The sequence below is a fragment of the Balaenoptera borealis genome (assembly GCF_965194805.1).
Source record: "Balaenoptera borealis genome assembly, chromosome: 2".
Classification (NCBI taxonomy): Eukaryota; Metazoa; Chordata; class Mammalia; order Artiodactyla; family Balaenopteridae; genus Balaenoptera; species Balaenoptera borealis.
This window is the reverse complement of record NC_138867.1, coordinates 86,671,956-86,816,134: the sequence shown is the minus strand read 5'-3', so window position 1 is coordinate 86,816,134 and position 144,179 is coordinate 86,671,956. Positions and strand designations below refer to the sequence as shown.

The 144,179-nt window shown below is 34.7% G+C and overlaps 1 long non-coding RNA gene across 1 annotated transcript; it reads right to left on the bottom strand.

Moving 5' to 3' along the window:
• Window positions 1-32,645: 32,645 nt before the first annotated feature.
• LOC309622635 lies at window positions 32,646-108,764 on the bottom strand. The gene is made up of 2 exons (XR_014241050.1): window positions 105,124-108,764; window positions 32,646-35,768 (listed from the first exon to the last, which is right to left on the bottom strand). It is a non-coding gene; the product is annotated as an uncharacterized lncRNA (long non-coding RNA).
• Window positions 108,765-144,179: the final 35,415 nt, after the last annotated feature.

Below are 144,179 nucleotides of genomic sequence, written 5' to 3'. Positions count from 1 at the left end.
TGTCAGATGGGTGATCTGACTATAAGACCAGTATGTATGCATCTCTGTTAATAAATAATAGCCACTTTTCTTGCTTTTTACTAACACGTATATGCTTGTATTTTCATGTTGTTGCAGTCTTTTATTCTAATTGCAATTGAAGTACAAAGAAAAACATTGTTGCTTATATTTGAGCATTTCAGTCCTCTCTCCTACTTATTTATTACTGGACTTCATACCACGGTATAGTCTAAGAGTGATACACCAATACACAGGGAAAAAAGAGTTTTCACTGAACGCTATGAATACTCAGTGTGAAATGTCTGGATGTAATAAGTGCCCCAAAATATGAGAAGCTGTTACTGATTCGTATATAAGCGAGAGTTATCATGGCACTTCAGAGGGCATATAATCAATCCATAGTCTAATAATTCTGGTTACCATTCTGGGCATGGAAGTTTCATTAAAAATCTCTGGGCCTCATTTTCTCCCATAAATAAAACAAAGATAACAATAACTCTTATATAAGATTAATCAAAGATTGAACTTTAAGAATATATTTTAAAATATTTTAGAAACAATATGCAGCTTATAAATACAACTTATAACTAAAAAAGACACAGCTTCTCCTTGACTCACTTTGCTTATCTGTAAAGCAGATTTGAAAAACCCCTAACTCTTTGACTTATATCTTATATTCTTTCAAGATAAAATGTTTTTCTTTTTCTCAATTATGAAAAAGTCATATAATTTTTGAAAAATATAAATAATATAGCAACACAAAATAAAAATTATGTTTATATCATCCAGGACTAAACACTGAACCATTCTTTTTTCTTTTTTTTTTTTTAACATCTTTATTGGAGTATAATTGCTTTAAAATGGTGTGTTAGTTTCTGCTTTAAAACAAAGTGAATCAACTATACATATACATATATCCACGTATCTCTTCCCTCTTGTGTCTCCCTCCCTCCCACCCTCCCTATCCCACCCCTCTAGGTGGTCACAAAGCACTGAGCTGATCTCCCTGTGTTATGCAGCTGCTTCCCACTAGCTATCGATTTTACATTTGGTAGTGTATATATGTCCATGCCACGCTCTCACTTTGTCCCAGCTTACCCTTCCCCCTCCCCGTGTCCTCAAGTCCATTTTCTAGTAGGTCTGCATCTTTATTACCATCCTGCCCCTAGGTTCTTCATGACCTTTTTTTTTTTTCTTAGATTCCATATATATGTGTTAGCATATGGTATTTGTTTTTCTCTTTCTGACTTACTTCACTCTGTATGACAGACTCTAGGTCTATCCACCTCATTAAAAATAACTCAATTTCATTTCCTTTATGGCTGAGTAATATTCCACTGTTTATATGTGCCACATCTTCTTTATCCATTCCTCTGTCGATGGACACTTAGGTTGCTTCCATGTCCTGGCTATTGTAAATAGAGCTGCAATGAACATTGTGGTACATGACTCTTTTTGAATTATGGTTTTCTCAGGGCATATGCCCAGTAGTGGGATTGCTGGCTCATATGGTAGTTCTATTTTTAGTTTTTTAAGGAACCTCCATACTGTTCTCCATAGTGGCTGTATCAATTTACATTTCCACCAACAATGCAAGAGAGTTCCCTTTTCTCCACACCCTCTCCAGCATTTATTGTTTGTAGATTTTTTGATGATGGTCATTCTGACTGGTATGAGGTGATACCTCATTGTAGTCTTGACTTGCATTTCTCTAATGATTAATGTTTTTGAGCATTCTTTCATGTGTTTGTTGGCAATCTGTATATCTTCTTTGGAGAAATGCTTATTTAGGTCTTCTGTGTCCATTTTTGGATTGGGTTGTTTTTTTGATACTGAGCTGCATGAGCTGCTTGTAAATTTTGCAGATTAATCCTTTGTCAGTTGCTTCATTTGCAAATATTTTCTCCCATTCTGAGGGTTGTCTTTTCATTTTGTTTATGGTTTCCTTTGTTGTGCAATAGCTTTTAAGTTTCATTAGGTCTCATTTGTTCATTTTTGTTTTGATTTCAATTTCTCTAGGATGTGGGTCAAAAAGGATCTTGCTGTGATTTATGTCATAAAGTGTTCTGCCTCTGTTTTCCTCTAAGAGTTTTATAGTGTCTGACCTTACATTTAGGTCTTTAATCCATTTTGAGTTTATTTTTGTGTATGGTGTTAGGGAGTGTTCTAATTTCATTCTTTTACATGTATCTGTCCAGTTTTCCCAGCACCACTTACTGAAGAGGTTATCTTTTCTCCATTGTATATTCTAGCCTCCTTTATCAAAAATAAGGTGACCATATGTGCATGGGTTTATCTCTGGGCTTTCTATCCTGTTCCATTGATCTACATTTCTGTTTTTGTGCCAGCACCATACTGTCTTGATTACTGTAGCTTTGTAGCAATAGTCTGAAGTCAGGGAGCCTGATTCCTCCAGCTCCGTTTTTCTTTCTCAAGTTTGCTTTGGCTATTCGGGGTCTTTTGTAAACACTGAACCATTCTAGTAAGCATATTGCTAGGTTTCTCTCCCTGTGCCTGGTAGATTGAATTACTGTTCCTGAATATTACCTATCTTCCTGCCTGTGTAAGTCAAGTTGCCTTGCCATTTGTGCTCTTCCTGTGGGAAAGTATACATCCTTGCTTACTGACACTATGCTGGTCCATGGGACTTGCTTCGGTCCGTGGCATGTGCAGGGACATCAAAGTCTCATATAGGGGCTGCTCTTTCAGCCTGGGTCCCTGAGTCCTGAACTAAGGAGAAAATGGAATGGAGCCTGTGAGCTGCAGAAATCTATGATGGCCCCCCAAGACCTCTATCCGCTGACGTTGCTCCCATGGTTGTGTTTTAGTACAAGGCAAAAGGGATTTTGAGGATGTAATTAAGATTTCTAATCAATTGACTTTAAGACAGGGAGGTTAGCCAGGTGGGTCTAACCTAATTACATGAGTGTTTAACAGCAGAGACTTTTTTTTTTTTCTGACATAGTAAAAGAAGAAATCTGAGATACTGAAAACAAAAAAGAAATTCATTGCAAGGAAGATTGTCTATTGCTGAGATGAAGTAGGCCACAGAGCAAGGACCTGAGAGCAGCCTCTAGGAGGCGAATGGTCCCTGACATTTTGCAAGAAAATGGCTGAGAGCCTGCAAGAAAAAGGGGCTTCAATTCTCTGAGCATAAACAAAAAGTGAATATTAAGAAACCATTTAAATGTGAGGATTATTTTGTTACTTCCAAGCTCTAATTAATACACTATATCTTCAAACATACACATGCATATATTCACACACTGAGGGCTTTAGTGCCATTATATAAATGGCATCATATTAAAATCATTTCTTTGTAACTTAGTCATTTACTCAATAATTCAGTGTGGAAATTTTTCAAACCTATAAAAATGGATTCACGATACTACTTGTAATGGCTGTGTAGTTTTCCATTGTATGGATGCACAATATACTATTTCCTTTAAACAAGCACTGCAGGTTTAAACAAACCTGATTTAAGAAACTTTCAAGTTATACAAATGATTTTTAAAAAACCCTTCAACATCCTTTTGTATAGCTAATATTTTCACACTGTGCCCTCCAGAAGGATTTTACTAATTTATAGCCTTTATCATTTTATTTTAATAATTTATAATCTTTTAAATGTATAATTGCTACTATTTTCCCAATTTTACTACTGCTATATATGTACACACACACACACACACACACACACACACATACACACACATCCTTTCATACAGTTTTAAATGTTATGAATCCAAATGTTTCTTGGTATCTTTTATTTTTGTATTTTGACTCTAGTGTCCATTCTCTTAATTTATTAAGAAAAAATATAAATTTCAAGTTAGAAATGATGACATATAAGCAAACATTCTTTCCTGTACCTTCCACATTTTCTGTTGGTATTTCAAACAGCACTTGGAAAGTCCAAATTTTAAAGCCAGAGCAGCTGTTCAGCAAAATGTTCACACAAGACAGCAGGCTAGTATGCTCTCAATAGGTTTGTGTAACAAATAACTGCAAAGTTGTTTCTGCATAAATGAGAAGTTCATGGCCAACTACAAAGTTTACATGTGTAATTTAGGTCTAACACTGGAAAAGATAGCTTGGAATGTACATACCTGGTGTATATAAAGAGACAAAGTCTGGATAATGATGGAAGCAATGAAGAGTTAAGAACAGTTTTCATCTAGATAAGGTATTGGCTTGACTTCAGCATCATTAATTACCATTTTCCTCAGTAAATTCCTTACAATTCTTTTGAGGCAAATATCATCTTCCCTATTCAAATCTTCTGAGCCTGATTACAGTGAATATAACTGTCTTTCTCTTCTGTATAATGGGTGTCTGTGTATCATGATGTTGTTTGTATACCATGGAAATTTTTGAAGTACTTGGGGTCCTTTCATAATGAAACACAGTGCCTAGCCTGAAGATAACAACGTTAAAGTGACAAAATGGTAAGATAAGTTATTTCTTTTCTATCTGACTGAAGACTTTTAATTTAATTGATAATTTACTCGTGGTAGTAACTATACTTCAAATGCTTTCATCTGAACAAAAATTGCTTTTGAAAAAATCTAATCTTTAAAGCATTTAGGGCTTCCCTGGTGGCACAGTGGTTAAGAATCCGCCTGCCAATGCAGGGGACACGGGTTCGAGCCCTGGCCCGTGGAGATCCCACATGCCGTGGAGCAACTAAGCCCGTGCTCCACAACTACTGAGCCTGCACTCTAGAGCCCGCGCGCCACAACTACTGAAGCCCGCGTGCCTAAAGCCCCTGCTCCGCAACAAGAGAAGCCACCGCAATGAGAAGCCCGCGCACCGCAATGACGAGTAGCCCCCGCTCGCGGCAACTAGAGAAAGCCTGCGCACAGCAACAAAGACCCAACACAGCCAAAAATTAAATAAATAAATTTATGGGAAAATAAAACCATTTAACACACATGAAAAATTTGTATTCTTGGCCAACTAAGTAGCTTTAGTTTTATTTCCTGTTATACTGGAAGTAAAGTGCCTTTGCCAAGAAAGACTAATAATGTATATAATGCCAGCACTACCTGCGTTGTTTGCTTGACTGCTTTTAGCAGTAGGAGTTTGAAACCCACAGGCAGTAAGTAAATGGAATAATAAACTTTGTACTTCATGGTATGAGGAAAAATAATTATATGTTAGGACCTAAATTTCAATGGCGTATTTTATTTTTATTATTGTGGCTTTGAAAAAAATTCTTACAAGTATGAAAATTTATAGGACCTTCCTGTAGAACCTATTAAAATGTACTAGCTCATGGATATTTTCACTTTAAAACCAAATACACAGAGAACTGAACTTGTAGTGATTCACCCAAAAAGCACTCTAACTGCATCAAACATATTATTCTTTGTGACACAAAGGGAGCTAGAACATAACATATTACCCAACAAACTCTGAGAAAATAAAGGAGACATAATTTACAAGTGGATGATAATTTTATATTTTTTTAAAAAATCAAGGGCCCATCTCCACAAAGTTCTCCTCAAAGCTATGTGTTGAAGTTTCACCAAGAAGTCCTTTAGAATTCCATAACCTTCATGATAAATTACCTCATCTTCTGATTTGTTCTAGTTCGTAAAAGTAAGTATTTTAAAAAGATCTTTATGTGAAAAATTGGAGTCTATCATATTATTATTTATTTGAAAAATGATTGTTATTTTTCTCATGAGGAAAAGAAATTGAGATCTAACATGGTTAGTAACACCCAGCCTCTTGACTTTGTATTTTTGTCTAATCCCTGGCCTAGTAATTGCTGCTGGGTCCTTGAAGTTACTTTCTTCAAAGAAAATTTGTCCTCTAAATCTCTTCCCCTACCTTGGTGATACTAGATAGATATGACTGCTACTTAATTATATAAATAAGTAAATGATGAGTTCTGCTAATTTTTTTTAAAAGGTTGGGAATAAGGTACTTGTTATGAATACAGATTCAGCGATATCACTATGTTTAGGTCTTAATCTGTTTTGGACTTTGAATACTTTTTCTAGAGATGTAACTCCTAATGAAGAGCATCTGCTCTCCTTCCAAAGCACTGTAAAGATAAAACCATGAGCAACATTTACTTTTAAACAACAATCCCCATGCAAGTAGTATAGAAAAGACATATAGTTTATGCATGACTTTGGAAAAATATAATTAATATTTAGTGAGTGTCTATTATGTATCATGTATTGAAATCACAAGAGAAAAAGTAATGGGCAAACTGTTCACTATTTTATGGAAGCTTACCGCATATTTGGGAAAACAGACTTTACAATGTAATTTCAAACTGCTTAATAAATGATGCCGTAAGTAGTGGTAAGTACAGAGTGATAGGGGAACCAAAAGAAAGAGCACTAAACCCATTATTAATTGTTGTTGGGGGCTGTGCCATTATGAATTGCTGATGGAGGTTGTGGGCAGTGAAATCATCACAGCTGGAGAGATACTTATTTGAATGATGAACCTATTTTTAAAAAGTTACAGGAGCAGAGAAGGAGCGCAGGGGGCAGGTGGGGTGGGTGTTCGATAGAGAGAAGGGGAGCTCCAGGAAGTAGAAACAGTAAACAAAGGCTTAGAGCTCAGGTTCTAGAGAACATGGCAAACTGTGGAATTGAAAGTCTTCAAAGTGCCTTATTTTCTGTTATCACATCTTAAAACTAAGTTTCTATTATTTAATAACTTCCATTATACTTCATTATTTTATTTTTGTTTTGTCTTGCTTTTTAGTTTTGTATTCTTATATTCCCCATATCATCTGGCTATTCCCTAGCCTACTTCACAGCCAGAAAATGTAGGTATGATATAGGAAAGATAGGCATTATGCAACCATGAGCCCTAACACTTTGATCTTTTAAAATGAGAATAATCTACCAACATGTTAATTTTTTAATGAGAAAATATGCACTGAGTTTCATCCAAGAGACTACTAATCTTTTGGAATATATCCTTTCACAAGTAGCATTGAAAATTAAATCAATAAGAAATTTGCCATGATTTGAATCTTTCCTATAACTTATGGTCAGTTATTTTTGGATCTCTACTCAGAAAAACAAAAGAGGTAATTTGTGCTAATTTCCTTTCTCTAATTAAAGGGCATACTCAAAGGCACACCAGAATGCTTTCGTATCTGTTATACATAGCATCTTGCCTATTGGCAACAAAAGAGATGTTCAATAAATGCTGATTGTGTGACTGAATATGGATCCTAGAAATAATTCAGGAGCCAAATATCTCTTTACAAACTCACCCAAGGTACAGATTATAAAATTCTGATTGAAATTGAAATTGTATTGAAAAGTGCTTTGTTTTTCCACATTTCTTTATATGCACTTACTGTGCTACCACGACTGATACTTTGAGAAGCCACTTTTGTTCCTAAGGATAGAAGACCTTTATTTAATACAGGTGGAACAGTAATTATGATCAATGTAAATTTCCAAGCACAGATTGTGCAAGCTGCTGGTGCTGGCAGTGTACTTTGTGTGTATTGATATCCACATGCCAAATACTGCATCTATTAGCCCAGAGACAGCAGTGGGGTTGGACACAAGCTGAACACCGCATACTGAAAATAAACAGGAACTCAGTGTCTTAACTCAAGATGCAAAATCAGTATGAAAAATTAAATGAATGAGATTGAAAAAAAAAGACTGATAAAGTTTGCAGGAATTTAAATTTTTAATTTAAACTTCTCTAGAAATTCAAAATCACTACCACTTCACTATATATTTTGCTTCAATTTTTGTTCTCACTTTCTGTAAATTTCACAGTATCTTTGGAGATACTAAATTTTGGAGTGATGTAAGAAAGGATTCCTGTGGGATAACTAAAATAATTAGTATGAAATATTTGATACATAAAACATATGAAAATGTGGGTAATATATATAAAATACACATATATGTTATGTTATAAAGCTTAATAATGAAATGAATGTTGGTAAACCTGTGCATCAACATATGTGTCAATATTTCAAATACCATTAAAGCTGCCTCATACTCCCCAGAACCCCACGTATATTCTGCAGATTCTTCTGTTATATCTGTTGGAAACTAACTCTCAAAAATATGTGGCTTGGGCTTCCCTGGTGGCGCAGTGGTTGAGAATCCGCCTGCCAATGCAGGGGACACGGGTTCGAGCCCTGGTCTGGGAGGATCCCACATGCCACGGAGCAACTGGGCCCGTGAGCCACAACTACTGAGCCTGCGCGTCTGGAGCCTGTGCTCCGCAACAAGAGAGGCCGCGACAGTGAGAGGCCCACGCACCGCGATGAAGAGTGACCCCCGCTCACCGCAACTAGAGAAAGCCCTCGCACAGAAACGAAAACCCAACACAGCCAAAAATAAATAAATTAATTAATTAATTAATTTAAAAAAAAAATGTGGCTTGATTTCAACTTTCTTTATGGTGTCTACTGATGAATATGAATCTTAAATTTTGTTAATTTATTTATAGTTCATATTTGTTTCATTTTTCAATAAAATAAACTATTTCCTAACATGAAGATTAAAAATATTCTCCTGTATTTCTAGAAAAGGTTAAATATTTCATTTTTTGCATTGAAATATTTAGTCCGTATTAAACTGATTTTTGTGGATGGTTGATGTATGGATTACATTTCAATTGTTTTGTTCCATTGGGCTATCCCATTGTCTCAACATCATTATCGTTAACTTCCTTAAAAAAAACAAACAAAAACAAAAACAAAAAAAACCTGTTTGGTTTAGCTGTAAATGTATTGATTCAATAGATTAATCTTTATGGTGTTGACTATACCTGTCTTTGAAAGGATCTATTGCTTCATTTATTTAGATCTTTTAATATCTTTCAGTATGTTTCACATTTTATCTTTGAAGTTCTTGCACATCTTTTGATTACTTTGATATCTTACAGTTTTGTTATTTTTGTTAAACATTGTTTTTAAAAGTTTTATAACTATTTTATTGATAAATAGAAGTACAGTTCATTGTTTATAGCAATATCTGCAACTTCACTAACTTCTTACACAACTCTAATAATGATAATTTGTCTATAGATATATTTGGGAAGCCTTTATAGAAATATCCATATAATTCATGGATAATAAGAGTTTCTTTTTCCTCTTAAAGTTCTTTTTTCTTGCACCATCTAAGGCCTTTAGTACCTCTTGATATAGAACCTGTTATAATAATCTTCTTTGTCTTGCTGCTGATCTAAAAGAAATACTTTTAGCATTTTGCCAGAGGCAATTATATTTACTGAGTATTTTGATAGAGTTTAGGAAGTTAAGTTTCTTCCCATCTCCAATTTGCTAGGTGATTATATATCGATTAGTCATAAATTTTATCATGTGCTTTTTCTGATTCTATTGAGATGATAACATGGATTTTTCTTTTATAACCTGTTACTGAGATGGATTATATTTATGGATTTTATAACATGAAACCATTCTTTCATTCCTAGGATATATTCGTAATTTTTGTATATGTTGGTGCTAGTATTTTGTTTTAGATTTTTGAATATCTTCAAGGTCCTTGTTTGATTTTGATATAAAGGTTTGATTATGATAACAGGACTTATTAAATAAGTTGCCCCCTCACCTTTTATTCTATTCTGTTTAAGAACTTGCTGGATGTTGCAATTATAAATTACTTAAACTTTTGCTTGAACTTACCAGTAAAACTATCTGGGCCTGGTGTCTTCTTCATAAGAAACTTTAAATCACAGATTCAATTTATATAGTGATTATAGATAATTTACATTTCCTTTTTATTCTTGATTTAGTTCTATTAAATTATCTATTTCAAGGTATTTGCCCATTTAATTCTAACATTTTATTCTTTATTGGCACTGAGGTTTTCATAATAGTCTCGTCAACTTTTTAACCCACGCTGTATCTTTAGTATGTCCTCTTTTCAATTTCCAATATTATTTTTGTGTGCTATTTCTCTCCCTCTTTTTGTCAGTCTCATCAGAAATGTTTTTCTTTTTTTATTAGTCTTTTCGTCAGATCCAATTTTCAGGCTTTGTTGAAACTCTGTATTGCATTTTTAAGGAGTCAAATTGTGGTGATATTCTCCTGAGGGAATCTGAGGTTTCTCTTCCAGAATCTAGAGAAAGCTACTAATTTGAACCTACTTTAACGCTGCTTAATGTTTATAGATTTGTGGGCAATTTCAGAGTCAGGCTTCTGTCTGTCTAGAGGAGAATATCAATATCAGGCTGAGTTTCTCCATTTCCAGTCTGACATTGCCATTTTTCATGAATGTAACCTTGTTTCTTTGTGCACTAGTTTTCACGTGTCAGTTTTACCCCACTGGCTTATTTTTATTTTTATTTGTCCTTGGACATTTCTTTTGTTTACAACAGTGTTTTAAAAGTGTATTTCCTGTAAATTATCTAGGATCAAGTTGTACTGTAGTAAGAAATCCCTTCAGGGTATCTTTCTGTCATACTGCTGGAAATGGAATTCCCCTTTGAGATATTTTCAAAGGTTTAGGTATTTCAGATAACCTTTACTTAAATATTTGATCTTAGGGAATGTGTGTCATTTGAAGTCTGCTCTTCAAACCTTTAGGTAAATTAGGAAAGTAATTTAAGATTCAACAATTGAAGCCTTAGCTGTTATTCTTTGAAAATATGAAAATAAATTCCTCTATGCTATGAGAAATCTCTTTCCAATACTAATATCTTACCAACTGTTTCATATCATATTTTAGCTCTCTTGGTATTACTTAAAATGGAAGTGGAAAACGAACATTTATTGAGCCCTTGCATTGTGCCAGACATTTTATTAGTTGTTTTTCATTTGCCAGCTCAATAAATCCTCAGACTAATTTTATGACTCAGTGTTATGGCCATTTTTATTTTCAAGAAAAAGAGAGACAAAGAAATTTTCACAGGCTAACAGTAGTTTAAGGATTCAAATTGAGGTCTGTTTGATCTAAAGTTATTCTACAATATAGTAGTACCACCTACCTCTATTTTATAGGTGTGGAAATTGAGGCTTACAAAGTCTAAGAAGAACTTATCCAAATAAAAGTGAAACATGGGTCTCTTTGATTTCAAAGTCCATGCATTTTACAACATTTTGTTCTGTAAATGCATCATTACCACACCATAAAATATAGGATGCCACTTCAAGTCTCACATATTCTTAAACCATCAGGAGTCTAAGAGCAGCATGTTTTTATCATCACCCTTTAAGTCATATATTAGTACAGATATCGATATAATGATATATCTAACTTTATAATTAACATACAATAAAACATCCATTTAAATTTTTCAATTTCATGAACTTTGACAGAAATAGACATCCATGAATTCACAGCCAAGGATAGTACTGAACATTACTATCACTCCCAAAAGGTTACTCTGGCCCAGTTGCAGTTCATCTCTCCATCTGCCCAAGATTCTGCCGCTACTGATATGTTCTTTGTTACTTTAGAGTAGTATCTATTTTCCAGATTTTTTTAAATAAATAGAATTGTACAGTATGTGCTCACTGTATCTGACTTCATTCGTCACAGTGATTTTGAGGTTCATTCATGTTGTGTATATCAGTATTTCATTCCTCTTAGATGGCTAGTATCCTGTTACACCATATTTTGTTTCTCTATTTTCCTTTTGATGAACATTTGGGTTGCTTAGAACTTTGGGGTATTGCAATTAAAACTGCTATAGGGACTTCCCTGGTGGTCCAGTGGTAAAGAATCTGCCTTCCAATGCAGGGGACGCGGGTTCAATCCCTGGTCGGGGAACTAAGATCCCGCATGCCACGGGGTAGCTAAGCCTGAATGCCACAACTTCTGAGCTCACGTGCCTCAGCTAGAGAGTCCAAACCCCCTGGAGCCTGCATGCCACAACTAGAGAAGAAAAAACCCGCATGCCACAACTGGAGAGAAGCCCATGTACTGCAACAAAAGATCCTACATGCCGCAGCTAAGACCCGACGCAGCCAAAAAAAAAAAAAAAACTGCTATAAATATTGATATATAAATATTTGGTGTCATATATACTTTTATTAACCTTGGAAAAATACTTGAGTTGATGGCTAGTGTATGTGGAAGGTATATATTTATCTATATATATATATAGATCTATCTATCTAAATATATATAGCCCTATCTATCATCTATCTATATAAAGAAATTGCTGACTTTCCAAAGTGGTAATTATATTTTACATTCTAACCAGTAATTTTTGAGGGTTCTTGTTATTCCAAGAGCTGTCCAATACTTAGCATCTTCATACTTTTAAAAAAATGTAGCCATTTTAGCTTGTGTGCATGTGTTTGCATGTGTGTGTGTGTGTATGTATGCACCATCATAAAGAATTATCTCATGTGGTTCAAACTGGCAATTAGTTGATGACTAATGATGTGGAGCAACTATTTATGTGACCATTGGTCATTTATATACCTTCTTTTGGTAAGTGGCATTCAAGGGTTTTGTCCACTTTTCAAAATTGGCTTATTAGTCTTCCTATTGTGTTTTAAGAACCCATTGTATATTCCAGTTATGAGTCCTTTACCTAATATATGAATAGTGAGTTTTTTCTATCTGTAGTTTGACTTTTCATTTTCTTAATGGTGTCTTTTGTTGAGCAAAAGTTTTTCATTTTGATGAAGTCCAAATTATCAATTTTCTTCTTTTATTGTGCATTTACTGTGTGCTATGTAAAAATACATAGGTCAATCCAAAGGTCACACAGGTTGTCTCCTATGTTTTCTTCTGTAAGTTTAACAATTTTAGCCTTTATATTTAAGTCTATGATCCATTCTCTTTTCAGATAAGAGTAGACTGAAATTTTTCTATACAGATATCCAGTGCTTCTAATAAAATTTCATATAAAGACTTCCTTTTCATCAATGATCTTGACATCTCTAAAAAATCAAATATATATGTATTTATACATGTAGTTGTACTTCTGGACAATCTATTATTTTCAAATGATTTATATGCCTAAGCTTCCACCAATCACATTGTCTTGATTAAGGCTCTTACTAGTACCTCATAAAATCAAGTATCCTGAGTCCCCAGATTTGTTCTTTTTTAAAATTTCTTTGGCTATTATTTGTGTGACTTTCCATACAAATTTTAGAATAGATTGCCAATTTGTTTTTTTAAATCTGGCATCATTTTGACAGTTGTTATATGCAAATCTACAAGTCAATTTAGGTACAGTTGATGTCTTACTGATATTCAATTTTCCAGGCCATGAATATATTTTTTTATTTATTTATATTTTCTTTAATAAGGTACAGCAATGCTTTTTGGTGTTCCATACAATACCATACACATCTTTAAAACATGTATATTTTTGACACTATTGTAAATAGAATTTTTAGAAATTTCATTTTTCAACTTTTGCTACTCTGGATTTTATAGATTAACCATATATTCAATGGCTTTCCTAATTCACTTATTCATGAGGTCGTTTTGTAGATTACTTTGTATTTTCTACTTAAAATGTGATATATGTAATATTGTTATTTTTCTTTGGTTCATTTCAAAATTGATTTTCTCTTTATTTTTGTTTTTTCAGTACTTTAACTTTGATGTACCTAGGTGTGAATTTCTTTGTATTTATCCTGTTTGGCTTTGCAAAGTTTCTTGAATGTATAAAATACATCTTTCACCAAATTTTATTAGTATTTAGCCTTCATTTTGTCAAATATTTTTTCTACCACAATATTGATATCTATGTTAACATATGTTAGACTTTTTGTTAATGTCCCACAAGTCCTTAAAGCTCTGCTTATTTTACCTAATCTTTTTTTTTTCCTGCTATTCCTCTGATTGGATAATTTTTATTGATCTGATTCAAATGTATGAATCTTCCATTATCTTCTTACACTCTTAAGTTCTTCCAGATAGTTTTTATTTAGGATTTTGTGTTTCTCATTTCTAGAATTTCCATTTTAAAAAATACATTTCCTATATCTCTATCTTTACATTCATTACAAGTATATTTCTTCTTTACTTCATTCGATGTAGGTGTAAAAGCTATCTTAAAGTCCTTTTCTTATAATTACAGCATCTTGGTCTATTCAATTTTGGTCTCTGTTAATTGCATTTTAGCAAGCAATTAATTTAGTTTGATCCAAATTACCAACTTAGTCACAACTCCAGTGGGAATCATCTCAGATCTTAGTTCAGTTCCTTTGACTTAGCCACACTCTCTTTCGGTACACACATGATACATGGGTCAGAACAATTTGGGTAAAATTTATACAGAGAATTTGAGATTTCTCTTATCTGCCTCTTTCTTTTCAGTGATGCCCCCCAACGCCCTCATTTTATAGCTGCTATGGTTTGACTCAGTTCTTTTCCAGTATGTTTCTTCAGGCTAGAAAGATGGCATGTCTTCTATTGGAGTTTCTAACACTCTGCACTATGCTTCAATTGCCATCAAGCTAAAGCTGTAAAAATCTTACCCCATGCTATTCTCTTTAAAGTTTTAACTCTCCTCCAAAATTTACCTGCTTTTGTTCTTTCTCTAGAGCTCTTTCGGAGTGTTTGGGGATGGGGGTGGGGGTAACTGTTTGTTAGTTTCTTTAGTATTTTGTGCAATGTTTGTAGTTGCTATAAATATGATGGTAAGTTACTACTTTACCTCACCATACCTAATGCAGAACACCTCTCTTATACTTTTGTTTCTTAAAGCTGAACATATCTCTCACATTTTTAATTCTTTTCTCCTATCTTTCAGTACAGAAGAGATTGTATTTTAATTCTGCTAATTCACATTTGCTTTTGGAGACATGAAGTACCCATTAAAATTTGTATTCTTTACAGTATAAAAGGATTGCTATGATCTTAATCAGGTAATAATGGCTCCTGTCTAAACATTTTGAAATAATTTGGAATTAGGCATTATTAAGGATAAAGTAAATTAGATCAAGCTTTCCAAATTATACTCCTTTTACATATATATATATATATATATATATATATATATATATATATATATATATATGCACATAGAAGGTTATTAAATGAAACTTTTCTAATTGTATAAAAATTTGAGTTAAAGCTTAAAGGAACTTAAACATGACAAATACACCAATTTGCAAAGAGAGTGATTAAATTCAACATTGCTAAGGTTGAAAGAGCAGCATATAATACCAGAGTTGTAAACCTTAGCCTATCAGCTAATTGCAAGTTATTTGGGAGAGAGAAATCTAAAGACTGCTGAAGTAGTGAATTTTTATTTAAAAATAGTTTTCAGAGCACTCTGAGTTTTCTCTTACTTACTTGTAGGGGAGCATAGGAGTAGAGGTACTTCTCACTCAAAGCCAACTGTGGAAAGTATTAAGAAAACTGCTTTTAGGAAAAGTGTGTACTTTCAAGGAGAAGAAGGTATTATTATAACGGGATGCTTGCTGATGGGTAAAATCCATGGGCTTGCAGTTTACTGCTTCAGGGCCATGCATGGAGAGAGATCTCCTCAGTGAATTTGTGCTATCCCATAGAATTTAAAGGACCAAATCAATTTCTGACTCTGTAACCCCAATTTCCAAGAACTACCTAGGCAGAGTTCAAAAATACTATAAATGTATTTCCCAAATAAAATTCCTCTTCCACTTTTTATTCTTTTTTGAGAGGGTCTATTTTTCTATTATTCCCTTTTGTTAATCATGTGAAATAAATATTCAACTTTCTTGCAATACTTTTGTTTGTTTTAAGTTACTAACAAAGGTATATTAGAATCTCCCACTATAGATTTTCCTTTTTCTCATATGTCATTTATAGAAATATATAGGTATTGATGCTATATTAGATATAAACACATTGAGATTTGTTATATTTTATAATAACACAATTATAAAATACATTTCCTCCATTTTACTCCCTTTTTGCACTCTGTGCTGTACTTGTTGTAAATTTATAAATTCCACAAGATTTTTACTTTATAAAGTCAACATTCATTAAGAATTAGTAACCCACCTACTCTTTCCTTCCTATATCTCCATGTTTTCATCTGAGACCATTTTTCTTCTGCCCATAGAAGTCATTTAGTGTGGATCTGTTGACAAGTATTCTCTTTTATCTTTACTTGTTTGTTCTAAACTCTGTTGTATTTTCATCACTGAAGGAAATTTTCACTAGATAAAGAATTTTCAACTAGCAGCCATTTCTTTTATTCCATTACATTTCATTCCACTTTTCTCTAGTTTCTATTTAACTGTGTTGAATAGTCAGCTTAGTCTTCTTGTTTCCTGTTTGAAGTTATCATGTCTTTTAATTTTTTCTGGTTCTTTCAAAATTTTTTCGATTTTATTTTAAGAAACTTAACCATCAATGGTAATCATGTTTCTTTTGAATTCATTCTGCTTGGAATTGTACTGTTTCTTAAACCTGTTGTTTGAGTTATGTGCATCAGTTTTGTAAAATTACTCACCTCTGTTTCTTGAAGTATCAATTCTGCTTCATTCTCTCCTTCTGAGACACTGATTGAAGAAAAGTTACATATTTTCACTGAATCTTATGTTTATCTCTGGTAATTCTGAGTAATTTCCACCTTTTTTCTCTCCTTGTATCAGTCTGAATATTTTATTCAGTTTTCCAGTTAACTGATCTTTTGTTATCTGTACCTGTTTTGCTGTTAAGATGATACATTGATTACTTATACTCAATTATTATAATTCTGTTTTAGGATTATTTTTATAGTTTTCTGTTGTTTGATAAAATCTCCATATTATTCTTCAATTTTTTGAATCATTAATCACATCCACATCTAATAACACCTCTGGATCTCCTGTGGGTCTATTTCTAATATCTCTATTATCCATTCTATGAGTCATTATTTTTCTTTTTGCATATTTGGTGGTTTATATTTGAGCTCCTACAGTTTATATGAAAACTTGAAGAGATGATTTTAGTATTATCTTCCTTTAGGAAGAATTTACTTTTGTTCTGGCCAAGCAGAGACAGTTTGCCTTCATGTGATCAGATGTTGAACTGATTTGAAGCTGGACATCAGTCTTTGAGAAGAGCTGTCTAATTCAATTTCATCCTTACAGAGTACAGCACTTCAGGGATTACACGTGAAATCCTGGGCTTTGGACCAATGTTCCTCCTTCATGCAGGGCCATAAATTTGAAAATTTATATTCTGGCCTGTTAAGAATGTCAGAAACTCTGCTCTAATTAAAGTTCCTGAGCAGCCACTTTCTGCTTGGCGTTAGTCTTTCAACTGCTTCCTTGAACTTGGCAGATGCCAAGAAGTGTGACTTAAAAATGTTAACTCACCTTTCTTCCCTTTTCTTCCCTGTAGTACACTAGGCCCTCAAGTTCACGTTGTATTTTAGCTCCCTCATTTTTTGTTTGATTTTTTAAAAATTTATTCAAATCTAACTGTTTTTGTTGATGGTCTGTGCTATAAACAAAAACAAAAAAACAAAAAATAAAAAAACAAACAAATATTGGTCTAGAAATAGCCAGTCCTCCTTTGCTAGATGTGGAATTCCTATTTTCCTTCTATGATGTTCAGTTCATATTAAACTATTCAAAACCAAAATTCAAATACATGTTAACCTATTTTAATGATATGTTTCTGAATTATTTTCATTAGCAAACCAATGTCATTTTGTGGTTATACATTGACTTATCATTGACTGGTTAATAAATTCTGGAATCAGGAAAAATCAAAGCTAGCTTAAATACTATGAGAATTAGAAATAGAATCTTTTCTCTTTTACCTACTTAATAGATATAATTTTAGTACATGCTCTGCCACTCAATGTGTGTTATTTTGCAAATTACTTTACCTCTCCAGGTCTCAGTATTCTGAGATAAAAGAAATGAGTTCAACCAAATGATCTTTAAAAGACCTTCCATATCTAAAATTCTATGATTTAATAAGAACAAATTAAACTTGAATCTTTGACGATTAAAGTTTAATTTGAATCTTGAAATCCATGAGATTTTTGTAGTTTCTAAACTTACAAAAAAATAATATTCTTCCTAATCCCTAGTGCTACAATATGTCCCACATGAGCTGGACACATTTTAATGCAATAATTACTTTTTGAATAATTAATTGCCAAGAAATGTTGAAGAGGACTAATAATATCAGGGGACACATTCTACCACATATAAATACATATTATAAAGATTAATAATTATAATGGTAGGGTGTTAATATAAGAATATAGAAATTAATAAATTAAACAGAATGGAGAACATACAGATTTATATAAATATGAAAGGCTTAATTAATAGAGTGAGATTTAGCATTGTATATCAGTGGGGGAACATGGGCTAGTCAAAAAATGGGCTTGAGACAGTTAATTATCTATATAGAAAAGGAAAACAATCCCCACTTCACAATGTACACAATTAAGGTTGAGTAATGATCCATATGTAAAAAATCACATTTTTCATTACATCAGGGTTGCAAGATAATCTTAAACTTGAAATGAAATTTTCAAGCCATAAGTAAAATAATTTGTAATAAAGGGTATGGGAGGTGGAGACATTTTCATGATTAAGATTCAGGACTCTAAGATTTAGAACTCTATCACACACATGTCTAATGTCAGAGACATGTCATCATGCCGCATTCTAGCTATATAAATTAGGAATGATTACTTAAAAGTTTAATCATCATCTTTCTCAAGTGTAAAAGTGAATAATAGGATCTATTTTTTGAGAAATACAGTGAGAATTAAATAGGATAATATCAAAATACTTAAGGTATTGCCAGAAAAAAAGTAGTACACAATTACTGTTAGTAACTGTCCTTGAAAAATCTCACATTTTCTCTGTTGAGATTGACAGTACTTGGAGAAGAAATGAAAACTTGGAAAGACATATTAATTTTGGAAAATTTTTACATTCATATAGTATAGGCCAAGCACTCCTATATACCGAAGATACAAAAGGGACAAGGCATGGCAATTGTCCTTCAGTTACTCCAGTCTAGTAATTTTTTTGAAGAACCAGAAAGGGATGACAAGCAGCTCTTGAAAGGGTTGACAAGTGGGGTTGAAGGCTCACACTGCCTAGGTTGAAGACCATGAAATATAATGACAGCAATTGACTTGCTGGTTGATTTTATTTATTACAGCTTAGCATCACAAATATATGAACAGAGAAAGTAGAGTTTTTACTGTTCTAAACTTAAAGATCTATAGTATTAATGTAACAAAAGGACCACTTTTTTATAGTTCTTATTAGGTTAGCTAAGAGATCTTGATATCCAAGACCTATAGAAAGAAAACTAAAGCCATTCAAGACAATGTAATAAGAAAAGGAAGGAGAGAGGAACTAGATATTCAATGACTTATAATGACCTATAATTTGCTATAAGAAAGTAAGAGAGTGAAGAGAATATAAGGTTGAGGCACAAAATTATTTACTGGGATATAAGGTTGTACAATTAAGATACTTCCATGTACAGGCAAATCTAAGAATTAACCATGGGAAGGATTTACTGAAGAAGAGTGGGCATGACAGTTGAGCAGAAGTTCCTGAAAATCTCTGTATCCCAGATAGCAAGAAAAATGCATTTATTAAACATGGGCATATGGAAATTGTTGATGTTGACTTAAATTTAGTTTCTTTTGTACCACCAATATATGGGAATGCTAGGCCTATATTGTAGACTTTAGTATTATTGCAAGCATATATCTACATGAACTGTCCTCTACAAGCTAGCTTGTTAACGTTCAAGGGATTCTAAACCTGTGAAGATTATCACATAGGTAAGTCTAAAGAAACAAAAATAACCCTATGAGCTTCCTTGAACAAATCCCCACATGGAAGTTTCCATTTCCAAGCTAAAGATATCACTTAGAATTCAATTACTTTTATTCCAACTCAGACTGCAAAGCTACATTTCACTTTTTAAAAAGATTTTTTAAAATTTCATTTTGTTTATTTTTTATACAGCAGGTTCTTTTTAGTTGTCTATTTTATACATATTAGTGTGTATATGTCAATCCCAATCTCCCAATTCATCCCACCACCATCACCCCCCACCGCCGTTTTCCCCCTTGGTGTCTATACGTTTGTTCTCTACATCTGTGTCTCTCGTTCTGCCTCGCAAACCAGTTCATCTGTACCATTTTTCTAGATTCCACATATATGCGCTAATATACAATATTTGTTTTTCTCTTTCTGACATACTTCACTCTGTATGACACTCTCTAGGTCCATCCAGGTCTCTACAAATAACCCAATTTCGTTCCTTTTTATGGCTGAATAATATTCCATTGTATATATGTACATCTTCTTTATCCATTCGTTTGTTGATGGGCATTTAGGTTGCTTTCAATGACCTGGCTATTGTAATTAGTGCTGCAATGAACATTGGGGTGCATGTGTCTTTTTGAATTATGGTTTTCTGTGGGTATATGCCCAGAAGTGGGATTGCTGGGTCATGTGGTAGTTCTATTTTTAGTTTTTTAAGGAACCTCCATACTGTTCTCCACAGTGGCTGTATCAATTTACATTCCCACCAACAGTGCAAGAGGGTTCCCTTTTTTCCACACCCTCTCTAGCATTTGTTGCCTGTAGATTTTCTGATGATGCCCATTCTAACCAGTGCGAGGTGACACCTCATTGTAGTTTTGATTTGCATTTCTCTAATAATTAGTGATGATGAGTAGCTTTTCATGTGCCTCTTGGCCATCTGTATGTCTTCTTTGGAGAAATGTCTATGCAAGTCTTCTGCCCATTTATTGATTGGGTTGGTTTTTTTTAATATTGAGCTGCATGAGCTGTTTATATATTTTGGAGATTAATCCTTGTCCGTTGATGCATTTGCAAATATTTTCTCCCATTCTGAGGGTTGTCATTTCATCTTGTTTATAGTTTCCTTTGCTGTGCAAAAGCTTTTAAGGTTCATTAGGTCCCTTTGTTTAATTTTCTTTTCATTTCCATTATTCAAGGAGGTGGGTCAAAAAAGATCTTGCTGTGATTTATGTCAAAGAGTGTTCTTCCTATGTTTTTCTCTAAGAGTTTTATAGTGTCCAGTCTTAGATTTAGGTCTTTAGTCCATTTTGAGTTTATTTTTGTGTATGGTGTTAGGGAGTGTCCTAATTTCATTCTTTTACACGTAGCTTTCCAGTTTTCCCAGCACCACTTATTGAAGAGACTGTCTTTTCTCCATTGTATAACCTCGCCTCCTTTGTCATACATTAGTTGACCATAGGTGCGTGGGCTTATCTCTGGGTTTTCCATCATGTTCCATTGATTTATATTTCTGTTTTCATGCCACTACCATATTGTCTTGATTACTGTAGCTTTGTAGTATACTCTGAAGTCAGGGAGTCTGATTCCTCCAGCTCTGTTTTCTTCCCTCAAGATTGCTTTGACTATTCAGGGTCTTTTGTGTCTCCATACAGATTTTAAGATTTTTTGTTCTAGCTCTGTAAAAAATGTCATTGGTAATTTGATAGGGATTGCATTGAATCTGTAGATAGCTTTGGGTAGTATAGTCATTTTCACAATACTGGTTCTTCCAATCCAAGAACATGGTGTATCTCTCAATTTGTTTGTGTCACCTTTAATTTCTTTCATCAGTGTCTTATAGTTTTCTGCATACAGGTCTTTTGCCTCTTTAGGTAGGTTTATTCCTAGGTATTTCATTCTTTTTGTTGCAATGGTAAATGGGAGGGTTCCCTTAATTTCTCTTTCAGATTTTTCATCATTAGTGTATAGGAATGCAAGAGATTTCTGTGCATTAATTTTGTATCCTGCTAATTTACCAAATTCATTGATTAGCTTTAGTAGTTTCCTGGTGGCATCTTTAGGATTATCTGTGTATAGTATGATGTCATCTGCAAATAGTGACAGTTTTACGTCTTCTTTTCCAATTTGTATTACTTTTTTTTTCTTTTTCTTCTCTGATTGCTGTGGCTAGGACTTCCAAAACTATGTTGAATAATAGTGGTGAGAGTGGACAACCTTGTCTTGTTCCTGATCTTAGAGGAAATGCTTTCAGTTTTTCACCATTGAGAATGATGTTTGCTGTGGGTTTGTCATATATGGCCTTTATTATGTTGAGGTAGGTTCCCTCTATGTCCATTTTCTGGAGAGTTTTTATCATAAATGAGTGTTGATTTTTGTCAAACGCTTTTTCTGCATCTATTGAGATGATCATATGGTTTTTATTCTTCAATTTGTTAATATGGTGTATCACATTAATTGATTTGTGTATATTGAAGAATCCTTGCATCCCTGGGATAAATCCCATTTGATCATGTTGTAGGATCCTTTTAATGTGTGGTTGGATTCTGTTTGCTAGTATTTTGTTGATGATTCTTGCATCTATATTCATCAGTGATATTGGTCTGTAATTTTCTTTTTTTTGTAGTATCTTTGTCTGGTTTGGTATCAGGGTTATGGTGGCCTCATAGAATGAGTTTGGGAGTGTTCCTTCCTCTGCAATTTTTTGGAAGAGTTTAAGAAGGATGGGTGTTAGCTCTTCTCTAAATGTTTGATAGAATTCCCCTGTGAAGCCATCTGGTCCTGGACTTTTGTTTGTTGGAAGATTTTTAATCAGAGTTTCAATTTCATTACTTGTGATGGGTCTGTTCATATTTTCTATTTCTTCCTGGTTCAGTCTTGGAAGGTTATACCTTTCTAAGAATTTGTCCATTTCTTCCAGGTTGTCCATTTTATTTGCATAGAGTCACTTGTAGTAGTCTCTTATGAGGCTTTGTATTTCTGCAGTGTCCATTGTAACTTCTCCTTTTTCATTTCTAATTTTATTGGTTTGAGTCCTCTCCCTTCTTTCCTTGATGAGTCTGGCTAAAGGTTTACCAATTTTGTTTATCTTATCAAAGAACAAGATTTTAGTTTTATTGATCTTTGCTATTCTTTTCTTTGTTTCTATTTCATTTATTTCTGCTCTGATGTTTATGATTTCTCTCCTTTTACTAATTTTGGGTTTTGTTTGTTCTTCTTTCTCTAGTTCCTTTAGGTGTAAGGTTAGATTGGTTTTTTGAGATTTTTCTTGTTTCATGAGGTAGGATTGTATTGCTATAAACTTCCCTCTTAGAACTCTTTTTGCTGCATCCCATAGGTTTTGGATCATTGTGCTTTCATTGTCATTTGTCTCTAGGTATTTTTTTTTTCCCCTTTGATTTCTTCAGTGATTTCTTGTTTATTTATTAACATACTGTTTAGCCTCTATGTGTTTGTGTTTTTTACATTTTTCCCATGTAATGGATTTCTAATCTCATAGTGTTGTGGTTGGAGAAGATGCTTGTATGATTTCAATTTTCTTAAATTTACCAAGGCTTGGTTTGTGACCCAAGATGTGATCTATCCTGGAGAATGTTCCATGTGCACTTGAGAAGAAAGTGTAATCTGCTGTTTTCGGATGGAATGTCCTATAAGTATCAATTGAATGTATCTGGTCTATTGTGTCATTTAAAGCTTTTGTTTCCTTATTAATTTTCTCTCTGGATGATCTGTCTGTGGGTGTAAGTGAGGTGTTAAAGTCCCCCACTTTATTTATTTTATTATTGCATCCCTGAAGATTTCCTCTTTTATAGCTGTTAGCATTTGCCTTATGTATTGAAGTGCTCCTATGTTGGGTGCATATATATTTATAATTGTTATATCGTCTTCTTGGATTGATCCCTTGATCATTACATAGTGTACTTCCTTGTCTCTTGTAACATTCTTTATTTTAAAGTCTATTTTATCTGATATGAGTATTGCTACTCCAGCTTTCTTTTGATTTCCATTTGCATGGAATATCTTTTTCCATCCCCTCACTTTCAGTCTGTATGTGTCCCTAGATCTGAAGTGGGTCTCTTGCAGGTAGCATATATATGGATCTTGGTTTTGTATCCATTCAGTGAGCCTGTGTCTTTTGGTTGGAGCATTTAATCCATTCACATTTAAGGTAATTATTGATATGTATGTTCCTATTACCATTTTTTTAACTGTTTTGGGTTTGTTTTTGTAAGTCCTTTTCTTCTCTTGTGTTTCCCACTTAGAGAAGTTCCTTTAGCATTTGTTGTAGAGATGGTTTGGTGGTGCTGAATTCTCTTAGCTTTTGCTTGTCTGTAAAGCTTTTGATTTCTCCATCAAATCTGAATGAGATCTTTGCCGGGTAGAGTAATCTTGGTTGTAGGTTCTTCCCTTTCATGACTTTAAATATATCATGCCATTCCCTTCTGGCTTGGAGAATTTCTGCTGAGAAATCAGCTGTTAACCTTATGGGAGTTCCCTTGTATATTATTTGTCATTTTTCCCTTGTTGTTTTCAATAATTTTTCTTTGTCTTGAATTTTTGTCAGTTTGATTACTATGTATTTCAGCATGTTCCTCCTTGGATTTATTCTGCCTGGGGCTCTCTGTGCATCCTGGATTTGGGTGGCTATTTCCTTTCCCATGTTAGGGAAGTTTTCGACTATAATCTCTTCAAATATTTTCTCATGTCCTTTCTCTCTCTCTTCTCCTTCTGGGACACCTATAATGCTAATGTTGGTGTGTTTAATGTTGTCCCAGTGGTCTCTCAGGCTGTCTTCATTTCTTTTCATTCTTTTTTCCCTATTCTGTTCCACAGCAGTGATTTCTACCATTCTGTCTTCCAGGTCACTTATCCATTCTTCTGCCTCAGTTATTTTGCTGTTGATTCCTTCTAGTGTATTTCTCATTACATTTCTTGTATTGTTCAATTCTGTTTGTTTGTTATTTAATTCTTCTAGGTCTTTGTTAAACATTTCTTGCATCTTCTCTATCTTTGCCTCCATTCTTTTTCCGAGGTCTTGGATCATCTTCACTATCATTATTCTGAATTCTTTTTCTGGAAGGTTGCCTATCTCCATTTCATTTAGTTGTTTTTCTGGGGTTTTACCTTGTTCCTTCATCTGCTACATAGTCCTCTGCCTTTTCATTTTGTCTATCTTTTAGTGAATGTGGTTTTCATTTCACAAGCTTCAGGACTGTAGTTCTTGTTGCTTCTTCTCTGTCTTTTTTTTTTAATGAGAAACTGAAAATGTCAACTGATGACAGTTTGTACAGCAAAAGGATATAAGGTATAAGTGACTAAAATATTTATTAATCATGCCAAGTGCTTTAGTTTTACTATTTTTTTAGTGGAGCTCTATTTTAGCCCTAAAAGGACAAAAATTTGAAAATATTTTTATTTTAATCACTTTTTTGTTAAAATTAAAATATGAAAAAGATAATTTGTTTCTGAACTCTGCCTTTGAAATTAAGAACGCTTTTCATGGAAGAATTATTTTTGTTTCTTTTTATGTTTTCTTGAATCTCTTAAAAATGATTCCTAATGAATTGCCAGATGTATATTTGAGACTAAAATTTATAGACCAGTTATTCATTCCAGTCAAATGCCATAGACAAGAACAGCAACAAATCAAAGTTAATTTGTAATTGAAACTATTACTAAAAGCAATTTAGTTTTAAAGAAACTTGGCATGTTCAAAAGAGGAATTATTTGGTGCAGCTTTGTTATTTAAAATTATTTTTAACCATTTAATAGAAGTTTAAACTTAGGAAGACCAGCGAGGAGTGGGATCTATTTCATTTTATTTTTAAAACTCAGAAATAAAATATCTTTTGAAGATAAGTTAAAATATATTTCAGAGAATCATAACATGTTTAGGTAAAGTTTTAAGGATATTCTTATGTTACAAATGGTAATATAATGCAGTGCAAAACTTACAAATAAAATAAGTAAATTTATGTGGTTGCCATTACACTTTAATTTGCTTCCTCTAAATCACCTAGCAATTTGTCTTTTGCTTTATTTTCTGTGTTTCATGAGTTGGTTCCAAGATATATATGAATAAGAAAGTGAATAAATTGAGCTCATAATTTTGCTAATAATTTTATGCTTCGCAAATACACAATCCCACCCATTACTGAATTCATATCCTTTGCAATACAAGAGCTGCATTTGATTCTATGTAATTTCAGTGCCTGGTTGGGGAGAGAAAACTTTCTATACTAATGTTAGTCTGGGCAACAGTTTATTTCTGCTTTTTTAGAAATGTAAAATACAGTGGCCTAAGTTAATATCTCTAAAATAAGGGCTCATTTACATGGAACTTGCATATAACCAGTTTCTCCCTCAAGGGAGTCTCACTTTAGTACCTGGTTTTTACAGGCCTCCACTGGTTTTCTTGTATTGACACTCTGCTCTACTTGTCCTGCAGTAGAAGGAAGCAAGAGTAGCCAATATTAAAATTTCAAGTTAATAGTTGAAGATAGAGATATTTTGGAGCAAAAATGCATTGGTAAGAAGAAAAATATTCTTGATTACTGAAAAGCTTGATCATTTTGACTAACACTATCTATACATGTATTCAGTAGGTTCTAAGGAAATTTCTCAATAGAAGTACGTATCTAACATGTATGAAAGTGTTTCTGTGTTTTCATATAGAACCATTAAGTTTGAGAATAACAGAAGAAATGAAGCTAAAAATTTTATCAAAAGCAATATTGCAGTTTTTATCTGTAAGTCCTCAGATAGACTGAAGGCCACAATTTTAATGGAAATTTCATGAAGTAGAAAGTGAAAAAGAGTTGAGAAGTACAATGATGATAGATATAAAACAATGACAAGCAAATTGGTTGGTTAATTAAAGAATCTGTGTTTGTAGATAATATTTGGCATGTCAAAGTGAATGTCAGGATTAGAGATTAGAAATCTAAATATCCATCACCATAGGTTGAAATTATAGTCAAGATAAAAAAGGAAGAATAGAAAAGAAATGCAAGACAAAGAGGCAAGAATATGTAAGACTGGATCTCTAAATATCAGATTTACTACACAAAGAGAAAGTAAGTCAGTGGACAAAATCCAAGTGCTGATATTTGTTCCAAAACATGGTTTTTGAATATTTAATTAAATTGACAGATGGAACAGGATATAGAAGATTTACTTTTAATTCTATAGTGCACTGGTTCTTGATCTTTGTTATATACTTTAATAACCTGGGTAGTTTTAAAAGTCCTGATGCCCAGGTTATATGCCACGTCATTGAAATTATATGGTTTTAGGGTGGGAACTAAGCAACAATAATTCCAATTGGTAGTAAAGTTTGGAAAATGCCATATATTCATATTTATGTATGAGCCCGATTTATTTATAAAATAGTTACTAGAAATTTTCATTTATTTTTTTCTGCATAGGGAAAACAGTCACAAATTTAATCAAGTTTTTTAAGTTTCTAAAAAAGTATATGTTTCAACATGCAAAGGGCAATAATATTATGATTGTTTTCATTTTATGTGAATTTCATTCAGATGCTGTGTTCTAAGAAAATCTCAAGATTATGATTAATTGGTAATATACCATTATGAGGGGAAAATTGAATATAAATACTTCCTTCTTTGAAGATATTTACCTTGAGTACCTATTTGCTTTAAATTTCCTTGAAAGTAAAATGATTTTTTGACAAAACAATCTACATTTTTATTATATGGAATTTGCAATCATAACTGTGCAGAGAATTAGTGTGTTGCAATGATAATGTAAGGTCCTTATAGTATATTTTTCCAATAATACAACAAATGACTATATGCTTGGATCTAAAATCTAAGGTACTTTGGGAATACATTTCCACCCTAATTAAAATAAATAGCCTATAAGTGGTAAATTCAGATTCTGTAAGTTTTACATATACTATAAAACATTTCTTAGAAAAAAATTGTATTTATCTTTATGGCAGGTACTTTATTTTTTCACTTTTTTTTGTTTTGGCTTTGATAATAATAGGGTTAGGCCTATTTTAACTAAATAACACTTTTGGCACCTTCTTAGTTTACACTTAATGGATATTTTATGTTTAACAACTGATCCTCAGTATACATTTAGCTATGTTTTTTTTTCTTTCTTCAGATTGATATCAGTTGATATAAACTGATTTCAAATACACAAAAATGATATTGGCTATCTAAACAGGGTGACAACATGGCTGCAGTCCCACTGTCAGTGGTGTTCCTTTTTACTCTCAAAAGTGTGCCAGTTCAGATGATAAGTTGTACTGTCCTTCTGTATCTAAAAAGTTGCCACTTCTGATAAGACTCCTCTAAACATTTAAAGTTACAATGTGATTTTTTTCAACAACAACAAAAAAAAAGCACCAGGACATTAATCATCATCTACCAGGATTGGGGAAGAACTCTTCACTTCATGTCTACCATGAGCAGAACCTTGGCTTTATGTTAAACATGACCATCCTAATTATTTCCTCTGTAATTTACAGAAGTTAACTGGCTTTCTTTTAACCAACCCAGCATCTTGTGTCTCTCTTGTAACTTAATCAATGTCTACCTTTCAGTAAAGTTGACTCCCTACGTTTATAATTTAGTTTCTATAAATCTATAAACTTTGAGAATAGCCATGATCTTACTCATCTTTGAGTTACTCTCTACCCCAGTCATGGTTCTTTCTTTCTTTTTTTTTTTTCTTAATTTATTTATTTTTGGCTGTACTGGGTCTTTGTTGCTGTGCACGGGCTTTCTCTAGTTGCGGCGAGAGGGAGCTACTCTTTGTTGTGGCGCGCGGGCTTCTCACTGCGGTGGCTTCTCTTGTTGTGGAGCATGGGCTCTAGGTGTGCTGGCTTCAGTAGTTGTGGCACACGGGCTTCAGTAGTTGTGGCTCGGGGGCTCTAGAGCGCAGGCTCAGTAGTTGTGGCACACGGGCTTAGTTGCTCCACGGCATATGGGATCTTCCCATACCAGGGCTCGAACCCATGTCCCCTGCATTAGCAGGTGGATTCTTAACCACTGCACCATCAGAGAAGTCCCAGTACTTCTTTTTTAATTCTACCCTATTGGAAGAAAGTAACTTTTTCTTTCTTTTAAAGGAGAGAGGAAGAAAGGAGGGAAGAAAAAATAAAGGCTGCCTTACTACACCAAATTATTAATATGGAATTGTAGTGGTAAATGCCTGAATACATAGATTAGGACCAGTGTACTGAGTGCACTGAAATATGGCAGAGGAGTAGTATAAGAAAAGTGTTGCTTTGGGAATAGCATTATGACAATAATAAAAAAGGGACATTAACACAACAAGGAGATTAATTTTTCCAGTTTTCTTCTTTAACACTGCCTCTTTCAACACTGATTCTACTTCTTTCCCTCCTCCTCTTTATCTTCCTTTCCCTCTTCTTCTTCCTCTTTTTTTTCTGTCCTTCGTTATTCTTAGCCCTTAGTGATGTTGGAATCTTAGGGGCAAATCTAGTTTAGAAATAAATGGGAATCATTATTGCCAAGCAAGAATATATATTTTCCCTCTCTGCTCTAAACTGGAAACTAAAATAGCAGGGACTAGTAGAGATTACATATAATCACTTCCAGAAATAATGAAAGGAATAATTAAATAAAATGACTAGGAGTTGGTGTCATGGGAGAAAATGCACACAAGGCCTTTAAAATTCACAGTAAATTCAATTACATAGTAAAGCAAGTGACTTGTTAGAGGACTTCATTTTAAATATCTTCTCATATTGCTAAATGGTCATAGTATACCTTTTAAAGTACCTCAGCAAAGAAAAGTCCTGGATATTTGGAAAAAATGCTGAATTCACTAATGAATGGAAAGAATAGTCCTTGCTATGACATTTGTTCTTCTCCCTTAAAATATGTCTCAGAAAGTCTTGGTGGTAGTCAATTATCAATTATTTCCTTCAAGTATATAATACCAGCCACCTAAGGGTAATTTGTAGCCTATTTTGTAGCAAAGGTCTAATTTCTTGCTTCAGGGTGTCCCTGCCTTGATCTATGTATCATTTAATGCCCTCTGAACATCAGATTATTTTTAATAGTCTATACAAAGAGTAAGATAAACTGAAGACTTTTAAAGTTTAGTACTTACATTTGCATAGAACTTTATAACCTCAGAGTCTTAGCAACCAACCTCAGTTTTGGATGCCTTAGTCCCTCACAGATAGCCTTTTTAGAATACAGTCTGGGAAGAATTACCACAGCAGAGAGTTATGCTCCAGTCTCTCATTTGCATGTTAATACCCAGAATACTCTTGAAGTTTATTCAGGCTGGCTGTTTTATAGCAGAAATGCCATCTGAACTCTAAGAATAAACTAAAAAGACTCGGGGGGACCAATGAGCCCACTGAGTTCTTTTTTTATAAGTGTAAGCAATTATAAAAAGTTCACCCTTCTCTAAGGAAATACAAAAGAACAGGCCCTCTTTTAATATGCAAATACAAGAACCCAACATCAACACTGTGTTAACTCCTAATCTTTTTTTAAAAATCTTTAATTTTGTGATCCCATTTCTCTGCCAGACTGCATTAAATTCATTGTTCATAAATCAGCCCTGGATTTTCTGAGGCAGAAAGGCCAGGCAGGCAGCCTAATACTGCCTTATTCTCAGTCAGAGAGATCTGTAGACCGTTTCCAGAGGGAGAGAAAAAAATAACAAAATGGAAGAAAGCAAAATCTAATACATAGCTAATTATATGGGAATGATACAAAATTTGGGAAAGATTTGTTCTCTTATTTTCTTAGTTTGTTCAGGTGCCTTTGACATGAGAGGCTCAACTGTACAGCATGAACGATCTATTTTGAGAAAACAGACAAATGGAAAAGTGCATATTGTATTTGGTAGAACATTTGATGCCTTTAAAAGTTACAGCACCTTTCAGCCAACCATCATGTTTTCTATCTGATAATAACTTGTTCCAAGTTGAATCATCATGGTTGGCTGCACCCTATCATACCTTTGGATTAGGAAAGTGGAACTTAGAAGTTTGTGAAGTATTTCTTGATTATATACAAGTTAACTCCTGATTGAAATAGGCTGCAGCAAAACACTCAGTTTATCCCAACATACAGCAAAAGCACTGAACTGTGGTTCAACAAATTGACCTTCAGAGATTATTATGACCTTCAAATTGTCACTAACATCAGTGATGCATTTTTCTTGTTTTATTTATTCAATGGAATTTGATGGTAAACCTCTGGGAAGCAGGGGAATTACATCAATTTCTTTGATAATCTTCTGTAGAGCATAGGAATAAGTGATATGTGTAGATATTTTAGTTAACTGAAAAAATGTAATATTTCAATTTCAGTGTTAATTCTTATTTGAAAGAATATATGGCTGCCTTCCTAGAATGTTAAATTCTGTTGAAAGGAACAAGGTCTGCTGCTGGGCATATATAAATATTTAGTCCTTTTTGTTTTATTTTGTTTTTAGTAAACATTCTATTGAATCTATTTGTGGAGCATTTTATAATAACTAAATATTGTAATACTTCAAGTTTTGGCATTTCATACTAAGGTCATGTTGACTTTAAACATGCTGAAATGATTTACAGTCCAAAGCAGGCAGCAGTTTTCTCAATGACACTGATACTAAACTCACATTCTTAAAATTTACAACTTGAAGGTGAAATGTATCTACAAAGAATGACAGTTATGGCCATTATCTCTTGGTTTTTGTTCTAATCTGAGAAGTGAAAAAGACACTTTTGCCACTTCAAGTAGTTAGATATCACAAAGAGCATGTGTCTGAAGTGTTTGTTAGTGTGCATGTAGACGCTCAAGGAATCCAGTTGTGGTCAGATAGAAAATACGTGGATATGAGTGAGTGCTGCAAAGACCTAATTATGTGGTATTTTTAGAATGAGGTACTCAATTTTTGTGAATTTTTTATCAGTGCAATTTAAAATTTTGGAGGAGAAATTTACATATTGCTTAAAAAAGTGAAATCTTTTGAATATAGGATGAAAGTTTTGGAAAAGAGGTAAAATGACTTAAAGAGTTCACATTTCAAATAAAGAAGACATACAGATGGCCAAGAGGCATGTAAAAAGATGTCCAACATCACCAATTATTAAGACATACAAATCAAAACTACAATGAGATATCACCTCACACCAGTCAGAATGGCCACCATCAAAAAGTCTACAAACAATAAATGTAGGAGAGGGTGTGGAGAAAAAGGAGCCCTCCTACACTGTTGGTGGGAATGTAAATTGGTACAGCCACTATGGAGAACAGTATGGAGGTTCCTTAAGAAATTAAAAATAAAGCTACCATATGATCCAGCAATCTCACTCATGGTCATATATCTGTAGAAAAACATGGTTCGAGAGGATACGTGCACCCCAATGTTCATTGCAGCACTGTTTACAATAGGCAAGACATGGAAGCAACCTAAATATCCATCGACAGATGAATGGATAAAGAAGATATGGCACCTGTATACAGTAGAATATTACTCAACCATTAAAAAGAATGAAATAATGCCATTTGCAGCAACATGGATGGACCTGGAGATTTTCGTAGTAAGTGAAGTAAATCAGCCAGAGAAAGACAAATATCATATGGTATCACTTATATGGGGAATCTAAAAAGAAATGATACAAACGAGCTTATTTACAAAACAGAAACAGACTCACAGACTTAGAGAACGAACTTATGGTTACCAGGAGGGGAAGGGGGAGGGGGAGGGATACATCAGGAGAATGGGATTGACATGTACACACTGCTATATTTAAAAGAGGTAACCACCAAGGACCTGCTGTATAGCACAGGGAACTCTGCTCAATACTCTGTAATAGCCTAAATAGGAAAGAATTCGAAAAAGAACAGATACATGTATATGTATAACTGAGTCACTTTGTTATGTACACCTGAAACTAACACAACGTTGTTAATCAACTAGACTCCAATATAAAATATTTTTAAAAAAAAAAAGTATACAGCAAACACCTAAGGCTTCCTTAACTTGCTTCCAGCTGTAAGGGACACAGAAAGGCCAGGTCTTGTGGCTCCCCTACCCCTGTCCCTTCAATCAGCACCACCCTTATGTGTTTAATATATTTGAGGTCCCATGGTCATTTCCTAAGAAATGGTTACATGGTTAAAAAAAAAATCCCTTCTAGGACTGTAAGTGAATTAGAGTTATCGTTGGCCTCTCCCTATTGATAGATATTTCTCCATAGCAGGCAGCTTTCATTCCATTATTAGGCAGTTCTAGATGATATAAATTTCATTCTAATACTGACCCCAAATTTTACCTTATTTAATTGCTATTTATTTATTCATGATTTTTCAATTTGTAACAATTCAGAAGAAATATAATCTCTGTTATGTTAGAAATCTTCAAACGTTTAAAAATATTTCAACATCACCAGCATTTGATCAATTTCAAATATTATGTCTTCTATTTCAAAATCATAAGAACCATAGAAAAATATCGTGGTTTTTTTGTTCATTTATGACCACAATTGTTGGCAAATTATTTATATGTATTGTTATTGAATGTTTCGGAGACATTATTTAGCATGTGAAGATGTTTATTTTATCATTGACAAGACTCCACGCTGCTATGCTTTGTTGAATCCATCTATATCATCCTATATTCTGCTAACTTTTGCTTCAGGTATTGGTTATGCTTAAGACATCCCATTTACTTATAATCTTTATATGTATAAGTTGGGTAAAATAAAGCCTTCCAGATGAAATTAAATAATCAGATTCCATTAAATTATAACAGTTTCATACTGAGTTCAGTGTCAATAAGCTATGGGATAAAGATTTTTTAAGCAGTTCTTAAAGAGTACTCTTAAACTATGTGATAGCTGATTTTCTCTTAATTGAATAGTAAGTGGGGCTTAAAGTGTGCTCATAGGATGACTAGAGTATATTGACTTAGTATCTTAAGGATTAGATAATATTCTCCCTTTTTCCCTAATTATATAACTTATAATTCCATGATCTACATGGAACACCACTCATTTATTCAACATACAATACTGGAGAACCTGTATTTTTCAAATGTTAAACACTAGTAATACAAAAGAGTTAGGGATGTACTCGCTACTTTTAAGGAGATAATAGTCTAGTGGGAAGAGAAATAAAATAAATAATTAAAATTCAATGTTTCAAGACAATAGAAGAGGTATATCTAAAAATGAGCAAACTAATCTTTTTGGTGATATTCAGAAAAGCTAAAAAGGAAGTAATAGTTGAACCAACTATTGAAAACAGTAGGACTCAACCATATACTCTTTTTAAGAGGAGAACTTTAAATATATAATTAAAGGCAGTTTAAAAGTATAAGGATGGGCAAATAATGGTATATCATGCAAAAGCTAATCATAAGAAAACCAATGCTGGCTCCATTAAGACAGAATATTCTTCAAGATAAGAAGTATTGTCAGAGATGAAGAGGGCAGTCTTAATAGCAAAACAGTTAACTGTTTAAGAAGAAATAATAATCCTATATGTCTATGCTCCAATAACAGAACTTCAAATTACATAAGGAAAAAAAATAACTAGAGGGAGAAAGACAAACCCACATTATAGCTAGAGATTGTGACACTCCATTCTCAGTATTCAATAGAATGAATACTTTTCAACCAAAATTAACTTTTTCAACCAAATTAACTTGACATTTGTAGGTCACTACATCCAACAACTGCAGAACATACACTGTTTTCAAGTAGAAGTGAAACATTTTCCAAAATACACCCTTAAGCAAGCTTGATAAATTTTCAAATAATTGAAATCATATGAAATATTTTCTTTGACAAAAAATAGTTAAATTAAAAATCAATATCAAAAATAAACAGAATATTCATTCTTTAGAGGTGAATCAGCCCACTTCTACATAGCCCATGTATTAAAGTATGAATGGCAAGTAGTCAGAAAATATTTTGAACTGAATAAAGATGAAAAAAAGTAATTTTTTATGGAATGTAGCTAAAGCATTACTTAGAGGAAATTTTAAGCTTTAAAATGTCTATATTAGAAAAGAAAAAAATTTAAATTGATGATATAATCATTCACTTTGAGAGTCCCCAAATACAGACTAAATAAACCCAATGTGGATAGAAAGAATATAATAAATGTAAGAGCAGAAACTAATAAAATAGATAATTCAAAAGCAATAGAAAAGTTTACTAAACTTAAATTAGTTGTTTGAAATTTTTATAAAATTAATGAAACCTTACCAAGACCAATAGAAAAAAAAAGAGAAAATACAAACTATCAACATTAGTAAAGAAGATAGAACATCTTACAGATCCTAGGCGCATGAAAAGGACAGTAAGAGAATATTCCAAACAGCTTAATGCATAATACCAATAAATTTGAACACATAGATAAAATGGAAAAATTCCTTGAAAAATAGCTTACCAAAGTTGTTTCAAGAAGCAGATCTGAATAACTCTGTATCTGTAAAAGAAATTAGAGTTGTAATTTAAAGTCTTCCCCAAAATATAACTCTAGGCATATAATTTTACTTGTAGATATTCTCAAGCATTAAGGAGGGAAATACTGTCAGGCTTGAAGAAATATTTCCAGAAAATAAAGGAGTAATAAATACTTTTCAACTCATTTTAAGTGGCCAGAAGGGTACAAAGACCCCAGAAGGATAATTCAAGGTAAGAAAAATTAAAGACCAATACTCTCATAAACATAGACTAAAAATTATTATGTAAAATTTGCAAGTAAAATACAGCAATATTCAAAGTTCATAATATATCCTGATCAAGTGTGTTTTATCCCAGGAATCTTTATTTAATCATTGAAGGAACATTAAGTGATTATTTACTAAATGCAGGAAAATCAGCTAGAAAAATCAATACACATTCATAAAGAAATTTCTCAGTGAGTAGGAATAGAACTTTCTCAATTTAAGAAAGGGCATCTATAAAAACAGACAAAACAAAAAATAAATAATGACTCACATCATTCTTCATGATGAATTATTGGAAGCATTTCCTTTAAGATCAAGAAAAAGGGAAGGATGTCCTCTCTCACCACTTACACTCCATATACTGTTGAATTGCAAAGTTCCAAACAGTCTAAAAATACAAGTAAAAGTAATCAGAGGTGCAAATGTTGAAAAAAAAGAAGTAACCTGTATTTATGTGCAGACAATATGAGTGTGTACATAGGAAATTCAAAAATATCTAACACACAAACATTAAAACTAATAGTTAAATTTAACAAGCCTGCAAAATACAAGTCCAATATAAAAAAATAAGTGCAGTTGACCCTTGAAAAACATGGGTTTGAACTGAGGAGGTTCACTTACACGTTAATCTTTTTAAATAAATATATTAAAAAATTTTTGGAGCTTGACAACAATTTGAAAAAAACTCATAGACAAACTACATCAGCTAGAAATATCCAAAAAATTAAGAAAAAGTTAGGTATGCCATGATTACATAAAATATATGTAGATACTAGTTTATCCTTATATAGGCATAAGGTGATATTTAAAATTAATAATGTGTAGTTTTCTTTCTGTTTTACAACTTTGCTTTCAAAGAATTACATTACCAAACAGTACCCTCTAGCTTCTCTCCCTCTCCCCACCTTCCCTCCTCACCTCCCTCTCCCTCCTATCCTCCCTCTCTCTCTCTCTCTTAATTGAAGAAACTGTGTATCAGCCTATCATCACAGGTAAGTGTTTTTTTTTAATACTGTAAACAATATTTCTAATACTCTATTATGAATATGACTGTAGTACTGTATACCATAAAAATTTTATACTGATTCATTCATTAGTGTATAGGCTAGGCTACTCTAAAGCAATCACACTGCTGCTTCTTCATTATCAATGCATGAACTGTTATACCTGTAATTAAATATGAATTTCTGTTTCATATTATCTTTTCATTTTTGATATCAAGTGTTAGTAATACATATAACATCTACAGTGTTTTGTATCATATAAGACAATATGGTTGTAGGCACCGACAAATGATTCACCTTGTAAACAGACATAAATTGATGGTATTGATAAATACAATTCAGTATTATAAATGTACTTTATCTTCCTTACAGTTTTCTACTGGCACTCTTTTTTCCTGTAGCAATAAAGTTAATTTAAAACTATTGTTACGACATGCAAAGGACCAAGAGTACCTAAAACTATCTTAGAAAAGAACAAGGTTAGAAGACTTATGTGACTTCCTTGCAAGGTTTTCTGTAAAACAATTAATATGGTTTGGATCAATGTAAGGATAAAAAAGTCAATTATTAGGACAGCAGAGAAAGATCAGAAATAATCATATGGCTGATTCTCTACAAACATGCTAAAACTATTCATTGGGAGTAATAGTCTTTTGAAGAAATGCTGCAAAAATATTTAAATAGCTGTGTGGAAAGAGAAATAAACCTCAACCTATATGTCATATCAAACATAAAAATTTATTCAAGTAGGATTCTAGACCTAAAAACAGGAGGTGATATATAAAGTTTCTAATGGGAATCAAGTGAGAATATTTTCATGGTCTTGATACAGCCAACATTTTCTTATTCAAGATACACAAACAGAAAACCAGTAATCATATAAAATGAAAACTTCTGCTCATCAAAAGCAGCATTCAAAAACTGAACTCAGAACATATAATACATATATCAAACTGTATCTAGAATATATAATAAATTCCCATAACAGAATAATAATTATAATAATAGGGCAAATCTAAAAGATGAGGAAAAGACTCGTTCTGTTACATTACAAGAGAAGATATAGGACTGATTGATAAGATCATGAAAAATGTACTCAATATTACGAGTGATCAGAAAAATGTAAATTAAAACCAAAATTCGGTACCATTTCACACTCACAAAAGGGCTAATATTATAAAACTTACAATGTTGACAAAAAGACATGTGTTGGCAAGGATGTGGAGCAACTGGAAACCTAATATATTGTAGGAGACAGTGTAAAATAGCAGAATCCCATTTTTAAAAAATCAGCATTTGCCAACCGACAAGTCCATTCCTAGCATTTTTACAAGAAAAATGAAAATTTATGTACACAAAAGGCCTCTACAATATTTTGTATAACAACATTGTTCATAATAGTCACACAACTAAAAGCAACCCAAATGTCTACCAAGAGCAGAACGGATAAGCAAATTTTGGTATATTGATAGAATGCAATAATTATCAGCTAAAAGAACAGTCTACTTATCCTCTCAACATGAATAAATCTCAAAACATCATGTTGAGTAAAAGAAGCCAGACAACAAAAATATATATTTTATATGAATGAATTATTTGAGAGTCAAGATCAAACTAACTTTATCATGGTAGAAGTCCTGACAGTGGTTGAATTGGGGGTTGAAAAGAGGATTGATTGAAAATGTGAACAAAGGAATTATCTGAGATGATGGAAATGTTTTATATATTGATTAGACAGTGTGTTATAAAGAGGAATACATTTGTCAAAACCCATCAAACTGCATATTTGTTACCATTTAACTGTATTTAACATATTCTTCAATAAATTAGGCAGAAGATCTAAATAGACATTTCTCCAAAGAAAACATACAGATGGTCAAGAAGCACATGAAAAGATGCTCAACATTGCTAATTATTAAGAAATGCACATCAAAACTACAATGAGATATCACCTCACACCAGTCAGAATGGCCACCATCAAAAAGTTTACAAACAATAAATGCTGGAGAGGGTGTGGAGAAAAAAGAACCCTCCTACACTGTTGGTGGGAATGTAAATTGGTACAGCTTCTATGGAGAATAGTATGGAGGCTCCTTAAGAAATTAAAAATAAAGTTACCATATGATTCAGCAATCTCACTCCTGGGCATATATCTGGAGAAAAACATGGTTTGAAAGGATACATATACCCCAATGTTCACTGCAGCACTATTTAAAATAGCCAAGACATGGAAGCACCCTAAATGTCCATTGACAGATGAATGGATAAAGAAGATGTGGTACATATATACAACGGAACATTACTCAGCCATTAAAATGAATGAAATAATGCCATTTACGGCAACATGGGTGGACCTGGAGATTATCATAGTAAGTGAAGTAAGTTAGACAGAGAAAGACAAATATCATATGATATCGCTTATATGGGGAATCTAAAAAAAATGATACAAATGAGCTTATTTACAAAACAGAAACAGACTCACAGACTTAGAGGACAAACTTATGGTTACCAGGGCCGGGGGAAGGGGGAGGAGGGATATATCAGGAGAATGGTATTGACGTGTACACACTGCTGTATTTAAAACAGATAACCAACAAGGACCTGTATAGCACAGGGAACTCTGCTCAATACTCTGTAAAAACCTAAATGGGAAAGAATTTGAAAAAGAATACATACATGTATATGTATAACTAAATCACTTTGCTGTATACCTAAAACTAACACAACATTATTAATCAACTATACTCCAATATAAAATAAAAATTAAAAAAAGAATAAAGTAAAAATAAAGAAAAAAATAGTGAAATTACAATTGTAGCAATTCATATTTATACATGACAATATATTTATATATTGCTATATATATTTATATATTTATATAGCAATATCTAGAAATAACATTGAGTATTAAAAGGAAATTTTTTTAATGTGTAGACTGCTACAATTTTTGTCTTTTTTCCTAAAAAATTGGACATAATGTATAATTTTGAACATTGTTAAAATTAGAAGAAGAAAATATGTGGTAAAAACTTTAAGAATAATTACTGAGTTTTGAAGGAATTGATATTCTTTCTCACCTACTTCATAATTTGGACCCAATTAAATGATCAATGTATACATCCAGGAAACAAATAAAAACATCTCTTCTGTTACTTATAAAGCTAGATTTGAGAATGTAAATTAGGTTTATGACAACAGTGGACCCTGGAATACTTCACCCTAAATTAAATGACTATGTTTATCTAGTTACTGTCATGGCTAGTCAGCCACATGCCCTCATCCCAAGGGCAGGGCATTTCCCCCTAAAATGACTGAATAGTCAACAGAAGATGAGCATGCAGATGTCTTCAGGAAGGAAGTTTTTCAAAGGAGAGAAGATGGAAGGAAGGAAGTGAGGAGGTGGAGGGTGAGGGAGGAAAAGGAAAGACGGAGGAAGAGAGGGAAAAGAAGGGAGGGCGAGAGGCTCAGTGTGGCTCAGCTTAACCAAAAGATTTACAAAAACTATCAAAACTTATAGCCTGTAGAAGTCAAATTAAATGTGCTTCTTTTGCCAGCAAATTGTTTCAAAATAAATTAAATATGAACGTCTTCAGGTTGGCTCCACACACTCCGGTTTACCATAAGCACCACAACTCCCTGTTTTCTGATTCTGGATTTAAATCATATATTTATTTTACCTGTCCAGCACCTATAGGCACTGAATGTGTTACCTTGAGATACTAGATCATTATTATTCAAACAAATAAGTCTGGACCTGTTGATAATAAATGAAACAAGACATATAAGAAATAAAAGAGATAGTGATGAAATTCAGATTTAAAAGGTAAGATTTTGGAAGTTTTCTTTCTGTCTGCATAATTAAAATTATCCCTGTTTCACATGCCCTATACCATCTGCTGAACATTCTTTTTGTCATTCATTTCTCTACACCTATTTTTATTGGCCACTAATAATAGAAAGCCTTTTCCATTCTAGAAGATGGCCTTGCCCCACATCTAAATAACAGGTGACAAGCAGCCAACTAAAACAGATTTTGACAGCTGTATTCTGGATGTTCCACACTGGTTTATAATGGCTAGTAAATGAGCATTGAAATCCATCTTAAAAAGACTATTGAAGGTGATACCTGTTATTTGAGGAAAGTTTCAGAATCTGAGTTATATCTAGAAATGATTCCTGAAAACAGTTATATTTATGGTCCTGGCACTTCAGTCCTCTGTAGTTTGTCTCTCTTACCCTATGTCGTGTTAGTGAGATAGACTCTTTTGATGCTTTGAAAGAGTGTCTGTGATTTATGAGTCTTTTCTCCCTTCAGGCGCCAGTATATTTTATTTAAACAGTGGGCCTGAGCATGGTGCTGATTCCTTTGTAAATTGGAGGAAAGCCTTTGGGTTAAAATAATCTAGTGAATCAGTCCCTATTCAAACTCTATTTTTATGCCCCACAACTTTAACATTAGCTTTGATCTCTATAACCATTTTATGTACTTCTTCACATTATTTAACTTCCTTTTCATTTAATATGAAAAAGAATCTTCACAATTACTTACCATAGCAACCACTGTAGAAGTAGATTCAAATGCCAAGACTGGCACAGAGTTCACAGTTGATATAATCATGCCAAACAGTTTGCAACATGACCCCGTGTACTTATTTTAAGGCTTTTGTATCTTGATGAGAACAGTGAATGTACTAGGAGTAGGATTGGTTTTTAATCAGCACATACAAATATCACCATCATCATAATCGACAGCAATAACAAAAACTTTCTTGAGTGCTTCTATATAGACCCCAATGCTATACTTCATGGAATACCTGATTCCATATTAAATGTGGAATATTGATTGCATAATGATGAAAAATGTTACTGATGCATACATCACGCACACGCATACACTCACAACTGGATGGTGTATGAAATACACAAAGGAGAAAAATATATATAGTGTACATATATACACAAGACTATTTTCAAAATTATAAACAGTTAGATCATTTTAGAAGGAACATGATTAAAATTTTTTATTACCTAAGCGAATAAGTGACAACATATATTATTCCTATACATATATGAACATGTGTTAATATATTTTACTTTTCAATTTCTTTTTCCTATTTGCTAGAATCCTTTACTTAATTTATATTGCTTTTGAAATCTTATATTTTTCCATAAAGAATTCATGTAGCTAATTAGAAAAAAGGTGATTATGTCTCCTGGTCCTAACTTGCCTCAAGATGCAACTAATTTTACTCCTTCCCTTTTCCTACCCTTCACTGAAACACACACACACGTATGATAACGTACGTATCTGATTTATCTCTATCTCTGCCTATATGTAGATCAGGTTTTGCCCTAGGCCCTGAAAAAGCAACAATTAAGAAGAGAAATATGGCCTCTATTCTCATGGAACTTGAAATATTTTAAGGGAGAGAAACCCTAGACAATTACATAATTAACAGATTTTTAAATTGTGATAGTTGCAGTTCTATCACCCAACTGGATGTCTATGCATTTGCTCTGGGATAAATTAAACTATTTAATTAATTTGCTCTTACTCCAAAATCTACATTTTTTTCTACTAATATTGACATTTGATAAGTTGAAAAAGAAGTAGTACAATATCATTTGATAAAAGGCATGGGTGGAACTTTTCTATATACTTGTTTGATATCAAATAGTGATGTTAATGATAAATTTCAAAGAGAATGATACCAATGATAATTTTCATAGAAGTATTTCTGGTTTTAAAAGACTGTAGGAACGATGAGGTGTAAGTTTTGGAGTCTGGGTCATAAAGTTAATGGTGACAATTTGCTAAGGAGATTATTTTCTTAATCAAAAATGATACAAAGGAGCTGTTATGTTAAAAAAAACTATATTGCATACACTTAAAAAATTAAGTTAATTAAGGACAAAAACCAATGAACTTGAAGCTCCTAATTTTCAGATAATTGGAAAATTATTATAATGATTTTTTAAATGCAAAAATCAAATGAATAAAAATACCTAAAAGGCAGGGAGAGAGATCAGGATGGTGGAGTAAGAAGATGTGGAACTCACCTCCCCCTATGAACATATCAAAAATACATCTATATGTGGCACATACATACAGTGGAATATTACTCAGCCATAAAAAGAAATGACATTGAGTTATTTGTAGTGAGGTGGATGGATTAAGAGTCTGTCATACAGAGTGAGGTAAGTCAGAAAGAGAAAAAAAATACTGTATGCTAATACATATATATAGAATCTAAAAAAAAAAAAAAAGTTCTGAAGAACCTGGGGGCAGGACAGGAATAAAGACGCAGATGTAAGGAATGGACTTGAGGACACGGGGAGGGGGAAGGGTAAGCTGGGACGAAGTGAGAGAGCAGCATGGACATATATACACTACCAAATGTAAAATAGATAGCTAGTGGGAAGCAGCCGCATAGCACAGGGAGATCAGCTCGGTGCTTTGTGACCACCTAAAGGTGTGGGATGGGGAGGGTGGGAAGGAGACACAAGAGGGAAGAGATATGCGGATGTGTGTATATGTATAGCTGATTCACTTTGTTATAAAGCAGAGACTAACACACCATTGTAATGCAATTATACTCCAATAAAGATGTTAAAAAAAATACACCTATATGTGGAACAATTCTCATGGAAAACTAATTGGAAGCTGGTAGAAGTACTACTGTACAATCAAGGCTATCAGAAAGATACACATGTAATTGGGTAGAATGGGAAGAAAAGCTTCGGGTCAGGACATATGCCCCTGGGAGGAAAGTCAAAGAAAAGGGCGATCACTCAGGTGGACACTGGCCCTGGGGAGTGAGTGGGTCAAACCATAGACTGGTCATCCTAGGCCTGGGGTCCTAGGCAGAGGAGACAAGCCCCCTTGGTTGCTTGGACAAACACTGGGACAGATAGTAAGGCTGGAGAAGGCTAGATTACACTCATGAGGAGTGTGCAGGTGCTGGCTTGCCCCCCAGGCAGGGTGTAGAGTGGTCTGCCTTAGCGGCTGCTACCTCCCAGAATGCCCCAGTCCGACCAGTCCGAGATGAGCAAATGCCCAGCCCTGCTTGCTCCACATCACAGCTTGGCACTGTAACCAGGGTGGCCAAGACTTAGGAAAAGATTCCACCTAGGGATGCATAGGCAACATGGGGGCCTGAGGCATAGCCCAGATGGGGCAGGGGTGGCCAATGTGGGCAGTTACTCAAGCAGAGCCACAGAAGCAGTCCAGACTTCTGATGGCAGCAGGGCCACCAGAATTCCTACGACCACCCCACTGCATATCCCAGCCTAAGCCAACACTCCAACACCACTCACTCCACACCACAGCCTATAACAAGGTCTAGGATGGTCACAACTGGGGAAAATACATGATCATGGGCTGTGTTTGAATGGAACTGCAGACACCTATGCTGCAGACCATTGGACCTCTGGAAGTACACAGGTCCCACTTGCTGCAGGACTCTCCTTCCTTTGGGGAAAAGTCCTGGTACGAGGAGAAGGAAAAACACAAACTTAAAGGGAACAAATCTAGCTCAAGCCCAACCCTCAGGGATTTCTGATCTAGCAATTTGTGATCAGACCCTTCCCCTGACAGGGTGATGATTGGCACTGCACAGAGAGGAAGTCCTGCCTTACACCTTGCACAGGCTCTAGCTTCTCCATCACCAGCACCACCCCCTACCAAAGTAATAGTTGCCAGCACATTCTGAGGAAAGAAGTGACTGGCATCCACATCAAATCCAGCCCTCCACCAAAGGCACTGAGCATACAAAGTCTACATAGGGATGCTCCCACATAAGAACAACCTTCCAAGACCACAATAGGTAACTATTTCACCTAAATTCATAAAGACAGAGAAAGTTAAGTAAAATGAAAAGGAAAAGGAACTACACTCAACTGAAAGAGCAAGAGAAAACCCCTGAAAAAATAAATAATGAAACAGAAATTTAAAATTCACCAGATAATGAATTCAAAACATTGGTAATAAAAATTCCCTAACTGAATTAAAGAAGAGAATTGATCCAAACACAGTTCATTTAAACAAGGAACTAGAAAATATAAAAAAGACCCAATCAAAAACAGTTAACTCAATATTTGGGATTAAAAAAACACTCTAGAAGGAATGAATAGTAGAATAAATGACACAGAAGAATGCATAAGTGACATCCTGTGCTCTTGGATTAGAAGAATTAATGTTGTTAAAATGTCCATACTACTCAAAGTAAGCTACAGATTTAATGCAATTCCTACCAAAATAACCATGACATTTTTCACAGAGCTAGAATAACTGTATAATTCATATAAAACCACAAAGGACAACAAATTGCCAAAGTAATCTTGAGAAAAAAAAGAAAAAGCTGGAGGTATTACCCTCCCAGACTTCAGACTATTCTACAAAGCTACAGTAATCAAAATAGCATAGTGCTGGCACAGAAACTGACAAATAGATCAATGGAACAGAATAGAGAGCTCAGAAACAAATCTGTGCACCTATGGTGAATTAATCTATGACAAAGGAGCCAAGAATATACAATGGAGAAAAGACAGTCTCTTTAACAAGTGGTGCTGGGAAAACTGGACAGCCACATGTAAAACAATGAGGTTAGAACATTCTGTCACACCATATAAAAAAATAAACTCAAAGTGGTTTAAAGTCCTAAATGTAAGATGGAAACCTTAGGCTCCTATAAGAGAGCATAGGCAGAATACTCTTTGATGCAAAAAAATATTGTTATGATTTATGTCAGTCTCCTAAGCAAAAGAAATAAAAGTAAAAATAAACAAGCAGGACATAATTAAACTTAAAAGTTATGCACAGCAGAGGAAACCATCAACAAAATGAAAAGACAACCTATGGAATGGGAGAAAATTTTGCAAATGATGTGACCAACAAGGAGTTAATATCCAAAATATACAAACAACTCATACAACTCAACATAAAAAAAAAATCAAAAAATGGACAGAAGACCTGAATAGACATTTTTCCAAAGAAAATATACAGATGGCTAACAGGCTAATGAAAAGATGTTCAACATGGCTAATTATTAGAGAAATGCAAATCAAAACAATGAGATATCGCTTCACACGTCAGAATGGCTATCATCAAAATGTCTACAAATAACAAATATTGGAGAGGATGTGGATAAAAGGAAACCCTTGTACACTTTTGGTGGGAATGTAAATTGGTGCAGCCACGATGGAAAACTGTATGGAGTTTGCTTAAAAAACAAACAAACAAAACAAACATACGGTCCAGCCATTTTACTACTGGGTATGTATTTGTATATAATGAGAACACTAATTTGAAAAGATACATGCACCCCAATGTTCATAGCAGCACTGTTTACAATAGCCAAGTGCCCATCAACAGATGAATGAATAAAGAATATGTTGTATATATATACAATAGAATATTACTCAGCTGTAAAAACAGAATGACAATCTGCCATTCTCAGCAATGTGGATGGACCTAGAGAACGTTATGCTCAGTGTAATCAAGTCAGACAGAGAAAGACAAATACTGTATGAAATCACTTATATGTGGAATCTAAAAAAAAATACAAATGAATGTATATGCGAAACAGAAACAGACTCACAGTAATAGAAAACAAACTTGTGGTTACCAAAGGGGAGAGGGAAGGAGGGAGGGACAAATTAGGGGTATGGGCTTAACAGATAGAAACTACTATGTATAAAATAGACAAGCAACAAGCCTATATTGTATAGCACAGGTAATTATAGTCATTATCTTGTAATAACCTATAATGGAGTATAATCTGCAAAAATACTGAATCACTATGCTGTACACCTGAAACTAATACAATATTGTAAATCAACTATCCTTCAATAAAAAATACATAAAAGGCAATAAATTGTTGAGTAAAAGCAACCATGCTTTTAAAATGTGATGTTAATGAAAGAGAGAGAGAAAAAAGATATATTTAAGTAAGTCCTTGAAAGCTTGATTAGAAGGAGGAAAACTGAAGGCATGGAAGTAATATGTGAAAGATGGACAGAGGGATAGTGTTTGTTCACTTTTTTAGCTTTCCATTTAAAAGTAAGAAGGTGATGATGCTATTTCTGAGAAAACATCCCTTTCCCTTAAAAAAAAAAAAAAAGTAATAGCTAGATACTGACATTAAAGGCATGTGTGTGGGTGTGTATAGAGAGGAGGTTTCCAACCATAAGGTTGTGGTGTGGTTGAATACCTGTTATTTCCCTTATGCTGATGAGAAAGTCTCTTAAAACAGATACAGTGTCTATTGAAATAATGAAATTATGTCTCACAATGTCCCTAAATATAGGGCAAGAGACTCACACAGCACATTTCCCCCTCATTCTACCTAATTCAAGTAGAGGCTTTGCCTATAGAATAAATAGAGGTGAAAAAATAAAGCATTTTTCCTCAAGTTTAAATGCACATTTTAGTCAGTTTATATTCAAAGAAAATCTGTATTTATGCTAGGTTATTCATAGGTTTCTTTTAATGACCTAAACATTTGTGTAATACTAATTTCATGTAAGTCTGCTAAAAAGAATAACACAATACGACTTGTACACAGTACCCTTATTCAGAATATGATTAACTCCACTATGCAAGTTGACAAATTCCAAGAATCACAAGATCCAAGAAAGCATTTTGTGCATTTCCTTATTTTTGAAACACACACACAGACACAGATATCATTTATTACCATCTGTTCTTCTGGACCCCAATGCTCTATTGCTTTCTATTATATTCCAATTCTTAAATATGATATTTACATTTTAGGTCAGTCTATATAGACAATAAGAATCAAAGTGGAATTTGAACCTCACACACACAAAAAAAATTGGCTTTGTTTTACAAAATCTTTTGTTTTCATTTCATGACTTCATAAAATTATCTTGACTTATCAAAACAGAGTTGTCAGTCAACTTTGAAGAGGTCCTTTAAATTAAAACGGTTCCTTAATTACTTGAAGTTCCTTAAATACTGGAAACACAGAAAAGAAAAGATAATTAGGGCTTATTTGAAGCTGAATGTCTTATTAAGTTCAATGGTACTTTTAGAAAGCATCCCTATAAGGAAGTTCCCCAAGATGCAGACCCTCAAGTTAAAGATCAGCATGGAGAAGTTTTATTAAGAAGTGTTGTTGAGATCACCCTCTGTGGAAGAAAAAGAAAAGAAACAGAATTGGCCAGAGGGAGAAGTAGGGCAGTTATGCAGTCTCAATGAAGGCCTCAGATGACATCAAAAGGAAATTCGACCTTAGTATGGACTACTGGAATTATTCCATGGCAGTCATTAGATGTGAGATAATCTGAGATGGGAATATCACTTTGGGAAAGGAAATTCTTTTCATCCAAGATAGTTGTAGAGAATTTTGACAGATAAGGGCTATTCCCAACTTCAATCCTGAAGATGGACCTGGGTGGCTCATCAGTGTTGAGTATAGTTCTCTCTTTGACCAGCTCACCAGCTCCTTCAGAATTCTAACTAAGCAAACTTACAAGTGAAAGGTTAGCAGGAAAAAATATAACTACATTGTCACACAGCTGATCTTAGGGTCAAAAATCACACTATTATTCCCCTAACATCCATTTTATATTCTACTCACATTTTGTCAGTACCTCTGTTAGTTTAAGTGGCATGATCCAGACCCTTACCTCTAAGGGATCTGAGTTCCTGATCACCATGCTCTTCTTAGTCTGTAACTACTGCATGTGCCTATTTACCACCAATATTGAGCAAGGAAGTAGTACCGGGTGCCCACGTGGATCATCTGTGTGTTTAACATATTACTTCCTTCCTCCGTGTGTAACAGCCGCCCTTACTGCCATCCCGTTTGATGTTAACAGTAAATTACCCAATGTCGAGATGGCCAACCTCTTTCCTGCCAGTTAATTCCATAACTATAAAAGCCTCAGCTACCCAGGTGGCAGTCATAACTTATAGCTCAATGACATTTCCCTGACAGAAACATTCCCCGCTTTGAGAATCAAGATCTCTAATACCAAAGAGCTCAGAGCTACAGGGAAGCAAACATTCTTCCAATGGGTCATTGAAAGTTACATAAGCTGGGCCACGCCTGCTTCTACCACTTAGCTCCCAGTCCTATGTTTTCTTCCTGTTGGAGACAGAATACCACATAAAAGTTGTTGACTTAAAGTGTACACTGGAAGGTGATTTTTCACCTTCTCAAAATACTGTACCTGAGCTGTCGCCTCAGCTGTGCCTTCAACAGACTGTTCAATTGCTCTACATATGGAAGCTCTTGAATATTACAGTATTTGAAATAATTGAATACTGTAATTTTCCCACTCCCGTAACTCTTTTGTTATGAAGAAGGTCTATTGGTCTTATGCAATGCCGTATTTGTGGATCAAATATGCACCTTCAGACAGTTGGTGTTGGCGGATACCCCTTGCAAATTAAAGGCAAATCCATACCTGGAATGAGTACCTACTCCTGTCAAAATGAATCACTTCCCCTTCATGTGGAAGGTGTCCAATATAGTCAACTTGCCAGTAAATGGATAGTTGGTCTTCTTTTTGTACGGTACCATACTAGGAACTCAGCTTTTGTATCTCTTACTGGACAGTGGGACATTTGGCTGTAGCAGTAGCTACGTCTGCCCTGGCAAGTAGGAGCCCATGCTTTTGGACCTATGTATAGCCACTACTCTTGCCTCATAGCAACTGTGTTCATGCACCCAATGTGCCAATGCTGAGGTGGCCTACTGATACTGACTATTGGAACCATTTGTCTACTCCATTATTTAGTGTCTCTTCTGTGGCAGATATTCTCAGACGGGTGTTAACATGTAGTAAAAATATTTTCACTATAAGAACACCTTTTCATATATCAACCTACATGTCTTTATCCCAGAGTTTATTTTCTCTGATCTTTTCTATATTTCTCCTTCCAGTCACCTGACCAGGCAATCAAGCTATTTACTACTCATAAGTGTGTGTATACTTTAACTTCAGGTCACTGTCCCCTCCACATGGGTACAACACTGAAAGCTCTACTCAGTTTGAGAATTTCCCACAAACCACTAACTTTCGAGGCCATCTCTTGGTGGGGCTGTATTATGGCCACTGTCCTTTACTGGCTTCAACCTACTAAGCTAATCCATCTGTGAACCAAATTTAGGTGTTGCCTCCCTATCAGCTGGTCGTAAGGGACCAATCGCTTGTATTCATAGACATGGATTTAATAGGCAGGCACTGAGGCAACAGTAGATGATATGGGAGTCTGGGATATCTGTTCATGCAGCTTATTTTTGTCCTCTGGCTCTGCTCAAGCTGGATCCTTATGTAATTTCTAACTTACGGCTGCTTGCTGCTGAGCCTGTCCAACTTTATGACTATGAATATACAAGTCTGTTAGAAATAGGCTCAGAACAGCCAGTTCTGGCAGCACAGTTACTTGGTGTGACTGTGGTAACTAAGTCTATCTTTCAGGGCTTTGTAGCCTGCCAGAGGCTTTTTTTTTTTTTTTTTTTCCCAAATGTTTATAATCATTTACTAAAGATGACCTACTTTTATTTCAGAACTTTAAGGATATGTACTGTGATTCTCTCATTGGGGCTTGCCATAAATTACTCCTCATATATTTTTCCAATGTTGAAAAATTTGAAAGCATACGGTTTGCTGGATCACATGGCAAGCTGCTGAGCCACTTGCACTGTAGTTTGGACCTGTTACAGAGTAATTTCCTCTCTAAGTCTGAAACCTGGAAGTCTTTTGTGTCACCTGGTTTATGGGTTAGAACAGTATTCTCAGGTTGAATCCAAAGAGTTCTAACAGACATTGTACATATTCTTTGTGGAGGGAGGGTTGAAATAAAACAATATAGCCTTTATTTTGGAAGGATAGTCAAGCATACCCAGACTCCTGGACCCTACCATAATCAAATGATGTAACAGATACTTAAAACGTCATAAGATTTACCTCTCACTTCCTGAAGTATATATGTTTTACCAAGTACTCAAAAGTATGAGTTACTTTTTGCTCATCCTGTGAAGTTTGTAGTTGTGAATATAATGGCTCAGTGTAACAGTCTGTAGGATACCAAGCTGACACAAGTCTCTTTGGAAGATGTATTTGTAAGGAATGTGAGAGCCCAGTTGCAAGACTGTAAATATATAATATGTTCCATTCCAACTGAATTTGAAATGTTTTTGATCATCCTTTCTGATAAAGATGGAAAACAATACATTTTCCAGATCAGTAGCTGAATATCATGTATCTGAGGTCATGTCAATTCTTTTCTAGCGAAAATACCAAAAGGGGAACAGATGCAATTGCTGTTATGAGTTTGTTGATTTTTCCATAATCTATTTCCATTCTCCAGATCCATTTGGTTTTTGAAAGGGACAAATAGAGGAATTAAATGACAGGATCACTATCCCAGTATCCTTTAGATTTTTAAGGGTAGCACTAATTTCTGTCTTTGCTCCCAGGATTTTATACTTTTTATTTTCTATTTTGGCCCAGAGAGAATTTTCAGAGTTTTCCAACTGACTTTCCCTATAATGAAAGTTCTTAACCACAGCCCCTGAACCTCCCCCCTCAAATACATATAACTACCAAGTAGGTGCAATCCAATTATACATTTGGATATGTGTATAAATAATATATTTATACATTTTAGGACTAGGAAAGTGCCTATTCTGTATGCCCACAAATCTAATGTGAGCTGGACCTGAACCACAACTCCATTTATTACCTTGCTCCCATATGAGTATTCTTTATTAGGGAACCAATATGGTGCTTCAAATCCCCAGCTAACACTATCAACTAGGAACCCATATCAAACAGTCCTAAAAATTGTGGGTTCCTTTTTACCAAGCATACTGTTATCTGCATAAATAGTTACTATGTATACTTCTCATTGTATTTGAGGGTTCTTCAGTCGATTGTTTCCACATTTGAAAACTGTATTACATTCAGAATCTCAACAAGGGATTATGATCATTTTCTTTTCTTTTTAAAAAATATTATAGATATACAGGAATCTGCAAAAGTAATACAGGGAGGTCCAATCTACATTTATCCTAGTTTTCTCCAGTGGTTACATCTTACATAAGTATAGTACAATATCAAACTGTGTAGTTTTTTTGGAACAATGTGTTTTTATAGTTCTATTTTTTTTGTCATATGTGTAGATTTGTGTAACTGCAACTACAATCAAGACATAGAATCATTCTATAACCAAAAGATCTCCTTCATGCTACCCCCTTACAGTTACACCTCCCCTTTTTCTCAATATTCCAACCTTTGAAATCCACTAATCTGTTTTCTACTTTTGTAATTTTACCATTTAAAGAATATTATATAAATGGAATCATACAAAATGTGACCTTTTGAGATTGGCTTTTTTCACTTAGCATAATGTTCTTAAGTCATCGTTAAGTTATTGTGTATATCAATAGGTCACCGTTTTTATTATTGAATTGCATTCCATGGCATGGCCGTTACACGGTACAACACTTACTTACTGAGAGACATTTTGGTGTTTCCTGTTTTTGGTTATTACAAAGAAAGCTATTATAAACAATTGTGTACAGGTGTTGTATGGACATAATTTTCATTTCTCTGGGATAAACACTAAGAGTAAAATGCAGGATTTTATGGCAAATGTATGATTCTTTGCTTATAAAACCACGAAGCTATTTTTCCCATGGTGGCTGTACCATTTTATATTCCCACCAACTATGTACAAGAGTTGTATGAGAGATTCAGTTTTCCACATCCTTATCAGTATTTAGTATTGTCACATTTCACTCCCCCTTCCCCTTCTTTTTTTCTCTGCTATTCAATGAGTGTGTAGTGATTTCTCATTGTAATCTTAATTTGCGGCTCCCTAATAGCTAGTGATATTGAAAATCTTTTCATGTGCTTATATGCCATTTGTATGCTCTCTTTGGATTTTCTTTAACTGTTAAATTTTGAGATTTATATATTCTAGATACAAGTGTTTTGTCAGATATATGGTTTGCGAGTACTTTCTCTGGGTCTACAGCTTGTTTTGTCAGCCTCTTAACAGTCTTTTGCAGATCAAAATTTTTTATTTTGATGAAACCAAATGTATCATTTTTATTTTTATGGAGTATGTTTTGGTGTCTAGTTTAAGAACTCTTTCAAAGCTCTAGACCTGGAGATTTAAAAGTTATAGTTTTACATCTTACTTTTAGTCAATAGTACATTTCAAGGTTGTTTTAAAGTGTGAAGTTTTGGTGGAGGGTTTTTTTTGTTTTTGTTTTTTATTTTTTGTTGTCCTACAAATACCCAATTATTGAAACAATAATTTTTGAAAAGATTATCTTTTCTCCACTGTATTGCTTGCACCTGTATCATAAATCAGTTGGCTATATTTCTGTGAGGATAATCTAAGTTCTCTTTTTTGTTCCATAGATCTAGATGTCTAGCCCTAGATAAACAGTTGTTAAATCGACTTTTTCAAAACTAAAACTAAAATATAACTAAAGGCTTACAATGACCCCCACTAATATATATTCAAGAAAAGCTACTAAACCTTTGCAAAAACTGTTTGTGGTATTTTGACTTACTATACCCCTGTTCCAACCCTCTCTAAGCTCATGGTAATTTTGAAAACCAGCACTATGCAACCAATTAAGGGGGTTGGAACTCTTCAAAAAGGCCTATCCCAGGACACTGACATTATTTAAACTCTCTCACATCTCCTTACAAAAGCCCCATTTGCAGAATACTGTTATTATTTTTAAAATTTTTACTGGAGTATAGTTGCTTTACAATGTTGTGTAGTTTCTGCTGTACAGCAAAGTGAATCAGTTATATGTATACATATATCCCCTCCTTTTTAGATTTCCTTCCCATTTAGGTCACCACAGAGCACTGAGTAGAGTTCCCTGTACTATACAGTAGATTCTTGTTAGTTATCTACTTTATACATAGTAGTGTATATATGTCAATCCCAATCTCCCAATTCATCCCACCCCCATTCCCCACCTTGGTATACATAAGTTTGTTCTCTACATCTGTGTCTCTATTTCTGCTTTGCAAATAGGTTCATCTGTACCATTTTTCTAGATTCCACATATAAGTGCTATTATATGATATTTGTTTTTCTCTTTCTGACTTACTTCACTCAGTATGACAGACTCTAGGTCCATCCACCTCACTACAAATAACTCAATTTCGTTTCTTTTTATGGCTGAGTAATATTCCATTGTATATATGTGCCACATCTTCTTTTTTTTTTTTAATTTATTTATTTATTTATTTTTGGCTGTGTTGGGTCTTCATTTCTGTGAGGCCTTTCTCTAGTTGTGGCAAGTGGGGGCCACTCTTCATTGCGGTGCGTGGGCCTCTCACTATCGTGGCCTCTCTTGTTGTGGAGCACAGGCTCCAGACGCGCAGGCTCAGTAGTTGTGGCTCACAGGCCTAGTTGCTCCGCGGCATGTGGGATCTTCCCAGACCAGGGCTCAAACCCGTATCCCCTGCATTAGCAGGTAGATTCTCAACCACTGAGCCACCAGAGAAGCCCTGCCACATCTTCTTTATCCATTCCCCCGTCGATAGGCATTTAAGTTGCTTCCATGTCCTGGGTATTGTAAACAGTGCTACAGTGAACATTGGGGTGCATGTATATTTTTGAATTATGGTTTTCTCCAGGTATATGCCCAGGAGTGGGATTGCTGGGTCATATGGTAGTTCTATTTTTAGTTTTTTAAAGAATCTCCATATTGTTCTCCATAGTGGCTGTATCAATTTACATTCCCACCAACAGTGTAGGAGGGTCCCCTTTTCTCCACACCCTCTCCAGCATTTATTGTTTGTGGATTTTTTGATGATGGCCATTCTGACCGGTGGGAGGTAATACCTCATCATAGTTTTGATTTGCATTTCTCTAATGATTAGTGATGTTGATCAACCTTTCATGTGCTTTTTGGCCATCTGTATGTCTTCTTTGGAGAAATATCTACTTAGGTCTTCTGCCCATTTTTTCACTGGGTTTTTTTTGTTTTTTTTTTTCAAACTGATAGAGTTTTTTCTGCAAGAAAAATCCCTATCTCTAGGGTATTTGTAACAAACAATTTGGGATAATTGTTTTTAACATTGCAGCTACCTGAAGCTGCATTACATTTGGGACATACAAGTGCCTTGAAAACACTTAAAATTAATATTTGGGTAATGAGATGTACATAAGTGGCTTAGAATTGCAGTGGAACATTCAGGGAAATCTTGAAGACTGTGCACAAATACATGATTGTGCACAAGTCCAGAAAAGGCATGGTAGAGCATCATTCACTCACCACTGACTGACCTTGACACAGAGTTGTAATATTCTTAAGCATTGAATGTATCCCCAATAAACATACAGAGCTCCTCAGCAAAGAATAGAAGGACTATCGGTTCAAATCATTTCAAGAAATCTCTGACTAATCAAAATCAATGGCCACATACTACAGTAAATCTACTTTATAGCATTAGTCCAGAACAATACTAAATAAGCAAATAGCTAGAACAAGAAAAACCAATAACAAGAACAACAACAAAATCTGGCCAAAGGGGGATGGAGCATCTGATTTCCAGAGTTGTCACATTATGTCATCAAAAATATCCAGTTTTCAACCAGACATTATAAAATACACAGAGAAAGAGTTAAGTATGATGCATACACATAAAATCAAACTAGTCAGGGCTTCCCTAGTGGTGCAGTGGTTGAGAATCCGCCTGCCAATGCAGGGGACACAGGTTCGAGCCCTGGTCTGGGAAGATCCCACATGCCGCGGAGCAACTGGGCCCGTGAGCCACAACTACTGAGCCTGCGCGTCTGGAGCCTGTGCTCCGCAACAAGAGAGGCCACGATAGTGAGAGGCCCGCGCACCGCGATGAAGAATGGCCCCCGCTCACCGCAACTAGAGGAAGCCCTCGCACAGAAACTAAGACCCAACACAGCCAAAAATAAATTAATTAATTAAAAAAAAAGTCTAAGACATTTAAAAAAAAAATCAAACTAGTCAATAGAAACTGTCTCATAGGGGGCATAGAGACTTTAAAAAAACTAATATAATTATGTTCAAGTAACTCAAGAATAACATACAAGGAACTAAAGTATAAAAATAATATAAAAGAGAGTATGAATAAAAAGATATAAATTATATTAAAAACAAAATATAAATTCCGGAGTTGAAAAATACAACAAAATGGAAAATTTACTAAAGAGCAAAACTAAACTTTAAGAAGAATCAACAAACTTGAATATAAATCCACTGAGATTACCCAGTTTGAGAATCAGAATAAAATTAAGGTGAAGAAAAAGTTATAGAACCTCAGAGACCTGTGGATACCATTAAATATGCTAAACTAAGTACAACCGTAGCCCCAGAAGGAGAGGAGAAAAACAGGGACTGGGAATATGTTTGAAGAGATAATCACTGAAATGTCCCAAATTTGATGAAATATTACTCTATACACCTAAATTACTCAACAAACTCCAAGCAGGATAAACTAAAAGAGATCCACAGTGACCTCTGGTTTCAGTTCCTCATGTAAGGAGCTTGGAAGTCACCATTCCATCCTAGTAACAAGTAAAAGCCGAACAGACTGAAAAGTCAACTCTTCTTGGATCTATAAGAGAGAAGGGGACACAGGGCAAACCACTGCCCCAAGACTGGAGAGAGGGACTGGAAAATACAGGGAGACTTGGTTTATTGGAGCTGAGCCTTACCAGCAGAAACAAACATAGGAACCAGAGCCAGAGTAGGAAAATCTGAATTATTATTGATAACTTGCTGGAGTATCAGTGTGTAGAAATCTGAGATTTAAAAAGTCCTCTGGGAGCCCACAATGTTGTGAGATTTATCTCCAGGAATTTGACTAAATTCCCATGGTAAATATTGAAGAAAACACTCTCCTGCTTCTGGCAGGGGGAGGGGAAACGGAACCATTTTGAAATATGCCAGAGTGCTCTGCTCTTAACAAGGCCTGCCCTCAGGGGAAATAGTTAATCAGAGTCTATCATGTCAGGGTATTATCAGAGCCAAAATGACCTGAGGAAGGGAAATACTTAACTCCAGCAACTCTATAGCCAGCCTGTGCTACCTAAAAGGGGAGGAAAAAAGTGAGAAATACTTGAGAAGTTCATTTCAGAGGCATACACTTATGAACTTTACATGTTCACAAGTCCAGAGGCATAGGCTCACTAAAAAACTGAGACCTAATCATAGGACTATAAGCATACCTCCACTCTCCTCACACCTCACTGCTATCAGTTTACATCAGTTCCTTTTACCCAGTACAGCTGTACCAGTACAGCAAGTAATAAAGAGTTCCAAAGCATATCAAAAGCAAAAATCCCCACATTTTGTGGAGACAGTGCAAGCATTGGAACCAGACACAGCAGTGATGTTGGAATTATCAGACAAGGAACTTAAAAACAGCTATGATTAATATGTTAAGTACTCTAACAGATAAAACAGAGAACATGAAAGAAGAGGTAGGCAATGTAAGCAGAAAGATGGAAATCCAAAGAAAGAACCAGAAAGGAATGCCAGATATAAAACATCATAATAGAAATTAAGAATCACTCTGATGGGCTTATAAGTAGACTGGACGTGGCTGAGGAAAGAATTTCTGAGGTAGAAGATAGATATATCAACAGAATCCTCAAAAACTGAGAAGAAAAAAGAAAAAGCCAGGGGGAAAAAGCAGAACAGAATATCCAAAGACTGTGTGGCAATTACAAAGGTTTAATAAGCAGGTAATGGGAAAACCAGAGGTGAAGAAAATGACAAAGGAACAGAAAAAATATTTGAAACAATAATGACTGAGGACTTTCCTCAAATTAATGTCAGACACAGTATGCTCAGAAACATCAAGAAGGGTAAATGCCAAAACACCTACACTGAGAGATGTCATGTTCAACAGACAGATGTCAAAAATTTTATTATTAAGTGAAAAATGCCAATCTAAAAGTCTATATACTGTGTGATACCAAATATCACATTCTGGAATAGGCAAAACTATGGAGATAATAAATAGATCAGTGGTTTCCAGGGCTGGTGGTGGGGAGGGATAAATAGGCAAAGCAAAGAGAACTTTTAGGGCAGTGAAAATACCCTTTATGATATTATAATAATGGACATGTCATTAGACATTTGTTCAAACTTGTAGAATGTACAACATCAAGAGTGAACCCTAAGGTAAACTAAGGATTTTCATGACTATGATATGTCAATATAGATTCATCTTTGGTAAAAAAAAAAAAAAAAAGAGGTACCATTCTGATGAGTGATGCTTATTATGGGGAAGGCTATATATTTGTGGGGGTGGGGGGTATTATGAAATCTCTGTACCTCCCTCTCAATTTTATTATAAACATAAAACTACTCTAAAAAACCCCAAGTCTTAAAAAAGAAAGAGAGGTCCACACTAAACTTAAATACAGCATGGACAAACTGCCTAAAACCAATCAAAGAGAACATGTGGAGAACATTAAGAGAAAAATACTCATCACACACAAGGAATCATTAAAAATTAAAAACTCTTTTCTTCAGAAACCATGGAGACCTGAAGGTACAAACCATAATTAGAAGATTGGAACTTGGAGTTCCACCCCCTGATTTCTAGGGAGTAGAAAGGGACTGGAGGTTGAACCAATCGTGTTTATGTAATGAAGCTTCCATAAAAACCCAAAGGGACAGGGTTCAATGAGCTTCTGGGTTGTGACCACGTGGAGAATTGGGGAGAGTGGCATACCCGGAGAGGGCATGGAAGCTTCCCACCCTTTCCCTACTTTACTCTATGCATCTCTTCCATCTGGTTGTTCCTGAGTTACATCCTTTTATAATAAACCTGTAATCTAGTAAGTAAAATGTTTCTCTGAGTTCTGTGAGCTGCTCTAGCAAATTAGTCAAACCCAAGGAGAGAACTGTGGAAACCTCCAATCTATAGTCAGTTGGTCTGAAGCACAGCTGATAACCTAGGCTTGCACTGGCATCTGAAGTGGGGAGGCCGGCAGTCTTGAAGGACTGAACCCTTAACTTGTAGAATCTGATGCTATCTCTTGCGCAGACAGTGTCTGAATTGAGTTGCTTGTTGGTATGGGAAATGCCCTCACCCCATCCCACTTTGAAATTGGTCCCAGAACATTGACTTGGGCTTAGAATCCTCTTAGAAATAACATAGAGCAGAAATTAATAAAACAGGGAATAATAAAGTAATAGAGAAAAACAACAAAAGCAAAAGTTGGTTCTTGGAAATAACTGACAAATTGACAAACCTTTAGCTACACTAACCAAGAAAAAAAAAAATAGAATACTCAAGTTACTTAAATCAGGAACACAGGGAAGATATTAGCTTCAAACTTTCATTAAAATAAAAGGATTATACATTAACAGTATGAACAATGAATTAGATAACTTTGATGAAATGAATAAATTTCTAGAAACATAACTGTAACTGACTTAAGAAGATATAGACAATCTGAATGTATCTATATCAAGTAGAGATTGAATTAGTAATTGAAAACCTCCCCACAAAGAAGAGTCCAGCCCCAAATAGCTTCACTGTTGAATTCCATTAAACATTTAAATAATAATCAATACCAATTTTCAAAAACTGTTCCCTAAAAATAGAAGATAAGGAAATACTTCTTAAATCATTCTATGAGGCAAGTATTACCCTGATACAAAAAACAAAGAAAGACACCACAAGAAAAGAAAACTACAAACCAATATCCCTCTGAAATATAGATGCAAAACACTTCAAAAATACTAGCAGATCAAGTCTAGCAACACATAGAAAATACACACCATGAGTAAAGGAAATTTATCACAGGCATGCAGGCTTTGTCCTACACCTGTAAATCAATCAGTATAATAGACCATATAAATGAGATAAAGGAGAAAAAAACCATGACTGCCTATAGATTTAGAAAGAGCATTCAGAGAATAACAACATCCATTCATGATAAAAAATAATCAACAAATGCGCAGTTTAAGGGAATGTACTCAAACTGAAAAATGTCTTCTGCTAAACATCACACTTAATTGGAAAGGTTTCAAAACTTTCTCTTTAAGATCCATAAGAAGATAAGGATATTCATTCTCGCCACTTCTCTTCAGTATTACAGGAGGTTCTAGCCTGGGCAATTAAGCAAGAAAAAGAAATAGAAGGTATTCAGACTAGAAAGAAAGAAGTAAATTTATCCCTATTTGTAGATGGCATGATTTTGCATATGGAAATTCCTAAGACTCCACTAAAAACTCTTAGAACTTACACACAGATTCACCAAAGCTGCAAGATATGCAATCAATATTAAAAATTTAATTGAAATGCTACATACTATCAATGAAAAATCCAAAAATGAAATGAGAAAACAATCCTATTTACAACAGCATCAACAAAAATAAAATACTTAGGAAGAAATTAACAAAATATGTGCCAGACTTGTTCACTGGTAACTTTGTAACATTTTTGAAAGAAGTTTAAGAGGATCTAAGTAAATATAAAAATAGCCACCTCCATGAACCAGAAGACTTAAAATTGTTAGGGTGGTAATACTCCCCAAATTAATTTACAGATTCAATGCAATCCTTATCCAAAATTCCAGCTTCATGTTTGTGTTTTTGTTTGTTCTGTGGAAATTGACAAATTGATCCTAAATTTCATATTAAATGCCAGGGGCCAGAGTAGCTAAAATAATCCTGAAAACAAAGGACACATTTGGTAGACAAACAATTTTTAATTTCAAAATTACTACAAAGATATAGTAATCAAGGCAAGGCGGTACTGGCATAAGTATAGGCATCTAGATAAATTACAGAGTTGAGAGTCCCCAAAGAAACCCTCACATCTTTGGTCAGTTGATATCAACAATGGTTTCAAGACAATTTAATGAGGACATAATAGCTTCTCTAACAAATGGTGCTGGGACAACTGGATAGCCACATGAAAGAATAAATTAAATGGACTCTTTCCTTACACCATACACAAAAATTAACTCAAAATAGCTTATAGGTCCAAATGTAAGAGCTAAATGTCTAAAGTTTTTAGAAGAAAACATATGAGTAAATTTATGACTTTGCATTAGGCAATGGTTTCTTAAATATGATACCAAAAGCATAAAAGACAAAAAGAAAAAAATAGGTAAATTGGACTTAATCAAAATTAAAATCTTTTGTGCTTCTAACTATACCATCAAGAAGGTGAAAGCCAGCCCATGGTATCAGAGAAAACATTTGCAAAATCTTATAGCTGATAAGGCACATATATACAAAATATACAGAAATACTTATAATTCAATAATAAAAAGATAAACATTCCTATGAAAAGTAGGTAACACATTTGAAAAGACTTTTATCCAAGGTAGATACAAATATGGCCAATAAGCACATGAAAAAAAATAAGATCAACATTAGGTAAATGCAAATCAAAACCATCAAATACCACTTCATACCCTCTAGAATGACTACAATAGAAAAGACAGACAGTAAAATATGTTAGAAATGGAGAAATTGGAACATTTTTACGTTAATGCTGACAATGTAAATTAGTGCTATGGAAAACAGTTTTGGTGGTTCCTCATAGAAGTACTACATGATCCAGAAACTCCACTCCTAGGTATACGCCCAAGAGAAATGAAAATAGGTATTCAAAAAAACTTGTACACAAGTGTTCAAAGCACCATTATTATTATTTTAACATCTTTATTGGAGTATAATTGCTTTACAATGTTGCATTAGTTTCTGCTGTATAACAAAGTGAATCAGCTATATGTATACATATATCCCCATATCCCCTCCCTCTTGCATCTCCCTTCCACCCTCCCTATCCCACCCCTCTAGGTGGCCACAAAGCACCTAGCTGATCTCCCTAGGCTATGCAGCTGCTTCCAAATAGCTATCTATTTTACATTTGGTAGTGTATATATGTCCATGCTACTCTCTCACTTTGTCCCAGTTTACCCTTCCCCCACCCCATGTCCTCAACTCCATTCTCTACATCTGCATCTTTATTACTATCCTGCCCATAGGTTCCATATATAGATCTTCTTAGATTCCATGTACATGTGTTAGCATATGGTATTTGTTTTTCTCTTTCTGACTCACTTCACTCTGTATGACAGACTCTAGGTCCATCCACCTCACTACAAATAACTCAATTTCATTTCTTTTTATGGCTGAGTAATATTCTATTGTATATATGTGTCACATCTTCTTTATCCATTCACCTGTTGATGGACACTTAGGTTGCTTCCATGTCCTGGCTATTGTAAATAGTGCTGCAGTGAATATTGTGGTACATGTCTCTTTTTGAATTATGGTTTTCTCAGGGTATATGCACAGTAGTGGGGTTGTGGGTCATATGGTAGTTCTATTTTTAGTTTTCTAAGAAACCTCCATACTGTTCTCCATAGTGGCTGTAACAATTTACATTCCCACCAACAGTGCAAGAGGGTTCCCTTTTCTCCACACCCTCTCCAGCATTTATTGTTTGTAGAGTTTTTGATGATGGCCATTCTGACTAGCATGAGGTGATACTTCATTGTGGCTTTGATTTGCATTTCTCTAATGATTAGCGATGTTGAGCATCCTTTAATGTGTTTGTTGGCAATCGGTATAACTTCTTTGGAGAAATGTCTATTTAGGTCTTCTGCTCATGTTTGGATTGGGCTGTTTGTTTTTTGATATTGAGCTGCATGAGCTGCTTGTAAATTTTGGAGATTAATCCTTTGTCAATTGCTTCATTTGCAAATCTTTTCTCCCATTCTAAGGGTTGTCTTTTTGTCTTGTTTATGGTTTCCTTTACTGTGCCAAAGCTTTTCAGTTTCCTTAGGTCCCATTTGTTTATTTTTGGTTTTATTTCCATTACTCTAGGAGGTGGGTCAAAAAGGATCTTGCTGTGATTTATGTCATAGAGTGTTCTGCCTATGTTTTCCTCTAAGAGTTTGATAGGGTCTGGCCTTACATTTAGGACCTTAATCCATTTTGAGTTTATTTTTGTGTATGGTGTTAGGAAGTGTTCTAATTTCATTCTTTTACATGTAGCTGTCCAGTTTTCCCAGCACCACTTACTGAAGAGGCTGTCTTTTCTCCATTGTATATTCTTGCCTCCTTTATCAAAGGTAAGGTGACCATATGTGTGTGGGTTTATCTCTGGGCTTTCTATCCTGTTCCATTGATCTATATTTCTGTTTTTGTGACAGTACCATACTGTCTTGATTACTTTATCTTTGTAGTATAGTTTGAAGTCAGGGAGCCTGATTCCTCCAGCTCTGTTTTTCTTTCTCAGGATTGCTTTGGCTATTTGGGGTCTTTTGTGTTTCCATACAGATTGTGAAATTTTTTTTTTCTAGTTCTGTGAAAAATGCCAGTGGTAGCTTGATAGGGATTGCATTGAATCTGTAGATTGCTTTGCGTAGTATAGTCATTTTCACAATGTTGATTCTTCCAATCCAAAAACATGGTATAGCTCTCCATCTGTTTGTATCATCTTTGATTTCTTTCATCAGTGTCTTGTAGTTTTCTGCATACAGGTCTTTTGTCTCCCTAGGCAGGTTTATTCCAAGGTACTTTATTCTTTTTGTTGCAGTGGTAAATGGGAGTGTTTCCTTAATTTCTCTGATTTTTCGTTGTTAGTGTATAGGAATGCAAGAGATTTCTGTGCATTAATTTGGTGTCCTGCTACTTTACCAAATTCATCAATTAGCTCTAGTAGTTTTCTTGTAGCTTCTTTAGCATTCTTTATGTAGAGTATCATGTCCTCTGCAAACAGTGACAGCTTTACTTCTTTTCCAATTTGTATTCCTTTTATTTCTTTTTCTTCTCTGACTGCTGTGGCTAAAACTTCTAAAGCTATCTTGAATAATAATGGTGAGCGTGGGCAACCTTGTCTTATTCCTGATCTTATAGGAAATGGTTTCAGTTTTTCACCATTGAGAATGATGTGGGCTGTGGGTTTGTCACATAGGGCCTTTATTATGTTGAGGTAAGTTTCCTCTATGCCTACTTTCTGGAGAGTTTTTATCTTAAATGGGTGTTGAATTTTGTCAAAAGCTTTTTCTGCATCTACTGATATTATCATATGGTTTTTATCCTTCAGTTTGTTAATATGGTATATCACATTGACTGATTTGCGTATACTGAAGAATCCTTGCATTCCTAGGATAAATCCCACTTGATCATGGTTTATGATCCTTTTAATGTGCTGTTGGATTCTGTTTGCTAATAGTTTGTTGAGGATTTTTGCATCTATGTTCACCAGTGATATTGACCTGTAGTTTTCTTTTTTTGTGACATCTTTGTCTGGTTTTGGTATCAGGGTGATGGTGGCCTCGTAGAATGAGTTTGGGAGTATTCCGCCCTCTGCTATATTTTGGAAGAGTTTGAGAACGATAGGTGTTAGCTCTTCTCTAAATGTTTGATAGAATTTGCCTGTGAAGTCATCTGGTCCTGGGCTTTTCTTTGTTGGAAGATTTTTAATCACAGTTTCCATTTCAGTGCTTGTGATTGGTCTGTTTATATTTTCCATTTCTTCCTGGTTCAGTCTTGGAAGGTTGTGCTTTTCTAAGAATTTGTCCATTTCTTCCAGATTGTCCATTTTATTGGCATACAGTTGCTTGTAGTAATCTCTCAGGATCCTTTGTATTTCTGCAGTATCAGTTGTTACTTCTTTTTCATTACTAATTCTGTTGATTTGAGTCTTCTCCTTTTTTTTCTTGATGAGTCTGGCTAGTACTTTATCAATTTTGTTTATCTTCTCAAAGAATTACCTTTTAGTTTTATTTATCTTTGCTACTGTTTTCTCCATTTCTTTTTCATTTATTTCTGATCTGATCTTTATGAATTCTTTCCTTCTGCTAACTTTGGGGTTTTTTGTTTGTTTTTCTTCCTCTAATTGCTTTAGGTGTAAAGTTAGGTTGTTTATTTGAGATTTTTCTTGTTTCTTGAGGTAGGATTTTATTTCTAAAATCTTCCCTCTTAGAACTGCTTTTGCTGCATCCCATAGGTTTTGGGTTGTCATGTTTTCATTGTCATTTGTTTCTAGGTATTGTTTGATTTCCTCTTTGATTTCTTCAGTGATCTCTTCGTTATTTAGTAGTGTATTGTTTAGCCTCCATGTGTTTGTATTTTTTACAGTTTTTTTCCCCTGTAATTGATATCTAGTCTCATAGCGTTGTGGTCAGAAAAGATACTTGATACGATTTCAATTTTCTTAAATTTATCAAGGCTTGATTTGTGACCCAAGATATGATCTATCCTGGAGAATGTTCCATAAGCACTTGAGAAGAAAGTGTTTTCTGTTGTTTTTGCATGGAATATCCTGTAAATATCAATTAAGTCCATCTTGTTTAATGTGTCATTTAAAGCTTGTGTTTCCTTATTTATTTTCATCTTGGAATATCTGTCCATTGGTGAAAGTGGGGTGTTAAAGTCCCCTACTATGTTTGTGTTACTGTCAATTTCCCCTTTTATGGCTGTTAGCATTTGCCTTATGTATTGAGGTGCTCCTATGTTGGGTGCATAAATATTTACAGTTGTTATATCTTTTTCTTGGATTGATCTCTTGATCATTATGTAGTGTCCTTCTTTGTCTCTTGTAATAGTCTTTATTTTAAAGTCTATTTTGCCTGATATGAGAATGCAACTCCAGCTTTCTTTTGATTTCCATTTGCATGGAATATCTTTTTCCATCCCCTCACTTTCAGTCTGTATGTGTTCTTCAGTCTGAACTGGGTGTCTTGTAGACAGCATATATACAGGTCTTGTTTTTGTATCCATTCAGCCAGTCTATGTCTTTTGATTGGAGCATTTAATCCATTTACATTTAAGGTAATTATCAATACATATGTTCCTATTACCATTTTCTTAATTGTTTTGAGTTTGTTTTTGTAGGTCTTTTCCTTCTCTTGTGTTTCCTGCCTAGAGAAGTTCCTTTAGCATTTGTTGTAAAGCTGGTTTGGTGGTGCTGAATTCTCTTAGCTTTTCTGTAAAGGTTTTAATTTCTCTGTCGAATCTGAATGAGATCCTTGTTGGGTGGAGTAATCTTGGTTGTACGTTTTTCCCTTTCATCACTTTAAATATGTCCTGCCACTCCATTCTGGCTTGCAGGGTTTCTGCTGAAAGATCAGCTGTTAACCTTATGGGGGTTCCCTTGTATGTTATTTGTTGCTTTTCCCTTGCTGCTTTTAATATTTTCTCTTTGTATTTAATTTTTGATAGTTTGATTAATATGTGTCTTGGCGTGTTTCTCCTTGGATTTATCCTGTATGGGACTCTCTGTGCTTCCTGGACTTGACTATTTCTTTTCCCATGTTAGGGAAGTTTTCAACTATAATCTCTTCAAATATTTTCTCAGACCCTTTTTCTCTTCTTCTTCTGGGACCCTTATAATTCGAATGTTGGTGCGATTAATGTTGTCCCAGTGGTCTCTGAGACTCTCCTCAATTCTTTTCATTCTTTTTTTCTTTATTCTGCTCTGTGGTAGTTATTTCCAGTATTTTATCTTCCAGGTCACTTATCCATCCTTCTGCCTCAGTTATTCTGCTATTGATTCCTTCTAGAGAATTTTTAATTTCATTTATTTTGTTGTTCATCATTGTTTGTTTGCTCTTTAGTTCTTCTAGATACTTAGTAAACATTTCTTGTATTTTCTCCATTCTATTTCCAAGATTTTAGATCATCTTTACTATCATTCCTCTGAATTCTTTTTAGGTAGACTGCCTATTTCCTCTTCATTTGTTTGGTCTGGTGGGCTTTTACCTTGCTTCTTCATCTGCTGCGTATTTCTCTGTCTTCTCATTTTGCTTAACTTACAGTGTTTGGGGTCTCCTTTTCACAGGCTGCAGGTTCGTAGTTCCCATTGTTTTTGGTCTCTGCCCCCAGTGGGTAAGGTTGGTTTAGTGGTTTGTGTAGGTTTCCTGGTGGAGGGGACTGGTGCCTATGTTCTGGTGGGTGGGACTGGATCTTGTCTTTCTGGTGGCAGGGCCATGTCTGGTGGTGTGTTTTTGGGTGTCTGTGAACTTAGTATGATTTTAGGCAGCCTCTCTGCTAATGGATGGGGCTGTGTTTCTCTCTTGCTAGTTGTTTGGCATGGGACATCTAGCACCGGAGCCTGCTCACCATTGTATGGAGCTGGGTCTTAGCATTGAGACAGAGATCTCTGAGAGATCTCTTGCCAATTGATATTTCATGGGGCTGGGAGGTCTCCAGTGGACCAATGTCCTGAACTTGGCTCTCTCACCTCAGAGGCATAGGCCTGACACCCGGCCGGAGGACCAAGACCCTGTCAGCCACATGGCTCAGAAGAAAAGGGAGAAAAAAATAAATTAAAAAATAAATTAAAAAAAATAAAATTATTAAAATAAAAAATTTTTAAAAATAATAATAATAAAAAAATAGAAAAGAGCAACCAAAGCAATAAACAAATCCATCAATGATAACAATCACTAAAAACTATACTAACATAAACATAAAAATCAGAAACAGGTCAGTTGCAGACAGCAAACCCCCAAGTCTAGAGTTGCTCCCAAAGTCTACTGCCTCAATTTTGGGATGATTCATTGCCTATTCAGGTATTCCACAGATGCAGGGTACATCAAGTTGCCTGTGGGGATTCAATCCGTTGCTCCTGAGGCTGCATGGAGAAATTTCCCTTTCTCTTCTTTTTTCACAAAGCTCCTGGTGTTCAGCTTTGGTTCTGGCCCTACCTCTGCGTGTAGGTCACCCTCAGTCATCTGTTCCTCACCCAGACAGGAGGGGGTTAAAGCAGCAGTTGATTAGGGGGTTCTTGCTCACTCATGCCAGGGGTAGAGAGGGGTATGGTAGTTATAATTGGAATGCGGTGTGAGCCTGCAGTGGCAGAGGCCAGAGTGATGCTGCAACAGCCTGAGGTGCACCGTATGTTCTCCCAGGGAAGTTGTCCCTGGATCACAGGGTCCTGGCAGTGGCAGGCTGCACAGGCGCTGGGGCCAGCAGCGTGTGGATAGTGACCTGTGCTTGCACACAGGATTCTTTGTGGCTGCAGCAGCAGCATTAGCATTTCATGCCCATCTCTGGGGTCTGAGCTGATAGCCATGGCTTGTGCCCATTTCTGAAGCTCATTTAGGCAGTGATCTGCCTTCTGTGGGCAGACAGGGAAGGAATGCCCTCTCCATGTGCCCCCGAAACACTGGTCTCTTGCCTTTTAGGCAGGCCCAGACTTTTTCCCAGACTCCCTCCTGGCTAGCTGTGGCGCACTAGCCCTCTTCAGGCTGTGTTCATGCAGCCAACCCCAGTCCTCTCCCTGGGATCTGACCTCTGAGGCCCGAGCCTCAGCTCCCAGCCCCCACCTGCCCTGGCAGGTAAGCAGACAAGCCTCTCAGGCTGGTGAGTGCTGGTTGGCACCGATCCTCTGTGCGGGAATCTCTCTGATTTGCCCTCTGCACCCCTGTTGCTGCACTCTCCTCCATGGCTCTGAAGCTTCCCCCCCCCCCGCAACAACCCCGTCTCTGCCAGTGAAGGGGCTTCCTGGTGTGTGGAAACTTTTCCTCCTTCACAGCTCCCTCCCAGAGGTGCAGGTCCCATCTCTATTCTTTTGTCTCTGTTTTTTCTTTTTTCTTTTTCCCTACCCAGGTACATGGGGAGTTTCTTGCCTTTTGGGAAGTCTGAGGTCTTCTGCCAGTGTTCAGTAAGTGTTCTGTAGGAGATGTTCCACATGTAGATGTATTTTTGATGTATTTGTGGGGAGGAAAGTGATCTCCACGTCTTACTCCTCTGCCATCTTGAAGATCTCCTCAGCATTATTCTTAATAGTCCAACAGAGAAAACAACCCAAATCTCCATCAACCGATAAATAAATTAATAAAATGTGATATATTTATGCAATGTAATATTACTTGGCTATGAAAAGGGAAGCATTAATACATGGTACAACATGTATGAACCTCAAAAATGTTATAAATGAAAGAAACAATAACAAAAGACCACTTGTTCACATTTCCATTTGTATGAAATAGCCCAAATAGGTGAATATATAGAGGCAGAAAGTATAAAGTATGTGTTTGCTTAGTGTGAGGAGGTGGGGTGGGTGGAGAATGACTCCTAATGTGTATAGTATTTTATCATGGCATGATGAAAACTTTCTAAAATTGTATTCTGGTGATGATTTCATAACTCTGTGAACATAGGAAAAACTTTAAATGGATTAATTGTTAGCATGTTAACTATATCTCAATAAACTGTTTACATAATAAACATAGTAAACCTACTTTTCTTTATGATGACATCCCTGAGTCACCAGAGTTAGCTGGCCTCTCTGTTGTTAGAGCATGTTGTCTATGTTGCTATTCTATCATTTTTTTATATTGAATCTAAATTATTTATTTATATAACTGTCTCCTTCTAAAACTGTAAGATTCCTGTAAGTCAGGGCTTTTCATGTGTTCTCTGTACTTTTATCTTAAGCACCAAACCTGGAACATAAAAGAATAAAGGACTAGCTTCTTCAATATTTCTTGAAAAGGTAATATTGTCCTTGCATTTTCCTCTATGAATTTCTATTCTTACATATTATCTGTAGGACAAAATTATTCGAAGGGCTTAAAGAGTCACATGATACTCATTATTCTAGAATATTTAATCCAATCTGTGAATGTGTGTGTGTGTGTGTGAAATTGTCATTGCACATGTGGATTGTTTCCAGAAAGTTCCTACATGTAATTATTGAAATCTGAAAAAAAGTTGAAGAAATGTAAAACTAGGCAGCTTAAGTGAGAAAATTGTACATTATATGATAGAAACATCAATTATATGGACCCAGGAGTGATTTTTATCTAATTTAATAGAAAAGTAATAATTAGGATAAAAGAGAACAGTATGCCATAGGTCTCCAATGAAAATTTAATTTCCTGTGGTGACTAGCACATCTCCCTAAGCATGAGCCTTTATGAGTCAAGTTTAAGAAATTTATATTTGTTTTCCAATATATGAATGGTATCATTAGAATAAAGTGTAATTTTGAGTGGTTATTCTGCTTTCTATACAGAAGTGTCAATGACCTATAGTCTGTGTTGATATCAATGATCCTCCTGTTTCCTTTAAGTGTTAGAGAATCTCAGTATCTTTTCAGGGTCTGAAGAATCAATCTCCATTTTCTCTTTGCCTGTGATTTACAATGATTGTGTAATACAAAGCCATTTTTATGATTAGATAGTGACCTGAGGTTATATCATAGTGGAATAGATTCTATAGTTAAGCACTTCTTCCAAACGATCCAGAGATAGTTGTATTTCCATAAACAAATTATTTTCCTCTTATCCTAATTTTTATTTTATCACCACAGAATGCTGGATGATAATATTATTTTGTTTCTAATGTATTAAATTCCCATTCTTTGGAAATTTCCTTAGTTTAATAATTTTGATCTTCATGTCTAAATATTTAAATAAATTTGCCTTTGTTCCCTAAACTGTTTCTCTTGTTTGTACCTGTTTCCTCATACAGTCATTCATTTTGCACCCAAGGTCAGAAAACTTGAACTCAATTTTCATTCTGACCTCTAGTCTCCCCTCCCAAGTACATTTCTATATCTACCCATCATTACCTCTGGAATATTGCCCAGAATTGTCCTATTTCCATCTTGTGTCTGTTCATTTTTTTTCTACTAAGCACTTTTTTCCTCTGCTATTTCACTTCTCTAGTTTATGATCTTCCTAAATCCACTCCTCTATGTCAGAGACCATAGAGGAACAGGTATCTTTTTTATCATTTTATTTGAAGAAAGTAATTGTTAGCATTTTTATAAAGACACCATGAACAAAGAGTATATTTTGCTCAATAGAGTTTGAAAATAAGATAAGAACTTTATTGTAAGAATAAAGAGGAATGAGAAGACATAGAATAAGGAAAACAAAGAAAGTAAGATGAAAAATACAATTTGGTGAGAACAGGATACTTAAATAACAGAAAAAAAAAAAGAGGAATGCATAGTGTAGCATATGAGGGAACAAAGTAAATACATGAAAAGGCAGGGCAGACACTAAATAATTGTACAAGGGGTGGGAAAAAAAGTCCAAAAATCAATAAGAACAGGAAGTGAATAGACATGGGAAAGTTTGGAAAAGGAGATTCTGCTTTTAAAACACATAGTGAAGGCTTTGATTGTTCACTCTGTGAACTCATCAAGAGAGTGCCCCTAAAGCCTTTGGGTATAAAATGCCTTTAGTAGATGGAGTGGAACCAAGCAGCTCGATGTCTGGAGAATGGGCTGCCTGCACTCTGTGCTTTGGCCCCCATAGCCACCACACAGCACACTATTCATAAGTGGCCCCAGTGTTCCCTGCCTCTGAGAAATTCAATGTCTAAGCTTTAGTTAAGAATGAAAAGCCATTATAAATTTTTGTCTCCATGCATATGGATAAGCTTTGGTAATAATGTGTGTCAAAAAAACACTACATAGTAGAACCTAATAGAAACTTTCACATGGTATTGTTTCCACCATGCATAATTCATAGGGATGAAATTAGAAGAAAGGAGGCAGACACTGACTTCCTTGAGTTTTTGTTTTAGATTTTTTTCTGACTTTTAATTGATTCATTTGGAGAAAAAAATGTTTCTCTTGTGCTTTATTGATACTGTTTTGCAGTGAGCTTTAAGTGTCATCCAGGTTTTCTTTCTCAATCTAAAATCATATTTTATATGTTAATTTTACCCTTCATTGTTTGTTTTATGATTTGTTTTTAATCATCATCTTTTAGAAAATTTCATTCAGGATTCAAGAATCATTATCCTTCAGAGATTCTACAATATAATGAAGCATATTTGTAGCACAATATTTTTCTTAAATCCATGGATATTATCATCATATGTATTTTCAAAGTCTCCTGGAATGTCTTCGTGTAACTGAATTAAATATAGTTTAATTAAATTAAGTAAATTAAATTACTCATTACCAGTAATAACTTTAAGCTTTAGAAAGCATTTGAATTGGAAAAGAATTAGAATACCTGGCTTAACAGCTCTAGTGTAGTGTGAAGTTAATTTGCATTATACATATCTTACCTCTTTTCAATAAATGTGTAGATGGAAGACAGAGAAAGAAGAGACTCTGAAAACCACTCTTAAAATTTATTAATTATAAAAGGCATTTTCCATGGAGAGCAACTGATCTAAAACATTATTACTTATTGAGGAAAAAATATTCAATTATATAATAACATTAAATAATGAATCATGAAATATCTAAAAACATTATTTTCTTAGAAATCATATACATTTCATTATAACCCAATATAAGCACTAGAACTATTGTTGCTAATCCTAATGAATTTATTCTGAGGGGTTTAATTTAGGTAATTTGTTAAAGGTGGGAAGGAATGAATGAAGGCAATAAAGCCAGAATTAAAATTATTGTCTGATCCATTTCACCTGATATTTTTGCTACTGTGAATTTCTAACACCAACATGATTTTTTATCTTGTTTTCTTGGCAAGTAAATATTTATTTATTTATTTATTTATGGCAGGGCAAATAGACTCCACCAACAACTTCTTAAGAAATGTTACATTTTTTCTAGAATAAAGACATGCAAAAATATGTAAATGATTATCTTGACTTAATTGTACGAATGTAGGTAATGTAGTGTTAGATAATACAATCTTTTTTCTTACCTGATACTGGTAGCATACAAATTCTAAAGACTTAATATATGCTTATCTGTCCTAGTATGCTATCACTTTATCTTAATTGATCAGCTGGTCTAAAACATCCAGTAGATGATATCTATAAGCTGTGAAAGGTCAAATATTTAAAAAGATAATGAACTAAAAATACTGCCCCCAGAAAGTCTAATAGACTTTATTTCAGAAAAATGAGGCATTTAAAAGTCTTTGATAGATGCTTGTACCATGGAGAGTACTCAAAAATGAGATTATAAAAAAAAAGAGGCAAATTGAAACTTCTTAATAAAAAAAGAGGAAGAAACCAACACACGTACGTATGCGTGTGCACACATACACACACACACACTGCAACCATAAAGGGACATGGAAAGAAGGAGAGGGTATAACAGCTTTTCATGAGAAATATGTCACAAAATCAGAACATGTGGAAATACTTAATAGAGCCAACTTTTTTCCCCATAAATTGAGAATCACTCAATAAAGTACTCAGAATTCCTTACTAAAGTACCACTTAGGGGTATTAAACCCATGCTTCTGGCATCAGTAAAGCATGGGAATGCAAAACTGAGAGAAATTCAGCTTTGATACATTATCTATATTGTTCCAAATACAATATGTGTAAGGAAGTAATCTTAATTTCAGCATACATATAAGAAACTTTTGTATTTTCTAATACAGAGAGGAGAGGAGAAAAATGGAGCATCATTACCTGTTTAGCTCTTAAGGCCTTTAAGGGTCTTATTTTATTTACAATTCCATTCAATGTTGTGGATTAAATATCTATTCTAGAATTTTAGAAAAATCATTTATATAAATGGTATTAAATGTTAGAAGAGATGCATTAAAATAATTTAATATTATATTACCTCAGCTAATTTAGCTATGTAAATATAATGTGTCTTCAAGTCATTTTATATATGCATAATTAGTCTTAAAACTATAAAGTGTTAATCAATTTTATTTTTAATAATGTTGCACACCATTTATTTTAATTCCATTGCCTTATATATTACCGAAGTAAAATCTCATTTTAATATGGCACATGGAGCTACTAGAAATTATCCAGACATCTAAAGTTAAAACTACTCTTAAAGAATGAAACTAGCCTATATCAATATGTTAGTGATAAAGTCAGTAATCTGGCTAAAAAAAAGGGGGGGGGGACCATAAGTTCAGTCATTGAACAAATATTATTTAAACACCTACACTTTGCTGGCACATTTCCAAGCGCATAACAGGAATGAACACCCAATATCAATTAAGGGAAACTGACTATACTCTTTAAGGTCTTTCGAGTCATAAAGATTCTGTTTGAATCATGATTTTAACTAAAAAAATCTGATGTCTTAGTATGTATATGAAAGTTATTATTTTACAAGATAGAACACATTATCAAAGTAAGAAGATTTGCACATGATTTATAAAAGTCTAGCATTCTAATCAGAAAAAATTGGTTGTGCGTCCATCACTGACCAGGGTAGAAAGTGACCAGACTTGTGAAAATAAGTCTCTAGGCTATATAGGAGATCTATCAGTATAAAGGAGATGGATACAACCAATGTTCATGGCTTGATGGCATTAACCATAAAGATTGTACAACTTACCTCCAACCCTTGTTATGATTTTCTATTATGAAACAATATTCTGATTTTAATTTCACTTCCCATACAACTTTGGCTAGAGGGAGTGACTGTGAGCCTAAGTATCATGTTATATGACCTACTTTAATGCACTGGCATTCTGATTTTAATGTATTAGTTTCTGAGAGCTTGTTTAATATAACTTTTCCCCCAAGTGATTAATCCACCATTACACAAATGTTGACAAATGAGATTTCTAAATCTACAACCAGACAGGCCCTGGTTTTTCAAGGCAATGCTATACTATAGGACTTTAGAAATGCCCAGTTTGATTCCAAACTCATTGTACAAAGTCTCTATACACTGTAAAAAAATCCACTTTCACATTCACAATAACCAGAAAAAAATTTAGAAGCACTAGAATATTAGACAATGTCTAGCTTATTCCTTTTTTTTTTATTGATAAAGTAGAGCCCCAAAGAAAAAACAACCTACATAGTGTGTCAGCAGAAAACAGACAAAAGAGGCAGGAAGTTGTCTTCTGGCTTAGTCACACCTTCCAAATCTCACCTGAGTGCTTGTAACTGGCAGAACTTAATGCATATCTAAGACTCTAACTGCACAAGATTCTGGGAAACATAGTCTATAGCTTTCAGACTCTGCAGAGGAGAAGTTTAAGAGAAGAAAGGCAGAATGCAGTTCGAGTTATGCCATATGACACAGTAATTTTTGTTAATGTTACAGAGAAATATTTTTATATTTTTTCCATGTAAGATGTGTGAGGATGTTTATTATGGAATTATTTGCAATAGCAGTAAGTTAGAACATAGATCTAAGTCCCATCAATAGAAGAAAAGGGAAGCGATATATGGTGGATACATAACATAGACGACTATGCAGTAGTAGGAAGCAACAAACTAGATATACATACCTCAAGAAAGATAGACATAAAATATTGTTGAGATGAAGAAAGGACTACATGAGATACCTTTCAAAAATAGCACTTATAGAAATCCGAAAAACTATAAACAGTATGTATTTTATGATATGCACGATTTAATAAAATACTTGCATATATATTCAAGTGTATTTATCAAATATCAAATATATTAGTGTAGACACATATAGGAATGATGCTTATTAAAAATGTCAACCTGGAAACCATAGAGAGAAGGGGATTTTGGTACATATCGTTCCTATCTCCTCCTCTGTGACAGAGGAGAGATGTTACTTAAACCATGCAATCCAAAACAGTCCACCCTCTGCCAATTTAGCATCCACGCACACCCCCCTTTTAATCATATCTAATCTTTTAAGAAAAGGCAGTACTATTCCTAATATGATTCAGCTATTCTTAGTAAAACAAAAGACCTACCTTCTTTTTCCCAAAATGCATCTTTATTGATCTCTGAGTTCTAAATCACAGTCCCTCTTCATATTTTAACATATACAGTTTACCCACTGTTACTTCAACTCGATATTAGGTAGGAGGGTAATAAGGAAGGGAAAAATCATTTGATTATTTACAAATATATACTTGTCAGGTAAGCAAGAAAATATTCATGGCTATTACAATATTAGACTCGGCAATATGTAATTGTGTTTAGGTTTATATTTTCCTCTTTTCACCATCCATTCCATGTTCTCATTGCTCTCAGCATCTGCATTTATCATTATTATTTACCTAGAGGGGTACCCAGAAGGGTCTGAATCAATAGGTCCTGCCTCTATTGGGTCCCGAAATGTCTACACAAATATTATCCTACTTGTATGTGGACAGGACATCCTCTGGGGTGTCTTTTAGTATTGCACTTTCCTATCAAATTAAAATTAACATAAAACTACAGTCTAGCCATGCTATAACTGACCGAATTCTTTATAGGACTCTATTCTCCAAGTGGACTAGCTAGCTACTATCCCTTGGAAAATTCTGTCATATAAAAAGTTCAGCACCGATCTTTACTACTGGCAGTTTTTGTTCTTGTTGTTTACTTGTTAAACTCTCTAATAGTTGCAGCCAGGATATCCTTGGTGAGAATAAGAACGTACTGGTGTGATCACGTATAACATTAACCTTTGTTACAATGACAGCTTATTCATAAGCCAGTTATTCAAGAACTGGATGGTGGAGGAAGAAACTGACTGATATCCACAGAAGATGTTATTTTTGTCCATCTGATTATTAAAAACTTCCTCGGCAATGGATTTCTTCTGGTGAATGTTTACACGAGACATGGATGTAATTATACTCTATCTTTCAAGAGACCATGTGCATATTTTTAACCCAAATCTTCAATTTTTCAATTATTCTCCTTCAAGTCCCCGACCAATCAGCCAAACTACTATCAACTGCTCACAAATCAGCATAGATCCATATCTCTGAGCACTTATCCTCCAAGCAAAATGAATGACCAGATGCAATGCCTTAATTCCTTTTCCCTGGGAATACATTCCTTCCCTACTAAAAAGTTATACTTCTTCAGCGATCATCTCCTGAATGTTGCCAAAATACCATGTGGAATTATCTGAAAACTACTCCAAGTATTGTCTTTCCACTTATGTCTTTGTCCACTGGAGAAAGGTAATCGCCCACATGGCTATAGGTGGGGGATGGGGAAGAAGTGAGTGAGTGAAATTTGAGCCATATCTCATGCAAACTACTTTTGACTCTAGAATCTGTTCTAAAGTTATCTTAATTACTCTCACATGATATTTATATACGTTTTTGCATGCCCAACTTTATGATTTGGTGGGTCAGACAATGTGAAGAGCATCTTGGGATGCACAATACCATGATGTTTGTTGGTGAAGGATTCCAATTATCTTTTGGGACTGTTATCAAAAAGAAAAGAGTGAAGAGGGCATAAATTTTTCCAAAACTCTAAGAAAGTACATGTTAATTTTCATATTGGAGAATCTAGACATCTCATACATCATCTCTATCAGTCATAAACATTTCTAGTACGACTGGATTTGCAAGACCACATGACCAAGTGACAGGATCGTTTGTGGCAGTGTAGACTTCCATTAATGCCATTTCTTTCTCCTATAAAGTTGCTCAGTAAATGAACTAGAGCACACACTCACATGTGTGGTACAAGTTGCTTCCAGAATTCAAAACAACTCACCAAGTATCATTTCCCTTTTTTATTTTTAGAGGGTACAAGTTGCAACATATTTGTCTTTAATTGTCATGTAATCTCAACATGATGTGGACCACTAGACTGTTATAAATTTAGCTGAGGTGATAAGCCCTTAAACCTTGGGAGATTATATTGCCTACCCTCTGGCACACATAAATAGTAACAAGGTTTCTAAGGTATTTTATTTTTCTAGCTCACCAAGTCCATTCAGCATGAGGTCATCAATACAGTGGATCAGAGTAAGACTGAGTAATGGAAAGGTAATCAATATCTGTAACAACTAGATCATGACAGATGTGGGGCAGTAACATAGCTCTGCTCTAAGGTTAATGAAAAAACACAAAAAAGACAGCATACTCAAGATTAATAGAAGAATACCAAGTACTATTAGAGGTATTAATTTGCTCCTGTAAAGAAACCACATCTGGAATACAGACGCAATTGGAAGAAGTTTCTGAAAACCTACTTTAATTCTTCAGGATATGTATTTCTTTTGCTCTGGCCAAATAGGTGTTTGACCGAGAATGTGGATGTAATATCTACCCTTGCATCTTTTAGGTCTTTGATTGTGACATCACTCTCTGCAGGTCTTCCAGGATGCGGTATTATTTTTGGTATACTGTTTTGGTAGGAAGAGGGAGTTCCAGGGACTTGAGCTTAGAGTTTTTCATCCCCATAGTCCACACTTCATTTATCATGGAACTAATGTGGGAATTATGACAGTTGTAGAATTTATTTGTTCATATTGTGCATCTAAGAACTGGATAAAAACCACAGAGTAAGTTACGTGACCTATCAGGCACACTATAAAATTGACCAAGACAAAATCTCAATTTGTTATATCACTACCAATAGCCCCTACTTCTACTGGTGGGCCAGAGCAGTGTTTCTGGTTCCAAGGAATTAATTTCGGTTCAGAGTCAGTGCCAAGAAATCCCTGAAAAGTTTTTGATTTTTCCTTTCCCCCAAAGAAATTCATCCTGGCAAATGGGTTCAGATTCCCTTGAGGAAGACTGGGAGTGTTACACTGTGTAACTGTGACAGTATTTCAAGGTCATTGCTGAAGTGGTCCTTGTGCCTTTCATGGTAATCTGGGTTAGAACTGGCAAATGAAGTACAGGTCCATGACTGTCTCACTCCAGTGTCAAAGAGGCCATTACTAACTTCAAATCTAATCAGAATAGAAAGCCAATTATAGATTTTCGTTTTTGAAGACTGTTTTCCCTTAAATAATTTCTGGTAGCTAGAGATGTATATCAGACTGTGTTCATTTAAAAGATTTTCTATTAATTAGAAATGCCAAATATTTTAATACATGGGAAAAAGTATTTATTGTCATTGAAAAAGCTGGGGGAGTGAAGGTCAGAAAGGAATCTTAGCTTGTTAGTGAACATCTCAGTGCTAATAAGCTTTGACAAAAATAACAGTCTACAGCAGCAAAGCAGGTGATTCACAAGGGTTCAACCTGAAGAAGCAAGTATCTTGAGTCATCCCGTAAGTATGGCTGCTGCAACCTCTGGAAAATAATGGGTTTTTCTTGGAAGATTTTAAGCTCAAACCATAAAGGGAAGGAAGTTATGGGAAATGTGGCTCCCAACACTTCTGTAATTGAGAGGAGCCCTTAAAAGTTGGTAGTGATGATGCTGGGTTAGTAAGCAACAATTCAGTATAAATATAAAATATTGTCCAGAGGACTTTATAATCTGTTTGAATATATGGGATGATGATTTTCCATGTTTGGATATATTTGTTTTTTCTTAGAACTGATCACCTCATACAATTACCAATGGATTCTGAATTCCTCTAGAATATGCACTTTAAGAGAAGGACCTTTTGTTTTATTTATTGATTTACTTTATAACACAAGTGCCTATTATATAGTTCAGAGATAGACAGACAGATAGATAGATAGATAGATAGATAGATAGATAGATAGATAGAATCATACACATGAAATTATATGAAGTTTACATTTATCTTTGTAACACTCTATTCTTTCATTTCTAGATCTAAGCCTTGGCAACATACAAGGTAAGTCCAATCACTTTTCATGATGTCATCCTTTTAAATATTTAAAGACAATCTTCCTGGATCTAGTTCACTGCAGGCTAAATATCTCAGTTCCATGGAAACATATCTCACATGACATGATTCCAAATTACCATTCTAACGATTTTTCCTTGAAATAAGCCAAAGTTTGCCAATATTGCTCTTAAATTCTTATAAATCAGGGTGTCTAGAACTAAAGGGGTTAGTTCCAAACTGTTTCAAGAACTAAAAGGATTAGTTCCAAATTTTTTCAAGCAGAGTATTGTTATTTTCACTACATACATACATACACACACACACACACACATATGGGCAACCACTTCATACAGCTGTTTAGTACTGAACATACTGTCATGTAAAACCCACATGTGTTTCAGAAATGTTGTGCATAAGCCACACACACCTCTTTCTGTGGATTTGCTTTGACTTTAACATCTCAAATATATAAGAATTCATTAATCCCTATTAAAACATTTACTTCTAAAAATGTGGCAGTGAATTTTAAGCTAAATTTTCTTCACAATCCATTGCAGCATTCAGATTTCCTTAGCCATCTAGGTTCTTGGTTGCAACAATGAGATAAGTCAGTTATCAGCATTCATACCCATGGTAACAAATGAAACAATGGCTGACCCTATCTATTTTGAAGAATAATTGTGTACAATATGGTTCTCTCAACAGTAGAGGAAGCTCAGGGAAAATGAACTTAAAATTAACAGGAGAGCAAAGGAGCTTCAGAGCAAAGAAATTAGGCTTTATCAAATGAAGTTATGAAAAGAAAAAGAGAAAAAGATCTTGTATATTAAATTAAATTTTACAGAAGCTAGAACAAGCAATTATTTTGGCTAAAATAATAGGTTGGGACTGTGAAGCACTTTTTTGGGGGAATCTTGTGAAAAAATCCATAGTCTAAGCAAGACACAGTTTTATGATAAAATATCTACCTTATGTTACAACTACTTATAAATATTTATATACCTTTTAATGAAGTATGGGCAATGTTCTCTTTCAAACAAGATGTCTATTTTTCATTGTTTCAAAAGTTTTTTTTTTTAAGCACACCTAAATGTACTTGTTATAATAAAAGTTTTCTTTTAGTCAACAGAAAGGCCAAACTTGAATTTCCATTGAGAATATTGCAATTGACAATGAAGTATTTGGTGAATACACTCATCACATGGCAATACTCAAATGTCTCATATATGGGTCTTTGGTGTACCATGAAGATAAACAGCCAAAAAAGTTATAAGAAAGAGAATGGCCTGAGTGTAAGGCTGGCTAAAAGAAATGTTCAAAGACTATAGGTTGGCGATTTATTGTTTTAATAGCACTTGATGATTTGTCAGACTCTTTTAAAGGGCACTTCTCTTCTTTCTTAGAATATGGCAGGTTGCAACCATAAAATTTCATGCTTCCAAAATGCACAGAATTCCCACTGATACCCTTGATCTAATGGAAGGTTTCCAGAGGAAGAGAGTTTTATATTCTATGGCCTATTTATACCCCAATGTCCATACTGCCACAGAATAACCTAATCATAATATCACTGTTAGTTTTTAGCTAAAATTCTCAAAGCTCATAGGATAACTGAGTTAAATAAGGCCTCCCTAGAAGCAGCAAATATGACGGCAATGACATTTTCAACCTGAGAGGTGAACCGGTTGTATTACAAATAGCATTCTCCTATAATTAACACTCTCATTACATGTTTTACTGCATATTTTCATAGAATATTTTTCAAATAAGTTATTATATTCCTTTCCATAAAGCACTATTATAAAGTTAAATCTCTATACTTAAATATTTTGGATGTATTGCCCTGTCTTGTTATTTCTGTTTTTCTCATTATGTCCCTAATGCAAGAGAAGTACAATAAATTTTTTAAAAACCTGTGTATAACTAAAAAAGTACTACTAAGGAAAGGTTGAATGATATATTGTAATTCTTTGTAATAATGTATTGTAATTGCAAATTTTATATCCACACATGTATAAACATAAATGAAAAAGATGATATACTACTGTATATCACATTCCATAATTATCTATTAAGATAAAATTAATACATTTTTGGTAAATTGGAAATGACTGCTGTAAAAATTAAAACATAGAGCCAGACATCCAGTTTCTGGCTCTGAATGTAAGGGGCTTGGAAGTCACCACTCTTTCCCAACAACAAGTCAAAGGCTAAAAAGACAAAGGGTAAACCACTGGTCCCAGGAAAGGAGAAACAGACAAATACAGCGAGCTATGGTTTACCTGAGGGAGACTCAAAAGAGGAACCAGCGCCAGAGTAGAAAAACTTGAACTGTATTGGAAGAGTTGCTGGAGGTTAAGTGTGAACAACGTGGAAAGTTGAAAACTCCAGATGACACAGTCATAAGTGGGCCCCCACAATATTGGGAGATTTACCTCCAGGAGTTCAACCAGGTAGTTTCTCAAAGTAAATATTAGAGAAAAATCCCCTGAGGCTTTAAGCAAGAGGAGAGGAAAATGAACAATTTTGAAATACTCCAAAGCACTTTGTTCCTCTTAACAAGACCCACCCTCAGGGGAAACTGACTAACCAGACCTTAACCTGCTGGGGTAGTATCAGAGCCTAACAGCTGAAAAAAAGGAAATAACCAACTCCAGCTGGCTCTAGCTCTCCTCCTGGGAGAAGGAAAATACCTAACTGCAGCTCATTCTAGCCATCCTGTTCTGCCTAAGAGGGGAGAAAAAAAACTGAGAAACTCTCGTGAAGTTCACAAGTCCAGAGGCACAGACTCACTAAAAAACTTAGACCTAATTGTAGGACTATAGAACACTTCCCCTCTGCCCACACCTCACTTACCACATTATTAAGGCCTATTTACAGCAGTAACTTTTACCCAGTACATCATGTCTGCTATCCAGAAAAACTTACAAGGCATACCAAAAGACAAAAAGCACAATTTGAAGAAACAGAGCAAGCATCAGAAACAGATATGGCAGAGATGTTAGAATTATCAGACTGGGAATTTAAAACAACTACAAAGAACATGCTAAGGGCTCTAATGGTTACAGTGGAGAGCATGCAAGAACAGAAGGGTAAGGTAAGCAGGGAGATGGAAATCCTAAGAAAGAACCAAAAAGAAAGGCTAGAGATCAAAATCACTGTAATAGGAATTAAGAATGACTTTAATACTCTTTTTAGTAGAATGGACATGGCAGAGAAAAGAATCTCTGAGCTAGAGAATATATTAATAGGATATCCCCAAACTAGAAGGCAAAGAAAATAAAGACTGAAAAAAACAGAACAGAATATCTAAGAACTATGAAATGAAAGATATAACATAACATGTAAAGAGAATACCAGAAGAAGAAGAAAAGAGAAATGGATAGAAGAAATTTTTGAAATAGAAATGGCTGAGAACTTCCTCAAATTAATGTCAGACACCAAACCACAAATTCAGTAAGCTCAGAGAATGTCAAGAAGGATAAATGCCAAAACAACTACACCTAGAGAAATTATTTTCAAACCACAGAAAATCAAAGATAAAAAAAAAAATCCTGAAAAAAAGCCAGAGGAGAAAAACAGCTTACCAAAGAACAAAGATAAGAATCACATGAGACTTCTCAGAAACCATGTAAGCAAGAAGAGAGTGGAGTAAAATATGAAGTGTTGAGGAAAAACAACAAAACACCAACCTAGAATTTTCTACCCTGCAAAATTTTGCTTCAAAAGTGAAGGAAAAATAAAGATATTCTCAGACAAACAAAAATTGAGGGACTCTGCTTCCCATAGACCTGCCTTGCAATAAATATTAAAAGAAGTTCTTTAGAGGGAAGGATATAATATAGGTCATAAACTCAGATCTACATAAAGAAAAGATTTGAAAAAGAAAATAATGAAGGTAAAATGAATACTTTCATTTTTAACTATTTCAGGCAAAACCTGATAGAATTGCAAAGAGAAATAGATGAATCTGCTATCATTGTTAGAGACATCAGTATCCCTCTATCAGAAATGAGCAGATCCAGCAGGCAAAAAATCAGTAAGGACTTAGTTGAATTCGACACCATTAATCAACTGGATATAGTGAATATTTATAGACCATTTTATCCAAGAACAGCAGAATACACACTCTTCTCAAGCACACATGGAACGTTTGCAAAGACAGACCACATTCATGAAACATACTCTAACAAATTAAAAAGAATGGTAATACAATATCTGCTCTCAGAACACAATGGGATTAAATAGGAAATCAGTAACAGAAGGATAACTATAAAGTCCCAGAAAACATAGAGATTAAACCAAACACTTCTAAATAACACATGGATGGGTCAAAGTAGAAATCTCAAGAGAAATATAGAAATATTTTTTTTAGCTCACAGTTTTTTTTTTTTTAATTGAAGTATAATTGCTTTACAGCGTTGTGTTAGTTTCTGCTGTACAACAAAGTGAATAAGCTATATGTATACCTATATCCCTTCCCTCTTGGACCTCCCTCTCATCTCCCCCTCATCCCACCCATCTAGGTCATCACAGAGCACAGAGCTGAGCTTCCTGTGCTATACAGCAGGTTCCCACTAGCTATCTATTTTAAACATGGTAGTGTATATATGTCAGTCCTAATCTCCCAATTCATCCCACCCTCCCCTTCCCCTCCTGTGTCCACATGCCCATTCTCTAAGTCTGCGTCTTGAAACTAATACACAGAGGGAAATTATTGCATTGAATGTATATTAGAAAATAAAAAAGATCTAAAATCAATTATCTGAGTTTCCACCTTAGGAAACTAATAAAAGAAAATAACTTTTATCTCTAAATAGATAAATGGAGCTTACTATGGGCATGAATTCCTAACCTTTTAAAGCTCAAAAAAGTGTTATAGATGTGGTATATGCAATGAATATGTTCATAGAGCATGCATGTGCATGTAAATATGTGCATATATACAACTGATTATAAAATACATAACTGTAATATTTTGATATAATAAATTTCAACAGGCAAGAGTCAAATGATAGAAACAAATTTTAAAAGGTGTTAAATTTAAAAAACATATTTGTGCTCTTCCAAAATATAGCAGAGGGAGGAACACTCCCAAACTCATTCTATGAGGCCACCATCACCCTGATACCAAAACCAGACAAAGATGTCACAAAGAAAGAAAACTACAGGTCAATATCACTGATGAACATAGATGCAAAAATCCTCAACAAAATACTAGCAAACAGAATCCAACAGCACATGAAAAGGATCATAAACCATGATCAAGTGGGGTTTATCCCAGGAATGCAAGGATTCTTCAATATACGCAAATCAATCAATGTGATACACCATACTAACAAATTGAAGGAGAAAAACCATATGATCATCTCAACAGATGCAGAGAAAGCTTTCGACAAAATTCAACACCCATTTATGATAAGAACCCTCCAAAAAGTAGGCATAGAGGGAACTTGCCTCAACATAATAAAGGCCATATATGACAAACCCACAGCAAACATCATCCTCAATGGTGAAAAACTGAAACCATTTCCACTAAGATCAGGAAGAAGACAAGGTTGCCCACTCTCACCACTATTATTCAACATAGTTTTGGAAGTGTTAGCCACAGCAATCAGAGAAGAAAAAGAAATAAAAGGAATCCAAATCAGAAAAGAAGTAAAGCTGTCACTGTTTGCAGATGACATGATACTATACATAGAGAATCCTAGATACTACCAGAAAACTACTAGAGCTAATCAATGAATTTGGTAAAGTAGCAGGATACAAAATTAATGCACAGAAATCTCTTGCATTCCTATACACTAACAACAAAAAATCTGAAAGAGAAATTAAGGAAACACTCCCATTTACCACTGCAACAAAAAGAATAAAATACCTTGGAATAAACCTGCCTAGGGAGACAAAAGACCTGTATGCAGAAAACTATAAGACACTGATGAAAGAAATCAAAGATGATACAAACAGATGGAGAGCTATACCATGTTTTTGGATTGGAAGAATCAACATTGTGAAAATGACTATACTACCCAAAGCAATCTACAGATTCAATGCAATCCCCATCAAACTACCACTGGCATTTTTCACAGAACTAGAACAAAAAATTTCACAATTTGTATGGAAACACAAAAGACCCCAAATAGCTAAAGCAATCTTGAGAAAGAAAAACAGAGCTGGAGGAATCAGGCTCCCGGACTTCAGACTATGCTACAAAGCTACAGTAATCAAGACAGTATGGTACTGGCACAAAAACAGAAATACAGATCAATGGAACAGGATAGAAAGCCCAGAGATAAACCCACGCACATATGGTCACCTTATCTTTGATAAAGGAGGCAAGAATATACAGTGGAGAAAAGACAGCCTCTTCAGTAAGTAGTGCTGGGAAAACTGGACAGGTACATGTAAAAGAATGCAACTAGAACACTCCCTAACACCACACGCAAAAATAAACTCAAAATGGATTAAAGACCTAAATGTAAGGCCAAACACTATACAACTCTTAGAGGAAAACATAGGTAGAACACTCTATGACATACATCACAGCAAGATCCGTTTTGACCCACCTCCTGGAGAAATGGAAATACAAACAGAAATAAACAAATGGGACCTAATGAAACTTAAAAGCTTTTGCACAGCAAAGGAAACCATAAACAAGACCAAAAGACAACCCTCAGAATGGGAGAAAATATTTGCTAATGAAGCAACTGACAAAGGATTAATCTCCAAAATTTACAAGCAGCTCATGCAGCTCAATATCAAAAAAAAAAAAACCCAATCCAAAAATGGGCAGAAGACCTAAACAGACATTTCTCCAATGAAGATATACAGATTGCCAACAAACACATGAAAGAATGCTCAACATCATTAATCATTAGAGAAATGCAAATCAAAACTACAATGTGATATCATCTCACACCAGTCAGAATGGCCATCATCAAAAAATCTACAAACAATAAATGCTGGAGAGGGTGTGGAGAAAAGTGAACACTCTTGCACTGTTGGTGGGAATGTAAATTGATACAGCCACTATGGAGAACAGTATGGAGGTTCCTTAAAAAACCTTAAAAAACTAAAAATGGAACTACCATACGACCCAGCAATCCCACTACTGGGCATATACTCCGAGAAAACCCTAAGTAAAAAAGAGACATGTACCAAAATGTTCATTGCAGCTCTATTTACAATAGCCAGGACATGGAAGCAACCTAAGTGTCCATCAACAGATGAATGGATAAAGAAGATGTGGCACATATATACAATGGAATATTACTCAGCCATAAAAAGAAACGAAATTGAGTTATTTGTAGTGAGGTGGATGGAGTTAGAATCTGTCATACAGAGTGAAGTAAGTCAGAAAGAGAAAAAGAAATACTGTATACTAACACATATATACGGAATCTAAAAAAAAAAAAAAAAAAAAAAAGTCATGAAGAACCTAGGGGCAAGAGGGGAATCAAGACACAGACCTACTAGAGAATGGACTTGAGGATATGGGGAGGGGGAAGGGTAAGTTGGGATAAAGTGAGAGAGTGGCATGGACATATACACACTACCAAACGTAAAATAGCTAGCTAGTGGGAAGCAGCTGCATAGCACAGGGAGATCAGCTGGGTGCTTTGTGACCACCTAGAGGGGTGAGATAGGGAGAGTGGGAGGGAGGGAGACGCAAGAGGAAAGAGATATGGGGACATATGTATATGTATAACTGATTCACTTTGTTATAAAGCAGAAACTAACACACCATTGTAAAGCAATTATACTCCAATAAAGATGTTAAAAAAATTTTTTTTGTTAAAGAATGACGAACTAATTGCATTCCACAACTAGTGGAATCAAGGTGAAACTGAAATAAACGTAAGAGAAAAGTAAAACTGAATTCCTGCCTTTGTTGAAAAACTTACGAAAATGCAAATTCATTTTTAAGATTAGAAATGTATATTCAAATCTATCTCTGGTATGTTTATTTTAGTTCCGTTTTATTGTTTGTATTATTAATGCAGTTGAAATAAAATGAAAATTAATTATTTTGGAAGAATACTAATTTTTAATTCAAAGTCTGCCAATACTTAATTACACTGGTTAATATATTTCTTTTTTTAGCTTAGTCTCATCTTTGCCATGATTTTTATCCAATTAAAGGAAGAATGTGATAAACTAATTTTTATCAGTAATTAATCTATAATGAGTCAACTAGGTTAGCTGTGCATAAGTTGTAGATAAGGTTTTAATTTATGCACTGCCTATCCTCTGCTGAGTATACACTATAAAACCATAGTTTACATAGGCAAGCACTATTCAGGACGTGTTTTTGATCATATGAGCATAAGTGTTAAAAATATGGAACGTATTTGCTGCTCATTAGAGGAGAGTTATGAGTCTTCTTTACTCCACAAATCAAAGGCAACATAAACCTGTCTTGAGTAGTTCTGCAACCTACTTTACAGTGTTTCTGACATTTACTTTGCTTATAAAACAGAATTTTTGGCTAAACTAATGCTTCACATTTACATAACCTGACTAATTGTATATCACGTGCACCTTATCCTTTCAAGGTTTTCCATATTTCTAAGAAAGTACAGACAGCTAAGAATAGCAATGGTAATCATCCTGTATTAATTTCTTACTGTACAATAGGCTTTATTTACTTGATATATATGGGAATGCACTGAGGCTCAAGTATGTGAAATAGTAATTTACAAGATTACCAATGAAGTTTCCAAATGATTGTGAATGTATCCTGGGAAATATATTCTATTTAGCCAACATAATATTTGGTTAAACAATAATTGTAAGCATTTAAATTAGGATGTGAGTTTGTATCTTTAAAAAATTGTCAGATCTGCCAGGACTGGGTCCTCATTCTTGCAAAGGACTGCAGAATATCTACTTATTTAGATGTTCCCATACAATCTGTTTTCATCATTGTGCCAGCATCCTGGTCCGCACAGATGTTTGTAACTGTTAAACCAGGACAAGAATCTAGATTTCCTGAACACCGTATCATCACTCTTGTTATCACAACATGCTGCCTCATGTTATGCAGCCTGGCCATGCTCTTTGGAAAGGTAATAGGAAGCCCACAAGAAGAAGAATGCTCAGTCTCCAAAGGAGCTCATGTCATTCAATTGCTATTAGAACTATTCCTTTTGTCCTTCCGCTTCTTCATATAGTCCTTCCTTTTTTTGTACCCTAATAAGGTATTTATATATACTCTTTAACTTGTCATATAACAAATGTTTTTGCTAGTTTATATTGAAAGGTATTGAACATGGAGAATTACCAATTTGCCAGGTTATGTAAGGACTGGAAAGAAGACTCTAGGCTCTGCCTCCAATATTGACTCCAAGAACCATACACCAGAACTTGCCCTTAAGGGAGCTGCTCTATCTAATACAATTAGAAACTGAAGAATCAGGAATTTGGTGATCCAACTATTAGTTTCCAAACCACGTTGCCCCTGCAATACCTGGGAACCAGGAAACTACCTTCCAAACTGTTGAATCCAATTAACACACTACTTCAGCCACAATCCTTACCAGCAAAAGGAATATCCCATGCCATGAAAGAAATTACTAGCACAAGAATTGGCTAAAGAATAGGAATATTCCCCACCTCAGAAATTCCCTCCAAATCTCCTGTTACGTGTTTGCTTAATGCGAAGCTGAGCCACAATCCAAATCCAAGCTGCAAAGAAATCTGGGGAATGTATACTTTAGATTTCTGACATCCAGCACGCAGTGAGTTTTTACTACTTCAAGTTCCTTCCACTGCAGTGGCCTCTACGACATCTAGGAGCTTATTAGAAATGCAGAACCTCAAGTTCCACCCCAATAGTACTGAGTCACAATCTGAACTTTAACAAGATTCCCATTAGATTCTTAAGCATATTGAGATTGAGAAAGAATGTAGTAAGTCATTCTACAAACGGTTTTGAAAGGATAGAGTGACTCAATCAGCCATATCTACCACACATGCCTACAGACCACTGATGTCACATACATGAAAATTTTGCTGATTTTTTTCTTAACACCTTAAGTTATTTCAAGATGATATTCTTTTATCTTTCTAATTATCAGTATCATTTTATGGGTCAGGACTCTATAAATTTCACACTACAGAAGCCCAATATAATAGGGCTCAAGCAAAAAGACACTAAGTGTGCAACCTAGCTGCAAACATAAAAAAACTGGCAAATGACATCATAAGAAACCAGTCCCTTTTTGTATCTTAGTTATACTTTCCTGTGTTTTGCTTTTATTCTCAGATAGTTTACTGGTAATTGATTGAATAGTTGCCAGAAGCTCCAGCTTGAAAATCCCAGGGGAGAAAGATTTCGCTTTCAGAAACTTAAAGTAAAACGTATAGGGCCAATGTTATTTGCATTTGGTGGACTGAATTTAAGTCACATGTCCATCTCTGAAACAATCTCGGAGGCCAGGAGGATGTAATATTCATGCCCGCTCATAGAGTGAGCAGCGAGTGCCAACCACATCTAAAGAGAATTGCTGATCAAGAGGAAAAGGTGGTTCTACAATGGGAAATCTTGGTGCTAGTATCAGAAAATAATTTGCTGAGCAGTTAAAAAATAATAATAAAAATAATAAATGCCCAATACATTATTTCACAGTAATTAGTTATGACTATTTACTAGTTATTATGCTTTCTCTCCCTTTGACAAAAAAAAAAAAATCATAGATTTAGGTTGGACTATGTGTAGTTATCACTCTGGAGAATTTTGCATAGATGTAGATTTAGGCAGTAATGTGAGTTTTTTTTTAAGTTTAGTTTTATATTTCTATATATGTGAGTTTCTTTTATTCCTTAAAAATGACACATGCATGAGCAATTTCAGGGAGTCAAATACTGACTTAACATGGCAAAATAAATCTTTTCAATGCAGTACTGTCAGATAAGAATGTTGAACATATGTCTTTGTAATAAAATAATTCAAAACATTTTTGTACCCTTTGAATGTAAGTCAAAAATATACCAATTTTCACTTTCCCAAGGATTTAATTCAAGCTTAAAAGTTATTTTCTCCTCTGTATCAAATGCTGGTCAGTTCCTTACTTACGGGAAATCATGAAAAACATAAATTGAAGAAAGAATTGTAAATATTGACTCTAAGTCCATAAAAAAGTTCAACACTCCAGAAAATCATTTTTGTCCATATTAAAAAATATCCTCTATTGCATTATCTTCAGTATATAGCCCTTCTAAAGAAGTGTCAGACTATTCTTCAGTGGACTGAGTTCCTTAATGACAGAGTAAATATAGAATTTTCCTAGAATTTAGCCTGCAGTTATAAAAGTATATTTATATCCTACTATATTCTGAGTAAACAACACTTAGGTACCCTTAAGGTATTTTCAAGGCTCATTTTGTAAACCTACTCTAATACCACTGTGTAAAGAAATCTAAATCTGAAGCTTCAGTAGACTTGTTATTGAAAAACTAATTCACAGATCTACCTACAACTTGTTAGCATGATTAAACAAATAAGACTAGTCAACAAAATGTCTAGAGAAGAACAGATGTGAACAATGTTTTGTACTGAACAGTCATTTCAAAAGCCAATTTCTATCTAAAGACATCGCCACAATTTGAGTTAGAGAAACCACCACACAGTGACTTGAGCCCTGACAATTTGAGAGCAGCATTTTTGTGAAGAAAATTTGATGATTCACAATAGTTTGCATCAGCCATAAAGGGATAGTTAAGGGTTTGCAATTCAATTAAATATATCCACAGGGGTGTATTTATGGACATTTCTCTCTCTTAGGAAATCAAGCTTGCTTTTGAGACTAGTGATCATTGTGCTTTGTCATTGATGTTTTAGATTTGTAAATCAAAACTTTGTAATATTTTGATGGCTGCTAATCATAGCTATAGCAGCTACCCTAAGATGGGGTTGCCCTAGAAACACTTTCTGTACCTGAACTTATACTTGAATTGAGATGGTGGAGGAGTAGACCTAGTGTTATTGCTTTGAGATGGCAGAGAGGTTACACTTAGCAACCAGGGGCTCCCTAGAGAAAGATAACTTGAAAGTCATGTTGTTCTATCTCTTAGGGCATGTGTGATATTAGGTGCCCACCATCCTGTCCTTACATGAAGTTGGCAGAAGTGACTAGACATTTTTCTCTGGTACTCTTTCCCATATAAATGTTCTTTGCTTGCTCTTTCAAGCCAATGGGATGTGTTTTCTGACATTGAGACATCACTCTCCTCCTTCTATCTCTGCTACCTTCTGGAATCTTTTTCCCAAAGCTCAAAGAAACTCACCTAAGTTGAATTACATCTTCTCAGTGCTGTTATTAATGATTAGAGGCCATGTGTTCCCCAGTTTCAGAACACAAAGCTTCTAAACTGCAAGCTACCTTAATGCTAAACTTGCTTTCATTATCAAGATCTATAAATGTTCAACAATGTGCCAAAACTCCATCAGCTGTCAGCAGAATCATGAACAGCCAAAGATATGACTTTCTATTTCCCACACATATCAGGTACAGAATCTTTTCCATAAAGGCACAGGTAAAATTAATTCACAAATTTATGGAATGTTTCCATATCTTTGTTGCATAATTCAAGGATTTGATTGTAAGAATGGAATTTCAGACAAGGCTAAAAAACAGCTCCAAGACCTGGAAGGCTATTTGGGATTATATGAAAAGAGGTAATAAGTTGATATAATGGAAAAATATACTTCACATTGTGTCTTAAACATAGAAAATACTCTATGAATGATAATTTCATCATATTATTATTTATACTCATTATTAAGTTGTCATACCTTAAAATTACTCCAAACAATGTTTGGACCTATATTTCATTATGTTTTGTATACATAGTAAATTACCAGTTAAAAATTAGCCTTTATGAGATTATCCACTTAAATTCCTGTAGTCTTGAAAATGTTAGTCACAAATAGTAGAACTAAGATAAAAATATTATTTTCAAAATTAAGCAGATGACACTTTGATTCGAATAATTTTTAAACCCCTGAAAAACACTGATTCTCAAAGTAAATTATCTACTGTAATTACCTAAGTAAGTAAATGGTTTGGGTCCCTACCCCTGCATTATATTATTAAATGTCCACAGTTCTACATAATTTTGTTCTATCATTTAATTACTTTTTGAGTATGTAAGTCCTTAATCATGTGAAACAAAACTACTTCTGGCAATTTTACTACTGTTTTCTCAATAAGCTCTCTGTGATGACAGAAGGACATTCAGGAGCATAGTCAAAATGACCTAGATTAAGGAAAAACACTGTCACCTATTCCAACTGATAAAGGTCATCTCCTTTGATGCAGAGGCCAGATTCCAAGGAGAACCATTTTCCGTCACTCTGGTAGTAACTGACTTTAAAAAGGTCCTTAATTCCCCTCACCCTTCTTGAAATAACCCCTGAATTACAGCAGTAGTAGTGTTACTGAACCAGAACTAAATTTGGCCATGTGCAGAAAGCCAATCTGCTGACACAGGGTTGTGGTGAAATAAAGTGCAGCTTTTAATTTAAGGCCAAGCAAGGCATATGGGCAGCTAATGCTCAAAAGACCCAACCACCCCAGTGGATTTCAGTGAAGGGTTTTCAGAGGCAAGGTGAGAGAGAGTTGCAGGGTGCATGCTCAGCTTGTGCACAGTTCTCTGATTGGTTGATGGTGAGGTAACAGGATGATGTCATAAGGGTTAACATCATCAGTCCTCAGGCTCTAGCCAGTTTGAGGGCTATGTGCTCATGGTAATCATGCAGTTAGCTTCTTCTGTCTGGTGGGGGCTTTAGTATTTATAAAATAACTCAGGAACGTGTGTCAGACACTGTTATCTATGTCCTTCAGGGAAGAACTACTCTGTGACTCTTCTATAAGGCTGATTTATTGTTTAAATTGTTACTAGTTCTTCTGGCCCAATTGCTATTTTTTTTTTGTTACTACATGTTTACATTCTTTCAATTATTGACTCTTGAGACATCCTTTTGTGACTCGGGGGAGGCCTGGGAGACTAAAGCTTTTCTACAAACAAAAGACAGGAGGAGAACGTGGTGGCCTGCAAGAGGAGTGGCCACCAAGGATATATTGAAGGGATTATAGCATGGAAGAAATGGCAATAGGTTACTCTGAAACCTTAGCCAAAACTTGAAGGGGTTTGTGCCATAAGGGTCCAGGAGGCTCCTTAGCACAGGGCCTCAGTGTAGAGCAGATTATTCATTTATTCTATCATTCAACAACTCTTTACTGACCATGCATCACTAGTCAGGTGTGGTTCTACTTGTGAGGATATAACTTATCATACTGCTGTTAAAAATATAGGTTGATCAAATGTTTAATGCACAAGCTGCTAAAATACTACAAATTAACAGTCATGAGCAGCCCACATGCCATCCAAAAACATACTGTATCAATACTGTTCTGGGTTGAATTGCTCATTTGGCCTGACCTGGTCTGTTCTTGTTGAAGGTGATTTGAAAGCTACACCTAGAGGGTCAGAGCTTTCCTCTGACTTAGCTCTCTATTCCCAGAGCCAAACTCAAATCTTGGCACACAAAAGGAGCTCAATAAATGTGACTTTTTGTTCATTCTAGTTGGGCTAGAATGAATTTTTCTAGCCCAACTAAGTTAACCAATTCTCTCTGTGATCTTGAAGAAATCATGTCGCTTCCTAGCCTTGGTTTCTCCATCTAACAGGTGGTTGTACGTCTGTTTTGCAGTGGGTTTTTTTCTTTTTCTTTTCCTTTTTTGAAGAATAAATAAACTACGTAATGGAAATTAGTACAATTCCTGAAATACAGTAGGCACACAGAAAGAATCAACTATTATCTTTAGAAATAATTTTACAACTACTTTCAAAATTAGTAATAGTTCTTATATCAAAGGATGATTTTACAGATGAAATTAAATTATGAAATTGTTTTTAAACCCTAAACAATGATTGATTATTCTGAGGCAAGTTGAGTCATGAATCACTGTTTAAGAACCCTGGCTTTTAGGCATGTTGTTGGTACTCTAAAAGATTCCACTCAATTGAATTCTTCCCATGGAATCTAAAACATTACAGGTAAGGAGGCCTTTGAATGGGCTCAGTAATTCTGTCAGATGACTAAGGAACCATCTGGTGCCTGCCATCTATGATTGACATGGTAGCAAATACAATCCACCATCATGATGGCCTCAGAGTAGTTTCCAGTTGATATATATTGTCAATTTTAAGTTTTATGGTTAAAAAAATTAACCTCATTCTTTATCAATATGATTTTTCAATTGTAAGAAAAAAAAGAGGATGGGCCAGAGATAGAGTTAGCACCTTTAAAATTTGTAAAGAAAGAGAAATATATTGACTAAATATTATTTAGAAATACTCATAGACTATGTAAAATTTTGTCAGGATGGAGGGTAAGTCAATTATACAACTTAGTAAAACGTAAAAAAATCATTGTAACTACATTTTATACACTACTTAATATATTCCAGGCACACTATAAATCATTTAAACTGTATTATATTGTTTGACCATTTAGACAACATTAGTTACCATATATTATTATCTATATTCTATAGATAAAAAAACAAGAACTTCAAAAATATTTAAATTAAAAATATTCCTCAAGATCAAATACATGGTTAGTAAATGGTGGATATGAAATTTAAAAAAAAGGTATCAGTGATGTTCAAATCTCAGATCTTAACTATGACCCTACATTGGTTCACAAGAATAAATATGCTTAAATATGTTATTAAAAAACTATAAGTAATCATTAATTATTTTTTCTTTTTAAGAATCTGTTCATAAAAATCTTAAGATATGGTAACCTGTGAAATGGCTATATCACCGACATATACACCTTTTAATTTGTGAATTCACTGATTTGTCAGGTTTATCTTTTTTTCAATGTATTTCTGTCATTTATTGTCAAACTTTCTAACAAGATCAAACTCATGAAAACAACATGACAGTTCTGACAGCCATCTGTTTACTTCTCAGTTTGTTTCCTTGTTCTGATTCACTGGTCTGAAGAATTCTGGATTTAAGAAGCTAAGGGGGCAAATGTGAACAGCACACTAAACTCCCGATCTTATTAGAACTCTTTTCATTATACACTCTTAGTGGCATTTTCAGGACATAAATGAACTTATCCCAGAGTCACTGCCTTTTAAGGTTTACAGTGGGGGAGAGTGATTGTTACTGTATGTTGAGCACACCCAAGAGTAGATGAGCAATCAATGAGTTATCTTCAGTGCACAATATTATCTCATTCATTAGGCCAATGAAATAAAATAGTGAAAAACAAAAATAGCTGATGGAGAAGAGAGAGCAATGCAAATTATAAAAAAAAAAATTATGTACAAGTACAAAAATTAATAACTTTTATAAATTAGAAGTTTCTGAGAAGTAACTTCATCTTTTCTAACATCACTATTTCATATATTCCCAACAGAGTGATACATTTTGATTAAAAGGATAAAAATAATTGAATTTAATGTTAAATGTTTTTCACTTAACTCTTAAGGGGAAAAATAACATCAATACTGACTGGTACCATGGAACCTTATATAAAGAACATTAGTGAGATGTCTAGGCATTAGAGCCCATCCACCATCACCTGCATTTTTTATAACTAAGTAGGGTCTATTTTGTGAAAGCTGATGCTTAGAAAGAGTAATGACTCAATTCTTTTTACCCTACTATATTTACAGAATTTAAAATTTTTCCAGGTTTAAGGTGGAAAATTTTTTAAGCAGAAAACTGAGGTTCTATGAGATAAGATGACTTGCTTAATTCATTGGGGCAATACATCTCCTTAAAATCAGGTCTTCTACTTCCTATATTAGCATTTCCCAAATGATGATCCATAAAAATGTATCATGCTAAGTGCTCTAAGAAGAAAGTGTTCTATGGAAATATAAATAAGGGCAAGTATTTCAATTCACAACTTTCATCTGAAATTACCAAACATTATATATATTTATTAACTATATAGATGAACTATTTTTAAGAGGTAAGATGTCCCAATAGTATAAATATCAAAATATGTAAAAACATAACAATAAAAATCTCGCTTATACTCTGAACTCCTCCATCTGTTCAGTTACTGACTTTCCTCTCCATGCTCAACCATAGGTGCTACTGTTGTTAGTTTCTTAGGTATTCTCCCAGAATGCCTATACATAAAGCAAATATGAATATTTTTATTATAACTCTTTTAGACAATCGGTGGCACACAATTCAGATGTTGTGCACTTTTCCTCTTGTCACTGAACAATATATCAATATATGATAGAATATTCCATAACAGTACACAGAAAGCTTGCTCATCCTTTTATACAGCTACGTTATATTCTCTATCATGGAAGTACTGGACGTTTGTGTTATTTCCAATCTGTTGTTAATACATACAATGGACCATAAATAACTTTGTATACTTCATCATTTGGTACATGGATGCGTATGTCTAAATTAAATGTCTAGAAATAGAATATCTGGGTTAAATGTTTATGCATTTGTGATTAGAGGTTGTCCTAAAAATGTGTGAGAGTATCTCTTTCTCCACAGTGTCTCCTAAATGGATACAATTTAGGATTTTCTAATCCTGTTATTTTTTTAAAAGGGAAATATATTTGAGCATTGTTTCAATACGCTTTTCTCTTATTAGTTTTAACTTTAAGCAACTTGCCATATATTTAAGGATCATTTTTCTTTCTATTTCTGTGAACTTCCTAGTCAGAGGTTATACTTATTTTTCCATTGAGTTGTTAATCATTTTGTTATAAATGTGTAGGAGCTCTTTACATATTCAAGAGAATATCATTTTGTATTTAGCAGAATTTGGAAATGCCTTTCTCAGTTTGTCACTGGGTTTTGAATTTAGTTACACATTTTTGTTATGCAAACTTTTTCAATGCAGTCGCACTTATCATTTTTTAATGGATACTGGATTTGTAAACATAATTAGAAAAGGAATCCTTATTAGATTAAACCTTTGATCCATTTGAAATTTGCCTTGGCCTATAATGTGATCCATATATTAACCTTAATTTTTTGTCCAGATGTCTATCCATTTGTAAGAGCACAATATAAGAAAAAGTTCATCTTTTCCTACTGATCTGAGATGCCATGTTAATTATGTGCTAAATTATCTTGTGTGATTGGGTTTATTCATGGTCTTTATTTTGTTTCTTTGGCCTCTCTGTAAGGTTATGAGACAGTACTACACTTATTTAATTACTACAAATTCATATAAAACATTGATGAAAGAAACCAAGGAAGACACAAATAAATGGAAAGATAACTCCGTGCTCATGGATTGGAAGAACTAATATTGTTAAAACGTCCATACTACCCAAAGTGATCCACAGATTAAATGCAATCCTTGTCAAAATTCCAATGCCATTTTTAACAAAAATAGAAAAGGCAGTCTTAAAATTCACATGGAACCACAAAAGATCCCAAATATTCAAACAAAGCTAGAGGCATCACCTGATTTCAAAATATACTACAAAGCTATAACAATCAAAACAGCATGGTACTGGCATAAAAAGAGACACATAGACTAAAAGGAACAGAATAAAGAGACCAGAAATAAATATGGTCAATTGATCTTTGACAAAGAATACAAAATGGGGAGAGGACAGTGCCTTCAATAAATGGTAATGGGATAACTCATATCTATATGCAAAAGAAAGAAACTGGTCCTTTTCTCACACCCATGGAGAGCCCTCAAAAAATTAAAAATAGAAATACCATATGACCCAGTAATCCCGCTTCTGGGTATATATCCAAAAGAAGTGAAATCAGTGACTCAAAGAGGTATCAGCACTGCCATGTTCATAGCAGAATTATTCACAATAATCAAGATATGGAATTGACCTAGCTGTCTACTGACAAATGAATGGATAAAAAAAATATGGTATATACATGCAATGGAATATTATTTAGCCATAAAGAAGGAAATCCTGTCATTTGTGACCACATGGATGAACTTGGAGAACATTATGCCAAGTGAAACAAACCAGGCACAGAAAGTCACCTGCTGCATGATCTCACTTACATGTGAAATCTAAAAACCTCAAAACCATTGGAACAGAAATTGGAATGGTGGTTGCTAGGGGTTGGGGGCTAGAGGAAATGAAGAAATGTTGGCCAAAGGGCACAAGGTTTCAGATATTCAGGATGAATCAATTTTGAAGATCTAATGTATAGCATGGTAACTATAGTTAATAATACAACATTGGACACTGGAAAATTGCTTAGAAAGTAGATACTGTGTTCATACTACACACACACACACACACACACACACACACACACAAACTATGTGAGATGATGGATGTATTAATTAGCTTGACTGTGGTAATCACTTTAGTGTACACATATATCAAAACATCAGGCTGTACACTATAAATTCATACAAATTTTATTTGTCATTTATAGCTCAAGAAAACTGGAAAAAAGTAAAAAAGAAAAAAATTAATTACAATGTTTTATAACATGAAAGGGTGTGTATGTACACATTGTTTTCTTTTTCAAAATTTTCCTAACTATTCTCTTTTGGCTGTTTCATCCTATAAATTTTAGAATTAGTTTGGTTAATAAAAAAAAATATAAAAAATAGTCTGCTGGTATTTGGTATTTTCATTGGTACCACATTAAATTTATGAATAAACTTAAAAAATTATATTTCTTTTAATGTGTCCTATTAATAAATATGTTGTATCTTTCTTTTTGTTCAAGACTTCTTTTGTGCTGGCATTTATTGTTTAAAAGTTTGTTTCCTATAAGTCCTGCAAATTTCACATTGTGCACATTCCAGAAATATCTATCATGCTGATATTTCAAACTGGATAATTTCTTCCAGTATATTATACATGAAAATTGTTAATTTAAATATAGTGATTTTTGTACTTCAATGTCTTACAATATTCTTTTAAACTTGTATTCATTTTTTACTTAGTTATCTTGGGTTTTCCATGTATACAATTGTATCATCTACAAATGTACATAAATTTATTAACTAGTTAATTTTTTTCTTCTAAGTTTTTAAAAATTTTGTTGACTAGTACCAAAATAAAATATTTAATAATAGCAATATGAGTGGACATTTGTCATTCATTTTTTCCATTAATAGAAGTGTCTCTAAATGTTTCCCCATCAAGCATCATGGTGGTTTTCAGGCTGAGACTGATATATTTTATAAAGTGAAAGAGTATCTATAGATTCAAGTTTTGTTTACTGTCTTTATCCAAAAGGTTAAATTTTCAGTTCCTATACAGATGTAATTTTTCTTATAAATATTAATATTTTAAATTATATTAATATTGAAACATACTTGAATTCCTGGAAAAAAAATTTAATTGTTTATGAGGACTCTTTTTGATAAGCTGTCAATTTCTCTATATTAACATTACATTAAGAATTTTCATATAACTAACTGTAAATAAAATGGCTACATCATTTGACTTTTTGGTACAATTATAGTGAGGATTTTCTATCAAGTTATACTCATTTGTACAGAATTTAGAAAAATTTCTTTCCTGTAATAGTTTGTGTTTTGTGTAAGCTCTCAGTTGATACAATAATGCAATTTACTACAATATTACATCATTTTTGGTTTACTACAGATGTTTACTGTACCTTAATTGGCAATCAAAATGCTTGAGGTTTCCAATAAAACTTCTAATGAAGTTCAAATCTTTTTTGAAAGTATGAAATGTATTTTGAAAGTATGAAATGTATACATATGTGTGTATATATACATACACATACATAATGCCAGTGACAAGAATTTATTCTTCCATTAAATAAGATTACAGCACTCTAGAGAGAGGAGAAGACAAGATGGTGGAGTAGAAGGATGTGAGCTCACCAAACTCTTCTTATAGAAACACCAAAATTACAATTAACTGCTGAACAATAACTTACAAAATGTTGGAACCTACCAGAAAAGATACCCTACCTCCAAAGACAAAGAAAAAGCCACAATGAGATGGTAGAAGGGAGCAATCACGATAAAAATCAAATCGCATACACGCCAGGTGGGCAACCCACAAACTGGAAAACAATTATACTATAGAAGTTCTCCCACTGGAGTGAAAATTCTGAGCCCCATGTCAGGCTCCCCAGCCCGGGGGTCTGGCAATAGGAGGAGGAGCCGGCAGAGAATCTGGTTTTGAAGACCAGTGGGGTTTGACTGCAGGAGTTCCACAGGCCTGGGGAACACCAAAACTCCACTCTTGGAGGGTGCACACAGGGTCTCAAGCACACCAGGACCCAGGGAAAAAAGTGGTGACCTCATAAGAGACTGGGCCAGACTTACCTGCTAGTATTGGAGGGTCTCCTGTGGAGGCGGGGGGTGGGGGGTGGTGGCTGTGGCTCACTGCAGGGACAAGGACACTGGCAGCAGCAGTTCTGGTGAGTACTCATTGGCATAAACCCTCTTGGAGACCACCATTTTCTCAACAAGACCTGGCCCCACTCAACAGCCCGTAGGCTCCATTTCCAGGACACTTCAGGCCAACCAACCAACAGGGCAGGGATACAGCCCCAGCCATCAGCAGACAGGCTGCTTAAAGTCTTCCTGAATAAACAGATGCCTGATAAACACACCCCCTGACACGGTCCTGCCCAGCAGAGGGACAAGACCCAGGTCTACCTACCAGTGGGCACTACCAGTGCCTCCCACCAGGAAGCCTGCACTGGCTTCTTAGATAGTCCCATCCACAAGGGGGCAGACAGCAGAAGCAAGAAGAACTACAACCCTGGAGCCTGCAGAATGTAAACCACAATCACAGAAAATTAGACAAAAGGAGACTGCAAAGGAGTATGTCCCAGATGAAGGAACAAGATAAATCCCCAGAAGAACAACTAAGTGAAGTGGAGACAGGCAATCTGCCTGAAAAAGAATTCAGAGTAATGATAGTAAAGATGATCCAAAATCTTGGAAAAAGAATGGAGGCACAGATCAAGAAGATACAAGAAGTGTTTAACAAAGACTTAGAAGAACTAAGGAAGAAACAGAGAGAAACAATACAATAACTGACATGAAAAATACACTAGAAGGAATCAATAGCAGAATAACTGAGGCAGAAGAATGGATAAATGAACTGGAAAACAGAATGGTGGACACCACTGCCATGGAACAAAATAAAGAAAAAAGAATGAAAAGAAATGAGGACAGTCTAAGAGACCTCTGGGACAACATTAAATGCACCAATATTCACATTGTAGGGGTCCCAGAAGGAGAAGAGAGAGAGAAAGGATTCGAGAAAATATTTGAAGATATTATAGCTGAAAACATCCCTAACGTGGGAAAGGAAACAGTCACCCAAGTCCAGGAAGCACACAGAGTTTCAGGCAGGATAAACCCAAGGAGGAACACACTGAGACACACAGTAATCAAACTGACAAAAATTGAAGACAAAAAAAATATATTAAAAGCAACAAGGGAAAAGCAACAAATAACGTACAAGGGAACTCCCATAAGGTTATCAGCAGATTTTTCAGAAGATATTCTGCAGGCCAGAAGGGAATGACATGATACATTTAAAGTGATGAAAGAGAAGAATGTACAACCAAGAATACTCTACCCAGCAAGGCTCTCATTCAGATTTGACAAAGAAATCAAAAGCTTTACAGACAAGCAAAATCTAAGAGAATTCAGCACCACCAGACCCGCACTGCAACAAATGCAAAAGGAACTTCTCTAGGTGGAAAAGAAAAGGTCACAACTAGAAACAAGAAAATTATGAATTTCTTGGTAAAGACATAAAATAAGGCAGGAAATCATCTGCACACAAATATGATATCAAAACCAGCAATTGTGAGAAGAGGAGAGCACAAATGGAGGATATTGGAAATTAAAAGACCAGCAACTTAAAACAATCTTGTTTACATATAAACCACTATATCAAAATCTCATGGTAACCACAAACCAAAAATCTACAAGAGGTGCACACACAAAAAAGAAATAGGAATCCAAACACAACACTCAAGTTAGTCATCAAACCACGTAAGAGAACAGAAGAGGAAGGGAAGAAAAAAACACCTACAAAAACAAATACAGAACACTTAACAAAATGACAGTAAGAATATACATATCGATATTTACCTTAAACAAAAACAGATTAAATGCCCCAACCAAAAGACATAGGCTGGCTGAATCAATACAAAAACAAAACACATATATATGCTGTCTAAAAGACACCCACTTCAGATCTAAGGACACATAGAGACTGAAAGTGAAGGGATGGAACAAGGTATTACATGCAAATGGAAATCAAAAGAAAGCTGGAGTAGCAATACTCATATTAGAAAAAATGGACTTTAAAATAAAGACTGTTACAAGAGACAAAGAAGGACACTACATAACGATCCAGGGATCGATCCAAGAAGAAGATATAACAATTCTAAATATAAATGCACCCAACATAGGAGTGCCTCAATATATAAGGCAAATACTAACAGCCATAAAGGGAGAAATCAACAGTGACACAATAATAGTGAGGGATTTTAACACCCCACTTTCATCAACTGATGGATCATCCAGACAGAAAATCAGTAAGGAAACACAGGCCTTAAATGACACATTAGACCAGATGGCCTTAATTGATATTTATAGAGTATTCTATCCAAAAGCAGCACAATACACATTCTTCTCAAGTGCACATGGAACATTCCCCAGGATTGATCTCATGCTGGGCTACAAAGCAAGCCCTGGTAAATTTAAGAAAATTGAAATCATATCAAGCATCTTTTCCTACCACAACGCTTGGAGATTAGAAATCAACTACGAGAGAAAAACTGTAAAACACACAGACTCATGGAGGCTAAACAATATGTTACTAAACAACCAATGGATCACTGAAGAAATCAAAGAGGAAAACAAAAAATACCTAGAGACAAATGAAAACAAAAGCACGATGATCCAAAACCTATGGCAGGCAGCAAAAGCAGTTCTAAGAGGGAAGTTCATAACGATAAAGTCTTACACCTCAGGAAACAAGAAAAATTTCAAATGAACAACCTAATCTTACACCTAAACCAACTAGAGAAAGAAGAACAAACAAAACCCAAAGTTAGTAGAAGGAAAGATATCAGTGCAGAAATAAACGAAATAGGGACAAAGAAAACAACAGAAAAAAAATCAATGAAACTAAAAGCTGGTTCTTCGAGAAGATAAACAAAAGATAAACCTTTAAGCCAGACTCATCAAGAAAAAGAGGGAGAGGGCTCAAATCAGTAAAATTAGAAATGAAAAAGGAGAAGTTACAACCAACACCACAAGAATACAAAGGATCATAAGAGACTACTACAAGCAACTATATGCCAATAAAATGGACAATCTGGAAGAAATGGACAAATTCTTAAAAAAGTACAATCTCCCAAGACTGAACCAGGAAGAAATAGAAAATATCAACAGACCAGTCACAAGTACTGAAATTGAAACTGTGATTTAAAAACTCCCAACAGGGCTTCCCTGGTGGCGCAGTGGTTGAGAATCTGCCTGCCAATGCAGGGGACACGGGTTCGAGCCCTGGTCTGGGAAGATCCCACACGCCGCGGAGCGACTAGACCCATGAGCCACAATTGCTGAGCCTGCGCGTCTGGAGTCTGTGCTCTGCAGCAAGAGAGGCCGTGATAGTGAGAGGCCCGCGCACCGCGATGAAGAGTGGCCCCCGCTTGCCGCAACTAGAGAAAGCCCTCGCACAGAAACGAAGACCCAACACAGCCATAAATAAATAAATAAATAAAATTAAAAAAAAAAAAGTTCTTTAGCAATTTCCACTCACTCCCACCTACCGAGTGGAATTTAAAAAAAAAAAAAAAAAAAAAAACTCCCAACAAACAGAAGTCCAGGACCAAATGGCTTCACAGAAGAATTCTATCAAATATCTAGAGAAGAGCTAACACCTATCCTTCTCGAACTCTTCCAAAATATAGCAGGGGGAGGAACACTCCCAAACTCATTTTATGAGACCACCATCACCCTGATACCAAAACCAGACAAAGATGTGACAAAAAAAGAAAACTACAGGTCAATATCACCGATGAACATCGATGTAAAAATCCTCAACAATATACTAGCAAAAAGATTCCAACAGCACATTAAATGGATCATACACCATGATCAAGTGGGGTTCATCCCAGGGATGCAAGGATTCTTCAATATCCACAAATCAATCAGTATGATATACCACATTAACAAACTGAAGAATAAAAACCATATGATCATCTCAATAGATGCAGAAAAAGCTTATGACAAAATTCAACACCCATTTATGATAAAAACTCTCCAGAAAGTTGGCACAGAGTGAACATACCTCAACATAATAAAGGCCATATATGACAAACCTACAGCTAACATCATAATCAATGGTGAAAAGCTGAAAGCATTTCCTCTAAGATCAGGAACAAGACAAGGATGTCCACTCTCACCACTTTTACTCAACATAGTGGTGAAGTCCTAGCCATGCAACCAGAAAAGAAAAAGAAATCAAATTGGAAAAAAAGAAGTAAAACTGTCACTGTTTGTAGATGACATGATACTATACATAGAAAATTCTGAAGTGCTACCAGAAAACTACTAGAGCTCATCAATGAATTTGGTAAAGTTGCAGGATACAAAATAAATACACAGAAATCTGTTGCATTTCTATACACTAACAATGAAAGATTAGAAAGGGAAACTAAAGTAACAATCCCATTTATCATCACATCAAAAAGAATAATATACCTAGGAATAAACCTACCTAAGGAGGCAAAAGACCTGTACTCCAAAAACTCTAAGACACTGAAGAAAGAAATTGAAGATGACACAAACAGATGGAAAAATATATCATACCATATTCTTGGATTGGAATAATAAATATTGTCAAAATGACTATACTACCCAAGGCAACCTACAGATTCAATACAATCCCTATCAAATTACCAATGGCATTTTTCACAGAACCAGAACAAAAATATCTTAAAATTTGTATAGAGACACAAAAGACCCCAAATAGCCAAAACAATCTTGAGAAAGAAAAACAGAGCTGGAGGAATCAGGCTCCCTGATTCAGTCTATAGTACAAAGCTACAGTAATAAAAACAGTATGGTACTGGCACAAAAACAGAAATATAGATCAATGGAACAGGATAGAAAACCAGAGATAAACCCATGCACTTATTGTCAACTAATCTATGACAAAGTGGCAAGAACATACAATGGAGAAAAAGTCTCTTCAACAAGTGGTGCTGGGAAAACTGGACAGCTACATGTAAGAAAATGAAATTAGAACACTCTCTAACACCATAAACAAAAATAAACTCAAAATGCATTAAAGACCTAAAAGTAAGACTGGATACTTACAGTTTTATAAACTCTTAGAGGAAAACATAGGCAGAACACTCTTTGACATGAATCACAGCAATATTTTTTGGGATCCACCTCCTAGAGTAATGGAAATAAAAACAAAAATAAACAAATGGGATCTAATTAAACTCAAAAGCTTTTTCACAGCAAAGAAAACCATAAACAAAACAAAAAGACAACCCTCAGAATGGGAGAAAATATTTGCAAATGATGCGACCAACAGTGATTAATATCTAAAATTTACAAACAACTCATGCAGCTCAATATCAAAAAAAACCAAAAAACCCAATCAAAACATGGGCAGAAGACCTAAATAGACATTTCTCCAAAGAAGACATACAGATGGCCAAGAGGCACATGAAAAGATGCTCAACATCACTAATTATCAGAGAAATGCAGATCAAAACTACAATGAGATATCACCCCACACCAGTCAGAATGGCCATCATCAAAAAGTCTACAAACAATAAATGTTGAAGAGGGTGTGGAGAAAAGGAAACCCTCTACACTGTTGGTGGCAGTGTAAATTGGTACAGCCACTATGGAGAACAATATGGAGATTCCTTAAAAAACTAAAAATAGAATTACCATATGATCCAGCAATCCTACTCCTGGGCATATATCTGAAGAAAACCATGGTTCAAAAGGATACATGCACTACAATGTTCATTGAAGCACTGTTTACAGTAGCCAAGACATGGAAACAACTTAAATGTCTATCAACAGATGAATGGATAAGAAGATGTGGTACATATATACAATGGAGTATTATTCGGCCATTAAAAAAATGAAATAATGCCATTTGCAGCAACATGGTTGGACCTGGAGATTATCATACTAAGTGAAGTAAGTCAGACAGAGAAAGACAAATATCATATGATATTGTTTATATGTGGAACCTAAAAAAAAAAAAGGATACAAACAAACTTATTTACAAAACAGAAACAGACTCACAGACTTAGAGAACAAACTTAGGGTTACCAGGGATAAGGAGGGATAGATTGGGAGTTTGGGACTGACATGTACACACTGCTATATTTAAAATAGATAACCAACAAGGACCTACTGTATAGCACAGGGAATTCTGCTCAATACTCTGTAATAACCTAAATGGGCAAAGAATTTGAAAGAGAACAGATACATGTATATGTATAACTGAATCATTCTGCTGTACACCTGAAACTAACACAACTTTAGTAATTAACTATGCTCCAATATAAAATAAAAATTTAAAAAAGTAATTACAGCACTCTGAATTATCTATTTAGGGCTGCAATGCCATCCAAGATTTATGCTACTTAGGATTTTTTTTTCCTTACAGAAATAAGACTCTTATGAAAAGAAAAAAAAAGTTGCTCAAGGAAAAAAAATTTAAAGCTCTTTAAAATAATTGCACTTCATTTACATTTGAAAATTTAGAAAGCAAATGTTATCCCTTTATACTGATAGATGCCACAGAATGTGCTAATCTATACAGGCTTCTCCTTATACAACATGCACACACACACACGTGTGTGTGTGTGTGTGTGTGTGTGTGTGTGTGTGAAACAAAGTTTTTCAAACAAACATAAACTCTTTGTTTTTATATATAACTTTTAAGTTTGCCTTTTGGGTTTTCAAGTTAGTCCTTCTATAAGCAATTGATTCTAATATTTCCTTCAACAGAAATCCCCAAATTGACCAAGTACCAGAAAATGCTATTGAACAGTGAGTTATTGACCTGGCAATAGATTGATTTCTTTGGGCATGGTGTGGTAAATACTAATTTGGGGACTACAAGTGATTTTTTTGTACTCTATACAGACAATTTCCTTTGATACAAGTCTTTATCAAAGGAGGAATGGGAGTAACTGTAGACTAAAAATATGATGCATACAAATCAGAATATGCTTTGCTTATTTCTACACAAAAGCATGCTTTGGTAATGAGGAATAAAAACCTCTGTTCTGTGTTATTTTATGGAGCTGCTTCTGGCCATGCAAGTGTCCAAAAATGAGAAACACATCTAACCCACTATGTCTCTGGCAAGGAAAACAGAGATCACTGGAGTCAGGAGCAGGTCACTGAGAAGAAATCAATCCATTTTGTTGGGGGCGGGGGGATGGGATAACTCTGCTGGTCTGTCCGTAATGTCCAGGCACTTATATTTTAGCAGGAAACTGATACCAATGAAAATACTATTGTTACAATGCCTGGCGAAATCCTACATTGAAAATTTTGTTGATGGGGGAGTAGATGGAGCTCTTTCCTGACCTATTCCATTTTTTTAAAATCAGTAATTGTGTTGAATCCCAAAGGGGATAGATCAGGATAAATGGGATTATAGATGAACATTTTGAATATTTCAAAACAAGGAAGCAAGCAATACTCTCATACATGCTGACACAGTGTAACTGACTCTACATCTTTGTAAAGCACTGTCTACATTACCTATAACCATTTCATGGACATATTCTTTGACTCAGAAAATGTACTTATTAGAATATATACTGCAGATGCAATTACACATTCACGAAGAAGTAAGCTTAAGAACATTCGTTCCAGCATTTTTATAACAGCAAAAGATTAGAAAACCCTAAATGTCATTTAGTAAACCTGAATAAATTACGGTAATTCATAAAAGAGAATACTATCATGTGGCCATGGCATGGGTTGGGGGGGGCCCACGGGGGGCGGGAGAGACAGCTCTGTATGCACTGAATAGGACAAACTTGAAGATATTTCATTAAATTGAAATAAGGAAGAGAAAAGTGAATTTAATATAGCACCATTTGTGTAAAAACCACAAAATGTGACCAATATAAACATATTAGTATATAGGTATAGTATATTTCTTCAAGGAATCCGAAAGAACTTCTAGCAGTCCTCTGGTCAGAGTAACTGGTCAACTAACTAGCAAGAGAGGGAGAGACAGGAAGGAACTAGGTGAGTGGAACATTTAGAGGGAACTTCTAAGCATCAAGTCCTATTTGCCGGGTGAGAACTGAGATGTTGGTGCTCTGGGTAAATACCCAGAAAAGAGAACCTTTAGTCAGGCCTCTAGTTTTTGTTTACATTGGCCTTAATAGACATACATTTAGTCTGATTTCCTTCTCTTTTCAGCAGGATTATAAAGATCCCCTTAAAGTATATCTGCTCAACTATCTTTTATATTAAGAAGGAAAAGTTGTCCAATCAGTTTTTCTTCAACAGTGTTGCCTATGTTTACTGTAATCTTGCTGGGTGATTGTCTCAATATGACAGAACACACATCTGGTATCTGGTGTGATACTTATTCACTGACAGAAGTTGAGAAGAAAAGAGTTTTATGGTTTCTGCTGACACTGGACCCATCCTGAGGACTCAACATGACAAAGTTCGTGTTCTCTGAAAACAAATACCCTATATTAACGCATATATATGGAATCTAGAAAAATGGTACTGATGAACCTATCTGCAGGGCAGGAATAGAGACTCAGACGTACAGAACGGACTTGTGGACATAGGGGTGGGAAGGGGAGGGTAGGACGAATTGAGAGAGTAGCACTGACATATATATACCACCACGTGTAAAATAGATAGTGGGAAGCTGCTGCAGAGCACAGGGAGAACAGCTCAGCACTCTGTGATGACCTAGAGGGGTGAGATGGGGGGGTTGGGAGGGAGGCTCAAGAGGGAGGGGATATATGTATACATGTAGCTGACTCACTTCGTTGTACAGCAGAAACACACTTTACTAACCGTTGTACGGTTAGAAACACTTTACTAACACAACATCGTAAAGTAATTATAGTCCGATTAAAGAAAAAAAACAAACTTAGTGTTCATTGGCTATTCATTTGTCTCCTCAAAATTGACCAGATTGATATTCAAAGAAAATAAGTTTCTCAAGGGTGATGTACATTAGGATTACTTTATAAATGCAATTATCTAACTTTATTGAATTTGTCACTAGACCCACCACTGGTTCCTTTGATAAGATCCAATACTGGAAAACCCCTCCTTTTCAAAAGCTGTTTCCCTGACACACAAAACTGATTGCACGATTGACCCAAACTCCAAAGTGGTATTTGCTTCAATTTCTAGGTGGATGGACAGTTTGAATACTCAGTATCTCTTTCATCATCATTCCCTTCATTTTCCCCATAGATATAGCATGTGTTTTCATTAGCCAGTTTTTTGTTGATCTCCCACCCAGTTCTTTGATCTGAAACATCCACAGGCTTTTCAAAATCTAGGGAATGGCTAAATGCAGTGCACGCTGGATTGGATGGACTGAGCCTACCACCGGAACTCAGGGTGAGATGCTTTGATTTAGCATACATGTCCAGACCTACTTGTGTGGGTTGGTTGTGGTTCTAATGACAGCTCAGTTTTCAGAGACTTCACACTGTTATTTTGGTCTGCTTGGTTTATGTGGTACTGCTGGTGTTCCCACTGTTCCATGCTGGTGCTGCCTTAGGAAGGAGAAAGGGTTTCCCCAGTTCTGGCCATCTGATATATCTTGGTGGAGGATGGGAGTCTCTGGCCCACTAAGATGAAGAAAGTTGTCTGGCTGTATGCTTCTTGTGGTAGGATCATCTCTGTCACTTGGAGATGGAGAGTGGTCCCTGGAGTACTTGTTGTGTTGTGATGTGATCTCCCTATGAGTACGCCGACCCCACCTTATCCCCTCCCCATCAGCTTCCCTGGTGTCTCTAGACAAGGTAAAGAAATCTCAGGACCGGCACCAGCACGGAAAGAGAGTCCGTATTGCTAGTGGAACTCCAGATCAATCTCCCGTGCTAGTTCTGCCAGGTCCAACCTGGTGTTTAAGGCATGGCTCCCATTCATACAAGAGAGGAAGGGGCCTACCTGGAATGCTTTCTGTTCCTAGTTTGAGTTTGGGAAACACGCAGTCTTGGTCACCTTTGTCTTTTAATAGGAGGATGTAAAATACCTTGGTGCTGTGTTCCTCTAATCCTGGGACCCCAAACCAGTTTGTTTTCTTCCTAACACCTTTTAGGATCTCCTTTTGTTGTCTCTCTCACTATTTCCAAGGGTTTTAGTTGCATTTAGCAGTGAAGACCAGGGGAGAAATGGGTCTCTGTCAAATTGTCCTACAATAGAGGTTTCAGTTTATGTTAAGCCCCACAGTAAGTTTTATAGTTTCTTCCTATAGATGTTCCTGAGATTCCTCCCCTGGAATATAATTGCATGGAGCACTAAAAATAAACTTCCAAAGATATTGGATATTATGGTATTATTGACATTGTCTATAAAAGACCATATTCTAGGAAAGTCTAGAAAATTCAAGGTTATAGCCTGGTGAAGGTAAACGGAGATAAATATGGAACAGCCTCTCTGATTACCATCAAGAGAACAGCTTGGGTTTCTTAACTCCCATAAGTTAAGATATACCTGTTTATCCTAAACCACTGAGTCAGTTTCCTGATAAGATGAATAGTATTTGCCTGAATATTTATATCACTGTAGTAAAGCTGAGTATAACATATTTAAATTGTTAATCATACTTAGATGATCTTTTAACTCTTATATTTTAATCCTTAAGAATCATAATTTCTTAATATTTAACCCAAATCCTAATCCCTTAATGAAAAGGTAGCTTTCCTATGTAGACATTTCCTCTATCAAGTAGAAAAGTCAATAAAGTAGGTAGCCAATTAACTACCAAAAGTGTTCATTTTATTATGAGCTCTATTCAGAGAGCTACATACTCAAAGGAAATAAAAATAGGCAAAAGGTATGCTTTGTTTCAAAATGTTTATCTTAGAGGCAGCTAAAAATGTTGCACTATTTTGCAAATGAGTCAGGGTTTTTTTTCATAGTCAGCTTTTCATCCTGTCATTTCTACCTACTTCAAGTAGAAGGTGCTAGTATTGTCTTACATAACACACCAGAAAGTTTAAGATAAATGTGATAGAAAGATGCAGAGGAGGCTGACATAGTTTCCAAAAGAAGAAACTATAAAGAGACTGGCTTCCATGTGGAGTTACTGAAATAAAGATACTAGGTGTGATAATAAAAAAATATTGCAAACATGTCAAGAAAATTTTAGTAGTCTTTTCACACCTGAAACTAGATTATTATAAAATTGAATTTATCAAACAAGAATATTTAAAAGAATTTAAAAGGTAACCCTGTAAAATGGTCTAAATCAAATTTTGAAAATTTCATCCAATCTCTTCATAATTAAATAACTCAATGCCTGCATATTCTATATTTATCTTTAAGTTCCCTATTTCTAGTCAGCTTTAACTTGGCATGTTCCATCATCATGGCTAGTTCAAAGGTTTAGCTCACAAGACCCCAGGAAAGAAGAAGTAAATTCATATTTAATGCTCATCTACTATGTATCAGAGATTGAACTCATTATTTTTCCTCCTCCACTTCCTCCTCCGCCTTTATTATTATTATTCACACGTTACAGATGATAACAATGACTCTCAGAGAAGTTAAATCATTACCCATTGACTTCACAACTAAAAGTAGAGAATTTCTGATGAAAATTTAGTTTTGTCTATTTCAAGATCATGCTTTTTATTATTTTTTATAAAATCATAATACTTTCCATTATATTTGACTCCAAATCACATCATTAACTATTTTCTTGGTCCTCAAAAAAATTTTCTGGCCCTATCAACTGTTAAGTAATAATTATTTGGGGAATTTCCCTCTTTATAAGCAGTGTGTATTTGTGATAGAGTCTAAGATTAGTATATAGTTGTTTTCCATTTAGTTATTCATTTAACAAACATCTACTATATTCCTTCTAAATCACAGACATCATGTTGGGGGTATAATGGGAAATACATGTTAGCCCCGTCCCAACAGATTTCATTATGTAATATCAAAAATAAATTTATCAACAAATATTATCGAAGAAGAGTTCTAATTAAGAGGTAACAAATGTTACTTGAGCACCAAGAAAAAACAATTTTTTTTCTGTGTATGTATATGATATCATGGGGAAGGTAGCATTTGGGTTGAGCTTTGAAAGTTGAATATGCATAAAATATAGGAAAAGGGTGATCTCGGCAGATGAGGAACACAAGCAAAGACACCAAAAGTTAAATTACATGTTCCAGACATGACAAGTGGAAGCATGAGGGAAAGTGAAAGAGGAGAGAGGGGGGAGATAAGTCATGGACTCAGTATAAAGGGCTTTGTGTGTCCAATAAATTATGATGACTTTAGAGGAAAGTCTTTGAAGGATTTTAAGCAGAAGAATATTCATAATCATATGCATAGCTCCCTACGTTATACAGTGACTCACATCCTAGGTGTTATAATAATTGTAACATTACATTACAATGTTTTAATGTTACGATGAGTTAGCAAATGTTTTCCTTTACAAAATAAATTAGTGAGGTGTAAGGCTATCCCTTTAAATCCTTCTCACTCACTCATGCTCTCAGATATGCTTTCTTATGTACGAGAAAAGATTAGTGTTAACTAGGTGTTGCACATGACTAGCAGTGTATTTTATCAAATCAACATCTATTATTTGTTATCCAACGCAATGTGTCTCATACGTACATGACAAAAATATTATTGTGGGAAAAAGAAAAATATAAGGACTAGTCCAGTAGGATAGTGAAGATGTGAAACAGTAGGGCATGCCCTACCCTGTCTCCATTCTGGTTAAAAATAGAATCTGATATCACTTATATGTGAAATCTAAAAAAAAAGGTACAAATGAACTTATTTACAAAACAGAAATAGAGTTGCAGATGTAAAAAAACCAACTTATGGCTACAGGGGGGAAAGGGCTGGGGGGAGGAATAAATTGGGAGATTGGAATGGACATATACACACTACTATATATAAAATGGATAACAATAAGAACCTATTGGGCTTCCTTGGTGACACAGTGGTTGAGAGTCCGCCTGCCAATGCAGGGGACACAGGTTCGAGCCCTGGTCTGGGAAGATCCCACATGCCACGGAGCAATGGAGCCCATGTGCCACAACTACTGAGCCTGCGCTCTGGAGCCCGCGGGCCACAACTACTGAGCCCGTGCACGTAGAGCCAGAGCTCCGCAGCAAGAGAAGCCACCGCAATTAGAAGCCCGCACACAGCAGCAAAGACCCAATGCAGCCATAAATAAATAAATAAATAGATAGATAAATAAATAAATAAATAAATAAATAAAAGAACCTATTGTATAGCACAGGGAACTCTACTCAATATTCTGCAATGATGTATACGGGAAAAGAATCTGAAAAAGAGTGGATAGATGTATGTGTATAACTGATTCACTTTGCTGTACAGCAGAAACTAACACAACATTGTAAATCAACTGTACTCCAATAAAAAATTTTTAAAAATAGGTTCTTGGACCCATATCAGTCAACTAATGGTGTGAAAAGTGTCACTTGGATCTGTCTGAGATGATGTTAGACAAAATAAGTTCAAAATATTTTACTGAGCCCAGACAAAGTGGAACGCCTTATAAGCCCTCTCCCCAAAATCTACAACTATTTAAAACTACATTTTATATGACTGGAAGATCCTTTTTGTCTCTGAGCATGTATATAGCTGCTCTGTCTGTCATGGCCTGGATCTGTTTTACAGAATAAACCATGGTGTTACTTGAAGGGGCTATTTTCTTCTATTTTAAATCCATGTATATTTTACTACCATTTTTACAAGTAAATAACTAGTAATCAGCAGGTAAAACTTTGGAGATAAGCTGTAAGATCCATAGGATGCCTTACAGAAATCAATTTTCTGATACAGTAAATAACTGGCTGTTTATGGCACATTGATTTCTGGAAAGTTTCTCAAGAAAAATGTGGAAGTTATTTACATTAGTGCTGACGCTGTGTAAATAAAGGCATTCATTCTGGAGCAATGAGGTGGAATAAATATTTAAAGGATAAGCTCTTTTTTACTTTGATAAATAGGATTGAATCATGGATGATTAGAGTTGAGTGGGACCATGTTGATCACACGAGCAGTCTTTCAACTCATAGGAGTAAACATTGAGGTAGAAAGTATAATAAAATGGTTGGGAGCATGAACTATGAACCCAGACTATCAGACTATTTTGATTTTATTCCAAACTGAATATCTGTACAGCAATGAGCAAGTGACTCAACGTCAATTTCTTTTCTTTATAGTGGGGATCATTAATACAAGTGGGGATCATTAATACAATTATTAAAGCAATTTTAGGGATGCCAGATAAAATATAGGATACCAAATTACATTTGAATTCAGATAGACAATACTTTTTTTAGTATAAGTATGTCCCAAATACTGCATGAGACATACAGATAATGAAAAAAATTTTTATCTAAAATTAAGGTTTAATTGGACATTCACTATTTTTATTCGCTATATCTGGCAACCTGTGATGATTCTGTGCATCAATGCCTACAAAGTCCTTATGGAAAAGTGTTAGGAATGCAACAATAGTGAATTTAATTAATGCTACATGTATTATTTTTCTAGTTTTCTATCTGTTAAGATGAGGAGTAGGTTATAGTCTAGATTCACTGCTTTCCACAAGGCCACACTGCTATTTTATTACCTCTTTTATCAATATCTTCTACCTACATTGAAATACAGGATAAATTTCCATACACACAGAGCCTTTTCCTGACCAGTAATCTGTATGAGTCTAGAAAGAGTAGAGACATTTTCATGTCAAACAGACTTCAACAGAATAATTAGATAAAAGTGATCTACACCAACACACCCACAAAAATCGAAAGTGTTTCAAATCCTGGGAATGACTGTTGGTTTATGTGCTTTTAGAAGGTTATTGCCTGAGATTGTTCATGCCATAGTGATTACTCCCCCATTTATTACTGTGAGTAAACAAAACATGATTACATGAAATGTCCCCCAGCAGCAATTATATCCTATTCCCTCATTTTAGAGGATTATCCTCAATTACCAGTGCTTCAGTCCTTCCAGCATTATTGCATCTAGTAGATTAACTACACAGAACTAGTATTGTGGTATAATACTAGTACTTCCTGTTTGTCCCTAAAAGGGCAATTTAACAGGCAATCTGAGATAGAAAAAAAAAATGAATTGGGATAACATATCAAAATCCCTAGGACTGGAGATATAAGTATAGATTATTGGAATGAGAAAAATGTGAGTAGAGAGGATGGTAAAAGAGAAATTGTTGGGAGGAGTGGGGGGAGAGAGAGATGTGCGCTCTACTCTCCACGCCCCCTAGTCTCCCGATGGCCATGGGAAAATGGCCTTGTGCAAGTCTCAAGGAAGAAGACCTACGCTTGCCGGGGAAAACATTGCTTTTCTCAGTCTTATCATGGCATGAATTGAAGTTCTGGGAAACCTTGTGTCTGGGAAAGACATGGGATTCCTGGCTTATGTGTTAGTAACATGAACTCACTCACTCATGCTGCACATGTTGTTGGGGGTCAGGGAGAAGCTGTGGTGTTTTATTTCACCTGACTGTCTAAGGTACCCTGGGTGATTTGAATTAGGGAGCAAAGTGCTAACTTTCGTGCACTGGCTGGAATTTAGTAAGTGGTCCGTATATATTAGGTCCTTTTCCTTTTCCTTTAGCTTCCATTATGGAGAGGAAATACATGAAAAACACTGTCCTATTACATTAAATTTTTATAATATTCATCAAATATTCAAAAAACATGTATCATATTCTGACTATTGACTATGTTTTTGTAGATATTATTTCTCATCATTACCACAAAATCCTTCTAATAGATACCGTTTCTCTTATTTCCAAATGAGAAAATCAAGAATCAGCAATATAACTAACCCAGGCCAATATCGTCCACTAAAGAAATGGCAAAGTCAGATTCAAACTCAGGACTTCACTTCAAAGCCCATCCTTTTCCACTCTACAATCCACTACTATTCTTATTTTGGCTAAATGTTTTAAACTTTTAAAAATTGCCTTAAATTGATACGTGACTCGGAGAAAAGGAAGATTTCGATAATCTTATAAAAGGCAAAACCAATACTTGTACACTGAGTTTTTTATTCCATAACTCATGGATTTTCAATTGCATGCACATCATACTTCCCATGATATTGGATGTCTTAATACCTGGGTTGGTCTCACAGAAAGCCAATGAAAAGACAAAGTAATGACTAAGTGGCCATAGCAATAATTGATTACATTGAATTAAAGCAACCAAGTTACATGTTAAATACGTAATACATATGTATCATGGATTTCATACTAACAGTCATACTGAGTCCTCATGTACTTCTAAATAAAATCTAGCTAACAATATATAAAATAGGAAGAAAAAAGCAAGTGTTTTTATTGGACTACCTATTTGACGAAGTCCTGGAATTTACATGTAAAAGTTAATAGCAATTTTTTGCCCTTTTTACAGGTTTAACAATTTAAAAAAAAATCTTGTAATTTTTTATTACACAAAATACGTGGATGTTTATTTTAGCAACATTGAAAATATGATTAACTTAAATTCATCAACTTAAATTTTTGCATTAATCCTATCATTCATACAATGTACAATTTTAATTAGAATTCAAAATACTGAAAAGGCAAATTCATCAAATAAATCAAATAAATTTAAAGCATAGAAATATATGGGACTATTTCTGAAGAAACTACTCACATACTCTGAGTTGAATAGTAATACCAAATGGCTAGTTTTACTGATCATTTCTTTTCTATAAAACTATTTTACTGTCCTCAAATAATGGCATATGTATTATGGTGCAGGTACAGTCTTATCTCACTTAACTCTAAAATTGCACAGAATACTGATAATGAAAGATTTGTTATAAGATAGGAGATACTAATGTGATTTGATTAATTTACTTATCTAAGTGTCTCACATATAAGGAGGAAAAAGCTGACATAATATTTGTTGTTACTTTCATGATGGAAGTTGTTTTTAAAATTAAGACTTTGATTCACTGACTGATAAAGAAATGATCATATACTGGTTTTTGAAATGTTTTATTGTGTGAAACTTTCTGCAGATGCTAATTAAATGGTTAAGCATTGCAAGAGTGCTTGGGCAGTTCCCATTACACCAATACATCTAGTCCTACCAGCACTCACAGCTACTTTATTCCCTCAAATCTGAGAGTATGAAATCTGACTGTCTCTTCCTGGGGAAAGTGTTCCACTGAAAGATGCATCAGTGAAAAAGAAGGCACAACAACAATCTCCCAAGGGGGTTGTCTTTATTCCTTCAAAACTAGAAGAAGAGAATGCATGAAAGAAATGTTAACAAGCAAAACAAAGATGCTATAAATATAGTCACAAATCAATAATCCCTCACAACAAAAGGAATAAGCGTGAAACATCAAACACACAAACACACACACACAGAGAATAAAACATTTCTATGAAAAGGTGAAGGACATATCAACCTTATTTTCATGAGATTTCTGTCCACTACACAGAATAAAGCACATAGACCATTAGATGGCTGCTCCTGTCCAGTTGGGCTGGTGCACGTGGTAGGAAAGTTTTCCATTAGGATTTTTCTACACTATTTGACATGTGCTTTCCTGAATCCCATTTCCCAGCAATATTAAGTACTTTTAATTTAATGTAGGGAACTGTAGGAAATGATTCAGGGGCTGGCACAGAATTATTTTGTCCTTCATTTCTTTGTTAGTATTATATTTGGCATACGTCAATGAGGCAAAAAATGCTAAGAGCCTATTTAGCTGTGAAAAATTCCATTACTGAGGTATTGAAATTTTCTGACTCATTTTCTTTCCTTTTCATCTTCTAAACTTTTGATATTTTTTGGAAAAAAAAAATCTTCAAGAATAAATTTACCTGAATAAGCTACAATCTGGGAACAACTTAACCTATAAAATAGTTTTTATGTACTTGGTGCCATCTTATTACTTCTTCCAAGAACTAAAAAATATTAATGCTGTTCCCTTCTATGTAACAATTCAGTGATAAAATAACAGTGAATAAATATAAGGGAGAACACATATTTCCATTTTTATTAATACTTTTTAAAGTTTTATTCTGCTTTTAATTGTCAAACAAAACATGATAAGGTAGGAAGGTAAAATAACTTAAGAGGTTTGGGTACATTTATTTTGTGAACTCAGTTTGGCCTGATGGTGCCCTGACCTGTAAAGAAGGAATCCTATCATGGGAGCTCAAGCCCTGATTTAAACATACTTCCATGAGTCTAAGAAATTGTCAGAGATTAGTGAGCATCCATACTTCCTGTTATCACCAGCCTCCACTCACCTTCACCTCCATCAGTACTTAAGAGATCTCTTACCTTTACACTTTTCCTTTCTAGGGTAATTCTGTATCCTGCCACCAGAGAAATAGAAAAGAAGTAGGTGTCAACAGTGCTATTTCGACAGAGACAAGGAAGCACTGAATAGACTCCCTGGCTTTGTCCCTTGTCTCAGGTTGTGAATTTTTGGAGAGATGAATGGATATGACTTCTACTGAGTGCTCCTACATAAAGTTTTACAAATGCTTTTGCCTGGTTTGCCCTCCATACTTTTAATTCTAAAATTGTTGCTATTTTTTTTTGTTTTGTTTGTTCTTATTAGAGGTCACCTGTTATATTTAATGTTTTTCATTGTGTTCTGCACTAATTTCAAAACAGATGTGTTGGAAATTTCTAAGAGTATAAAGAAACTCTGAAAACATGCTGAACTAATAATAAAATATGAGCAAATGATAGTATTTTCCATATCAACAAACCCCTATATTCAGTTGCCACTTGTAGCTATTTGCTGTCCTATAACTTGCCCCAGTAAGCTAATGTCTGAGTTTCGTTTTTCTAGCAGTTGCATTTCAGCTGCAAGCAGCACATTTAGGACTCTGGACACTGATCAAGATTCAGAGATCTCAGGTTTGAAGCCTAATTTGTTCTACACTTAGAAAGGTAACTTCAGGCTACAGATGCATCCATTAATAAGTGGGAAAGAAGGTGAAGATAACCACATACATGTAAGAGCCATTTATGCTCAAGGTACTGTATATATTCTCCCTTCCTTCGCTCCCTCCCTTTTTCTCTCCTTCTTTCCTTCCTTTCCTTTCTTCCTTCCTTCTCTCCTTTTTTCTTTCTCTCTAGATATATAGATATAGATATAACATTAAAAACCCTGTGGAATATGCATTCTTGACCTGTTTTGTAAATTAGATTGTGAGCCACTAAAATCAAGGCCCATGCCCCAATTATTTACGATATGTAATATATATAGCCCAGTACTTAGTACACAGTAAGTGCTCAGTAACACTTGCTTATAAAAATAAAATAAAATATAATAAAGGAATGAATGAGAATTTATCCAAAGGTTATCAATTGACCTAGATTTTGATACTATTAACAACAACTCCTTTATCCTGACAGTCCTAGCCTTATTCAGACATTATTTTCATGTTGGGTCAATCTGGAATCAAGCTTTCATTATAATTTCCTTAATGTTAAAACTTTATAACCTACATGTACACAATTATATCATATCAATTTGTCCATATCTACTGAAGGAAATAACATTTCAGTAAAGCTTAAGATATATTGAAATAACATTAATGACATATCACTTCCATGGACTTCTGAATATACAGCTTCTACAAAAGCTAAGCATTCAGATTTCTGAATGACACTTTAGAAGAAGTAAACAAATTTCCTATAATACTGCAATCATGGAAGTACTATTTCTTCTTTTAGCTCCTCTACTTCTTAAATGTATGTATGTATGTATGTATGTGTGTGTGTGTGTATGTATATATATATATATATATATGGTTTGTATTTTGAGAAATAATGTCTTAAAAATCTTTAAGTACCTTTTCAGAAAAATTTAATATAGTAATCATAGACTTAAGGTAATTGATCCTTTTAATTTATTACCTTAACAGAAGTCATCTATTCTGATTTGATTGTCACTTGTTTAGTTGGCTGAGTAAATAAAAAATAAAATAAAACAAAGCAAAAACATAGGTTAAATTAGGAAAGTTTTTTTCTAATTATACAATAACTATACATTAAACTAGAAATATAAAAGCACATTTATTAACTATTTTTTAGTAAGGATATATGCATAGATGCTTACTAGAAATCACCTACTGGATGCCAGAATTCCATGCAAAATCGATATTGGTCAATATGTTTTTAGATAGAAGAGGGAGATTACTAACATATGTCAGTAAAGCATAGAGCAGAAAAGAGAGATTGCATTATATTAATGACTAAATACATTTTAACATTAGGAAATTTTGAATTTGTTACCATATAATTTCTGGCATAAAGTGTTTCAACATTAAAACTCTAAAATGCTGTGGCCAAGGAATATGCTTATTGGTACAACATATTAAGTAAGACGACAGCTATGATTTTTGCCTAATGGATGAACCATCTTTGGCTCATACTTCTTCTGAAATGTACTTCCCCCACAATTTCCCTCCTAATTACAGTAAGAGGGGAGTGAGGAGGAAGACAAAATAAAAGCTACCCAGTGCTACATAACACCCAGAGACAGCACAATTCTGTAGCAGATATTGTTGACTATATTGGACACAGAGGATCTATATAACTTCTAGGAAATTAAAAAGTACAAACAATAGATTTTTTTTTGCTTTACTTGTGTGAAACTTTTACAACCGTGAACCTACTTCTCTGCAAAGCAGAAAGTCACCTCCAGAAAAAACATTAGCAGGCCCAAAACAGCATGCAACACAGAAGATGTTAAGTTAAACCTATGCCAGGAGGAGGGAAATTTAGACAGAACAAAACAAAAACAATTTTCTTAAAGTAAAAACAGGTGGAACAATGGAAGGTTCACAGTGGAACCCCATTGGTCTATATTTGTAGTTTCTGATATAAATAAATATATATTATATAAAAATATATATACATATGTGTGCATATATTATATATATGTAAATATACACATATATATTTAAGTCTCCTGGCTTGTAAATTATATATAATTCTCATTGTTTTAAATATGTTTGGTTATTTTCAATTAACCTACTTGTAGCTTTACAAGGCCTTAAGCTAGAGAAGCTCCTAGTGATCAAAAGTGAGGTTTTCAGTTCAGAACCCCAACATCCAGGTGGTGCCCAGAGGAACATTAAAGGTTGTGGGGAGGGACTGGGAAACAAGCATTCCACAAAGCTTATCAAAATATGGATGGGAAACACATGTTCTCCAGCGACTTTTGCCTATTTTAAGATACCTCATATAAGTCAAGCTTTACCAATAAATAAACCTCACTTTCTTCATTTTTTTTTTAAAGGAATTCCTTTATTTTTTTAATTTAATTTTATTTATTTATTTATTTATTTATTTATTTATTTATTTATTTATTTATTTATTTTTGGCTGTGTTGGGTTTTCGTTTCTGTGCAAGGCCCCTCTCCAGTTGTGGCAAGCGGGGGCCACTCCTCATCGCGGTGCACGGGCCTCTCACCATCGGGGCCTCTCTTGTTGCGGAGCACAGGCTCCAGACGCGCAGGCTCAGTAATTGTGGCTCACGGACCTAGTTGCTCCGCAGCACGTGGGATCTTCCCAGACCAGGGCTCGAACCCGTGTCCCCTGCATTGGCAGGCAGATTCTCAACCACTGCGCCACCAGGGAAGCCCTCTTCATTATTTTATTTTGAGAAACAATGAGAGTCACCCTGCTGATATTAGGGTAGTTATGAAAAAACAACTTCACTTTCGCTCTTGTGACTATTCCACCAATCATAGAGGACTTCTCAAAACACAATTTTACTAACATAGTCCTAAAGACTTAACGTTTTTCTTTTTTTAGAATATCTGGTTCCTTTTGTTTGTACCTTATTTATGAGATATATGTCCTATAATGAGATATATGTCCTAGCTTTTCTCCCAAAAGAAAACTGCATGTGTGTGTACAGTGAATTTTTTTATAATAATATTTTGAGTAGGTAATGTTTTCTAACTTGACCTATACCTTTAAATCTTTTATGGTGATTCTTATTTGAAATATTTCCCACAATAATGCTAAACATTAACATGGGCCACAATAATGCAGTTTTGTACAAAAAAACAGAAAGGTAAGTTTTAAAAAGTAGGAGGTGAATGACAAGTGTTTTCAATGGCTTCTGTAGGCCTGATCTACAAAGCTACACTGAATCGAAGCACAATAATATGCCAAAAGGAATTTAGTGGAGTCTTTACATTTGTATTGTGATCTATGAAATATCAATGTTTGTTCATTATCATATGCATGCCTATGACAAGCAAAACTGCCATTTTCAGGTCTCTAATGCTGGCGGAAATGAGCAGATACTCAAAAGGAAATGAAAACGAACAAATATATGGTTTGATCACAGATTCTTTAGTTAAGATTATCCATGTAATTTGTATTAATCATTTGAATTCAGTTTAGAAAGTCAATGTTTATTTTCTCTCCACTGACTTAGATGACCTTAATGTTCCCCTCAGCTTGACTAAATTTTATACTGGTTTGACCCCTGATCTCCCATTTCTTAGACTGTTTACCTTAGAAACACTGTAACTGTAGATTCTTTCCCTGCCCCCTTGAGATGCAAATCTTTTTAACAGTTCCTTGCCAGTATTCTTTGAGTAAGGCCAGTTAACCTTCTCCATCCCAGTTCTTGAAAATTCTCCAGCATTCCCCTCCATACCCCCCAGTGGAGTAGAGCTCAGACTAGTTCTAGCCTGTCTCCCCTCTTGCAATATTCTTGAATAAAATCTTCCTTGTCTGTTTAATTTTACCATCCAGGTCTATGTACTTTGTGTAATGATTCACATAAGTAACTGAAAATATGTGTTCTTATTTATCTGTTAAAGTTTCAGTAAGGTAGCCACCTCACTGTGCTTAGACCAAAGCAGACCTTCAGAAATTATTTGCTGGGAGAAAGATTAAATGCTTCTTGGCATGGCCAATTTTGTAACATGATAACCAAGGTGAATCATGTCAAATGAATTCCTCATGTGTGTTAAATTAATAGTAAAATTTAGGACCAGTTATTCATTGGCCTGGACTTAAGATTTTTAATAGAAGACTGAGTTTGCAATAATTTTGTTTATAATTTAATACAAATTGTAAAGTGTTTAATGAATCTGATTCCAGCACTAAATATTTTATACACTGAATTAAAAATAAAGTGTCTCAGTTCCTCCTTGTTCATTCTTATGATTTCCAGTTACTACAATTCTTATACTTTATTTGGTATAGTATTTGCTCTCATTCATGAACACTTAAGGACTCCCGCCCATTTCTCTTCATAAGCATAAAATGTGAAAACAAATCGTTAGACTACTCCATCCTGAGTAGGCTGAACACAAAGTACTTCTGTACATGCATCCAAAAGTCTTCCAGCTCAGAACAAAATGGTAGATCTGAGCAGCTGCTTTGTAAAAGCCTTCTACTTCAGTGGTCTCTTTGTACTCAACTCTTTACCAAAGAATAAATTCACTTAAAATAGTTCACAACAAATAGAATCAAGAGAAGGGTTTACCCTAGAAAGTCCAAAGCAAGACATGTGATTTCTTTTATTACTATGAAGCAAGACATCCATAATTCTCCTAAAAACAATTTTTGTAAATATGCCTATTTCCTCATGGTAGTACTGTTTTACTTGTATATTTATCTGATTGTAATTTAACTAATGTATATGTTCATGACTATCTCTGGCTCTGAACTTTCTCTGATTGGGCTGGAACAGAGTTTTACCTCATGTTGAGAAATAATTGGCAACAGAAATGAACTTGAAACAAAAATTAAAAAAAAAAAACACTTTTTAGGTCAATATATGGTAAATGTTTTTTCATGAGAGATGAGAAGTCACTGAAACACTTTCACTTCCTTTCCTTTAGAGTAGGTGTTTTTGTGAGAATTTGTCATCATTTTTGTTTTAATTACACAGGAATTTTAACCTTTGTGTCTTTAAAATTTGAATGAATCTTCATTTATACTGACAGATGCTAGTGTAGTGTGGACAAAATGCCCTTTCAGCCAAGGCATTATTCTCCTTTGAGAATTCTGTTGTTTAGGAAACACACTTTACTAGACACACTGCTTATACAAGGTACAATCTTACGTTCCTTCTGAAAAGCAGAGTTTGAGTAAGATTGGGAGAATGGGTATGCATAATATAGAAAAGTATTTCAAATCTCCAGGCAAAGATTATTACAATGTCAACTGATTTTGCCTCTTCTGACTGGGCTTCCACATGTGGGAAAGATGTCTGTGTGTAAGAAACCAGCTAAAAAGAAAAGTGACTAATAAGGAACATTTGTGGAAATCCAGGGCTGTTGATTCTAAAGCAATGGTGTACTATTATTTTTATCTGTTTTTTTCTTCCCGCCTCTTCAGTTAAAATTTTCTTCAATACCATACTCTGGTATTTAGGAAAATAAACAGGGAGTTCTGTTTACAGTTGGGCTGAGTTGTTTAGAGAGAGTGGTAACATGTTATCTGAGGCTTGTATAACTCAGAATTAAATGTGCTAAGCTAGACTACGATAGATTTTGAACAGAAAGATACTCCCTGGGGATTTGCAGAACACATGGGGAAAGGACTGAACTTCCACTTTTCCTGCAAGGAGAGATGTTGGACACTAGTAAGTGGCTACTTAGTGGAGTGGCAGCCCTGACTGTAGCCAGAAAGAACATGAGAACATGGACAACTATAAAATTTAAAAATGGTGTGTTAGTGTGTAAAAATTTTAATTGAAAGTGCTTCATTTCTGTCCTCACCTTATGTAAAGCAGGTAGTATCATAATCACCTGTTCATTAACCACAATTTACAAAAATTGAAGCACTAAGAGAGAAAAGTAGATAAGGGGGAAAAACCACAAAGAATATGGCTGGAATGGAGCCTATATGAAGGCCAATAACTCTAGGAGTCTAAAAAAATCAAAAGCTAAAAATTCCATCCCTGAAAGGAAGAAACATTCATCATATCTAGACACTGCTACTCACTTGTCCTAGCCCCAAGACTGTTCATTACAATTGACCTTAACTACTGTTCCTCATGAATTTAGAAAGCTTTGCAGATCAGCCTGGTATGTTGAATTTCAATCACAAGATTTTTGCTAATCTTTTTGTTTGGATTTTGTTTGTTGGAAAGTCAACCACAACACGGGTGGCAGAGGCCCCAGAGAATATTGATAGGCATAAGGTCTTCCAGAGATTGCCATTTTGGCATCAAGACCTGGCACTACTCAACAGCCTACAGGCTCCAGTGCTGGAACACCTCAGGCAAAACAACCAGCAGGATAGGAACACAGACCTCCCCCCCATCAGCAGACAGGGTGCCTAAAGCCATACTGAGCTCACAGCCACCTATAAACACACCCCTTCACACCCTGCCCACCTGAGGGATAAGACCCAGCTCCACCCACCAGTGGGAAGACACCAGTCCCTCCCACCAGGAAGCCTCCACAAGCCGCAAGACCAACCTCACCCACCAGAGGGCAGACACCAGAAGCAAGAGGAGCTATGATCCTCCAGCCAGCAGAAAGGAGTCCACAAACACAAATGGTTAGGCAAAATGAGATGGCAGAGAAATATGTTTCAGAGAAGGAACAAGATAAAAACCCATAAGAACAGCTAAACAAAGAGGAGATAGGTAACCTACCTGAAAAAGAAGTTAGAGTAATGATAGTAAAGATGATCCAAGATCTTGGAAAAAGAATGGAGGCACAGACCAAGAAGATACAAGAGATGTTTAACAAAGAGCTAGAAGATTTAAAGAACAAACAGAGATGAATAATACAATAACTGGAATGAAAAATACACTAGAAGGAATCAGTAGCAGAATTACTGAGGCAGAAGAACAGAGAAGTGACCTGGAAAACCAAATGATGGAAATCACTACCACAGAAAAGAACAAAGAGAAAAGAATGAAAAGAAATGAGAACAGTCTCAGAGACCTCTGGGACAACATTAAACACACCAACATTCACATTATAGGGGTCCCAGAAGGAGAAGAGAGACAGAAAAGGCCCAAGAAAATATTTAAAGTGATTACAGCAGAAAATTCCCTAACATGAGAAAGGAAACACTCATTCAAGCCCAGGAAGTGCAGAGGCCCATACAACAAACCCAAAGTGGAACACGCCGAGACAAATATAAATCAAACTGACAAAAATTAAAAACAAAGAAAAAATATTAAAAGTAACAAGGGAAAAGTAACAAGTAACATACAAGGGAACCTCCCATAAGGTTATCAGCTGATTTTTCAGAGGAAACCCTGCAGGCCAAAAGGGAGTGGCATGATATATTTAATATATTAACCCCATTAACAATCTGAAGAATAAAAAACATATGATCGTCCCAATAGATGCAGAAAAAGCTTTTGACAATATTCAACACCAATTTATGATAAAAGCTCTCCAGAAAGTGGAAATAGAGGGAACTTACCTCAACGTAATGAAGGCCATGTATGACAAATTCACAGCTAACATCATTCTCAACAGTGAAAAGCTGAAAGTTTTCCTTCTAAGATCATGAACAAGGCAAGGATGTCCATTGTAACCACTTTTATTCAACATCGTTTTTGAAGTCCTAGCCATGCAACCAGACAAGAAAAAGAAATAAAAGTAATCCAGATTGGAAAAAAAAGAAGTAAAACTGTCACTGTTTGCAGATGACATGATAGTACACATAGAAAATCCTAAAGATGCCATGAGAAAACTACTAGAGCTCATCAGTGAATTTGGTAAAGCTGCAGGATACAAAATTAATACAGAGAAATCTCTTGCATTCCTATACACTAACAACAAAAGATCAGAAAGAGAAATTAAGGAAACAGTCTCATTTACCATTGTATCAAAAAGAATAAATTACCTAGGAATAAACCTATCTAAGGAGGCAAAAGACCTCTACTCTGTAAACTCTAAGAAGCTGATGTAAGAAATAGGAGATGATACAAACAGATGGAATGATATACCATGTTCTTGGATTGGAAGGATTAATATTGTCAAGATGACTATACTACCCAAGGCAATCTACAGATTCAATGCAATCCCTATCAAATTACCAAAGACATTTTTCACAGAACTAGAACAAAAAATTCTAAATTTCATATGGAAACACAAAAGAACCTGTATAGCCAAAGCAATCCTGAGAAAGAAAAACAGAGCTGGAGGAATCAGACTCCCTGAATTCAGCCTATAGTACAAAGCTACAGTAATCAAAACAGTATGGTACTGGTACAAAAACAGAAATACAGATCAATGGAACAGGATAGAAAGCTCAGAAATAAACTCACTCACATATGGTCACTTAATCTACGACAAAGAAGCAAGAATATACAATGGAGAAAAGTCTCTTCAATAAGCAGTGCTGAAAAAACTGGACAGCTACATGTAAAAGAATGACATTAGAACACTCTCTAACACCATACATAAAAATAAACCCAAAATCGATGAAAGACATAAATGTAAGACTGGATACTATAAAACTCTGAGAGGAAAACATAGGCAGAACACTCTTTGACATGAATCGCAGCAATAATTTTTTTGATCCACCTCCTAGAGTAATGAAAATAAAAACAAAAATAAACAAATGGGACTAATTAAATTTAAAAGTTTCTGCACAGCAAAGGAAACTATAAATAAAACAAAAAGACAACACACAAAATGGGAGAAAATATTTGCAAATGAAGCAACCAACAAGGGATTAATCTCCAAAATACACAAACAGCTCATGCAGCTCTATGTCAAAAAAAAAAAAACACAACCCAATCAAACAATGGGCAGAAGATCTAAATAGATATTTCTCCAAAGAAGACATACAGGTGGCCACAAAGCATATGAAAAGATGCTCAACGTCACTAATTATCAGAGAAATGCAAATCAAAACTACAGTGAGGTATCACCTCACAACAGTCAGAATGGCCATCATCAAAAAGTCTACCAACAAGAAATACTGGAGAGGGTGTGGAGAAAAAGAAACCCTCCTACACTGTTGGTGGGAATATAAATTGGTACAACCACTATGGAGAATAGTATTGAGGTTCCTTAGAAAACTGAAAATAGAACTACCATATGATCCAGCAATCCCATTGCTGGACATATATCCTGAGAAGACCATAACCCAAAAGGATACATGCACCCCTATGTTCACTGCAGCACTATTTACAATAGCCAAGACATGGAAGCAACCTAAATGTCTGTCAACAGAGGAATGAATAAAGAAGATATGGAACATATATACAATGGAATATTAGCCATAAAAAAGAATGAAATAATGTCATTTGCAGCAACATGGATGGACCTAGAAATTATCATACTAAGTGAATTAAGTCAGACAGAGAAAGACAAATATCATATGGTATCACTCATATGTGGAATCTAATTTTTAAAAAAAGAAAAGAAAACAAACAAATGAACTTATTTATAAAACAGAAACAGACATACAGATATTGAAAACAAACTTATGTTTACCAAAGGGGAAATGTGGGTGGGGGGAGGTAAATTAGAAGTTTGGGATGAACATACACACACTACTATATACAAGGTAGATAACCAACAGGGACCTACTATATAGCACAGGAACTCTACTCAGTATTCTGTGATAACCTATATGAGAAAAGAATCTGAAAAAGAATGTTTATATGTACATATATAACTGAATCACTTTGCTGTACACCTGACTCTAACACAGCATTGTAAATCAACTATACTCCAATAAATAAATAAATAAATAAATAGAGTATATCTTCAAAAAAAAAAAAGTCAACCATAGATATGGAAAGTCCTTGAGAGCTCATCAGTACAACCCAGTACTCACTAATTAATCATTCAAAGTTGTTTTGCAGTTAGGACTTAAGGCAAAGACAGGGAAGCACTCACTGAGTGAATGCATAAAAATTCTGTCAATGCAAATAAAGATCCCTAAAAGTGTGCTGGGATTTGAACTTAAGTCTTAGATGATTTTTTGTATTTTGATTATAGTAATGGTAGCAGAATGAAGGACAGCATATATTTAACTCCAGCATATTTATATTTTCATTAGCTCTCTTAATTGGTGTGATATTAATTATGTGTTATCAACATGAAGATTCAACATATTTTAATATCCCAGATTTAAAATTTTTTAACCAATACTGGTTTTTGCACTGGAAGAATACATATATATTTCATCTAACTTTCCAAAACCTGATTCCATGTAAATACATGCTAGAAACACACCATTGCTCTCATGTATGTTGGAATACTGTCCTTTGACTTATCCTAGAAATCATTAAGTAGTCATTATTATACAAATATTTATAGTTACTATCAATAATTTTCTGCATATCCATGTCTCTGACATGCTTTAAATTGTTTTTTAATTTGGCTAAATGTGTTTCCTTTTATATTTTCCAGACTATTTATATACACAGCAAGTTTTAAATACAGGCACCCAACAAAAATATTGCTAAAAGAGGAAATATAAACCAAGGAATAAGATATTCTTAAATTATTTGCACCCAGAATAATCAAAGGTCTTCTGTGATACTCTAGCCTACCTTTAAAAGATCTGCAGAAAAGAATTCATATCTTCAAAAGATAATCCATTCTAGTATTATAACCCCTCACTCTTGATTATCAACACAAGTAGAATTATTTTTTAAATGATTACTCTTTTATCCATGAAGCATCTCTTTATTTTTTCATTGGACAAATAATTAGTGAGCTTCTTCTATATGTCAGGTGTTTTATCCCCATTGACTTTATATTTTAGTAGAAAATATAGAACAACAAAAAAAATCAAGTAAACAGGAATCTACATAAGATAAAAATAATTGAGTGATACCTGGAGGAAAGGGAAGTGTTAAATGGGTTCATTTGTTTTTCTTGCTTAGGTTGGGATGAGCTAGAAAGATAGAACTAATAGAACTTGGCACTCAGTCAGATATTCTGGCAACATTTATCTCATCAACTGCTGCATAATTGAACAGAGTATAAATATGATATGATTTTCATTATGTAATTCCTGAAAGTGATGTCTCAGGGATCACATTCTCCCTCTGTCTCTTTGCACGTATCACTGCAAAATTATTAAGTGACTTAGGGCATTACCATATCACAATGTAATCCATATTATGGTGTCTTTTAAATTGACTTATTGTTAAGTTCAACAATGGGAAATTTGAATCAGCATGTTAGGAAATTCAGATGATTTGAAGACAGAGGTCTTGAATTGGAGTCTGTTATTTTCTCGTACACAATTTGGAACAATTCACTTCACCTCTTACATCTCTCCTTAAAATAGAGACTAGTACAAATGTCTACTTTAATGACATGATTTATTTGAAAGCACTGTATAAAGTGTAAAGTGATGAAGATTTTATTATGATTATTACCAAATTTACATAATGACTATGTCTAGGGTACCCTTTCTTAACTCAGTATGAAAATAAATATTTTGGTATTATGTAAAATTTCATGGAGAAGCATATGAAGAGAATTTTAAGGAAGGAATCATGCTACAGAATGTGAAGACCCACACAGTTATAGCTTATTCATATTTTTTCTGGGATACTCTTTGGAATGCTTATAAAGGAGATAGAAGAAACTTTACTTCAAATATTTAAGAATGTTGGGAATGTATAAGTGGTGTATTAAAAATAAGATCCTGTATAAAGACTTTAAGATGAAAATGCTATTTTAAGTAATTTAAAATGTCAGGCCATGTAAAGGACAAGAATAGACTGAATATATTAGCATGTTAACACTTTTTGGAGTATGAAAAAAGTGTTTGAAATTTATTAATTGGTGGCACGTATCTGAAAATACTGGAAGGACACATAGGCTAAAAATGTTGATAATATTCAAGTTTAGTATAGTTTGCAACTCTTAAGATAGGTTGCATGTACATGGAAAGCAAGGAATGTCATAACTGAGATCAAAGTGAATTATGTTTATTCTAATTTAATTCTTGACACAGTGTTTGAATATAACAAACTGAGAGCAAAAACTGGTATTTGCACAGTATTTTAATGGACAGTTGAATTAAAAGAAGTCATTTCCTGCGTGGAAGTTTTGGCTGTAGTTCTTCCGAAAATTAGAAAATGTAAATTGTCTTGAAAGAACCTAGATTACTTTTTTTGTTTTAGACAAAATTGGGCACTTGTCCAGAAAAATAGTTGTTCATAGATACACAGATGTGAGCTTCACACTTTCATTCTTCAGCAACTAATGTTATAAAATAATTTAGGCTTGCTCAGCAGGGTTTATAACAGGATATTATCTCTGAGAGTTGGTGTCATCTTTCAAACAACCTAAAATTAGGTTGATATGGGTAGATCCACAGAGCTCAAGGAGAAGAGCTATGTGTATATATTGTTACCTGAGGGCAGATATGGAAAATCCCAAATGAGCCAGAAATAGGACTAGGGATAAAGTAAGTGGAGAATCCCTGACTACATAATACACTTGATAAAAACTCATGGGACAGACAATGAAAAAAACTTTTTTTTTTTTTTAAGCCAGGAAACAAGGATCATTGCTTTGTATTGAGCATTGTAAAAATTATTAAAGAGAAACCTCGATAAAAATAGAGACAGAGGCCAGAAGGAGGAGTTTTCATGTCCTACAATGTTAGCAGAGCCCAGCAAGAAGAAAAACTTCCTCTTCCTGCCTGGCAAGAGCTCAGCCAATGAGAGATTGGCACAACTCAGTCAGAAAAGTCACTACACTTTGAACTCTCAAGTCCTCCAAGGAACTCTCTGTCTACTAGAACCCTCCTAACTTCCCTTTCCCCTCTATAAAGGAGTTTTCTCTATTTTTGCAAGAAACTTGCACGTGGCTTGCCATGGGTGCAGACCCCGAATTACAATTCTATGCTGATCTCAAACAGACCCATTTTTGCTGGGGAAATAACCGACAGTCTATTTGTCTTAGGTCAACACCATAAACTTGTATTGATACCCGTGTCTCCATGCTTTGTGTGAAGTGACCCTGATCTCCCCAGTCACTACTGATTGGATCAGGAATTTGCAGCTGACACAAAGTCAGCCATTTAGATGCTGGATTCAGCACCTATGATAAATTTGAAGATTTACTAACTCCTAAGAGTTCATGAATAAAGGGGCATGGACTTGAATATAAGCCATAAAGAAGTTTGGCTTAGGGGCCTGGTGGTCTCTCTCAGCGATCTCATGATCTTGACCTCCACCAAAGACATGAAAGAAAAATAGCAAAGAAAATGAATGCTACCAAGCACCTAAGACTAAATGGGAAAATAAAGAAGTTTAACTTTTAACTTTAAAGCTTTGTGTAATGTTCCACAGTGTTTCCTTTAATATGATAATATCCCACAACATTACAGATCCAAATAGAAAATGAGGAGGTTTATAAAAAGAAAAGAAGAATAACAATTTAAGGTTGATTGTTCCCTATTTAAAAGAGATTCAAGAAAATCATCTTTAAATAAACATTTGACTATTTAACTGTGCATTTCTCTAATCCTTGTTTTGTTTGGAATAAAGCTTACAATTGATAAATCTCTAATTGTTAAATATATTGAGCAAAAATGGTTGGGAAAGTGTTTGGATAATTTGGATTCATTGTTCATTACAATTATGTGCTTTGAACTAAAAAAAAAAAATCTAAAATTGTCATACTTGCTTTGCTAACTATACTAGGGGTATTTATACATCATTTCTAAATAATAGTTTTTAAAAAAATCATTACTGAAAAAGAAAGACTACTTCATTGCACCTTAGAATTCATCAATACATAGTCTCTGAAACCTTGTAGACAAAAATGCACATCAAATCACATCTTACTATCTGGTTTCCAAAGGACCTGAACAAATACAATATTTTGATTCTCCTAGTTTTTAACATTTTCAATCTTTGGAAGTATGTCTTTAAAAATATACTTCCCAGGCTTCCCTGGTTGCGCTGTGGTTAAGAATCCGACTGCCAATGCAGAAGACATGGATTCGAGCCCTGTTCTGGGAAGATCCCACATGCTGCGGAGCAACTAAACCTGTGCACCACAACTTCTGAGCCTGCGCTCTAGAGCCCGCGAGCCACAACTACTGAAGCCCGTGCGCCTAGAGCCCGTGCTCCGCCACAAGAGAAGCCACCGCAATGAGAAGCCCGCGCACCGCAGTGAAGAGTAGTCCCTGCTCGCTGCAACTAGAGAAAGCCCGCGCGCAGCAACAAAGACCCAAAGCAGACAAAAATAAATAAATAAAAATAAAGTTCCCTTTCAAAGAAAAAAATATATACTTCGCTTTCAAATCTACTGCCTGAAATATCCATCACACCCAGTGTCAGACTTTGTCTAAAATTCCCCATTTACCTTTTGGAAATTTTCTATAATTTTAAATGTAAGATATTTACTCAAAGCTTATTATTTTAAAAATGATACACATATTCTAGGTAATTTATATAATTATAGACAAAAGATAAGTTCTATGTCAATGCTCATAATTGTTCACTTGGCCATTTCTTACTTTGAGATTCTGGCAGTCCCTAAGCTTATATAATAAACAACTATAGTTTTCATCAGTTCTGTGACCAACCAATGCTATAGGTCACCTCAGGTTCAATGTCTCTTCCCCCAATAGTACTGCCCCTTCCTGTTTACTGCTGGTACATACACATGCTTCTCAATCCAATTTCTTCTCCACACTTTCCTAAGATCTTCAGCTTGCCCATAGTGAGATTTAGTGCCATATTTATTTTGGTATCACCTACCATCTACCACTTTCTCACCTCTCACTCATGTAGTTCTTCTGTACCTGTAGATAAAACAGTAACTTATTTACTGACTATTTGATGTTTGGTTAGTTAATTTTAAGATAATATATCACATTATGCTTAAGGACATGAGCTTTATAATAAAAAAAAAATCTGCATTCGGGATCTGTCTCTCACTTATTAGCTGTATGATATGGGGGAAAGTAAACCTGTTTCTTGTGTAAGCCTGTTCCTTCTGAAGTAAAAACGGGACTGAAGTATTAGATATTTCTTAAAGTCGTGAGGATTTAAGATGATACCTGTAAAGGATTTAATGTGTAAGTGGGACAAAATGAACTCTTATTTATACACAATTGTAGTACCCTTGTTCTGGTTATGCGAAATTATGGTTTACTTCCATGACTGCTAGTTTAATAATTTAATTACTGCTTCAGTCAGGGTATGCCAAATTATGCTGCAGTAATAAATAACTTCAAAAAGCTCAAGGGATTAAAAAACAAGATTTTTTTTATCGGACATTCTTATGTCCATTCCAGGCCAGCAGGGCTCTGCTCTGTGTCATCATGTTCTCATTTTGGGCCTATTACACAGTTGCCTAATACATAGTATCTAGAACATGCAGCTCACCACTACAGAAGGAAGAACAATATATGCTGTAAGTGCACTGGCACTTCAAACTTCCTGCTTAAAAATGGCATGTTTCACTCCTGGAGCAAAGCTCCATATCATTGGCTGGAGCAAGTCACAGAGCCACATGTAAAGGTAGGAGGGAAGTTCAAACCTACCCTTTACCTAGGAAGAGAGAGAAGAGGAAATAGTTCACAGATAGGGCTAATACCTACCACAGTTATTATGGTTCATTTCTCCCAATTGCTATATTAAGAAAAAGTTTAAAAACTCATAATTTAAAAGGTATTAGTGGTCACAAGGAGCACTCTTTTCTCAGAAAGGGAAACTGTTTTACTAGCTTTACTTTGAAACAGTCCTGAAAGAAAAGCAGTCATGCTGCACAGTGAGATAGATATGATTCCCAGACCTTCCAGAAGACAGTAAGAAGGACTTGTTAAAGCTCACAGTTTGATTTAAGGATCTTCCTGGTTGTGGTTGTGTACCAGGGTCACCTGTGGAGTTGTGTTTTGTTTCATTTTGTCTTTAAGGTACACATATCTAGGCTTCACAGGATAACCAATGAAAAAATAATATCAAAATGGTTTATCTGGGTTAGCAAGGAGTAAAAGTACTGCCTTATTCTAAGGTAGGAATCAATTCAGTTTATTTGATTGTTAATTAATTTTTATGAGATTCTTGGACATAGGCAAATGAAACATATGAATGAAAAATATAGGAGATGGAATGATCCTAAAGTTACAAGTGCATCTCACACATGTGCACACACACACACACAAATATATGTGTATATACTCCTCACATGTATATAAAATATATATAAAATTAAAATCTAATATAAACATGTCTATATTCCTTTAGATATAACATAATTTATGTACACTAATTATAAAATTTGGAGAAGAAGATGTAGAAATGGGACTAAAATATTATGTATTTCTTAATCATCTTTTTCAAAAAAGGTACACATTTTTCTACATCAGCATTTTGGAGGCTTTTAGCACATACCAATTGAATATGTTTTCATGATTTATATATTTACATGATTTAGGATAAATCTTTCATGATCTAGGAAGGTCATCCCAGCACTTATAATCTTATTCTGTGTGAACATAACAATATATTTTTTTAATCTGTGCTTTCAAGCATTGTTAGTTTCTTGTAAGACTCAGGGTGCCAGATTATCAGAATCAGGAATGATGAATAATCATCCTTACCAGATTTTTCAAAGACATATTCAGGTAGATGAAGATCGAATGAGTAATGGGCAAAAGAAAGTCTACATTTTGGTAGTAGTCAAAACAAGTAGTAGCCGAACTTGGGTCTTCCAAAACAAAATATTAGATAGGATTTATTGATTACATTGATAGTCAGAGACTGCTGTAAGAACTATGTGTTGTTCCAGTTGGGTAATTGTACAACACACCCAAGAGAAATAGTATATTCTTAAAACTATATGTAAAGTCCTAAGAAGCATACCTGAATCTATAAAGGTCAGATCTAATTATTATAAGTAGTACTAATATATAACCTGTATCAGGAGATTTTGGCTTGAAAATTGAACTATAAAAATAAGAGTGGCAGTACCATGCATTATAAACACACAGTTAAAATTAAAGACAATCTGAAACTTTATATGTATCATAATTCTATGTAATTCAAAATAATCATGATCCATAATTCAAAATAATCATAATCCATAATTAAAAATAATCTTTCAAGATGTGATATTTTATAACGTTAACAAACAAACAAACTCAGTCACAGAGAAATTACCTAACTTTTATACAGTTTTCAGCTGGAAAGTGGCGAGGCCAGGATCTGATCCTAGGTTTGTCTGTCATCAAAGTTGCTTCCTCTTACGCTAACGCAACAAATACATGGAGACACTAGCCCCATGCTACCTGTGCCCAGTAAATTATCACTTGCATGCCCAAAACACGGCACAGTGACTTGCTTATGGTAAGGTGAATGTTTATTGTGGTGATATATAAAAAGAAAGAGATAATGTCATTGCTTCCCACAACTTCACCCTACCCTCACAAAACTGCCAACTTCTACTTAGGGCAGAATTAACAATGCAGCCCAGTGATTCATTTCTGATAAAAATACTACACAGGTCTTTTTTAAAAACTATGTTCCATGAATACCTACATTCTTGGGCTACCTGGTTTACAGCAGAGAGCAAAACACAGGCAAGGGAAAATAAGTCAGTGACCCTCCAGACTCATTTCAAAAAGAAGAGTTCTAATTTTGCCTCTCACATATTAGAGTTCTCTGTTAACTCTTTATTTTTTTTAAGAGTATGGTAGGAAAAAGATGAAAAACTACTGAAATTATGTATTCTATCTTCCTATAGTCCAATGGAATATATATTGTTACAATAATTTTATAGATTATGCACTTGAGACTCAGAGAGATGAAATATTTTGCTCCAGATCACACGAATGGGTAGTGACAGAGCTAAGATTAAAAATCTGGCAAAAATCAGACTCCAGAGTCTGTGATCTTAAACATGGAACACTTAGACTATTATTACTCGGCATGACGTAAATACTCCATAAACATTTTATTGTTGTCTTGTTATTTCTCAGCTGTGCCACACAGAAGATGTTTTCTACTTCACTGAAGAGATGAAAGGTAAAAATGATTTCAATTAAAAATTTGTGAAGTGAATAACAGACCAAGACAGGTCCATCTGCCCTTATTATTGCAAAATGGGGATGAAGAGAACAAGACAGATTCCTATCAAAATTTATGATCAAATAAATTTTGGTATTTAATAAAATGAACATATTCACTATGGAAAACTGGGAACAAAAATTAGAGTAAAAGTAGATATATTAATATTAGGATTTGATAAGTTAACAAAAAAAAATCTCACATATATTTACAGCCAAATTATACCAAAATTTTAAGTAACAACTAATTTACATCTTGCAAAGTTCTTTGAGAAAATAAAAAAGGATCATGAGCTACTCAGCTCATTTTATGACATTACTGTACCTTAATCTCAAAATCGAATGAATTAGTCTATATAAGTTGCATTACACTTTGGTGTAAATTTTAAAAAGTCAGTGGTTTATACAACAAAGGTTTATGTCTTGATCATGCTTCATGTCCATTGAGGATTATCTGGAGATTCACTCACAACAACAGTATAAGACAAATGAAGTATCTAACCAATATTTAGAACAAGTGAAAATCATATTGACATAAGGAAACAGATTTTCTTAAAAATATAATGTACATGCAACAAGTAGGGTAATATCACAATAAGGATTATGTAAATTAACAACACATTCACAACAACAGCTATATCCATTATATAAAGGAACAATAAAATAAAAAGCCACATTAACACTTTTAGATTACCTGTGGTTGAGAGGGTAGTCAGAATAGGTAGAAAGAGTAATGAAAATATATTTCCACGCATGTAGTTATTTTGCAACTAGCCTTAGCCAAAAACAAATGAAAATGTTTCCATATAAACCAATATTCATGTATTATTTCAATTCCTAAATTGTATTCCATTTTATTGAGATCAACAATATATATAGCAACACACAATTGATGTAAATGTATTTCCTTTTCTTTTTTTTAGAAGAAACAATGCTGCAACATATATTCTTTTAGCTATTTAGTTGCATACTTCTTGAATGTTGAATACCTCAGAAGGTAGCTTAATTGCTAAAGTAATACTAAAATGCAAAAAGATAAGCAATAAATTTTATTTATTGACTACAGGCTGAACATTCATTTGAGTCTGAATCCTTGAAATTGTTTTTGACTTTACTGGTCAGCTATGCCAATCCTGTCACAGTACTGGAAAAGGATGTACAATTCTTATCTCCCCATGAAGTGGTAAAGTCTTGAGAAATTTGGGAATATTTTGCCCAAGGGTGCAAGGGTAATTTTAGCATGAAGCTCCTATGTCAAATAGTTTACTCCTCTATCCCTTTACCTGTGATGAAACTACCCCTCTATTAAACAGATCTGACTTTAGGTTAAACTTAAGTGACTATTGCCCCCCAATCTTATAAGGAAAGCTACCCTAAAACCATTATTTTATCACCAGATACTTCTAACTTTTTTATATTTACTCTTCTCCTTCTATTGTTTCATATTTCCTTATACAGCCTTCATTTTCACCTGTTGCTTGCCCCTACTCCCGCAAATTATCAAGTATTAAACACACAGTTTTGAAAAGCCTAAATATTGAATTTTATCTTAATGTTTGCAAATTTCATTTTATTCTCTCTCTTTTTTAGAAGAAATTGGTTTAACAATTCCATTTACTTCTATGATGCAAATATGAGATTGTCTTATTTTGGAATACATCTGGTCAATTAGCTGCTATGATAACTAAGCCAACTTTATTTAATTTTGGATTTCTATGTAGATATATAATTGCTTGTCAGTGTCTTCAGTTGACTCTCAGAAACTATTTTTGAACTTGATATATTTGTTTTCAAGCCCCTATCCGGCTCTTCGCAAGATCTACTGTAATTGGCTATTATCGAGTCTCATTATAGCATACATGTTTCCCTTCAGTACCTAAGCTAATCCAAGTGTGGCCATGATTTGTTTGATTTTTTTTATTACTTACTTCTGTACATCTGCCTTATCTCTAAGGTTTATTTCTTTTATGTCCTCTATTAACCTAAAAGTAAAATGACTCTTTCTCCCACAAACACATATATAATGCATTGATTAGATAAACAAAATTTTAAAACAGCTTCTAGAAACATGATTGTTTTAAATCATGTGAAAATGTTTCTGTTTTTATTATATTTGAAAAACATTTAATTACTCATATTTATCGAATTTGTATTGATGGAATCCATTGGCATTTGGCAACACTGTTATTTGATAGAAGATAAATATATTTATATTTCTTTTTATATCCTCATCTGATTTCAAGTTCTTTCTTAGCTTTACGTTTCATTATCTTCCTAGTTTAAGAAATCCTTAACATCTAAGCTATGCAAAGAGTATCACTTCTACCACAGACAAAAAATAGATCCCCAAAGCCTAACTTCTCTATAATACTTTTCTTATGCTTTGGATCCCAATTCCTTCTACCAATGGGACCTTATTCAATTATTTACACTGCATATTTAATCTCTCCTTCTATAGGAGCTCTAGCTTGGATTACTATTAACTTTTAAAGAACAACAACAACAAAAGTGAAACAAAGTGAAACTTTCCCTTGACCTTATTAACTACTTGGACTATTACTCTCTTTGTCTTTTCACCCCAAAGCTCAAAATGATAGCTGAAACTCAGAATCTTGTTTTCATCAAATCTTATTTCACTCTAAAAATGTTAATAAGACTCCCCTTTGCAAGACTGCCAATTAGGAGTTAAACAACATTTTGTAATTTCTGGACTTCAAGAAAGACAGTGTTGTATCAACATGTGCTTAAAAGCATAGTTGCTGGAGCCAAACTTCCTGTATTTAAATCTCAGCTCTGCCATTTACTTGCCTCAGTGTCATTATTTGTAAAATAGAGATAATACTATTTCGTAAGATTCTTGTGAGGGTTAAAGTGGATTAATATGTAAATAAAGCACTTAGAATAGGGCCTATAACATGACTGAAAGTATGAAATCATTACCCATACTTATTTTTGAAAACTTCATTTTGGCATCTTCCTCTGTCTGGAAGAAAATTCCCTAGATTGTTCACATACTTGGCTCCTTCTCATCTTCTAATCTCAGCTCTAATATCACATGATTAGTAAGACCTTCCCAAATCACTCCACATAAAGTATTCTTGCCCCACGCCAATCCATTCTCTATCACATTACACAGTTATAATATTTTATACTTTTATTTTCTCTATTGCTTCTTATTTTTATTATTCATTTTCTATACATATTTGTCATTTATTTTATTGTTTAATGCCAGTCTTAACAGCAATAATCTCAAAAGAAATAGGATCCATGAAAGCAAAGACCATATTTGTCAGGATAATGACTCTATAGCACATAGTAAGTTTTCCAGAATATCTGTTGAACATATAAACAATCACCATCCTTATTATGTGAAATATCAGCTCTATTCAAATTGCTCCCAACTTCCAGAATGGCAGAGTGAGGGGCCCTAACTATTCTCCAGCAAAACTATACTGGTGAAAATTTCAAAAACAAAGGAATTACCATTAAAAGTATCTGGAAGTTACCCTGAGAGCATACAGAAAATGCTCTCAGGATAAAAAAATACTGAAAGAAAAATACTAAATCTCTGTAAAACAATGGAGGTCTATGACACTTGAGCCTTGACCATCTCCCTCCCTTGCCCCACCTACCAGCACTCTATGTTAGAAGCTCTTCTCCAGACAGATGTGAACAAAACCTGAGGTTTCTTTCCTCTTAGGTCCTTGTCAAGGAATATCGTTATCTCATCAGGAAGTATAGGAGCCCAGCATTTGTCACATCACCACCCCTTCCAAGTCTTAAGTTGCAAAAGCTAAATTTTACTGGTCAGTATGGCTAAGAGGTCAGAGAGGCTCACTTCCTCCACCCAGCCCCCCACTCATAGGACAAAGAGCTAACCCCAGAAGCAACAGGCCAAATATAGTGGGTACCTGACTACCCTTTCCCCAGCTTGCTTAGGGCAGGGGTTGCACATCAGCAGTGCCAAGCTGAGACCCAGAGAATACCATTCCCACCCAGCACCCTATCTGTAATGAGAATCTGATTGCCAACCGCTTATATAACTCTGGAGCACTAGCTTTGATATTTAACCAGGATGAGGTAGTCCAAAAATAGAGAGAGCTTTCCAGCTCTCCTGAAGGGAACTGACTATATTTAAAACAGAGTGAACTTTCCTTCAAGCCTAACGGTATGATTGAAAACAGGGGAGATTTTGATGTTAAGTAGTTAAGAGGAAGAGGCTGGTAGCTCATTGAGAAGAAGAAGCTAAACCATATGTCAGCCAGTTTACCAGAGTTCACGAAGGAAAAAAGAGTTTTAAAAGACCACTCCTGGGTTCAAAATAAATCTCAAAGACTGGTTTCATAAACTATTCCTGCAAAGAAACCTAAATTTAATTAGATTACACTGAGGGGTAATTTACTCCCCAGACTATTTTTGAAAACAATAGAGCAATCAGCCACAAATTAGTAGAGATTAAGCTTGGTGTGATATGAAACAAGGCAGACAGTTTAACAGAGAAATCTGCAAAAGAGGCAAAGAGATTCCCTGTTAAAACCACTGTCATTTTGGGGTGACTGTGTACAGACCTAAATCTGAGCCTCTTGTGAAACAACATCAGAGGCTTCATACTGCAGAGGAATAGACAAGACTAAAATAGTCTAGCCAAGACTCTAAAAAAATAAACAATTAAACAAGGATAAACAAATCCTAGAGGGGTAGGAGGGAATCAGTACCCAGAGCTATGACAATACATTACCTAAAAAGTCCTGTTTCACAAAAATTTATAACACATACAAAGAAATAGCAAAGTGTGACCCATATATAGGGAAAAATTGCCAGCAACAGAAACTGCCTGTGAGAGGGCCTAGATGTCAGATTTAACGAAGATTTCAAAGAAGCCATTAAAAAAGATGTGCAAAATAAAGAAATTGTGCATAAAGAAGTAAAGGTAGCTATGATAACGGTTCATCAAATAGAGAATACGAATAAAGAAAGAGAAAATAAAAAAATTAACCAAGTCAAAATTTTGGAACTGAAACGTTCAATGATTAAGATAAAAAAAATTTTTTTCCTAGGGAGGATCAACAGAAGATGTGAATAGTCAGAAGACAGAATCAGTAAAGGTGAAGGCAGAATAATAGAGTATGCAATTTGAAGAACAGCCAGCATAAGAATGAAGGAAATGAATATAGCCTCAGAAAAATGTGGGGCAACGTTAAGCACAGGATCACATGCATAACCAGAGTACTGTGAGTGGAGAGCGAGTAGGTAGTATAAATCTGAAACAATTTCTCACAAGTAAAAATATATATTGTAAGCCTAAGAGCAATCAATAATAAAGTAACTCAAAATATGTAGTGAAAAATCATTAAAGGGGTTAAAATTTTACTCTATAAAATATTCACTTATTAACAAAAACAAAATGGTGGAGAAAGAAACAAAAGAGGCATGAAACATAGAAAACAAAAGGTAAAATGGCAGAAGTAAATTCAACTATATCAATAAAACATTAAATGGAATCAACAAAATTGATAAATCTTTAGCTGCACTGACAAAACCAAAGAGAGCAGAGATTCAAATTACTAAAATGAAGAATAAAAGAGGGGTAATTTCTACTGACTTTACAGAAGTAAAAGGAGTTATAAGGGAATAATATAAATGAATGTAGACTAAAAACTTAGATAACTAAGAGGAAATATACAGACTCCTAGAGAGACACAAACTACTGAAATGGACTCAGGAAGAAATAGACAATCTGAATAGACTTTTGAGAAATGGAGAGACTGAATTTGTAATCAACAAATCCCACAAAGAAAAGCCCAAACCCAAATGGCTTCCCTGGTGTATTTTACCAAACATTTAAAAAGCAACTGACACCAAGTCTTTATAAACTCTTCCAAAAAAAAAAAAATAGAAGAGGAAAGAACAATTCCCATCTCATTTAGTGAGGCCAGTATTAAACTGATACCCAAACCAAAGACAAATACATAAAGAGAAAAGAAATTACAAAACATATCTATTATAAATACAGAACCAAAAATCCCCGATAAAATACTCGTAAACTAAATCCAGGACCAGAAGCAACCTGATAGAAGGTATATATTAAAACCTACAACTAACATCATACTTAATGATGAAAAATGAATGCATTCACACTAAAATCAGGAACAAGACAAAATATCTGTTCTCACTACTTCTACTCCATATCGTATTAGAGATTATGGCTTAGACAATTAGGTATAAAATGAATTAATATGTACCAGATTGGAAAAGAAGTAAAACTTTACCACATGATCTTGTGGATATAAAATCTTAAGGATTCCACTAAATAACTAGTAGAACTAGTAAATGAGTTGAGCAAGATCGCATGACATGAGATCAATATACAAAAATCAATTGTTGGGCTTCCCTAGTGGTGCAGTGGTTGAGAATCTGCCTGCCAATGCAGGGGACACGGGTTCGAGCCCTGGTCTGAGAAGATCCCACATGCCGCGGAGCAACTGAGCCCGTGAGCCACAACTACTGAGCCTGCACGTCTGGAGCCTATGCTCCGCAATAAGAGAGGCCGCGATAGTGAGAGGCCCGCGCACTGCGATGAAGAGTTGCCCCCGCTTGCCGCAACTAGAGAAAGCCCTTGCACAGAAACGAAGACCCAACACAGCCAAAAATAAATTAATTAATTAATTAATTTTAAAAAAATCAATTGTTTCTCTAAACTTTCAATGAACAATCTGAAAATGAAATTAAGAAAACAATTCCCTTTGTAATCGCATGAAAATAAAATACTTAATAATAAATTTAACAAAAGATGGGTAAAAATTATACTATGAAATCTACAAAACATTTTGAAAGAAATTAAAGATGTAAACATATGGAAAGGCATTCCATCTTCATGGACCAAAGACTTAATATTGTTGATGGCAATACTCCCAAATTGATCTTCAATTCAGCACAATCTCTATCAAAATCCCAGCTGATCTTTGCAAAAATTAACAAACTTACCCTTCAACACATATGGAAATTCAAGGGCACCAAAATATCAAACAGTCTTGAAAAAGACCAAAGCTGAAGGACTCAAAAGTCCCAATTTCAAGAATTACTACAAAGCTACGGTAATTATGTTAGGTACTGACATAAGAATAGACATAGACTA